The sequence below is a fragment of the Ylistrum balloti genome, unplaced genomic scaffold (genome assembly GCF_031769215.1).
Source record: "Ylistrum balloti isolate Yb309-2 unplaced genomic scaffold, AGI_CSIRO_Ybal_v1 Utg370450, whole genome shotgun sequence".
Taxonomy (NCBI): Eukaryota; Metazoa; Mollusca; class Bivalvia; order Pectinida; family Pectinidae; genus Ylistrum; species Ylistrum balloti.
Window position 1 is genome coordinate 1,731,726 of NW_026782299.1, and position 133,268 is coordinate 1,864,993.

General features: G+C 36.1%; 8 protein-coding genes across 8 annotated transcripts; 5 read left to right on the plus strand and 3 right to left on the minus strand.

Annotated features, from left to right (window-relative positions):
* Positions 1-9,565: 9,565 nt before the first annotated feature.
* Positions 9,566-11,074, plus strand: LOC132554946 (cytochrome P450 1A1-like). Its single transcript, XM_060219275.1, has one exon. It carries the CDS (start codon positions 9,566-9,568, stop codon positions 11,072-11,074), a length of 1,509 nt encoding a protein of 502 aa, XP_060075258.1.
* A 7,109-nt stretch (positions 11,075-18,183) lies between these two features.
* On the minus strand, positions 18,184-28,753 carry LOC132554947 (zinc finger protein 208-like). The gene is made up of 6 exons (XM_060219276.1): positions 27,361-28,753; positions 26,186-27,315; positions 25,846-26,128; positions 22,331-25,746; positions 21,814-21,834; positions 18,184-20,510 (listed from the first exon to the last, which is right to left on the minus strand). Exons 1-6 carry the CDS (start codon positions 28,751-28,753, stop codon positions 20,256-20,258), a joined length of 6,498 nt encoding a protein of 2,165 aa, XP_060075259.1. The 3' UTR covers positions 18,184-20,255.
* Positions 28,754-42,855: 14,102 nt separating this feature from the next.
* LOC132555042 (short-chain collagen C4-like) lies at positions 42,856-49,304 on the plus strand. The gene is made up of 3 exons (XM_060219381.1): positions 42,856-43,066; positions 46,157-46,234; positions 48,829-49,304. Exons 1-3 carry the CDS (start codon positions 42,856-42,858, stop codon positions 49,302-49,304), a joined length of 765 nt encoding a protein of 254 aa, XP_060075364.1.
* Positions 49,305-52,960: 3,656 nt separating this feature from the next.
* Positions 52,961-67,553, minus strand: LOC132554918 (uncharacterized). The gene is made up of 12 exons (XM_060219247.1): positions 67,410-67,553; positions 66,595-66,701; positions 65,786-65,879; positions 65,413-65,501; positions 64,284-64,337; positions 62,653-63,005; positions 61,684-61,794; positions 60,626-60,778; positions 60,280-60,320; positions 59,235-59,967; positions 55,412-55,737; positions 52,961-54,004 (listed from the first exon to the last, which is right to left on the minus strand). Exons 1-12 carry the CDS (start codon positions 67,524-67,526, stop codon positions 53,888-53,890), a joined length of 2,295 nt encoding a protein of 764 aa, XP_060075230.1. The 5' UTR covers positions 67,527-67,553; the 3' UTR covers positions 52,961-53,887.
* A 275-nt stretch (positions 67,554-67,828) lies between these two features.
* LOC132554924 (partitioning defective protein 6-like) lies at positions 67,829-75,309 on the plus strand. The gene is made up of 3 exons (XM_060219254.1): positions 67,829-67,912; positions 68,893-69,115; positions 70,473-75,309. Exons 1-3 carry the CDS (start codon positions 67,850-67,852, stop codon positions 71,207-71,209), a joined length of 1,023 nt encoding a protein of 340 aa, XP_060075237.1. The 5' UTR covers positions 67,829-67,849; the 3' UTR covers positions 71,210-75,309.
* Positions 75,310-78,095: 2,786 nt separating this feature from the next.
* On the plus strand, positions 78,096-88,297 carry LOC132554899 (uncharacterized). The gene is made up of 12 exons (XM_060219230.1): positions 78,096-78,336; positions 79,906-80,123; positions 80,935-81,064; positions 81,379-81,521; positions 82,945-83,049; positions 83,527-83,656; positions 84,710-85,335; positions 85,513-85,673; positions 86,177-86,334; positions 86,574-86,679; positions 86,958-87,106; positions 88,164-88,297. The coding sequence occupies exons 1-12, from the start codon at positions 78,096-78,098 to the stop codon at positions 88,295-88,297; spliced, it is 2,301 nt and encodes a 766-aa protein (XP_060075213.1).
* An 8,156-nt stretch (positions 88,298-96,453) lies between these two features.
* Positions 96,454-106,848, plus strand: LOC132555040 (testis, prostate and placenta-expressed protein-like). The gene is made up of 8 exons (XM_060219380.1): positions 96,454-96,492; positions 96,667-96,893; positions 103,020-103,081; positions 103,897-103,955; positions 104,120-104,205; positions 104,669-104,730; positions 105,741-105,805; positions 106,342-106,848. Exons 2-8 carry the CDS (start codon positions 96,671-96,673, stop codon positions 106,403-106,405), a joined length of 621 nt encoding a protein of 206 aa, XP_060075363.1. The 5' UTR covers positions 96,454-96,492; positions 96,667-96,670; the 3' UTR covers positions 106,406-106,848.
* A 1,776-nt stretch (positions 106,849-108,624) lies between these two features.
* On the minus strand, positions 108,625-115,767 carry LOC132554902 (uncharacterized). Its single transcript, XM_060219233.1, has 11 exons — positions 115,666-115,767; positions 114,366-114,411; positions 112,896-113,064; positions 112,396-112,574; positions 112,024-112,085; positions 111,474-111,523; positions 111,072-111,231; positions 110,829-110,900; positions 110,255-110,307; positions 109,027-109,136; positions 108,625-108,881 (listed from the first exon to the last, which is right to left on the minus strand). Exons 1-11 carry the CDS (start codon positions 115,765-115,767, stop codon positions 108,625-108,627), a joined length of 1,260 nt encoding a protein of 419 aa, XP_060075216.1.
* Positions 115,768-133,268: the final 17,501 nt, after the last annotated feature.

A 133,268-nucleotide genomic window follows, 5' to 3' on the forward strand; every position in this document is an offset into this window, starting at 1 on the left:
GATTAAATAGGTTTAGTCTTTGTTCCCTTTACAAAGGACAATCGCATTAGAAATGAACTTCAGTATCCACCGAGTTTGTACAGGACTGAAGCAAAATCGCTCATGTAAAAGCATCGGGTGTCTATTACATCCAGCAGTCTCTCTCTTTAAAGGAGCACTAATGTAACGCGGGACGAGCCTCGGTTAACCATTCAAGGGAAAATAAACACAGGAAAACCAGAATTATTACATATATTTATACAAATTTATTTACGTTAAGTACAACTAAATACTGACATGTTCACACTCGTTCTCACGCGCTCTATCATTCAGTCATTTATCTATACTAGTGATGTTAGACCCTGCAGTCTCTTCACGCAAAGAGGGGTTGTAGTTGTACCACTTCACATTATAGCATTCGTTGATAGTGAATAATATATCTCCATTAGCACAGATCGTACTAGTAGTATAAACGGTTATTATTATTATTATTATGTTTATTCAGGCAAAGGCATAATAAAATTACACATTACAAATATTACATAAGCAATTCCATAACAATTAAAATCAGTAATAAATTATTGTGGATTTCTTAAAATTATTAATTATAAAATATAAGATATCACAGAAGAATTTCACATACCTTAAAATATCACAGTTTAAACTAGTATCGCAGAAATCAAATTACACTGTGCTTGCAAATCTTCTAAGTAAAATAGTTGAAAATTTAGAAATATCAATAAAAAAGAGAGAAATCTGATAAAACCAGATGAAAATGCCTTTGGACTTGGATTACCCATAAAGCCTATAAAATAGGCTTATTTCCAATGGGGTCCATTTAAGGTGTAATCCTTCCGGTTGGGATGTAAAGCCATGGAAATGAGATTAAATTAATTTTCTTTATTTAATTTTCATAAACTATAAATGAAACAGAGCAGTACATTTGAAAGAAAATTACATTTACATAGAAGATATGAAAACAAGTACTGAAAGTGAATAAAATGTTTTGGCACATTTCAGGGCATTTATGAAAAAGGATGGGATTTGAAGAGGTATTACATAATAATATAATATGAACAATAATATAACATAATATGAACAATAATATAACCTCACTACCCGTTCAACCAGACGCAAAGAAGTGGAGGTTGAGCTCAATAGTAGACGAAGGGGTTGTCAAATTCGCCTTTTGATTGTAGCATCAGAAATTGTTTTACTTTGTTTTTAAACGGTAAGAGAAGGTCAACTCCTCTGGTGATGAGGGTAACAATCTCGGTCCAATAACCCTGGCCGTCAAACCAGAAACTTGGTACAATCCTGGGCTCCCCGCGTAGCCTGTGTGACAATCCTTACAGCAACTGACCTTGACCTTGATGACACATAGTGCTGGTCGGTCCTGACGCCACTTGATGGCTCTCGGTGGTGCTCATGCCATCTGCCCATCACGTGAAGCCCAGTCAGTGCACTAGGCTCCGTTCTATATCATGCTAAGACCAAGAAACTAACCCGAACACGGGTAAGCCAGTACCACAAAGCATGGCCGTCGTTCTAGCCATCCCGGTTGCACACCACCCGTATTTACCCACGCGTTCACGCCTACACTCACGTGATCCATTTCCTTACAAAAATATGTTACCACACACTTGCGTTCGTGACAACTACCACATCCAATGTTGATTAAAGCACTGCTGTAAGATTTAGGCATATATTGTTTAACACAGGGTCCTAGCTTTAAATCTTTATTGTATTATATGACCACGATCATCCCAAAGTTGGCCGAACCAGTCCCTTTCGTCCTATTGTCTTACATTACTTTGGATGACACATAAAGTGTGGACAGTGGGTTTGACTCCTGATTCCAAAATGTCTCGTTTCGATCAGCCGAAATGCTTGTGCGTCCCACGAATTGTGCTTCCGCTTCGACCTAACATGAATTTTGTATAATAAACGTTCGTGATCAATAAAATTAACTGGGCAATATAGACGAAATCTTCAGTCCTTTTGCTTACTAAGAGTAGTTGACATCCTATATCTGCTGTAACGCCAACGTTCGATGTATTTTTGTTGCAACCACGTACACCGTCATATCTCGATTTAGAACATTTTTAATTTCTTTTCGCTGAGACTGGACCGAGCTAGCAGAACAATGTAACAGAAATGGCTGCACGTGGCTTTCATACAGCTTAGTAAACACAGTACGGTAAACCTTGGAATTCAGCAAACCAAGGGCTCAACTAGCAGATTTTGACAGTTCTTCCACAGCTTTATTTTGCATTAAAATTGCTTTGCGTCCTTTTTACAGCTATGGACAATTAAAGACGACCGTCCGGTAGACGCGAAGTGAGTGTCTACGTTTAATGTGTAGTAGACTGCGATATGTTCAATAAGTGTATCCAACAACACATCTAATGAACCTATATAGTTTTTATTAAAATGATCCTGCTCCCGAATCGCCGAATTGTCGGGGACCATTCCTAAAATGGTTATATTCACTTTTCTTGAATTGCACGAGGTTTTAGTCATATATAACGTGCTGGTTATAAACTATTTCCACTAGATGTATATGCCAACTGAGAAAATCTCATATACATTACGTTAAAATGGGACAAGACAAGATTCTTAACTGCGTGTGTTGCTTCCCTGTCGAAATCAACGGTTTCGCCAATTTTGTGATAGATTTACAAGGACTTCTGGGGGGGGGGATGACCGTTAGTAATGGCGTAGTGTGCTGTTTGCATATTTTCATGTTTTCAAAAGTTTTTGCCGTTGTCGAAATATCGTTAGAAACAACAGATATTCAAGTTTGAAATGGACACCTACCTTTTGTGGTTGAACCCGCCGCCATCTTCAAAAAGGCCATTCCTTTGCGGGTACACGACAGTGTAGACAGGTAATTGTATATACACAATGGGGTCGCTAAAGAAAGGCAATCGTACATGTGTTGCTTGAGACAGGTAATTACATTATTGTCGCTACGTTCTGATATATTTGTCGCCATAAACATTTATATGTGGATGAGACGCTTTTGAGAGGTTAGGGGGAATGTGTCACTGTAAACAGGAAATTGTCACGTATCATCATAGAAATACAGATGTAAATAGCAATGGGACATGTATCGCTTGTTTGTGTCGTGTATGGCATGTAACGAGTCTTGCTGTTCAATGAGGTATCATAATACTGCTTTATTTACGTTCCTCGGGTCTTAATCTGAGGTAAGGTAGGCCAACCACCCCGCTCAACAAACGGATACAATTTGATTTATAGGTGTCGCTATTGACAGGTTATGGAATCTGTATAGGTATTGACGAGAAATGGAAAAAGTCTCACGTCGGTCGCAAATCAAAAGCGCCGTTACAAACGGCAACGTCATGATAGCAACATCGCTTATAGCCAATACCATCTTTGTTTCCGCCATCTTGAAAAGTCCTATCCATCGTACGATCACGACAGTGAATACAATACGTGTTATAATTAACCAGGTCCGATATATGTCTGTTGGTAATATAAATTATATATGGTATGATCATGATGCCGAGAGTATTTAAACCGTACATGTCTAAGTTGTAATGACATGTATTGATGTACGTACCTACAGCATGTCTAATGTAAACATGTGTAACTACTGACATATACAGCACATGTGTTTCGTTGCCAAAACGTGTTAATACTGTAGGCAACTGCATGTGTAATACAAAAGTATGTATAACGTGTAATACCCGTGCATGTATAGCTTGTAATACAAGTGCACGTATATCATGTGTATTACAGGTGTATGTATGGCGTGTAATACAAGTGCATGTATATCATGTGTATTACAGGTATATGTATAACGTGTAATATTATTACATTGTAATACAGGTGTGTATATATTTGTATAGAGATATATGATCAAAGATGTAATAGAAGCGGTACGGACAAATAGTAAGGTGGAACCGTCTGTGTCGGCTATCATTTTATTATATTAGTCTTAAAAGACGGCTCCAGTGCCTAATAGTGCCTTACCCTAACACTAGAAAGCTGAGTTGGGGGGGGGAGCTATCTAGATTTGGGTTTGTGTTAGGGTAATTTTGAAGTCTGTCTTATATCTTGAAAGTAATTTATAGTCTGATACCACCCCTGGACTGGCGTTATCACGCCTACTCTTCTTACGAAAAGTCCTAAGGCGATCGTTAGCGTGCCAGAGTGGACATTCCTCACACGGGCCACCGTTTAAAGTCCCATCCGCCGGACTATACTTAGCAGTTAGTGGTTAGTTCGGTGCAGGTGAAATTATAATCAATACTTTTTTTGTCCCGTCTTGAAAACCTTTCCAATCATATTGCCTAATCTACTTTATCACTTTACAAATGTCTACTGCTTTCTGTGATTCCACTCTAATCCTTCTGCATACATCTGTTCTCTATACCGACTTTTATAGTTATATAAGTGATTTGTGTAAATTTGCTGATTTAGAAAGAGAGGTCTTGTGTAGCGTTTACTTGGTTTGTATATTTGTGAGAACTGTTTATCTCTATTGCCCTGTACTACCTAACAGGGTTCCATATGCTACAAGCCATGGTACAAGACCCGAATTCGACTGCAAACCAGTCCATGACAGTTGTGCCTGGAGATTCCCACTATGTTTAACGTGTAATTGACGTAGGGTCTTAAACATGGAGTTTGTTTGTGTATTTTGCCTTTAAGAGCGCGCGTGTTTAATAATAAAACGGCGAATATGAGACGTTGTCACTTCCGGTATCAAACAACGTGCGTGTACCCAAATTGAAAAAAAGGGAAAAGGGGATAAAACACAACACAACAATTTATTCTGTCGAAAGTCATGATTTTCCAGAACAATTGAGACGTAAGTATATATTTTGAACCATATGATATTCATTACCTCATAATTTTACCTTAAATATGGAAATGAAGATAGGCGCTGCCGTGCACAGTAATACGTGTACGCCGATCGACGTTACGTCATATATTGTTTACGGCATGTAAGTGTACATGTACACAAATACAACAAAACATTGTTGTGTTTTCTAATTATCTTAAATATAGAGTATGTTCTTTGTTCTTTGAAAAATCCATAAAAATTTAAGCAATTCCAAAGCATTTATCAGCAAACATCCGTTGGTCAGTCTCAGATAAGTAGCCTAGGTAACCAGAAACTGATGTTGTACCTTTACACCAAAATTTCTTGTACAGGGATTCTATCATTTTAGAGATATTTGAAACAGATAATCCTTTTACGATTTTATTTTGATATCTTTTAAGTTAAATGGGTATTAATGCGCCAACCTCACAGAACTAGGCATAGTTTGGTTTGTACTACATTGTATATATTTTGTCCTAAATAAGCATATACACTTATATTATATGGATCGTATTCATAAAACACCTGTACTATAATATGTATAAAATAATATAGATATGATATTTTAGAAATAGAGGTAGGTTATTTTATTACCTGGTTCATGCAGTTGGGAGGATGGAAGGGAGATAATCAGAGTCAAAATCTGGTTTGGGTGTAGTCAGTAATATGAAAGAATGCCTTATACTGAAAAAAAAGTGTTACATTGTGACTGTGACACGTGTATCTAAGTATGGAGCTCATCCTCAGCTGGTTACAATGTGACTGTGACACGTGCATCTAAGTATAGAGCTCATCCTCAGCTGGTTACAATGTGACTGTGACACGTGTATCTAAGTAAGGAGCTCATTCTCAGCTGGTTACACTGTGGATGTGACACGTATATCTAAGTATGGATCTAATTCTCAGCTGGTTACAATGTGACTGTAACACGTGTATCTAAGTATGGAGCTCATCATCAGCTGGTTACAATGTGACTGTGACACGTGTATCTAAAGAGGGAGCTCATCCTCAGCTGGTTACACTGAATGTGGCACGTGTATCTAATGATCCAGCTCATCCTCAGCTGGATACACTGTGACTGTGACACGTGTATCTAAGTATAGAGCTCATCCTCAGCTGTTTACATTGTGACTGTGACACGTGTATCTAAGTATGGATCTAATTCTCAGCTGGATACACTGTGACTGTAACACGTGTATCTAAGTATAGAGCTCATCCTCAGCTGGTTACAATGTGGCTGGACTGATTTTCAAACGACATTCAACAACCATATGGCTTAGGTCACTTTCCTTGATCTAAAAATCATTTGACATTTGACAGCATTGTTTACTGCAAACTGCAGCTTGAATTAAGGTGAATTTGAAATAATATAAAAGTATAATAACAAATAAGTCATGTACTTATTTCGTTTTGAGTTTTCTTTTATTAGTAAAGGTCAAATGGCATTGAAGCATTCCATTGCATATAAAAAATGGAACCTTCATTACATCAGACGGGTAGAGTCAGGGATGTCGGTTCTATATATGTTTAATATGACGGGTACAGTCAGGGATGTAGGTTCTATATATGTTTAATATGACGGGTACAGTCAGGGATGTAGGTTCTATATATGTTTAATATGACGGGTACAGTCAGGGATGTAGGTTCTATATATGTTTAATGTGACGGGTACAGTCTGGGATGTAGGTTCTATATATGTTTAATATGACGGGTAGAGTCAGGGATGTAGGTTCTATATATGTTTAATATGACGGGTACAGTCAGGGATGTAGGTTATATATATGTTTAATGTGACGGGTACAGTCAGGGATGTAGGTTCTATATATGTTTAATGTGACGGATACAGTCAGGGATGTAGGTTCTATATATGTTTGATATGACGGGTACAGTCTGGGATGTAGGTTCTATATATGTTTAATGTGACGGGTACAGTCAGGGATGTAGGTTCTATATATGTTTAATGTGACGGATACAGTCAGGGATGTAGGTTCTATATATGTTTGATATGACGGGTACAGTCTGGGATGTGGGTTCTATATATGTTTAATGTGACGGGTAGAGTCAGGGATGTAGGTTCTATATATGTTTAATGTAAAGGGAGTGAAGTCAGGGGTGTAGGTTCTATATATGTTTGATATGACGGTACAGTCAGGGATGTAGGTTCTATATATGTTTAATGTAAAGGGAGTGAAGTCAGGGATGTAGGTTCTATATATGTTTAATGTAAAGGGAGTGAAGTCAGGGGTGTAGGTTCTATATATGTTTAATGTAAAGGGAGTGAAGTCAGGGGTGTAGGTTCTATATATGTTTGATATGACGGTACAGTCAGGGATGTAGGTTCTATATATGTTTAATGTAAAGGGAGTGAAGTCAGGGATGTAGGTTCTATATATGTTTAATGTAAAGGGAGTGAAGTCAGGGATGTTGAACTTTTATATATGTTTAATGTAAAGGGAGTGAAGTCAGGGATGTAGGTTCTATATATGTTTAATGTGACTGGTACTGTCAGGGATGTAGGTTCTATATATGTTTAATGTGACTGGTACTGTCAGGGATGTAGGTTCTATATATGTTTAATGTGACGGGTACAGTCTGGGATGTAGGTTCTATATATGTTTAATGTGACGGGTACAGTCTGGGATGTAGGTTCTATATATGTTTAATGTGACTGGTACTGTCAGGGATGTAGGTTCTATATATGTTTAATGTGACTGGTACTGTCAGGGATGTAGGTTCTATATATGTCATGTTGTGAATACAGGTTTATATATTTTCCTATCCATTTTATTACTGAACCTATAAATATAAGTACATAGGAACGATACATATTTTATGTCACGGGTACAAGTAAGTATGTGTTTCCTGTCCATGTTTTATGTTACGGGTACAGATAGGTATATACTTCCTGTCCATGTTTTATGTTACGGGTACAGATAGGTATATACTTCCTGTCCATGTTTTATGTTACGGGTACAGATAGGTATGTACTTCCTGTCCATGTTTTATGTTACGGGTACAGATAGGTATATACTTCCTGTCCATGTTTTATGTTACGGGTACAGATAGGTATGTACTTCCTGTCCATATCTTATGTTACGGGTACAGATAGGTATGTACTTCCTGTCCATGTTTTATGTTACGGGTACAGATAGGTATATACTTCCTGTCCATGTTTTATGTTACGGGTACAGATAGGTATGTTCTTCCTGTCCATGTTTTATGTTATGGGTACAGATAGGTATGTACTTCCTGTCCATATCTTATGTTACGGGTACAGATAGGCATGTACTTCCTGTCCATAACTTATGTTACGGGTACAGATAGGTATGTACTTCCTGTCCATATCTTATGTCACGGCATGTACAGTTTTATGTTACAGGTATGTATGTACTTCCTGTCCATGTTTTATGTTACAGGTCTTATGTCACGGGTACAGATAGGTATGTTCTTCCTGTCCATATCTTATGTCACGGGTACAGATAGGTATGTACTTCCTGTCCATATCTTATGTCACGGGTACAGATAGGTATGTACTTCCTGTCCATATCTTATGTCACGGGTACAGATAGGTATGTACTTCCTGTCCATGTTTTATGTTATGGGTACAGATAGGTATGTACTTCCTGTCCATGTTTTATGTTACAGGTACAGACAGGTATGTACTTCCTGTCCATATCTTATGTTACGGGTACAGATAGGTATGTACATGTAGGTTTTAGGGGATGGATATAGATACAATGTAAATAGGTATCATATTTCCTGTGCCTGTTTTATACGACTAACACCTTAAGTGTAGTTTGATGTGTACAATGAAGCTCACTTGCCCCAAGGTTTAATGCGACGAATTCTGTTAAGAAGTAGCTATATACACGTATTTTGATCATTTTTTAAACTACAAACCCCTCTACTTCTGACACGATTAGATTTCCTTAAGTATCACCAGATATTTATATAACAAATGGACATATGTAATAAAAGTTTATAATTGGTCAAAACTCCTACGGCTTGTCATATTTGATAAATATATATGTTCTGTAAGCACTTCCAATATATGTATATATCATTCCTATACAATATTTGCTGGAATGGAAAAATTATCAGCAGAATTGAGAGATCATATCACATGCATATAGATTGCACACTACAGTCCATATATGTTATGTTTTTTATTAAAACAAATCTGTCGTGGCCAAACACGTCACTTGGTCTATGCAGTATAGTCCGGAGACCAAGGACACACCCTACACAATCTCCAGTACCCACGCTTTACGAGATGATGTAGCTGACAGCTCCAAAGGTCGTGGAGTCTACGAAACCATCATACTGGACATACTTTGTAGTAGGCGACGATGTTAATGACCGCTGTCAGAGGTCTTGACCACTGACATTTAATCTGGACAAGGAATGTGGTCAGTTATGAGCAAGTGGCTACACGAGGGACTGAAAGGCCGAGTTTGACAGATGTAGGAGTGGCTTCGAACAATGGATGTGAAGCGTAGCGTTTAAAAGATATTTATTGTCCAGACAGTTGTATAACTATTGGCTGGGTCATGACCACAGTTGTCCGCCAGCCCCGACACAAACAACAGCTGTCCCATACCGGCGGATTTACCTCAGAACTGTGCGTGGCTAAACTTGATCAATGCTACACGACATATTCTCCAAAGCAAAAACATTTGGTATGTAAAAGTGGTGTTCTACAAATTACTGGAAATTAATTGATACAAGATGGCGTTTATTCCAGGGACACTGGTTTGTTGTTTGTCTGTATCACCGATTGTTATGCTCGGATGTGTAATAGTATTTTCGTTGGTTTGGGCATCTAGGAACCGGAAATCGGCCTCCACGGCACCTGGTCCGTTTCCTTGGCCTCTTATCGGAAATTTGGCAAGTCTTGGTAAAAAGCCTCATGAATATCTAACACAACTTCGAGCGAAGTATGGAGATGTGTTTCAAATCACAATGGGAAGTACTCCGACTATAGTATTGAATGGTCTTAAAACGATTCGGTCGGCCATGATTAAACAAGCCGAAGACTTTGCGGGTCGACCTGACTTTTATTCCTTCAAATTTATAGCCAACGGTAACAGTATGGGATTTGGAGATTTCGGACCTCGATGGAAAATGCATCGCCGAATTGCCCAAAACTCTCTGGCCCTTTTCACCAATAAACGGAACAACCCAATAGAAATGGCCATAGCGTCGGAGGCAGACGTACTAACCAGCAATCTCATAGCCTCCGATGGCGCGCCGTTCAATCCCCACAACGAGATCTACCTGTCAGTTGGTAACATTATCTGTGCTCTGTGTTTCGGTAAACGTTACCAGCGGGACGATGAGGATTTCACTCATTTAATAAAAATGAATGATGAATTTATGGCATTCGCAGGTGCTGGCAACCCCGTCGACATCATGCCGTGGATGAGACATTTCACTAAAGGTTCGTTCAAAAAGTTTATTGGTATCTTGGACACCATGAACAAATTTAGCTTGAAGAAACGACAGGAACATTTAGACACGTATGACGCGTCTCAAATGCGGGATATAACCGACGCCCTTATCAAAGCAACCCACGATATCCCAGAGGAAGAAAAGGAGGCCGTCGGACTTACGAACGAGCACATCCTAACAACGGTTCAAGAACTGATTGGTGCAGGATTCGACACCATCGCCAGTAGTCTACAGTGGTCAGTGTTATTCATGGCCACGCATCCGGATGTTCAGGAAGCTGCGCACGCAGAAATCCGAGAGAAAGTCGGTCTCCGGCAAATTTCGTTTGACGATATAGAAAATCTGCCATACATTGAGGCATGTCTTTTCGAGACTATGCGTCACTCATGCATCTTTCCCTTCGCATTGCCACACAGCACAACCCGGGATACTGTCCTTGACGGACATTTCATCAGAGCAAATACTCTGGTATTCGTCAATCTGTGGTCTGTCAATCGTGACCCGGAAGTGTTTAATAACCCCAATAAATTTGACCCTTCAAGATTTTTAGATTCTCAAGGAAATGTTGACAAGACCATGACTGACATGTTCCTTCCGTTCGGCGCAGGAAGACGAAAATGTCCAGGAGAACAACTTGCAAGGATGGAGCTGTTTATGTTTTTCGCATCAATGATTCAAAAATGTTTATTCAAAACGATCCCCGGAAAAAAGCCCGTTATTGACAGCAAATACGGACTAACGCTTAAACCGCTGGACTTCCAGGTGGCCGTATCTGTTAGACAATAGGCAGATTTGTTTACGCGCGTGCAGTAACCACATTTCCACACGTCCGCCTTGATGATAGTAGTGCCTCGTTCGTCCTTTCGTCCGTCAAACTATTCACATTGTATGCAGAATATCGAGTTAAGTAACCTGACACGTATACGTGATCTTTACATCAAGGTCCCGAAATGAATAGGCAGTACTAATAGTGATATAATCCCCCCGACCCCCAAGAATACTGATGCATGAGTAAAATAGCTGACAGATTAAGAATACAGGTCTTGAACGGGTCCCGGTTTCATGGATATTCCTTACTTTTTCCTTAACTTGAAATTACTCAACGGAAAGCACAACATAAGTTACGAAACCCTCCTTAAATGTAAGGTAAGTAAATGTTTTTCTATCACAGTGAGTGAAGATGTTAAGGAATATCCACGAAACTGGGGCCTTGACGTGTGGTCACTATCCTATTTATAGGAGCTTTACATACTGCATGCTTCAGGTGCTTTATGAAACATACGACTGTTTTGTTTTCAAGGTTACAGAAGGTCACCGTCACTGTTTACAGAAAGTCAGTAACAATGCCATGCACGTCTGCTGCGTTTAACACAGTATTTTTGCAAACATTTTTAATTATATAAAATGTGTGTGCAGCTTTCTCAGTACAGTACGAATTGAGTTTTTTTTAACTTTACTCATTTATCTGTAACGGTAACGGAGTCATATTGTTTTATGACAGACATGTTATGTGTTGTATGGGGTATATTTAATTGATATTACTATAAAGGACAGTAATATGTGTGTAACCTACTATGTTTTTTATAAATAATAAATCATGTTTAACTCTTTAACGCATTGTTTTCATGTTATGTATTACCGCTAAATATAAGACCAGTAGAATGCAGCATATGCATGGTTTAATAACGTGCTAAATAGGCATGCTCAACAGTCTGTCAAATGTATTACCTTATCAAAGCGAGTCATTTAAACTACGTTCTGTAAGGTGATTGGTCTTATCAATCACTATTAGACTGATTTAATACATGAGACCTGTCAATTTGACATCAGGTTTTTGGTTCGGGTCTCACTAACAATTCACTAGAACAATTTAACAGGGATGAGTCACAGAGACAAGAAATCTGCTAACACAAACAGCCACATTCCTGGCTGAGCTAGGACTCTTGGTTTCAAACCTTTAGACACAGTTGGGGAAGTTGATATTTTGCTGTACATGGGTATATATGCTGTTTAGAATTTTGATGTTTAACGCGAGAAAATTGTTTTGAATGTAAGACTCGGAGGATAAAACGTTCACCTATTAAAATACGTAAATAATACAACTGACTTTGAGTAAAACTACGACATTGAATTTATGTTTTATTGGAATATTTACATTTTTCCAAACAAATTTGCTCTTGACGTTGTTAGATGTTAAGAAGAATATAAACGTGCCATATTATTAATTTTGAACTGATTTATATTAATTATGTGTTAAAAGCCCTCCTGGAGGACCACAAGATCAAAAATAGGAATTCTGATAAAGTTTTACTTTCTAGATAAGCCTGTTCAAGCTTTCGTATGCATGTGATTGGTCTGGTATTGGTTTAGTACGGATCGACGGTGAAGATCACTTCTCTGTAACTTATCATTCAGGATCTCACTAATTGTTTACAGATGGAAGAATGATTAACAAAACCATCAAGAGGACATTCTGTAAAAAAATCGTCCGACAAGTCTCATCAATGCCAGAAAGCCATTCTGCCTGGTACGTTTAAAAAACCAAACGTTCGTATAACTAATGACAATGAATAGTTAACTTCGTTTCGAATAATAGCAGTAATTTCAACGTAAGCTGTCAAAATCCAAGATGGCAGTCTGTTGGCCATCTTACTCGTCTAGTTATCCTTTGTAATGGATTTAACATACTAGTACACATCTACGTTCCAAGTGGTACTCTACTTCGTCCAACGTATACGTGTATCAGTTATTTAGGGACTCAGATTCAGTCCCCTGGGCTGTGCTATGATCTTCATTTCGGACTCGCTCAAAGCTTGTGGACCCAGAATATCTCTTGATATGGGACTCATTATTTTGGATATTGTGCCCTGATCTCGCTTGTAAAATTGTATATGGAAAGTACCGGAACGTAGAGCTATACACTAAATTAGCAGTATAATCGGCTATATTCCAAATATTGAACGTTCGATTCCTGAGATGAAGACGCTTTTAAACGGCTAGCCCAATGACGGATTTGAAATTCAACCATAATGTGATGATGGACTGAAACGGCTAAAAAACCAAAACAAGAGGCCCAAGGGGCCTTAACGGTCACCTGAAGAATATATGTCAATAATCTGGAGAGATTAAAATGTTGCAAAAATGTAACAACACTTGTGCAGGACCATGTGTAAAACATCTGTACCAAGTTTGAAGATGAGAGGAAGTCCATAATGTCTTAGCCAAACAGAGGCCAGGGTGGCCATCTTGGATTTTGAATCGCCCCAGAAACTTGCCAGGACCTTGTGTAGAACATTTGTATCAAGTTTCCCCTTTTCCCCACTATTGGGGCCACGCCCTTTTTCTTCCCAAACTTGAAGCGGCTTCCCATGGGGATGCTTTGTGCCAAGTTTGGTTAAAATCCATTTAATGGTTCTTGAGAAGAAGTCATTTAAAGAAGGTTTTTACATATGGCCCCTTTTACTCCCCTTATGGGCCCCAAAGGGGACATAATCTCTTTTTTCAACATAATTTCATATGTTCTTCACTAAGGGATGCTTTCTACCAAATTTGGTTAAAATTGGTCAAAGTTGAATTTTTGACCCTTTTGAGCGCCCCCTAGTGGGGCAGTTTTTGACCCGATTATTTTTTCATTCGCAAACTTTGTAGACCATGCCATAAGGACCGTAAATATCAAATAGGAACTAAATCTGACTGTTGGTTCATGTGAAGAAGATTTTTAAAGATTTACCTAATTTTACCCCCTTTTTCCCCCTCCTGGGGCCCCTATTGGGGCCATGCCCTTTTCCTTCGCAAACTTGAAGCGGCTTCCCATGGGGATGCTTTGTGCCAAGTTTGGTCAAAATCCATTCAGTGGTTCTTGAGAAGAAGTCGAATATGTGAAAGTTTACGATGCACGACAGCATGTCATGATGGCAATAGGTCACCATGAGCCTTTGGCTCAGGCGACCTAAAAAACCCATGGGCCATAACGGTCACCATAGATCTTCAGGCCATTTGACAGTTTTAGAATCTGTCCACAAGTCTCAGCTTTTGGGTGGCAGAATAGAACTGATATACGCATACTTACAAAGTGTTCTATTCTTTCTAAGTTGAAGGGCTTAAGTTTCAAACAGAACTGATAACACTGTGTGATGTCGTAGTTTAGCTTACTGACCCCTGTGACTTTGAATAAAGGCCAAAGTCATCCATTTGAACAAACGTGAAAGACCTTCATCCCAGCATGCTACTGGCCTAATATCAGCATCCTGTGCCTTTTGGTTATTAAGAAGTCAATTGTTTACGACAGACTACAATGAAGCAAGGAAAAAAAAACTGCAAAATAAAATTCTCAAAACACCTGATGTGTCAAATTACTGGCTTTGATTAGTTACAATATGTTTCATCAAAATTAATCAAGGACTGATGAGCTTTTGTTGGCCATTAGTGACCTCGTTACCATAATAGCCAAATTTCTGTTGATAAAAAACCCTACATGTAAATCCTACTAGTCCCTAACATCGTGTTATATAGTACACAACAAACACAAAGACAGGGCTACATAAATATCTTTATTGTGTAATATTACCACTGTGTATTACATTCAATTAGCTTATTCACATGGTGTAACAAGTGTCATTTGAGAAGACAATCTCCTACATGATCAGTCGGTGAAAAAACAATTTTCTAAAGTGCTTTACAAATAAATCCTCCAACCACTTTCACTAAAACATCAAACTTTTGGAAGTTTCAATATGTCACTAATTAAATGGATTACAAAAGGTAACTTATGAATCATAAAAACAGTGTGATTTGGCTTTATATTGCATCTACATAAAATGAAATGATATACAATGGCCTGTGCCCAGTGAAGCCTCCACAACCCACCGAGGTATCATCTTTCATCATTAGAGACACAATGAAGTTACAAATTAGTGTACCTTGTACAATATAGTATGTCGTAAGTCATTAAGATAGTGAATTAATATTACTCATTAATCATGAAATGGAATAGGTTCATAGTTGAACTATTAATATGTCCGACTCAAATTGATAATGTATTAACTATGTCTGTTATTGCATTCTCATTATCACAGTGCAATCTTTTTTTTTGTTTTAGTTTTTTTTTCAAACATGCATAGATTTGAATACCGTGGAATATGAAGTATAGCAATGTTGGATCATTTTTAAGGATGATATCTTAGTATAAACCTATTTTGTGTTCAAGTTAATCTAAGCGATTGAACCAGCATAGTTTGTTTATGAAATAAGGACAGACCTACCTATCTATTTTGCTTTCTAACAGCCCTGACAGAGACAATGCAAGTCTTTAAAATGAGCAGGTCCGTCATGACTTAGAAGGTATACAGTAGGCTCACACCAGTACATGGACAGGAATTCCACAATACAGGGGAGATAACTCCACAAAAAAAATAACAAAGGCACACAAAAATTGTAACAGATCTACACTTGCTCAGGGAAAACACCTGCATGTAGTTAACCATGTACAAAAAGTCAGAAAAGCTTTTTTTATAACAATAATCTATAATAACATCATTTAACTCTTTGGTTGACAATTTATAGCAAATATAAGGGATCATTACACTAATATTTCTATAATACCTGAACATTGAAACTTTCACCAATTTTATTTCTAAAATGAAAGTTAAACATGAAGTATATGTCCCAACTTCTCTTTTGTGCTTTTGGTTGTCATTAACATAAACATCTTGCATTATATTGCAAATGACACAAAAACACAGTTCTTAGGGTAAGATTTAAATTATTTCCTCAAAAGAAAAGATCTTTGTCAAATATAATAACCTGCATTAATCTGGAACACTCTCAATAATCAAACCTTATCTTTCTATCACAAAAACAACATTTTGGCAATTTTTTACACTCTTTTGATGTCAAATATCTCCATTTAACAGTCAATTCCTTGAATTGGAATGATGGTCATGAATAAGTCAGTTAGAGTACCAGACTCATGGATATGACATAGTATCAAACTTTCCTTTCATAACAAAGTGCTCAAATATATTGTATTGCAAGATTGACTTAGAAAGAATTATAAAGAATTTACAAATAACACTGATGCTTCAACATCACAATTGTCAAAGAGCAAATTTGAATGGACTCAATATCTGCAGTAATTTGGTCTTAAAGAAAGAAGGAAAATCTCATGATCATAGTTACATATTTACCAACAATCTTAATTGTTTCTATTACACTTTAAAAGTACATTTTTCTCGAAACCAAAAACAACAGACAAGATTTAGATATCATGCCAACCATAAAAATATAGCTAAACCTTTGTTCAACTTCGTTACTGAAAACTACTACTTGTAGTTTATAATGAAATAAAATCAAATTTTCTAACAAGCGAAAATTTTAAATTGTGTTTTCAGACAAAAAGTTTCACAGGAAGCAACTGATAAAATGACATAGGAAAAGATAAATCTGACCTATCAGCAGTAAATTATTACAGTTGATACAGACAATTTCCATTTTTTAGATTGATAAAAATTTCAGATCTGACTAATCTACATCACTTTTGAAAGGTAATGATTTCAGGAAAATCTGATGTATCATAGATGTAAATATGAAATTCTTTTATATATTAAATGAATTTTAATATTCATAATTTGCTTTGAAATCATTCCAAAGAAAAAACATAATGAAGTCAAGCATTTGTTAACAAAACTTACAGGTATATAAATCAAGCAATTGTAAAGAAAATTTACAGGTATTACTTGTGAAATGATGCAGTGCATATGGAAATATGGTGATCAGAAATACCACTGAAACTCCTTTGGCAGGGGTGGAGCAATAATTTTAAGAAGAAATTGCCATCCTCCACTGGCTTTGCATGGTCAACATGACACATTGTATTCAGTGAACTTCAGAAATTTCATTTACAATAGTCTAGAGTGTCATTGATGATTGAAATTCCTTAATTGAAGTTATAAAGCTGTAATTGCCATCCTGACACCAAAATTAATTATCTTTCAGCTCTGAACCAAGCCAATATTGATTTTTTTGTAAAAACTGGAAAGAGCTAATATCAGGAGGATGACTGTGTCTTTCCTCCTCAAACAACACAAAATGTCCTGTGTAAATACAGTTTAAAGAAAAATTAATTAGCTCAAATATTTTACATACAAGTCAATCCTAGTCCACAATAATTACACTGCTCAGATATCTAAATTCTTTAATCCCAGATCTAATGTAACAAAATATAATGCACAAATATCAATAACACACTCAAACATCAATAACTGCACACATACACGCCCACACGTAATCGTGTACATACAAACACATGCAATAATGTACAGTAATAATTTATTGGCTATACCATTATACAACAATGAATATAAATTACTTCCTAGTACAGTCCAGCATCAACGACCCAATGGTGAGAAGTATCAGGATGTTCTGCAACATGATTCAATCATATACCTTAACATATACCTGGTACTTGACTATGGATTGTGAAAACTATGCTGAAAACATACTTAATTTGGTCCAACAAAAACTGAAATTTTGGACAAATTAACACCACAATGAATTCATGTATTTGCAATTATTTCTAAATTGACAACATACAGGAAGTGCAATCTCTGTAGTGTAAAATGTGCTGAAATCAGATAACCATTAAAACAGGTGTTTACAGTGTAATGGACATGACAGGAAAATTCCTGAAAGTGGCTATGTTTTTGTCTGTGGTATAGTAAATTAAAGCATGGTCACTTCACACCCTGAATGGGCTTTATCACAGAAAATATTCAAAATCACTGTACAGATTCTAGTATTTATCTGTAAATAGGCTCATGACTGGTTATAAGGTCATCCATATCTATTTGAATTAAACAAAAACACCAAAAGATGCTATTTAACTGTCCTATAGTAAACACCCCCCCCCCCCTTCTCTCTCTCGCCTTGAGAAAAGATAATGTTTATACCCCATGAGCTTTAATTGCAGTATAAAATTTGGTTACCTTTTACATTTATCATGTTTATATTTATTACCTACTAAGGTCTAAATATTGATATATCTACCAAAAATTGTGGCTATGTATTTAGCTTAAATCCCCTTACTGTCAAATATTCCCTATAACCATACATGTGAATTTATTTGACCTTTAATATTTACCATTCTCAAGCCCTTACATATCTATAAACATTATCTACCATTACCAACACTGGGTGTGGACACTAGAACACTCTACAATAAGTAGGGGCATGCTAAGCTTATTAGGCTATAAATACTGTGGTAATTACATCTGACAAATAAATAACTTCACAAATCAATGTTATCATCTGATCTGGGTTAGGCTGACATCCACAAAACTAACCTGTGATTTTCAAGACATGTGATGCACGGAAATTATCTGACCAAATACAAGTGTCTTAAAGTTATAATTTAAAGTTCAACTTTATTTCATTTATCCTTTTTACTGGCTTGGATGGAAGTTCATGGTGGAGAAAGCCTGAAAACACTTAGAACTATGTGGTTTGGAATTTGACCCAATAATCTTACTAGTCAAATTGAGGTGGCCAAATTTTGATGAAAAGCAAGTGTGTTATCCAACACACCATATTAAATCTTAAGCCAGGTAAAAGCTTCTAATTTAGCTATGAAGAAAACAAAATCATACATAAGATAAAATACAGGAAAATGATCAATTTTCAAGGAGGATTTATTGTTGCTTTTGTCGGTACTCTCAATCAATGAATTCATATGTCCTTAAAATTTTAAAAGTAGCTTTGTTAAGCAATATTTATCCACGAACATAAGGGTACATAAGATAGTGATTTATTGAAAAGAGAAACCATCACAAAAACTGAACCACACAAAAATATATGATTCTAAACTAATTCTTCTGTATTATTCCACACCTCAGATCATCAGTAGTTTACTTTATCAAAGCCAAGACAAGTCATTCTCACATCCTTAATATCAGTAGAATTAATACCTTATACTTTGTTCACTTGCGAAAAAAAACAATTTCTACAACAAAAGCACCATGTGTATGTTATCAAATCTGCGTGATCTACAATTAACAACTGTTATAATAAGGCCCCAAATTACACGACATAAATACATTCTGGTCTGATGTCCTGTATTGCACCGGTCAGTGTCTCATTTTCTCCTGTGTGTTTTTGTGAACTTTTGGCTTTAACTGCACAAGAAAAAATGCACTACATAATTCTTGCATAAAATACTGTGAACCATGCCTTACAAATTACATACATATCAGAGACATAGTAAACCTTGCCTTACAAACTATGTACATATCAGACATTGAAAAACTTGCCTCACACACTAATCATTAGACATGCTAATGACCTTAATGGTTGTGATGCTTAAATTTATGCAGATCCTTTCTTTTTGTCAATAAACAAACAAGCTCTCTATATCCGGTACAGTGATCAGTTTACATACTTGCATACACAAGTTTCATGCCAAGTAGACATTGCAGATGGGGAGAACGTCTGAGACAGCTGTGTTCAGCCAGCAGGTCACACTAAAAATATTTCTGTTCCACATTATTGTAAATCACTTATTCCTGTGATATTTTTTGACTTATAATTCCTGCAAAGAAAAAAATATCACTTCCAAGAAATCTCCTGAGTTTCCAAGACATAAGTTGAGGTGATATCAAAACTTGTTTCATGAATTTTATTTCCTTTTACGTAAGACACAGCTAAGGAACAATCCAAAAGTCATGTTCTAATGACACTGATTATTGTTTTGAAAACTTTCACAGTACAGGATCCTTACACAACCTTCCTCCTGAAATATTGTAACAACCTTTTTTGTGAATTTGCAAGATCACAAAAGAAATTGAATTTCTGTCATGATATCAGTCAAGTATCAAGACTAGCATTCAGTTGTAAAAACTCACATTTACGAAATATAAAGAAAGGTATTTCTTGATCATATCAGATTGAAATAATCCCATCACTTTACTGTGCAATACTATAGGTCAGTTTCCATAGGTTTTTCCTCCTGCAATTGATTGTCTGTTTCATCTGTATGTACAAGCTCCTCCCCATTTATTTTTGGCTCTTCCATCAGTTTATCACCGACCCCATTCTGTACAGGTTTTTCTTCTTGTGGACATTTGGTTTCTTCACCATTTACGATATCATCTTTTACCATTCCTGCTTCAACAGTTTTTTCGTTATTTTTGCCCTCCCCATTTGTCAACTCTTCTGGTTTTTCAGTCTTGGTCTGAAATTATACCAGAAATCACAGTCAAATTTTTTTTCACATACTCAAGGGAAACTTGAAAATAATATCAGCGTCACAATACAAAAAAAAATGACTTCCTACGTCACAGAAATATAAAAAAAGGTATAAAACCATCAAATAAGAATAAATTCTACAACTACTCAGATATTTATTATATAAAAACTTTTGTTGATATTGTGACTATAAACCAAAAAAAAAATAAAAATAGAATTCAACAAAAATAAAATCAAGATGAAATTCCTTAATGTTATATATATAATGATTGTGGTTTCCATCTCGAAAAAGGTGCCTTAAGTTTTAAAAAAATCTCTTTTATAATGTAGCGTGCAACAAGAGGAAAAAAACCACAATAAACACAAGATTAATACCATTTTATCGTGTAATAAGGAGTTTCTGACTCAAGTAATTGGGTAGGCATGTTACTGGACAATGAAACAGTATATGCATCTGTTAATAACACAGCAATATGGGATGGGCTTATTACCAGCCATTGGCTTATTGTCATGTATGTATGACATATCCATATAATTCCTATTCACTCTTTCGTAGGTATACACTGAATACTTATGATGAAACACATTGCATGGCCTATTAAGGGAAATATAGGATGATAATAGAGAAATCAATCTCTGAATCACAAATGAATTCTCACTGGTTATGATTAAAAACTTAGGTGTGATAACCATTTTTATTCTGGAGGAGTTTCCCTATTTCTAACTATTACCACAGAATGGGATGAAAGGGAAGCTATATATGGAATCTGATGTAGAACTATCTTTGACTCTGGAAAAGTGATAGCACATATTAAGCTCTGTTACATTCAAATCCAAGAAGACCAAGTTCAGTCATTTTGGTCAGTGTCATTTAAATGACAATAGGCTAAAAAAGCTGTCAGGAATTCTCCATTTTTTTAATAAATGCGAAAATGTTAGCCAAGGTTTTTGCCCCCCACATAAAACTTTTCATTTTCATGCAGTACCAGCTTATCAAAGAATTTAAAAAAAAAAACTAGATTTTAGCTTAAACAAACTTGAGATCATATAACATTTTTGTCCTGACAATAAAGGAAGAACAGTGCAAAAAATAAACTAAGGTTGCTTGTTTCTCTGTATACAGTAACACCATTCCTGGGCCTTTATACCAGTAACTCAAAACAAAATGGTGGCAACAGCCTGATAGTTTCTGGATAGAAAATACGCAGAAATATGTCATAGTAATAGATGCTTATAACAAATTTTTTGATTATCCAAAGATTTTACAATGGAAACATATTTATACTCACATAACATTCCACAAGGTAGTCCTGAAATACACAAAATAAGGTCATTATTGTTTTTAAAAAGATTCAGCTCAATATCAAAGATATAAATATAGGCTCTTATCCGCACAATCCGCTCAAAGTTTCTAAATCTACTGCCAATTACATAAATATCATCATTTATCAGTGTCTAATATCCATTTTAGATTATATTTTTTCAGTTGTGAAAATATAACATGGTTAAAATTTCAGTTTCAACTGCCAGGCTGGGTGAAATTTTTACATTGTAACCCTTATGATTGTCAAAATTCATATACAAGTTTTATTTAAATAAATACACTGTCACAATCACAAGCCTAATGCTCTTTGCTCTAGGTTTGTTGACATTTTGATTGATTTACTAAATCTGTAGTTACCAGTATTACTTTTACAAAATATGACCTGGTGGGAATTTTGTTTGCTTTACATTTTTCAAAATTACAAACTATGTTGAATTCTCCCTCTTGGTTGCTTTGTTCAAAAAGTGTAGTGAATAGCATACCTTGAAGTTATTGCCAATCAGGTGCTGCATCTCATGCATAACAAGCTGTCCCGAGGCAGTAAATTCCCGATCACAGTACTGGCATATGTAACTGTCGACTTTACAAGGCTCCTCCAGTTTAACGTTGACCTCAGTGACCTCTGGTGAGTCAGTCAGCATAGCAGACTCTGTCTGACCATCTCCATTAGAAGATGTCCCATTCTCAACAGGACAGCTGGCTGCTTTTGATGTTTGGTTTAACTCAGGGGTTTCAACTTCTGAGGCAGTGTTGATTGCTTTTGAATCATCATCAACAGATGGGAGAGATACCTCAGTCTGGGAAACTTCAGAGCCATTGTCAGTAGAAGGCTTTTCTGTTGCAACATTCTCAACTTCTGTGGGTGACTTGACTGCCACTGGTTCTGTTGTTGACAAATGACAGTCCGAACTACTAGATGGGATGTCAGTCAGACTACACTCTGCAGTACTAGGGATCTGCTCTCCTGATTCATTCTTGGAGTGATCATTTTCCATATTTTTCCTACAGGCCTCTTTTTTTATCTCCCCTTGAAGTAACTGTGCCACATACAGAGCTTCTGTGATATCAGGTTCCTTTGACTGTTTCATTCGATCCATCTGTCCATTTTGAGCTAGCCAGTTGGAGAGCTCGGGTAGAGGAGAGAAGTGGACTTTGATGTGTTGAGTCAGTAGGTGTTGTTTGGATGCCGTGTAATCACAGTAGGGACATGCCAGGTCACTGCGAATCATGTGGAATTTAAGGTGAGACAGCAAGTGGTCACGTCGAACATTAGCATAGGGACAGCGATCACAGCGATAGAGCTTTTTAGGTTCAGATTCGGAATCAGCTGAATTTTCAAACAGCTCCAGATGATCATGAGTGACATTGACAGTGAATGATTCTTTCGTGTCTAGAGGTGGCAGAGCACTGGCCAAAGCAACGTCTGCAGGGACCTCAGGTAGCTGTAGAAGATTTGATAAAGACTGGGCAACCATAAGATTCTGGTTGGGAGTTCTATGTAGCTTCTCATGCTGGGCTAACAGGTTCTGTGAAGGCACACTGTAGTCACAGTATCTACATCCACATCGCTGCTTACTGCCATGAAGTTCCACATGGTGCTCATAATGCGATCGTTTTGCACTGGCATAGGGACATTTTTCACAGCTATATTTCTTGAACCTGGCTATCTCATAAAGTGTGTCCACTTTGCTCTCATATGGGATGTCAACGATATCTGACTTGTCATCTACATCCTCTTCTGCACCACCTCCTTCAATGGCTTCAAGGTCAGAGATTGTAGTGTCAGAGATATCCATCATGTATCCAGGCTGGTGCACCTTGAGATGATGGGAAATTAAGCCCTTGGAACCTACATAATAGTCACAATGGGGACATTTCAACAGAGGGTTCCTTGATATCCGGACATTGTGCATCATTTCATGCAATTTGAGGTTCCTCAGACGAACAGTCATGTAGGGACATTTCTTACACTTCTGAAGTTTCTTGTAGACACCATTTCTGAACACATAACCAGGCTTGTTACCAACTGAGCAGGCAATCTTCATGGGAGACATCAGGGGTTTCTGGGATATACTCGGCATTATCTTAGAGGCGATGACTTTCTGTTTGTAGTTGGCAAGCTGTACCATATCATAGATACTACTGGACTCTGAAAAGTCCGATTTGCAGGGTGAGGATTGTGCTGAGCTGTTAGTGCTCTTTGCTGCAGGCGATTGGTGATTGATCTCATGTACTTTCATGTGCTGCTTAAGCAAACGTCGGTGTGTTACCCAGTAGTCACACAAATGACACTTGAACTCTGCATTCTCCTTTGGCTTGTGGAACTGCTTGTGGTAGAGGTAATCATTCTTACTATTACTGGTGTAAGGACACTTCTCACAGCGGTGACGCTTCGGAGTGGTAGGAATACTAGGCGCAACAGTCTTAACGGGTGTTGTGGGAGTTGGGAAAACCACCTCTTTGGTAGTACTTGTAGTAGTTTCTTTATAAACATTTCCCTCATGAAGTTTGATATGCTGACGGAGAAGTCTCTGAGCCACAACAAAGTATGGACAATAAGGACACTTGACCTGTTGGGCACCTGGCTGGGCCTTGTGACAGCTCATGTGGAACTGCAGTAGGTTGGACTTGTCAGTACGGTAGGGACATACATCACACTTGAATCGCCGCTCTGTGACACGAACCTCACCTTTGGATCTTTTTTCATCCTTGAAATACTTTCGTACTCTAAGCACTTTTCCTTTGCTTCCTCCACCTTTGTGTTTCTCGCGCAGATGCCTTGTGACACAAGATCTCCAGCTGGACTGAAATCCACACAATTTGCACTTGAACATATCATAATGATCATCTGGCTCTGCGTCCTTCCAGTCAAAGTCCTCCCTTTCTCTGTTGTCAATTGGCTCCATCATCTGCCCATCCTTGCCTTGCTTGACACATTTGATAGCAGACCTACAGAGGGACAAATTTTCACTATGATGCCTGACCCGAATATGTCTACAGGCAGAGCTTCGATAGTTGGTGGCATAGTTACAGATAGAACATTTGTAGGCCTTCACATTGTGCATACTAAGATGGTTGATCACAACAGTTCTGTCAAGATTTTTGAATGAACATTTTCCACACTTCCATATATTTGATAGACCACTGTTGTTTTTCGACTGAGAATTTTCATCAGCCTCTCTTTTTTTCCTTGGATTGTAGTTATATTCCATCAATGACACTTTTGCCTCCTCTGTATCCATGACAACCAGTCTGGAGCGCCCGCCATGTTTACGTTTCGTGTGGCGTACAATGTCACTTCGCCAGTTAGATCTGTAAGGACATCCAGAGCATTTGAATTGCTTGTAGACTCCCTTGCTAGGTACATTTTGTGGACTTGTTGTCTTGGTTGCCTTCTCAGCTTCCTGCATTACTGCCTTTTTGTATGCACTGGAGACATGAGTGGTCTGGCTGAACTGTGCCATATACTCATCATGGGTAGCACGAGCATCTGCCTCTGTCAGTGCGATCATATGGGCTGTCGTACTGCCAGGATGTTTCATTCTAATGTGTTTATTTAGGTCCCATTTCCAGTTGGACCGGCGTCCACAGTCAGAGCACTGGAATGGCTTACAGTAGCCAAATACTTTCGGATCAGCTGAAGCAATAGGCAGTCCTCCAGGATAATTACTATAAGGCCGTCTGCCAGGTGAAGGCCCCTTTGCTGGAGATGAGACAGGAGTTGTTGGACTGTTTGGTACCGTGGTATTAAATCTGTCATGTGGTGCATTTGGATTTTCTTGGTAAAACACCCTTACCTCCAATCCTGGATGGATATAGTTATAGTGCTTCTTAATATCTGCCTTTGTAGCACTACGTTTTCCACAATCCCCACACATAAATGGTTTAATAAGACTAGCTGCCGAGACCCGGTTCTGTGCAAACTCAGGGGTCTGTTTCTCTGGAGTGGCTTCTACATCATTCATTACGCCCTTGCTGGGGGTCTTTTCAATCTCGCGCATGCTTGAGGTGGATGAGGATGATGACAACTTCCTTTTGTTGTTGCGTGGTATGGGAGGTTCTTCTGGAAGCATCTTAGTCCCACTATCGTCAGTGTACCAAATTTTGATAGGCTGGTTAGGATGCCTATAATGGTAGTGTTTTCTAATGTCGGCTTTAATATTTCCAGTTTTTCCACATTCCACACATTTGTAAGGCTTGTCTTTATCTCCTGGTTCTGATACATAAAATGGTGGAAGATTGCTTGTGGAAGTATCAGAAGCCACTACTGGAGTGGACATCTTAGGCTCCGTAGGTAAGCTCATACGTGGGATTTTTATCTGGATTTCTTCATCTACATCTTCTTCGACCAAGCAGATGATGTCTACATTCAAACCACTGTGTGAGTTACGAATGTGTCTACTCACAGCGACACGAGTACTAGAGTTGTAATCACAGGCACTACAGACAAAACTGTTGCCAGGTTTGCCTGCCTCTCCATCCTCCTCATTGGTAGCAGGAACATTGAGGTGGTGATCTCGACGCACCACTGGCATGGTGTCCAAATACGTCTGGATGGTGGCTTCAGCCTCCTGCCGGCTGAGTTTTACCACGTCAAGGACAGTGTCTGGATGATCCTTTCTAATGTGTTTCCTGATGTCCCACTTCCAGTTGGCACGTCGTCCACATACAGGACACATGTATTGCTTCAGGTTTGTATGGGTTGATACATGTGCTTTTAGCTTGGATTTCGCATTGGTAATAAAGTCACAGTAATTGCAGCGATATAGACCTGACGGCGATGCTTTCAATGGTGAGGACTCTGAATCACTGTCATCATCATCATCTTCATCAAATACCTGGTCTGTGTCACGACTAGAATTGCTTTCAATCTCCATTTTCTCACCATCCAATGGTTCAGTAACATCCTTGTCCTTTCCTGGTAGCTTGTCTGTCAGGATGGTGATAACATCATCCAATACTACATCATCCACCATGACAGCCGGGTGATGTTTGTACATGTGTCTGCGAATGTCGCCCTTCCAGTGTGTCTGGTATACACAATGTTTGCAACAGAAGGGTTTGTCACCCTTATGGAGTTTGGAGTGTCTATCAACCTCTGACTTCCATGGAGATGTGAACGAACAAGATGGACATTTAAATATAGCAGGTGAGGACTTGCGGTTAGGAATAGTAGGAACCTTAACATGTTTGACTGAGCCAGGCTCTTTTTTGTGATCCCGTCTGAGGTGGACATTAAGGTCACCAACATACTTGTATTGTTTATTACAGTGTGGACACTTATATCGTTTCTCTACAGTGTGAACGACCATGTGACGTTGCAGATCACTGGGCCACTTTGCGATATAGGTACAGTAGCAGCATTTGAGACTGTCCTTGTCCGTAATATCATCTACATCTTTGGAGGACACAGAAAGGTCCAATGGTCCATCCCCAGCCTCCTCTTGCTGCTGCTCAACCTCTGCTTCTGCTAGATTTGGCGCTGAAGTATTTGCATATAGGTCAATATCACGTAGATACTGTTTCACAGTCATCTTATGCTTTAATTTCATGTGGCGATTCAGGTCAGAAGAACGTTTGTACTTGAGCCCACAAAGGGGACAGAAGAAGCTTCCCTCTACTGTCTGAAGGCTAGGAATTCCCTCACTTAAAATTTCACTGTCAGATATATTCAAAGATGTACCTTTCTGTTTGCCAAGAACTGGTGAGGCTACTGTAAGCTTCACACCATCGGGAGGAGCTTCATCAATAGTACATTCAACAGAAGTGTCAGCATCAGGGAAAATCAGGGACACATTTTCAGCACTGTTAGTGTGATTGTTGGCCATATGACGCTTGACAGTACCCTCATGGTCACATGAGTAGGTACAGAATTTACACTTGATGCTGTAATTGTTGGTGTGGTTGAGTCTGTGACGGTCTAAATTTGGTTTGAAGTCAGAAGTATAGTCGCACTCCATACACTTGTATGCAGTTTTACCGCTGTGTTTGGACTTGTGGGAATAATAGTCTTTCTTCTTAACCGTAGTAAAGCTGCAGATGTTACATTTGTAGGTCCTTGCATTGATGTGTATACACTGTACATGTTTAGACACACGATACTTGTCAGCATTGTTGAACAGACAGTATTTGCACTTGAAGAGTTTCTTGCCTCCTGATGTCAGCTCCACTATGTGGTTTTCATAGCCAACAGGTAAGATGTCTTTACCGCGGGCTGCTTGTCGACCGGCAGTAGTTGTCAGGGCAATTTTCACTTTCAGTGGAGCAATGTTTTTAACAGGGCTTTCTGCTGGTGTTTTTGGAGATTTGCTCTTGTAATTGGCAGCTGCAATTTCAGTTTGGTATTCAATTTTGACATCATCAATATCAATATTGTAGCGGTGAACTAACTTAAGGTGGCGCTGTACTTTGTGGCGGTGCTTGCAGGCATACTCACAGAAGTTACAGGAGAAGATACTGAGGTTTTTATGATGGGTGTTAATAAGGTGATACAGGAAAGTCTTTGACTTGTTGGTCCAGTAAGTGCACTCTGTACAACGGTATGTTCTACAATATACATTTCCTTTTCGATAGGTTTCAGTTGGTGGTGAACTGATAGAAGCTGGTTCTTCTTCAGTCTGATTATTGCAGTCACTCGATTCCAAAGGCAATTCAACGCCCTCATCTGCTGGAGAACTGGGCTCTTCTAGTTCAAGTTTTGGTAATCTGGATGTTGAGGCTGATGCAAACAATGAGGCACCTGAAAATTTTAATTTCACCTTGTCTTGTTTAGGGGCATGGGCCTCTGTGTACCTCTCACGTTTACATCGGATCTTGTGGCGCTTGAAGATATAGGCATTCTTGGTAGAAAACATACAGCACAGGTCACATTTTAACAGGGTCAGCATGGAGTTTTTCTTCCCCATGTTGGAGCCTGAAAAATACAAAAGAAATAAAGAGGGAATAAAAACAGATGTTCGACTGAACAATTTTACAGCAATAGAAAAATGAACATTCCAAATTTTCGAAAACATTTTAAAAATAACAGAATGATGACAACCTAACAGATCACAGAGGGAGCTTGGTGCCCAATGAACATTGTTGAGTTTTTATTTGGTTCAAAACTTTTGCTTCCTTTTGTCTTCTTTTCTTTGTTTAAGCTCAAATATCACATTTGAAAATTCCTCTTAATAATCTACAACTGACAAATCCAAGATGGTCCCCTGTCAGCTCTTTGTTTTTCTGATCAGTTTCAAAATCATAAACATTCATCTAGAGACAGAGACAAACCTATGAATGCAGTTTGAGAAAGATTATTCCAATGTTACTAATGAAATAGCAATTTAGAACAAGCTTACATTGTCAAAAACCAAGATGGCCAAAGGTTTACTTTGATCAGTCCCAAAATCAAAACAGCACAACTAAGGTGAGCTACATATAAAACTGAGAAAAAACCATCCAGTACTTCTCAAATAATAGCAATAACTCTAATTGTTCATGGATAGACGACAAAATACAGAGTCAGGGTGATTTGGATAGCACACCATCTAGTATGGGCTAAAAACTTAATATTGTGCATGTACACAAAGGAAATGACTTGATGCCAATATACCGATGTCGAGTAATGACATAAGTCAAAAGTATCAATTTGTTCTCTCATATATATACATAAACGATAACCGTGATTTTTGGGGCTCAGATATTTAAGTCCTGGAATCATGCTTCACTCTGTGGTCATCACAATTTTGGAATGGGTGTTCTAGACTCTCTTGGCACAATTCTACTAATTTAAACCTCAATGAATAAGTGTCTTAAAAGTAGCATCAGAATGGGTAACCGCGGTTTATGGTTCAGTCAGTACCTCCTGATGAGATTATCCAGCATTTCAACTTTCTGATATTATCAGTTATGATAGTTGTAATCACAGTCAACTTCCTGTACAGCAAAAGCCCCTCTCACCCCTATTCAATTTTCCATATCCAGACCTCATGTTGATGAAAATAGAATGCACACATCCTCTAAAGTATAACTACTTATTGGTTTTGTTTTATTTGAATTGTAGCTGTCAAGACTGTAGTAAAATGTACATTATAGACCATTATGAGACCTACCGTGTATATGTCTGATCGAGGGCAGCAATATTTCTGTTAGTTAAACACTGAACCACATGTACATTACATTCGCAATCTCAACAACAAACGACACAAATGTAGAGTTTTGTCATTGATATGCATAAAAAACATTTGGGCTTCTTTGAGAGGTTATATCTATAAGTCAATATTGTAGCCAAATTATCATCAAATATCACTAGTATCAGAATATATCAACATGTATCTCCAGAACACATTGGTAGTTGAAAAGTGAAAGTACAAAATGTAAACATAAGGGTTGGTGACTGTTTACTTAAAACTGATCTTCACTGATCTATATAATCCATAATGTTTATAACCATATAAACTAATTCAGTCATTTTTCATCTATGTTCAAATAATAATAGAAATAACAAAACAGAAAAACAATGAAATACTTCATTATTTGACAAAATATGTTTTAAAATAATCCTGAAATGGCCTGATTTGTTTACAGAGTTGTTACTGGGATACCGCAATGTAGTCAGGGAGAGATTTTTTTACAACTGGTGAAGATCCAAGGTGCATGGTTCAACACTTCCTCTTTGTGGCAATTTGTATTTCTCAAAAAGAACAGAAATGAGCCAGTTTGTATTGACATGATTGTGTCCTTTAACTTGTACAATACAGCTTAACCTAAATGTTCTGGATGGCATGTGACAGGCCTATCATAGGTTATTCAGTGAGATAGCCAGCGTGTAACAAGGAGACTCTTTCTCAAAACTGACCCTACAGACTGTCCTTTGGGGCAATACAGTTATTGCAAAGCTAGCACGCAATAAGCAACAAACAAAAAATCTGAACCAGTAAATAACAGAACGAGTGTTTTTATCTAATCAGGATATAAACATTTACAAAGTATAATTAAGTACAATAAGATTAAATCACAGTTCATAATTATCTACTCATCAATTAAGTCATAGTAAGCTTAACTAATACATGTATAAGTTTACATTTGTACATACCAGGAATCAGGTACCGGACCCACCCCCCCCCCCCCCCACCAAACTTCCTCTTCAATATCTCATGAGTTTTACACAAATAGGAAAAATGTGCATTTGAGACGACAATTTCATGGTTTGTTGTGTTCCTGGTATGCATACACGTATATGTAGTAATGATTTCATTGTAGAAGTTTTATTCATAGCCATGAGGAACAATCTTTTGAATGTGTCCATCAATCCAATGAACATTGTTTTGTAATGCTTTGAGCAAATATTGATGTTCACAATATTAAATGTAGATCAGGAGGAAAAAATTTAATTAATCCTTGAAGTTCATGATATTGATGTTTACCATAGGCAAAATTTCATTGTACCTATGACCTCATGCAATTGCCTTAAATCCAAATGACATGGTTTTATATCTTTTCACGTAAATGATGATTGAGAAAAAGTTGATATCTATGACCAGTCACTTGAAACTTAATTTCACCCTGACTGTGTGTACATGTGAGACAATTACAGTGCTATACAGATATCTGAAGTTATGTTAATTAACATTGCCAAACAAATCAAGTTACATGTTAATGTATGTATGCAAATGTAGTAAAGGACTTTTATACTTGTACTTTTACGTCTGTGATGAAGCAACCAAGAAATCTAAGGGAATTTTTGTGTTATTGATTAGGGTTTAATAGGAACTAGTCAGACATGTACAGGTGTATTCTGACTTTTAAGATTATATCACTGTCATGTAATACAAAGACCAGGAAGATGTAAATAACTTGGAGTGTGCAACACAATTACTTCACACATTTCATTTCCATATCTTCATCCTGGACGGAGAAGTAAATGAAACTGACGAGTTTGATTTAACAAAATATAAACTTAACTTAATTTATGAATTATTTCCCTTAAAAAAAGTAGTACTAATTTAAAATATTTTACAGTGTAATCACATTAACATTAATTAGTCTAAAATTATTTGTATTCCTTAATCAATAATTATGTCTGAACTTAAAAATAGCATTTCTTTATCATTAACAGGAAAATGTTGATAGAAAATGTACATTTGGGAGTAATCACAGTATTACTTGCATACCCAGGCCCAACTTGTATAAAACATCTCATCTTGAGATTTCCTCAAGTCAAGATTTTCCTCAGCTAATATCTCCTTGAAAATATCTTGTATGAAAATTCCTCAAGGAATTTCAGGACATCCTAGCCGATGCCTTCCTCCTGTTCCTTGAGAAAATTTTATACAAGCCGTTTTTGACGAGATATCAGATGAGGAAAATCTCGACTTGAGGAAATCTCAAGTTGAGATGTTTTATACAAGTGGGGCCAGGTATATATCAGTATATAGTTTGTTTGCTGGGTTAATCGTCCCATTGACAGTCAGGGTCATTTTCTGGCAGGCTCTCAGCTGGTGACTGCCTCACCGAACAACATCTGGGAGGCTTGTCACATGCCATTGACAGCAATTCAGATGAAAAATGTGTCTTGCCCAAACAGACAGTCATGACACTTACTAGACAGTTTCTCAATATCTGCACTGTAATTAATAAGTTACCAGATCTGTTTCTCAGTTTCAGTATTGTAATTAGTAAGTTACTAGATCTGTTTCTCAGTTTCAGTATTGTAATTAGTAAGTTACTAGATCTGTTTCTCAGTTTCAGTATTGTAATTAGTAAGTTACCAGATCTATTTCTCAGTTTCAGTATCGTAATTAGTAAGTTACTAGATCTGTTTCTCAGTTTCAGTACTGTAATTGATAAGTTACCAGATCTGTTTCTCAGTTTCAGTATTGTAATTAGTAAGTTACCAGATCTGTTTCTCAGTTTCAGTACTGTAATTGATAAGTTACCAGATCTGTTTCTCAGTTTCAGTATTGTAATTAGTAAGTTACTAGATCTGTTTCTCAGTTTCAGTATTGTAATTAGTAAGTTACCAGATCTGTTTCTCAGTTTCAGTACTGTAATTGATAAGTTACCAGATCTGTTTCTCTGTTTCAGTACTGTAATTGATAAGTTACCAGATCTGTTTCTCTGTTTCAGTACTGTAATTGATAAGTTACCAGATCTGTTTCTCAGTTTCAGTATTGTAATTAGTAAGTTACCAGATCTGTTTCTCAGTTTCAGTATTGTAATTAGTAAGTTACCAGATCTGTTTCTCAGTTCCAGTACTGTAATTGATAAGTTACCAGATCTGTTTCTCAGTTTCAGTATTGTAATTAGTAAGTTACCAGATCTGTTTCTCTGTTTCAGTACTGTAATTGATAAGTTACCAGATCTGTTTCTCTGTTTCAGTACTGTAATTGATAAGTTACCAGATCTGTTTCTCTGTTTCAGTACTGTAATTGATAAGTTACCAGATCTGTTTCTCTGTTTCAGTACTGTAATTAGTAAGATGATTCACATATGACTGTTTATAATCTTTAAAGTTCTTCATTTGATTGCTGATATTATCAGTGTGATTGGTACATATATATTGTGAACTTTGAAAAAGACATTGATGTCAGTAAAGACAAAAAATTGTCATTTGATAAACACATATCCGAGAAAGAGAATAAAGTTCTCAATAATGCAGCTCCACAGCAAACAATAGAGTATAAAAACTTGGAGAGCTTTAAGTTGTTGTATACGTATTTGGCACATTGAATATGCAAATCAAGTCTGGTGCCATTACCAAGAAAAGCACACAGAAACAATGGAAAATGTTCAACGTCAAGTAACAAAGCAAGTACATGTGTCTAAACGACATATTATACACCGAGAGACTACAGAAACTACCAACACTAGCATATAGGAGATTTTTTAGTGATTTGATCGAGGTCTACAAAATACTGTCTATGAAATATGATTGTGAAGTGTCAGACATATTTCAAATCAGGAAAGATTCATCAACATGTGGACAGGAGTTTAAGAATTATAAAAAAAAAATTTAGATTAAATATCAAATATTTTTCATTTACACAAACAACTGCTGATAAATATGGAACAATCTTCTGTCAAATGTTGTCAATTCAAGCACTGTTAAGCAATTTGAATATAAATCAGATGAATACTGGAAATATCAAGCACAAAATATTTGTTTTAAAGGACAAATCAAACTGTAAATGTTACAACATTTTAAAGTGATATTTTTATTTCAGAGCTGACTGTTAAGGATTGTAAAAACCTATTTTGTTAAAATAGAATCTATGCATCTATCTATGTATTGTGAAGCATGGTGAAATGGGTCACAGCTCATTTAAACATTATGATGAACTAAACACCCCTCCTCTCCCAACATTTCCAATGGTAGACTGAAGCTGCCTTATATTTTGTCTTCAGCTGATTTTTTTTCATTTCATTTTTGTCAGTTTACTTCAGTTTCTTCACACATGATAGCACTTGAAATAACAGGAACAGGGTAGGAACATCTAGGGCGAGGCAGTGGACCTCGCTTTAACATCACTGTCAAGTGAAACATTTTACTATCTATCATTACATTACATTATTAGTAATTAACCTTAACATCTAGGGTGGACCTCATTTAACCATTGCGGTGAAACACATTACTATTTTACTAATTAACCTCAAAATCTAAGGTGGGGCCATGGTGCTCACTTAATCATTATAATTCATTATAATTTCCCTACTACTGTTCTATATTATCGTACATGTGGACAAACATAATTAAATAAGCTTAAAAGAAGTGAAGTTAAGACGCATCAAACATTTTAATTAACCCTAATGATACACTGAACAGCAGTTCACTTTACCATTGGATTTACTTCACTATGCAGATTTTATTTCACCCCAACGGTACATTGAACTGCAGTTCACTTTACCATTTGCTTCATTTCACTATGCAGGTTTTATTTCACCCCATGGTACATTGAACTGCGGTTCACTTTACCATTGGTGTCACTTCCCTATGCTGGTTTTATTTCACCCCAACGGTACATTGAATTGCAGATCACTTTACCATAGGCTTCACTCTGCCATACTACATCCAGATTTGACCATTGTAGGAGACATGGTCGATTTCTAATCAATAGGATTTAAAGATCTTAAACAGGTAAAAAGTGCAAATTACATAAAAAAAAACAAAAAAAACAGAAATAACAAAAAACATTAAAAAATTCAAATTTCAACATAATAAGTTTCCTTTTTTCAATTCCTTACCTATTTTTGCTCATTTACAATAATAATGAAATAACTTTCCCTAACTTGTGACACTTTGCAATAAACTTACATTTATCCTGCAACTGGTATTGCCATTTAAGGAATACAACTGCCACATATATTTTTGCTGTATTCAGCAGTGACAAAAAACAACTGTAATTTAGAATGTGCAGTATTTTGAAAGAATTACTCTCTGAATTTACTTCAATGTTACAATTAGAAATATAAATAGTTGTTGAAATAGGCGATTTTACATGTTGAAATAATAAACATGTTGATTTATGAAAATTTGTAAAAAAGCTGTTATATCCAGGTAAACAAAGTTTTAACAACAATTCTGCTTGATTCAATAGTCTGATTTTCAATCAATGTTGTAGGATGAATAGAAGATATGGTCAGTGTGTTAAAATATAAGCTGTATATATCATAATGTCAAAAATACAATTAGATAAAAAATTTAATATGTCCAGGTACAGTCACTGGCTACTTGTTCAATATTCATTCATACAGCCTATGCTTGTTTACAAACTTGTAGTGTTATGTCCTTTACATTTAGAACCTAAACAGAAACAACAAAGAGAAATAATTAATTGTGAATTAAGTGGGGGGAAAACTACCTGTATCAAGCAAAAACTGAAATAAATACTTCCAATGAACTAGTAGAGCTGATCATGAGATTTCTTTTAGACACCTGTTGGTCAATTTCGTCACTGATATCTTGAATAATATGTTCGGGCCTAAAGTTAAACATGATAAACACAGTAACAAAGAGGACGACACATAATGGCTCAGAGAGTCTCCCAAGCCTAGCTGGAGGAGCAAGTTACGAACACAATAACATTGCAATGCTTGTTGATGTTACGGACTTTGCAGTATGGCAACAAAGAGTCTTGTCGACTTTCCTACACCTTCAATGCGGTGTAGCTGGCATTGCAGACGTATGAAATACGAGCCGTGATACGTGCATATCAATGGCCGCATGTATACACACACCGGCATCCTCGCACGGCTGACAGCCCAAATGTTCAGAAAGTCGTTCCGAAAGTTACAACATAACAATGGTTTAGTAATGATATACTCTATACATTTAAAAATGTACAAGTATTATCAATGGTTAACAACACGTAAGGTATATAACACAATCGATCTGTTGGTGATTAATCCAAGTGACTATGTTAGCGAAGGGCACACAAAGAGAGAAAGAAGCCATCTTTGCTGGCAAGAGAGAGCTCACACGGTTGCCCATGCTGCAAACATGTCGATACTATGGTCGAATCAGGCATGTATCATACATGAAAAAGATACAGGAACAAACAGGAATAACCTATCTTTAACATGACATAAGATAATTACGTAATTGTATCCAAAACGAGAAGAAATACACATACAAATGAACAGGAAGGCAACCGTACACTTACCTCGAGCGGCTCGGCTTGCTCCGTGTCACGGCGAGGCCGCTTAGGTCATTCGCATATTGATTAGAGCCGTAAACGGGACGAGTGCCCAAATCGAAGGTAGGCCTACTGCCAATTCCTGTTCAAAGACACTACAAGATGACGCCTGATGTAAATAATATTTCCACAAATATTTAAGTAGAATTAATGAAATCGTTTTATACAATAAATGTACATTCATTTCAAAAGTTTAGGTGAGCTACATGCAAGATTGTGCAGGCCTAACTTCTAACACTCTTTGATAAATTTTTGGCGCTACGGAAAAAAACATCAAAACAAACGGGTTTTAGATTACAAAGAATCCGTCGAAAATTCCAAGCATACCTTAAGTGGTATTAAGTTTAAACAATCGCCGAGCATGGGTATTACAGCCACTTTTTTACCGATATCCATAAAGCAACTGAATACCCATAAGTCATGTACGGATGTCCATAAATTATTTCAGATACTAATAACTATATTTATTGATAATGTAGAGTAGCCTTCCCATCATTAGATAGAACCACATGATGACAACGAAACCTTGGTTGGCATTACATTGGTCACATGAAGTACAGAGACGTACATAATTAAGGTAAAAATGACTGATTATAACGGTGAATAGTCAGTAACATTTTGGGGATGTGCTCTGGATTTCTACAGTACCGATAGCTATTTATCTGAACAACATGCAGGAAGTTTGTCGCATGCTATTAATAGGTGTGTAAGATATATTGCCTGTTTTTGTTTTGTGAGTAGGGTAGTGTGGTATGGATGAGAGGTTTATGCCGGAATATCTTGATAAGTGAAAAATCAAATCGGCATACAATGACCAAAAGCTATTTCACGTATTTAAGAAATATTGAGTGTGCTAAAACGGATGTTTATCACCACAAAGACGGTGATTGGTTAAGAAGGATATCCTAGACCATAACCTTACTCAATATAATTTACTTTAAAGATTCGGATAGATTCTCCAAGCCTGAGTTAAGTAATATCCGTAACAAATCAGAAATGACCTTGTCGTGGTTGATAATCTTATATATTACACATCCTTTATGTCAATAATTTGTCAAACCCCGGTGAACATATGGAACAATTAATATATCTTATTTACACAGGTCAACATGTCCGTGACACGATGTTAGAAATGATTTACCATACAATTTCTATTTGATTATTATAAATACAGAACTGTTGATGGCAGTACATAGCATAGGAAAGTAAACAGAATGCTGTTTGTTTATCAGAAAATTATATTATTTTTGAGTTTAAAAAACCAAATTACACACAAATATCTATACAAATATATTACATACATACAATCATTAATTTTTTTTGGATCAGTGGATTGTCATCCCGGGTAACTGATTAGAGTAATTTAATTAATGGATTGGAGAGAATTTTTAATTTATGTCTACTTTAATTTCCCTCAGATAAATCTATCATCATCACATGGTATATATATATATAGATCGTGTTAAAATCAATAGACTGGGTAAAGTTTTACATTCTCGTATTAATAAATTATCATTCCTGTAGCAGACTCGTAAATTGAAGAATGACATGGATCTTTGTCTGTCTCTAGGCTAGTAAAGGCATCGAAGGATTAACATACCAAACAAATACAATGGATGACAGATTTCGATGCCTGACATAAAATATATTGTACTGAAATCTACGTAAGGACCTTGGAAATATTGATGGATATATGGGTCTTTTTTTATAACCCAGTACAAAGCCGAATTCTTAAAAAAAATATTTTAGTCAATATTCGCCAGACAAGTAAACAAGAGGTTCCATGATCGAACCCTGGCAGAGGCATTGAAAGATAATATTAATTGATTTTCATTAAATATGAGTAAACCAGTAGATCTCGCCTTGGTAGTCGATAGTTCGTGATCTCGTTTTTTATTCATATATTTACATATTGTCATTCCAGAAGCTATGTTAAAAAAGAGGCCATGGAACCCTGTTGGGTAAATCACGCGTGTTTCTACGTACAAGATTGTATTAAATCTGCCATTGGAGTGACGTCATCGCATTTTCACTTATATACGAAAAGATGCATTTTGATATCCCAGAGTTACCGCCCTTCGTTTCACTGTGACGTCATAGCCATAAGAATGGAACGGCGTTGTTGTTTTTCAAGCTCATAAAAACGGATCGTTTCAAATAATTAGATTTACCACCAGTGGTATTATATGGGAAAATACCCGTAGATATACCATTATGAACTGAAGATCCTTTATCTGTAGACTCGGAAGGGTTTGGCTATATTGGAATTAAGCATGTTTTTATTACATGTCATTTGTAATAGGATTGGGAACAAGTCTTACAACTTATACAAAGCCCTATCAGTAGACAGATAATCTCAACCTGTGGTCGAATCGCAGTTTGAAAGTGATCGAACTGACTACAGTTTACGGATCTTCTTCATACATAGCAGTACTTCCAAGTGGTCCGAGGATTGGCTGTGTGACTCGACTGTAGGTTCTGTTGTATAAAAAAGGAACATTGTTATTCTTAGGCTTCGCTTATGGAAATAGACCTGCCTCGGGAAACCCAGAATTTTTTATGCCCCTCCCCCGTCCACGCTACCACTATCATATATTTAGATCAAATGATATAATGACTTAAATTGTACGTGTTTTTTTTGCGTAAAATAACAATGCCAGCTTTAGATAAATAGATAAATAAATAAATAAAGTAACGCCTATACAACAGCATTTTAAGAAACATATTTGTTTAAACTTGTATTGTTTGATTTTATTTCTTTGTTTAAAAATGCCATGACATAATGATATATATACTCTTTATTTTAAACAGAGTTACGGTTCTTTGCGGTCAGTCTGATCCACCTCACTATTAAGACCGCCTCGCTATTAAGACCACTTTTGTCCAGTCCCCAAAGTGGTCTTAATAGTGAGGTTTCACTGATTCAGATTATAAAATAATTCAAAATCATTAATAAGATATCCAAATAATGAAGCATGTTATTGAGGCCAAGATATGTTAATTTCGTGTTTATATGTCTCGGATGATTGTAGGGTAGGAACAAAGAGAAATGCAGAAGACATTGTTGACAGAGGAATTCATTGAAATGTTGAATTTAAGAGGAATTCTTCCTGGTCCCATTCAGATTATCAAATTCTTTTCAACTTTAAGTTTATTTTACTTTACATTTATTTATTTTCGTTTTCATTCGCTGAATAGCTGAAGCTGTCATACATACACGTAGTACCCGACAGAATAGTATGGCGGAATTCATTGCACAGTTTGTCAGATATAGTTTAATTCCAAGTAACTACACTGTCCTTTTTTAACAGTTAATGTGATTTAACTAATTCAATAATTACAACTCATTTTTCTCCTATATTCGTCAGTAAGATTTATAATGATTTAAAATGAACTGATACCAAGGATTAATGACTTAAGTGATATGTACACTTCCTTGATTCACCCTAGTTAGCCAAAAAAAGTATAGTGAGAGTTGTTTCCCTTCAGTCATGACTGTTGTACGAGACAAAATGTACACGGTTTTAATAAACCGTTTAGTAAAATTTATGTAACCCGGCCTCTCTGTTATCCAAAAATATATACATTCTCATAGGATGAGTTAGTCCTAGCACAATCAATATATGTACCGCTCTCAATTAGAAAAAAATGTAGTGTTTGTGATATTTCAAAAGATTTTGTTAGAGTTTTGCATATGTGTTTATTGGTTTAATTACAATCGTTTGGCACTTCAGGCGAATTATGCTTCTAGTTGGAAATTATTCAACTTAAAGACGCCAAAAGTGTTTTTTCTCCTCTCTGGTTATAATTATTTCTATTCTAGTGTACTTGTACCTATGATATTGCAATTGTCTTTCAATCAGCCTCTATTGGCAGTTGAGACACCGTTATTTAAGTCATGGTCTTGTTTTGAAAATCAAGAAACTCTGAATAGAAATCTAGATAGGTTAAACTCGTTGGCTAAAACTTGGTTTTATATTGAAGTTAGACAAGTGAGACGTGTACTACCAACGATGTAGGTAGTGTGCGAGATGGTCAGGAATCGACTCACTTTTTCAGCTGTACAATAATCCAATGTACACTAACCACACTAACCACACTGGTAGTTTGTCTGATGAAAGTGACCGTGTAGTCATCTAAACGTCACACTCTAATCTTCCGTTGTTTTAAACCTTGTTCGCATGTGCGAACGTGACATTGCTTACTTGGATTGACCAAGGTTTACCTAGCGGATGTCGCCAATGAAGCAGAAGACGCTTACTCTTCAGAAACACGTGGTCTTATTCTCCTTGTACTTTTTCAGGAAGCTCCCTGTAAATCTTTATTTTGTTCACATTTTGCCCCAGTTTTATGGAATTTGAGTTTAAATTATGATTATGTTGTCATAGTGGTATTTTCTTGATTAAAAAAAAGTATAGTACAATTTGTGAATGGTGACAGCCCACCAGTGATGCATAAACAACACGCTGGATTGAAGCTTGTTGTCCTTGTGGAACACATTATCTTATTCTACTCACGTGCTTTCCTGATATGGTATTCTCGTTTAATTAAATTGCTATTTTGGATTTCGACTGTGTTAACATTCCTGTTCTTTCTATATTGTCGCCATAAGGTGAACCTTTCTAATATTCATTGATGTAAATTGGTACTAGGAAGTGTAGCATTGCTATATTGACACTAGGTAATGAACCAGTCTTTTATAGACACCAGGTGGTGAACTATTTCTATAAAGACACTAGGCGGTGAACTATTCTATATAGACACCAAGTGGTGAACTATTTATTTTTACACACCAGATGGTGAACTATTCTATATAGACACCAGGTGGTGAACTATTTCTATAAAGACACTAGGTGGTGAACTATTTCTATATAGACACTAGGTGGTGAACTATTTCTATATAGACACCAGGTGGTGAACTATTTATTTTTACACACCAGATGGTGAATTATTTCTATATAGACACCAGATGGTGAACTATTTCTATATAGACACCAGGTGGTGAGCTATTTCTATATAGACACAGGTGGTGAACTATTTCTATATAGACACTAGTTGGTGAACTATTTATTTTTACACACCAGATGGTGAACTATTTTTATATAGACACCAGGTGGTGAGCTATTTCTATATAGACACTAGGTGGTGAACTATTTCTATATAGACACCAGATGGTGAACTATTTTTATATAGACACCAGGTGGTGAGCTATTTCTATATAGACACTAGGTGGTGAACTATTTCTATATAGACACCAGGTGGTGAACTATTTATTTTTACACACCAGATGGTGAAGTATTTCTATATAGACACCAGGTGGTGAGCTATTTCTATATAGACACAGGTGGTGAACTATTTTTATATAGACACTAGTTGGTGAACTATTTATTTTTACACACCAGATGGTGAACTATTTTTATATAGACACCAGGTGGTGAGCTATTTCTATATAGACACTAGGTGGTGAACTATTTATTTTTACACACCAGATGGTGAACTATTTTTATATAGACATTAGGTGTTAAACTATTTCTATATAGACACCAGGTGGTGAACTATTTCTATATAGACACCAGGTGGTAAACTATTTCTATATAGACATTAGGTGTTAAACTATTTCTATATAGACACCAGGTGGTGAACTATTTCTATATAGACACCAGGTGGTAAACTATTTCTATATAGACACCAGGTGGTAAACTATTTCTATATAGATACCAGGTGGTGATTTATTTCTATATAGACACCTAGTGGTGAACTATTTCTATATAGACACCAAGTGGTGAACTATTTCTATATAGATACCAGGTGGTGAATTATTTCTATATAGATACCAGGTGGTGAACTATTTCTATATAGACACCAAGTGGTGAATTATTCCTATATAGACACCAAGTGGTGAACTATTCCTATATAGACACCAAGTGGTGAACTATTTCTATATAGACACCAGGTGGTGAACCATCCATTTAATGACCACCTCTACGTTGACCAATCCAATATTCTTCTTCAAAGAAAAATAAGAGAGAACTCTCAGCAGTTAAATGTACTTGTAGGCCAGTCGATTTTCGGATATGACGGTACCAACATAATATACCTGCTGTTTGGATTAAAAAAAAACGACATACACGTGTATATAACAGCAAATAGTTACCGGTTCAACGTTACCCACACGTGACCGTATTCTTGGTCAGTCAGAGTTTTACAAATGCTCGTATATCTCGTTATCTCCTTAGATCTACGTATTTCCCATTATCTTTTATACGAGCCTTAAATACGAACTCTGACCTCTATCGATCCTTATCCTACTTGATATTCCACCAGTGCCTAACAAAATGTACCGTTATGTCCTTGCACTGTCCTTCGTGTACCTCGTAGGTCCGACCTCCGCCAAGGACCGTCGTATTTTGATGACCGATCCCGCTTATGTGGCCCATGAACTAGACCGTCTAGAGTCCGAACTACAACAGCTCCAAGCTAAAGTCACCACCCAACAACACACCATAGACAGCCAACAGTCGACTATCACCACACTTACCAGTCAAGGTATGTATCAGTTGTTTCCGTCAAAAATAACCAATAAACCTTAAGTGTTTATGTCAGATGGAATGAAAAGCGGGTGTCAGTTGTTAATTATATAACAGATCTCTTACAAAAACTCTTCAAAGCAGTATACTTTACAAATGTATATGAAAACATCGAACTGCTTTCAGTTGACCACCATAGGCCAACAAGGTAAGGCCAAGTTCAATGCAGCACTATGATGAATTTGATTTTATGCAGTTGGAATCTGAAATGCCGCGATACGCCAATTACGGGTAGTTCAATGGGCATATAGTTTATCATTTTCAAGGGAAGACAACTTTAGTTAGTTTCTTTCCATAGTCCTGCGTTAATGACTGTTAGTAATGCAAAAAATTAACTTTGGTTCTTCACTTGTATGTCTGAAGTACAATCTTTAAGATAGTCGGTGGTAGACACTGCTGGTGGACTTTAAGTCCTCGAGGTTTGCTGTAACCTGCTTGCCACATTTAAATGCATTCGAATAGTGGCACTGTTCAGAAAATATACGCGTAATTGATGCTTTTCTAAAATTATCTACTGTATGACAATTACAAAATTTATCTTATTATGGGGCTGCTGTACCTCCCAGTCTAGAGTTTGACTTTTTCGCTGATCATTTTGGATTTTCCTTAGTTGCTTCCATGGCTTCAAAATTTAGGCCTTTAGCATCACTGACGAGTCCTAGAAGGCCGAACCAGCTGTAGGATATAAAATCACTGACAAGTCCTAGAAGGACGAAACAGCTGTATGATATAGAATCACTGACGAGTCCTAGAAGGCCGAACCAGCTGTAGGATATAAAATCACTGACAAGTCCTAGAAGGCCGAACCAGCTGTAGGATATAAAATCACTGACAAGTCCTAGAAGGACGAAACAGCTGTATGATATAGAATCACTGACGAGTCCTAGAAGACCGAACCAGCTGTATGATATAGAATTACTGACGAGTCCTAGAAGGACGAAACAGCTGTATGATATAGAATCACTGACGAGTCCTAGAAGGACGAAACAGCTGTATGATATAGAATCACTGACGAGTCCTAGAAGGACGAAACAGCTGTATGATATAGAATCACTGACGAGTCCTAGAAGGACGAAACAGCTATGTTATGCAGTTTAATTGGTTATTTGGCTCTACTGTATCTCACTCTAAATTATGAAATGGTGCTATTCAATTTTGTGTCTTTTGTACAATCTTTGGTAAGGTTACACGGTAACAATGTTATAGAGGTCATTATCTATTTAACCAACCCCCCCCCCCCCCCCCCCCACCCCCCACCCCCCAAATAAGGTATAAAGAGTGAAGTTCTCTCTAGCTGAGAGGAGTTACATGCATCCCTCTCAAGGAAATTAAATCGTTCTCGAGTTTCCCGGGGTTGTAACGATGCTTGTGAATAACGCTAAATGATATTCTCGAGAGCCACATTGCCTGTCAATGTCAAAGGTCATTGTTTATTTCAATGTATCGATAAGATAAGAACACAGGACGTCCGGTTCACATGGTTGACCTTTAACCGATGGATCTAAAGAGAGGTTCTCTCTAGCCGAATGGCGGTTAGTAATTTACCAGGGTTACACCTGTTGGTAAAAAAAAAAAACAACCCAAAAGCAAACAAACAAAATCGTAAGTTTGAAGATAGAAATCCATTTCGGCACTAGGTAAAGTAGCGTTTCAATGCAAAATGTTATCTAATTTTCCCTGCAGGTTTCCATCTCAATGTGTCCAGCGCTCCACATGACCTAATCTGTTGATGAAGTAGATGCAATAAAACCATATATTGAATTAAACGTTGAAGTCTCTCTTTAAAAAAAGGCATGAAAATACCAACATGTCATCATAATCGTAATCAAAGCTGTGAACAAAAGAAAGACTTAAACGGAGACTCCTGAAGAAGGGAATAAGACCAGGTGTTCCGACAGAGTAAGCGTCCTGACTACAGTAAAACTTCCCCATAACTAAAAATTACTGAACAGCCTCTATCTACACACTTATCTCTTATTGTAACAACATTGATAAGGTATGGAACTATATTGGATGGAATCCTGCTATATCAATGTCTGTTCATGTGTAAATGATTAGCAAGAAAAAGGAAAGGTATTTCAAATGGGAATTATGATAAAGTTAAGGAACTTTTTTACGCTTTTAAATGTTGGCCTCGACATGGTAAGAGAACTGCTGTTTATCCATCTCACGCCTCTTTTGGCACAACAGGTCCTAGGTCACACACTTTACTCAAACGTCTTTCAAAGATATATATTTATATCCTGTCATGAATTACTCACATGGGTGACCTAAATAATGACAAAACCATTATAATCCATCTGAAAAGTGAGAATAGCTCACCTCTGAATCTCAAACTTGCTGGTTCTAGGTTTCATATTGCGAAGAACAAAAAATCGTTTGAAATCTTGATTAAGAAATTAGTTATTAAGTAAAACGTATGGCCAAAGCTGTGAACTTAGATTATACAGAAAGGAAAACATCATCAGGCCGACCAATATCGGAAATTAACAGATCCGGATACCCTTCCTTTAGCGGAATATGGAGATAGCGAACAGGGTTTTTGATTATCTAGAATATCACAGCTGTTTTAATAATTTAATAATCATTCACATTACCATTACTGCTATTATGTCGTTTACACGTCTTCGGCAGATGTCAGTTCGACCTCTACTATTTAAAATTTAGATTGATATTAAGCATAAAATAAAGTTTAGAATGACTTTAATACGTCCATTAAACAACACAATAATAAACATACTTCCATTTGTCCTAGAATATCATGAGAAACATTTTCTATGTCTAGCATTCAAACGTGCCTAGCTACGTTTGTCCCGATAGCGATTTCCGATGAGCTCTTGAGAGAGAAAATTATTACACAGACGAGACGACTCCTATTAGCAATGTCAAATGGGTCATGCAAAACGGTTTTACAAGTCTCGACCGACACAGTCTGCAAGATAAATGTTGATCAATTTGAAAGCAATAAAAATAAGAGTTGCGATCAATTCAAAATATTCTTGAAGGATCAATATGGTACTTACAGCATTTCGTTTTTTTTTGTTTACAGGGGGTCGAGGCGTGGTTTACACCAGATGGGGCAGAAAAGACTGTCCCGAGGGCAGTGGGAACCAGCTGGTCTACTCTGGTACGGCGCGATTACGTAATTGCTATGAAAAAGTTGTTTATTATACGCATCGCATGCATTGTCTATGTGAATCTTAATGTTTAATGGTCAAGGTAATATTGCTGATCCCCATTTCGAATGCCGATCATTTCTTCCATTAGTTTTGAAATAGACGCATTTTAATGAATGTTTTTGTTCTGTTAAATCCTAAAATATATTTTAACGAGCTATGTTTGACAATATGACCAATGGCTCTGCATCGCATGCCTTGTATGGAATTTTTTTTAAAATTTTTTTTTTTCAAATGCACAATATCACCGTATGGGAACGACACCGGATATTGGTATCAAGAGAAGCGGCAAGGGTTTGTCAGCAGGCAAGCATCCTCGATAATCTTGGGGTTAGGATCACTTTCGCATGTCATGGTAAAGCCTATGGAAAGGCGAAAAGACTAGATTGATTCTTTGATGCTCATCAAACGATTCTCGAGGTCGCGTAACGATATATTGTAATGGCTTTGTAGTTTTCTGTCGCTCCTTTGTAATCCTCAAAAGGAGCATATCATGTTCCAGGGAACGAAAATGATCGTAACTCCTGGAGTATCCATAAGATATCGAGAGAAAACTATATCTTAAGAACCACTCAACACCAGGTTAGATATGTTGATGTTTTAACGATTTCCGCAGTCAACAAAACCAAACAAACAACAGGCCTTCTAGTACTGACAAAATATTTGAGCATTCATTTTTAGCTACATTCATGCTTATTATGTCGTTTCTTTTCTAGTATTTCTGCTATAAACGTAGATTGAACATAGTTCCTGCTGATAATTCAAATTGACGTCAAAATCGCAAAGAAAAGTTGTTTTTCGTTTTTTTTTCGAAAATGTACGGCGACTAAGAGGTATTGTGTACGGCTGCTTGATGTTACCTAAGGTAGGCGGCGTCTTAATAAACACAAATAATCAAAAGCCACAAACACAGTTTAAGGATTTTCCTAATTGATACCACGAGGCAACGATATTAAGTCCCTTTAAAAACGCGTGTGTTACATGTCTTCTCACCGTGCTCCCCTCTTTTGTGTTCATCTCGTTTATGTTTACAGGGAAATGTACCCTGATACGGAATTATACTCTCTGGTTGAAGCCCAGTAACAGTATACGTTCCTATGGGTTGGCTATTTCAAAGATTTTAACCAGAAACTGCGCGCCGGGGCCAGACCCCAGGGTCAATTCTTATATCATGATTGAGGTTTTCCTTGATGCCTAGTAGTTCTATACATGGTTATGGGGTGGGGATCTCTACCGTTTCTACGATATAACCCAGAAATTAAGTCCCGAGGGGACACCCCAGGGCCAATTCCTACGTCGTGAATGTGGATATGGGGTGGGGATCTCAACTGTTTGACCAATTCCATCTTTACCCCCTCCAAGCCTGCGCTAGGAAACGAAGACCCACCTTTTTCACGAAATTTATTCCCCTTCGCCCAAACATGCATCAAACCGATTTGGGCAAAATTCAATTGTTCGTACAAGAACAGTAGGATTTCAAAAGAATTTGCTCTGTTGCCCTTTTGGCCCTTGGCCTTCGGGCAACGCGAGCTAAAATGCAAATAACTGGCGTTATTTCTATGCATAGCATACACAGTATGAGAATATATGGTATCTAGCAAATTTCAATCTGTTTCAAATCAATATGCCGTACACAAATTTTTCAACAATTTTCAAATCACCAGTTTCCAAAATATTTTTTTTTAAGATTTTGAATTTGATTTGAATTGCCTCCAGGAATAATGGACAATCTATGTTAATATTGTTCATACTGAAACAGAAACCACTTTATGGACGATATGGAAGATTATGCCACTCCATCACTATTAGTTCTGGTTATGCTGGCGACGAAAATCGTTTTAAATAAACGTTGCAAATACAGTTCATGTGTGACCCTTAAAAATAACTATTCTAGTAATTTCCCGATATGTTACCTCTCGTTCGGCCCGCATGAAAGTTCCGGCCGCTTCGCTTAGTACCAATATCCTGTGTGGCTACCATACGGTGATTTATTTACGTAAACATAATTCATAATTAAAATTCAAAGTGGATAATATAACTCCTCCTTAAACCAGTATTCTTTCAATGTAAGGCAAACATTGTTTGTCTACAATAATTTTGATCCTATCTTATTTTCGTGTTAACGAAGGTGACCACGCCCACTAACATTCCGGTCAAATATAATGCTCATAAGCCTTAATGCTAACTCATTTGGTTTTTTTTTTTTTTTTTAAATTTGAAGACCTTGAAAGCGTGTTAAAAGTCACTTCCTATCGCAAAGCGTCATACAGGGAACCTACCAGCCAATTCCGTGATTCCAGGCCAGGTCTTGTTGTAATTGTTCAATGTTTTTGACCAGAACCCCAGGAAGGTTCCAGTCAGTCAGCTAAACATTGACAAACATTTATGGTTTTTGACAGTAATCCAATCTAAGCACTGAAAAGATATTCTAAATGGAAACTGGTGAAGACCGGACTTTTAAGATTCCTTCGTTGCCATTAGTAGACAAGTTTTGGATACCGACAATGAAAAACAAACAGAAAATCATTATATATTTCTTTATCAGGTTATGCCGGTGGATCCTGGTACAGCGCTGCTGGTCCGGCTGCCAATCCACTGTGCATGCCCCCTGACCCTACGTGGGGGCCACACAAAAATACATCCCTCACCTATCCATCCTACTTGTATGGCGCCGAGTATGACGACACAACCGTGTTCGGTATGGCTGATTTTAGTGAAGACGTACCGTGCGCCGTGTGTAGAAGTTCAGCCCACTCCATCATCAACATGATACCTGGTCGTACCTCGTGCTACCCAGGTTGGACTGTGGCATATGAAGGTCTACTGACATCCGGGTACCCAAAAAGTAATTCTGGTAACGAATTCATTTGTATGGACGGTCATCCTCAGGCTGTTCTTGGTGGAGGTAATACGAACGATAACGGGCTTCTGTTCTATGCTGTTCTGTCCCAATGTGGATCTCTTCCTTGTCCTCCATATGAGAATAACAAAGTATTGTCATGTGTTGTCTGTATGATGTAAAATAAAGATACACAATACAATTTAAGTAATTTTGTCGTGTTCCATTTCTTCTTCAGCTGATACATGATTCAAGCGCTCGTTCTACCTTTCATTGTTAGATAATACGAAAACGTCTAAGGATTTTGATTTTAACATTCTGTAAGGAATTAGTACACAAGTTTGGTTTATATTGCTTAACATATTACCAACAATTATGTTAATTTTTGGGCTGCTTGCCGGTTAGTGTAAGTATTGAATAGGTCTTCGTGTGAAGCTTTCTTGTGTGAAAGTATGAAAGTGTAACCAACTTGATACTGTTACCACAACACAACTTGTGTACTTAATACTGCCGTCTTCTACCAACGTCTTCCGTTGTACACTTCACTTAGACACGTGGTACTGATGACGGGTGAACCACTCGTGAGCCAGTATCATAATGCTGAACATTAACATATTTAAAATATGAGAGAGAGAGAGAGAGAGAGAGATAACTGATGAACATGCATGGATTGTACAAGAAAAGATACGAATGATCTAGATCCCATGTATGTAAATATGAATCGAATCTGTTGAGAGGTTCATAAGATATGGCACTGACTGTTCGCTATGGTTATAATAACTTATGTGACGCAGCGACCTATGTGAACTTATGTGACGCAGCGACCTATGTCCCAACAGGACAGACACCTTATACCTGGCATAAAGCATATTTACTTTATCAGAACAATTTGGTTAGATTTTGCGGGGTTTTTTTTTCGTTGTATATTTTCAAACGTCAAGTGTACTCTTTAGTTATCCAATTTTTTTATCTTACATTTGTATAGAATTTTTTTTATCTATTTAATAAAATTATTTCCGAACCTATACTTTTCCAGACTAGTTAACACGAATTTCCACTCTCTAGTATCAAAGGCTTTTGCAAAATCTACATATACGCATAAAAAGTAAACTTCCTTGAAAAATCTATGGTGTCCGGTAACTGCCTAACATCACATACGATGTTTCTACTTATCAAAACATATGCTGCAATTTTGCAGTCTGTATTCAAAAGTGTTTGGGTCTCCATCTCGTTAGTTAATTTATACACACACATATATATATTTTTTTCAAATTAATGTGGCTAAGCCAAGTTGCTCGTATCCTTCATTCAATTAGGCAATTACCATATTTTTAACGATATTCCCTTCATTTTCGATTTGTGTCAATGTTTTTGATGTTTCAGTGTTTTGATGATGTCCTTTTATTATGTGTATTAGGACTTGTTGATTTATATGAATTTTCATAGAACAATTTAATCGTATAAAGGATTTAATAACAATTTTTTTATCTTTATTATTCTATTTTTTAAAAGTATTTTAAGTTAAAAATAATCAATGTTTATATCCGGCTTGCAACCCGGTTTATTCTCGATTTATTTGTGGTCCCCGTTTCAGTTTCTCGTAAAAGGTTTCCAGTCTCTTCTCACTAGCGTCTCTTGCAGTTTTTTCAATCCCATGCGAGGCTTGTTTTCATATTTAAAATTGCTAATCTTTTCTCAAAGTTGCTTATGCTAATATTTTGGTCTTTATTATTATTTATATTTACAACATTCTATTGTATTTTTAAAGCTTGTTTTACGATATAAACATTTACATAAAATATTCTCATAACACCTCATCATATCTAAAATGTATTCTTTTCATTCAGTATTGTATTATTAATTTGCCATAACCCTTGCCCGCATCAATTGTCCTTCCCTATATTTAGTTTAATTGATATTGCCAGATGATCCAATGTATTTAATTAGTGCGCATGTCTGAAGATTTACTGGCAATCGGTCTCTATAGAGTTACTGAGAGTCAGTGTCTCTCTGTAGACTAATTGGGAATCGGTGTCTGCAGACTTACTGGGAATCAGTGTGTCTATTTGTAGACTATCAGCGCGTGTGCATTCACTGAAAATTATTACGTCAGTCTGGGAATCGGTGTCTGTCTATAGACTTGCTGACAATCAATCGCTTTGTAGCCTTGCTAGGAATCGGTGTACATCCATTAGGAATCGGTGTCTGTCTGCAGATTTACTGGGAATTATTGTCCGTCTGTAGACTAATTGAGATCCAGTCTGTCCATCTGTAGATTTAATCTGTAGACTTACTGGGAGAAAGTGTCTGTAGACTAATTGGGAATTCGTGTGTCAATCTGTGGAATTACTGGGAATCAGTGTCCGTCTATAGACTTACTGGGAATCAGTGCCTGTCTGTAGATTTTCTGGGAATCAGTGTTTGTCTGTAGACTTTCTGGGAATCAGTGCCTGTCTGTAGACTTTCTGGGAATCAGTGTCTGTCTGTAGACTTTCTGGGAATCAGTGTCTGGCTGTAGACTTTCTGGGAAACAGTGTCTATAGACTTTCTGGGAATCAGTGCCTGTCTGCAGATTTTCTGGGAATGAGTGTCTGTCTGTAGACTTTCTGGGAATCAGTGTCTGTAGGATTTCTGGGAATCGGTGTCTATAAACTTTCTGGGAATCAGTGTCTGTCTGTAGGATTTCTGGGAATCGGTGTCTATAAACTTTCTTTGAATCAGTGTCTGTAGACTTTCTGGGAATCAGTGCCTGTCTGTAGACTTTCTGCGAATCAGTGTCCGTAGGATTTCTGGGAATCGGTGTCTATAAACTTTCTTTGAATCAGTGTCTGTAGACTTTCTGGGAATCAGTGCCTGTCTGTAGACTTTCTGCGAATCAGTGTCCGTAGGATTTCTGGGAATCGGTGTCTGTCTGTAGGATTTCTGGGAATCAGTGTCTATAAACTTTCTAGGAATCAGTGTCTATAAACACAATTTTGTATACAGTTTACTCATCCCAATATTATGCATTGATTCTGAATCAAGTTCTACATGTCATGGTCTTGTGTATCCCTGAAAGCCAATAGGTTCCATCCTTTTACCAGATTTATGGTCCTTAACACTGCTAAATGTAACAATGTTTGTGCTAACAGAAACATGGAGGTATGACAGTTCTTAATGGATCTATATCTCAGAAATGGTAGGTATTTTGTATACAAATAATAGGAAATTAAACTTACTACAAAGTGCACATAAACTTCTAAGGTCATCAGGTCAAAGGACAAACTTGACAGATGCATTGCAGTTCTGAAAGCCAATTATCTTTGAAATAATTGGTATTTTCACTTCCAATACATTAGAGTTCAGTAGGCCTTTACAAGCTCCTCTTTGAGAAGCTTCTGGAGACAAAAGATTAAGGCTTAACTGCCGCAAAGGAATTTGGACCAAATTCATTGATTCTGAAAAGTTCTACGTTTGTGTGTCATGGTCTTGTGTATCCCTCGGGACAAAGAAACAGGCCCTTTAGAAGAAATAGATGTAAATCTTAAGAAGAGGTCCAAGTGCCTTTTACCAGATTTATGGTCCTTACCAATTGCTAAATGCAAACAATAAAGTGTGGAATGACATATTAAGATTTTCAAAGAATGTGAAAAAGTACCATATTTGAGCCCCATAATTCCACTCTATATGGGGAGCAGGGGACCCCTTTTTTTACCAGAAGCAAATATTGTTTACGAAAGTCACATCATACACAAAATATGAACCAAGTATTTATAAATGTGACGAAAATGAGAGCGAAACAGCCAACCACATGGTTGTGGGAAAAAACTCATCATAATGTTGATATGTTAATGTCAATTACCAGTATTTTATTTGTAACTGTTTTACTTTTTTTTTTTAACAATATCTTATCATAAACAAGGCACAGCAAACAATAGAAATAACCTCCCAATTCAACTATGATTGATGCAAACTAAATGATGGAGGAGTGTGTGAAGTTTGATCCAAATCTTTCAAGGATTGAAGCCTTCAGTAACAAGGTTTTTCTGAAATAGTAAATGTGACCATGATCCTACAATACACACTGTCTGAAATATTGTGATTCATCTGAAGAATGTGAAGAAGTATCCTTATTGGTGAATATAGATGTCTGCATCAATTACTTCAATTTTAGAAATTTTGTGTCTGCTTTATTTAACTTTTCAAAGTTCAGAAAACCTGAAATATAAAAATAGAGATATATTTTTATATAACTACTGACTGCTATCATAGGAACAAAAGGCCAGATCTAGTACTCAATCTCTGTTTTCTGCGTTTCCTGTTGGAAGCTCCCTGTTTGTCAACAAACGTAATGATTCAAGATAAAGCATTGTGTAACATTCAAATTACAAAAATAATGTCCATCCTCCGCAGATATTAAACATAAACTTCAAGTTATGTAACGCTTCTTTTCATTGGATAATTTCCAAGATTTAATCCCTGATATACTCATGAAATCTGAAGCTAACCCAAAGGCGGCAGTTATTTTTCCAGCTGAGGCAGATGATCGACATTAGCATTGATGGAATTTGCTATGAAGCCATGCTTAAATGTGTCATCGAATTTTAAGTGGAAGATATTTTAAGTTTGTCCATAATGTAAGAATGCCAATGAAAACACAGATTAGATCACAAATTTTGTTGTTTCAAAACTCGTCGGTGTCTAATGTTCAAATCTCCAGTATATGCATGAAACAAGCTACAATACCCTAACCCAAATCACTGTTTTTAAACTAAATAGATGTCTACTATTTCTGTGAATAATAATCAGCAATCTGATTTAACAGTCTGTCACAAAATTTCAGTTCAAGCAACTTTCTTCCTGTTTCTGTCCGTGCAGGAATGTCTGTAAGTGAAGCAAGCAGCTGAAAAAGACCGAAATCAAAAGTTGAAAAAAGCATGCTTCCACAAAAACACCAATAACCTGGAATATCATATTTGTAGTTTTAGAACCAAACAATGTATAATTTTATCTTCTTTTAAGTAGCTGTGAAATGTCAGGGTTATCTGCTATTTTTAGCTCATTTGGACTTCAGGGATTTTATATTCTGTCCTAATTTGGTTTGAAGCATCCTTGGATGAAGAGGGGTATCAATTTTGTATAAACAAGAGGTCTCCACCTTAAACATGAGGGGCTCCGCCTAATAGGGGTAGGAATGTCCGGATTTTGTCACAATTTAGTCTGATGTGTCCTCTGGTATGTGGAAATCAATATTGTTTCAATGATAGTTCTATACCCTTTGAGGCAGGAAGGGTGGGTGTAGGAATGTGTAGCTTCTTTCCCAAGTTTGTCAAAAGCATACTTTCATGAAGGAGACTTTTGTTAAATGGTTTGGCTGACCCCCTAGGCTCTGATGGTTGAGGTCAAAAGGGCATTCCTTTTCCCTTTGTTGGGATAGAGCAGTTAAAGCCATAAAAACCCAGCTGAGTGATTAAGACCCCATGGACCTTTTGTTTCAAGATTATAAACAACAATACTGAAGCAAAACATGTCTTCTACAGCCCCCACATAAAAACAACAAGAAAATACCAATATGAGCACATAATTGTAATCTAAACTCAAATTCAATAAAACTCTATCAAAACATGAACAATTATGCAGATTTATGTGGATATTCTTGAAAAAGTAACAAGAGAATAATACCAGGTGTTCCAAAAGAATAATCATCTTCAACCCTCAATCAAAAGAGGTAAGATGCAGCTGTTTGAAATTAACTCATCATAATACAGATTTTAAAGAACTTGCTCTATGTCCACTATTTGGCCACCATTTGATCCCAATGGGCCAGATCCCACTGTTCATACATAATTGATCTCCTTTTTCCTAACATGTCTCGCACCAAATTGGGACAGAATAAAGGGAACTGTAAAGATTCTAAAAGTTTAATTTTAATTTCCCCTTTTTGGCCTGCCCCTCATGTCTCCTTAGGATTTATCAACTTTTCTTTAACAATTTACAACCCCTACCTCCATATGAAGGTGCTTAAGATCAAATTTGGTTAAAATCTATGCAGTGGTTATTTAGGCTGTTGAGCTAGTAATTACATGGCGGGTGTCGTCTATGAAACAGATACCTGGAATCTGGAATACTACATTTGCTTTGTCAGATAACTGGATATACTTAATGCTAAACTGACTTCAAAGTACTGTTTTCTTCAAGTGTGATGTCATCTTCATTCTGAATCAGATGTCAATACAACATTCATTGTTGATGTGAACTCCTTACTATTTTTAACTTTGTTCAATATCAAAGATTCCTACTTTTTACATACCTTGGACTTGTCTGTGGGGAAAGATACATTCTGTGATTGGCTGGGTTGTACCTGTAGAGACAGGTTCTGTGATTGGCTGGGTTGTACCTGTAGAGACATGTTCTGTGATTGACTGGGTTGTACCTGTAGAGACAGGTTCTGTGATTGGCTGGGTTGTACCTGTAGAGACAGGTTCTGTGATTGACTGGGTTGTACCTGTAGAGACAGGTTCTGTGACTGGCTGGGTTGTACCTGTAGAGACAGGTTCTGTGATTGGCTGGCTGACTGGAGAGATTCGTCCTCTGATAAATCATTCTGATCCTCAATCCTATTTTTATACTTTAAGACTGTAAAAATCAAGAGTATTGATGAAACAATGAATGCTTTCCGAAAATCACTTGATGTGACACAAAATTTTAACAATGCGCAATAATTATGTAAGTGAGGGATTTCAGATCCTGAATTTGGTATACAAAGTGCAATGCCTCTAAAACTGAAGGGTCGAGGGCCCTGAATTTGGTATACTGCCAATTCTCTTATTATGACCAATGTATACATAAAGTTTCTTAACCCGAATTTTAATGCAAGCGAAGTTATGCTCATGAAACAAAATTTTAATAACGGACAACAAATCTATGATTTAAGGGTTTGCAGACCCTAAAATTGATACACTGCACTTTGTTTTAGTGTGATAAATGTATAAACCAAGTTTTGTTATCCTGGCTTAAATGAATACAAAGTTATGCTATGGACAAAACAATTCTTACAAAAGGGTAATAAATTATGTAATTAAAGGGTCTAAGGCCTTGTGTTTGCTTCACTGTGCACTGCACACTGTCTTAACATCAACAATGTATACACTAAGTTTCATTATCCATGTTTAATTGTGGGGTAAGATATGCTAAAAACAAGACATTTTTAACAATGGGTAATAACTCTGTAATTGGAGAGTTGAGAGGCCCCAGAATTTAGCATATGGCAAATTGTCTTAGAATGCTTCATTATTCTAGTTTATATGCAAACAATTTAAAACTATGCTCTGCCCACTAAATTTTAACAAAGGTCAGGAACTCTAATCAAGGTGTTGAGGACCCTGAATTATGTACAATGCACATCGTTTTAGTATAATCAATGTATACACTAAGTTTCATTTCCCAAGTTTGAAAGCAAAGAAATTTAAAAAAAAAAGGGCAATAACTCCGTAATGGAGGTGTCAAAAGCCCTGAATTTGGTGCACTGTACAGTGCTCTTTGCCATAGTATGAAAAATTACTGTATACACCAAGTTTTATGATCCTTGCTGAACTTTTGGCAAAGTTATGCTCCAGACATGAAAAGATAGATGGAAAGACCGCAAAATGGATAGATACACAAAGCTGCAACTCTACGCTTCCCCAAAATATTTGGGGGGAGCATACAAAAAAAAAAAAAAAAAACCATGAGAAACAGTGAAACTGAAGAATGCACGCCCTAAAATGACTTCACTGGACACAAAATTTTAAGAAAGGGCCATAACTCTCTAATTTTGGGGTCAAGGGCCCTTAATTTGGTACAAAGTATATTGTCTTATTATGATCAAATGTATACACCAAGTTTCATGATTCTGGTTTAAATGCAAGCAAAGTTATGCTCATATCTAAATTTTTATTAATGGCCAATAATTCTGTTCTGAGAGGCCTGGGACACCAACTTTGCTACACTGCATCTTGCTTTAGAATAACTGATGTATATATTATATTTCAATATCCTAGTTTAAACACAGTCAAAGTAATGCTCTGAACACAAAATTTTAACAAAATGCCATAACTATTCAATTTAGAGGTCAATGGCACTGAATTTGGTACACAGCATATTGTCTAAGTATCATCAATGATTACACCAAGTTTCATGATAATTGCTTAACTGTTGGCAAAGTTCTGCTCCGCACAAATTTTTTTAACAAAGGGCAATAATTCTGAAACTGAGGAGTCAAAAGCCCTGAAGTTGGTACACTGGACATTGTGTATTCATAAAGTTTCATTATGCTAGTCTAAATGCAAGCAATCTAAAAGTGTGCTCTAGACACAAAATTTTAACATTAGACATAAACTCTGTTATTAAGGGGTTGCAGGCCTGAGTTTGGTATATTGTACATCATATTAGTACAATCAAAGTATATGCCATGCTTTGTTATCCTAGTTTTAATGCAAGCAAAGCTCTGCACATGACAAGATTTAATAAAGGCCAATGACTCTGTTCTGAGGGGGTCAGGGGCCCTGACTTGCCTACAATGCATCTTGCTTTTGTATAACAGATGTATACATCATGTTTCAATATCCTAGTTTAAATGCAGGCAAAGTAACCCTCCAGACACAAATTTTTAACAAAGGGCAATAGACTTTGTAATCAAGGGGTTGTGGGCCCTTACATTGGTACACTGCACATTGTCTTCCTATAATCAATGTATACATTAAGTTTCATTATCCTGCCTTTTTCATATTATGCATAATTAAGATGCAATTGCCAAATGCATTCATTCTTCAGCAAATTCTGGATAAGTGAGGTGAATTAGTTTGAAGCTATGAAAAAAAGGAGGAAAATATTAGTGTAACCAAGAATACATTATTTTTCTATGAACATTGCACACACAGCCAGCTGATTATGTAACTGGTTAAATACAATGAAAAGCCTAACAGATTTTAACAGATAGTCAATCATCCTATCTAACAAATTTCCCATCACTATGATGTAGTGACTCCAGTAATGTCCCATTGTGACCGTAATGCAGTAAGTTCCCAAGAATGACTGGCTGTAGCCTTACACAAAGATATGATCAGGTGGGAATATTCAGTTGTGACACCACCTGAAGCAGTGACCTAGGACGGTTGAGTTGTAACTTGACATGAAGTAGTGAACAAAGCATTTCAAGTTGTAACATTACCTGAAGTTGGGACCAAGGAATGTCCAGTTGTGACCTTACCAGAGGTATTTCGGAACATTTTTTCAGGTTGATATAGTCAACAGAATAATTTCTTATAATACAACCAGTAGAGATTAAAATGTCACATTTTGTTCACAACTTTATCACCTTCATCAGAATGAAGTGTATTATCATTAATGTATGGGACGCCTGAGATGGTAAAGAACTGACAGACAAGAGGTAGTGATCCTGTAACGTCAAGTTGTAAAATTACACTGAGCCCAGGAATGTCCAGTTGTGACCGTACCTGAAGTAGTGACCCAAGCATATCTAGTTGTGATCTTACCCTAGGTAGAGACCCAAGAATGTCTAGTTGCAACATCACATGAGGAAGTGACAAAGGAATGTCCAGTTGTGACCGTACCTGATGTAGTGACCCAAGCATATCTAGTTGTGATCTTACCCTAGGTAGAGACCCAGGAATGTCTAGTTGCAACATCACATGAGGAAGTGACAAAGGAATGTCCAGTTGTGACCGTACCTGATGTAGTGACCCAAGCATATCTAGTTGTGATCTTACCCTAGGTAGAAACCCAGGAATGTCTAGTTGCAACATCACATGAGGAAGTGACAAAGAAATGTCCAGTTGTGACCGTACCTGAAGTAGGGACCCAAGAATGTCTAATTGCAACCAAACACAAATTTGTGACAAGAAGAAATATCCAGTTACAACTTTACATGAAGTGGAGAACACTTACAAACCATAGCATAGAAAACTTACTGCATGAAATAATCCTGTGATTATGTCCATTTGCAACTTTTCTTGAACGCTTACTCAAATGGCTGTTGTTAGGAATGTCCTTTTTTACCAGCAGATCAGAGAGTGACCATCAGACCTTTACTGTCCAAGAGTGACATCCACACCTTTACTGTCCACACCACTTACCTGATTGGCTTACTTCAGAAGATGTACTGTCATGGCTACTGTTGATGATGATAGCCTCATTAAACGAGTCCATAACAGATTGTGCTTCACCAGTCATACAGTGGTCTTCATCAGCACTCCTTGATATTGTCTCTTTGATTGCTGACCTATCCTTGCCTATTATTGCAGATTCTGGGGAGTTGTTCAAAATCTCTATAGATTCGTCCCCAAGATTTGGTTGGCCAGAAATGTCTTTGCTAATCAAGGCTGTGTCTTCACTTCTTTCTAAAGAAGATCTTCCTCTTTTTCGTTTAGCACCAGAGAAAAATAGACGTCGCTTTGTTAATTGACTATCAGGTTCACTGTCTGTTTGGGAAGATGGTGTCTCATCTTTAGTTACTTTATTGCTCACATCTTGATGTTTAACTGAAAGGAGTTGATCTTCTGTTTGATATCCATTACAATTTGTTTGGAGCACATCTAGATCTTTTAAAGATGACATTTGCCTGTATAAAGTTGTCTCTGGCAATGATACCCTACACTGAGAGAAACTTTTACTGGGTGTAGCCAGTTTTTCTAGTCTCTCATCTTCCTCTCTTTCTAAAGCTTCCAAATATGCCTTGCATCGAGTTGGTGACACTGCATCTGCAATACTGGTGATCCTTTTTCTGTTGAAATCTACGATGGATCCATTCTCAGGGGACAGACACGGGACAAAGTGCTGGGACTCCTGATTAACTGGCATCTGTAATGACTGTGAAATACTGATATTAGATCTCTTAATTGATCTTTGTTTTTTAGAAGGAGTAACTTCAAGTTCCGCATCAGCTAAAACCACATTTGAGCTCGTTGTTTTATCTGTATTAACATCAATTTCAGCTAGAGGCAGATTCTGTGTTTGATTGATTAAAGGACTGATGCTGGACAATGACCCACAGATTCAAGATGATTTGAACAATACATTGCAATGACAGAATTGTGATAGATTGAATAAACAGATAAGTGATATATATGACATTAAAGATTAAATGATATTAACCATTAAGGCAAACTTTAAGTCACTTACATGATTATCTGTTCTTTCCTCTGGTGTAACATCCTTTCTCCCTATTAAAATCAAATGCCGATCTTACTTTTGACATCTGTAGTCAGCCCTGTTAGTCTGATATAATTCCAAACAGTGACAGACCTATCTTATCAACAATTAAACAAACTTGTCACAAGCAACAATATTGAAGAAATTATTTGTGCACCCCGATTTCAGCCATTTCATAACAACATTATCATGCAACTATGGTATTTATTATCAAACATAACTTTGCAAATGTAGAAAAGCATTTGATTTTGCCTTTATTTATTTTTATACAAATACCGACCTTATACCTCAAACTAACGATGGTTTACATCGATACCTTTTTTCAGAGATGATGGTTGACATAATGTCTCCATGCTTGATACATCATCCACTAACGTGTGCGTCACATAGCTGACAGTCTTGTCACTAGAGCCCGTCTCCTCTGAACTGGCTGTTACACCAATTTCTGGCATGTAACCTTCTTTCCACTCTTACAACATAATTATGTTATGGTATAAATGTTACAATATTGAACTTTCATGTTGACTTTAAACTACTACAGTCTTTGTAATCAAAATAACTACAATTTCGTGAAAATGGAGATAAAAACTGACTGATGATTACAAATTATCAAAATAGGATTGATTGACTTGTAAACTACTAAAAACCTCTTAAACAAGGCTGAAATCAGTCAGCAATATAAGACTATTCATTTCAAGTACCTGTGCACTTAATAAATATAACAGTACTGTTAAAGTGGTTTTATTTTGGGTCTTTTTTGGCTGGATAAATTTTTTGTCCTTTGGATGTGCAAAAACAATTAAGCATTAAAAACAGACTTTAGAGTTCAATATTGCCTGGCAAATTCCTACTTCCAAAAGTCAGTAAAAAAACACCTTTTGAAATGATATCTGAATTAAAAAAAAAAACAATTTGAGAAATTTTCAAAGTCCTTGCTTCACTTGCATGGCTCCAAGAATCAGTGCAATGATGGAGCATGAAATCCATTGATCAGGTAAATATGTTATCTATAAGGGACTCAATTTTCACAAGAACTGTATTTTGCAGTTGAAATATAATTGCGGAAAATTATGAAAATTCGAAACACATAAAAATAACAACTTGTGGTTTAATATAACAAGAACTGATGTTAGCTGACAATTCCGCTTATCAACTTCTTTTCTCTAAACATTCCAAGAGATTTTAGATTTGGTGACATTTGCTTACTATGTATCTGGTACAAAAACTAAGATCAAATTTGAACTCAAAATCAACACATGATTGGTAAATAGCTTCAACAAAACAACCAAATACACAGGCTAAATCTATAATTTGTGTATATCCAACAGCTGACTACAGAGTTTAGGAATGACTTTGTAAAGACAACACGCTCACCTGCAATATCCTGTAAAATAACCTGCTCATGTTCTGGTATCAAGAAATCTCTAACTATAAATGGTCTTCTCAAATCCTCGGTAATGGACAGTTCTTTGTTGTATACCATCTCTGAAAACGCATAGAAATAGCATAGTTAATTCCACTTAAGTTTGAGGAAGTTTAAAATCTTTATACAAGGGCATGAATCAAATCATATTTTCTTCCCATTTAAATATCTTAAAAAGAAAATCACCCCTGCAACACATCTGTATTTATTGTAAAACAAGAGGCCCACTGAGCCAGCGTTGCTCACCCAGAACTCATTGTTGCCTTGTATATGAATCATGAACATCTCTTTCTGAAAACTTTGTTAGGCTCCATCCTAGGTGACTACAAACCATATATCATGATCTAACCATGATGTAGACTTTTACAGATTTGTTAATCAGGCCATCATTTGAATGTTGTGGCCTTTAATATGGATCATTTATTTTTTGCAAACTTCATTTGGCATCATCCTACCAACCTACCACATCATCATCAAAGTATTTTATTGCAGTTGATCAGAAGAAATTGTTTTGAAGGTTTTAACTTATTTGACACCTGTGTCCTTGAAAATGGGTCAAGGATAATTCTTTTCAGAAATTTTGTTGGGCTTCATTGCAGGAACCTGTCAGCTAACATCATTATTCTAGACCTTGTAGTTAATTAGCAGAAGTTGTTTAATGGGTTTGGCCTATGATTTCTGTGAGCTTGAATATGGGTCATGGTCACTCCTTTCTGCAAATTTTGATGGGGTTTACTCAAAGGAGCCTAATGTCAAATACAGGCTGGACTTATTGATGGATAACACCTCATGGAATAAGCTAACTTGCCATTTAGATGAACTAAAACAATAGCTTTATCAAATTCATCTTTTGTTTTCTTTTGCACTTGAATCTGTACCATATAAACGCCATATGGCAATCAAAACACTTAAGACCTTACGTTTCCATGTTGTCTTTCTCGTCGTTTTCTCCCGACTTCCATGCATTACTGTATCTTCATCCATTTCAGCCAAGTCTTTCTTCTTACCCTGCCAAACTTTTTCATCTTGTATATGCAAACTGTCTGTAACCCTTTTTGTGCTTTGTCCGGTTGCCATGTTTTTTGATCCCTCCATAGTCCTTTTCTTGGTTTTTTTCTTTGGAGTCACATCTTTTGGTGTATCATTGACATCTTTTGCGATTTCCTCCAGAAGTTGTGTAACAGAAATACTAGACATTGATTCATTTTGTTGTGATAAATCTGATGTTATTGGCATGGTATTTCTCAGCACTTCTTCTCTTTGCCATTCAATTCTGAAAAGGTGAAGAAAATTGGTACTTTTTCTGGTATCCAAATAAAAACAATAAATCAGAGAAAACCAAAAAAATGTACCAGTTAGAGTTGGGTCTAAAGTCACACCTCACAGATAAAGGAAAGTCCAAAATTGAAAGATATATCAAAAAAGTAAGGTACGAGTCCGGGAAATTACTGACATATCAGTTGTAATGAGGTCATAGGTGGGGCCAAATCTTATCCTATCATAAATCTCCATACGAGGTAGTCTAAGGGTTAAAAATATTAAATATTATCTCTGTTTTCCTGGCTATTGTTTCATAACATTGTCAACAAACGGAGATATCTCACTGGTCAAAGTCACCAGTATCTCTGGTCAAAGTAAGGTACGACAATCTATCCAAGATAGTAGACATTAGAGTTCAAGGGGAGTGCTTGCAACTAAGTCCTCCCTACCTCTGATCAATATGGTTTTCACCAGGGGATGAAGATTATTTGAGGTAAAATACATTAAATGCAGGAAAGTCTCACAAAGTGGGACAAGTGGCCATTACTCACCTGGATTTTAAAGCCTAGCAATGGTATACATGCCTAAAGGTTAGGTATTTCAAATATTTTCAAATTACAGCTCAGTCACTTATCCCCTTTGGTAAGACCAATGGGTAAATTCTTATCTCCCGACCGTTTCCTTCTTTTGATTACTGCTCTACTGCTTCAAAGATGTAACACTAAAACTTAGTCTCTTCAGGTGGGGTCAGACTCCAGGGCAAATTCTTACATCACAGTTTTGTTTAACTCTCTATTCCCAACAATGCTATATATGGTTGTGGAGAGGAGATCTTGACTATTTCAAAGATATAGCCAATTTCCAGGATTGGGTCCCTTTTACCCAAAGTGCTTCACACCAAATTTGGGCAAAATCTAATCATTCCTACAGGAGGAGCAGGATTTTATAGAACTTCTGAAACTCCCCTTTTGGGCTCTGCCCCTCAGGCCCTGGGGGATCAGGACACATCATTTATATTAAATATGTTCCATTTCTCTCAAGGATGCTTTTGACCAAAGTTGGTCGAAATCTGCTCAGTCATTCAAGACTAGTAGTGATTTTTAGAAGAAGTTGATAGATGATGTCTGATGGATGGTAGACCCCACACCATGCACCAAAAGCAAAATGTCAGCTCTCAAAGAACCATTTTTTTTTGTGCAGGAATCATCAACCTGCATGAACATCACTAGCAAGGACAACTTTCTGGTTTCCTTCCCTGCTCTATCATTTTACGCTAGAGAGGACAACTCACTGCTTTTCTTCCCATAGGTCTTTCATTTTCCTTTGTATTCTTGCATCTTGATCACTGCAATAAAAATGTTTTGTCTGTGAACAATTGTGATGATAATAAGACTTAAGGGTAACTATGGACAAATGATAGACACAATTAGTAACCCTTTTAGTCGTGCTTAATGTGATTATAAAACAGAATAAAGATTTCAAGAGGTCGTCATTTGTACTAAAATTAGTTGATGTTACAGAATATATGGATAGCAGTTAATCATTTGCTGTCAAAATGTCTTCAAATCCACAGCATCATTTTTTGAAATCAATAAAACACTTATTATGACAATTTAAAATTTTGGTTCCATAACTAGACAGGTACAAACTGATATAACCTGCAAATAAGAGAAATGTCTGTGTATTTACAGGGATATCACTTATACCAAATCTGGCTCCTCAGCCAAAATAACAGATATGTGTAAAGAAAGTGCTTCATATTCTAGTGAAAACAAGCTCATCAACTACCTCTCAATCCATTAGCTATACATAAATGAACAAAGCTGTTGATATTACATTAACACTGAGCCAAACTCACATAATCATTCATCCAAGTAAATATGAATTATTTTTCCCACAATGCAATATGTTAGCAATGAAATATACCAGGAAAAAAAGAAAAAAAAAAGCTGCTGGTGTCAAGGTAAAGATAGTGTTTTTATTAAACTACATTTTAATTTAAGGGGAAACAAAGCCTACTATAGTTCAGAGTCTTTAAAGAACAGATAAGAGATTGTTGGTGTCCTACAACAAGCATCTATTTTATATATATTTCAGTCATGATCAATTGTTTAGCTAAAATCGACAAGCCAAATATTAACATCAATTCTGTATTTTCCCAAGTAAGCACACCTGATCCTGTTATCTGGTTTTTTAAGGGGCTTAATATTTCAAATGCAATATCTTTCAGAACTGTCAGGAATTAGGTCCACAGCTCAGTATAAAGAACCCTTAACCGGTGTAAAATGGTAATTCTGTCTCGTTAATTTTCCAACAATAAAAAAGTGTAGTACAGTTCTGTGGTGAAAAGTAGTGCATTAGTTTGTTGGATGAACAGATGTGTTTTCTGTAAGAAAGTAATTTATGGAGGGATATAGTACCAGTGGATGAGTCTGTGTTTTCTTTGGAAGCCTTCCTGCAGATCCCAGAGTCTGAAGTTGTCAATATGGAGAACAAATTCACACTTGGCCTGTGGAAACAATTACCATCAGCATTACCCTATTGGGAATACCAGTGTTATCCAGCATTTTATAGTCATTTCTGATTATCTGTTCCAACAGAATATTGATCAATAAGAATCTAATAGAAGCGGATATGCTTTACATGGTCAACTGTCATCAGATTATAAAGAAGTGATTCAATTTCATATTAAAGAAATATTCACTCATGGTCATCATGAATTTCAGATCTGGCTTAAAATCTAAGCAGTTTTGCAGGAAAATATATTGATGACATTTTCATGGAAATAAATACCAGATTTTTGTGAGGTCGAAATTCTGTGTGGTACTTGCAGACCAGCAGTAAAGCCTGGTTCCATTCTACAGGGCAGCTGTTGGAATCCTCCAGTCTGCAACACACGAGTTGGTATAAATATGAATAACTACGAGGTGTTTAACCATTCTCAAGATTTGTTATCAAAACAAGATGAACAGTAACATATGTCAACAAATACCATACATGCATCTGTAATGCTAAGCCGTAATCATTTATCTTGAGTGGAAAATTGTACAGCATCAGACTTTGCAACATCAGGTGATATTTAATCTCTCCTCCAGTGGTTCATATTCCTCAGAAAGCTGATATTACAGGCAATCCCTGTGCTGTTGTGGTTGCGTCAATATTTTATTTGAATTACTATAGCTCTGGTTAACATTAAACAGACCTCCCACACAATGATGATGTTCAGTAATGTAGCCACAAACTACACAAGACCGCACCTCAAAAGGACTCTGCATAGCAACAAGGAGAAACACAGCCAACCAACAAAATTGAAAGTTTCAATACTAGAATTTGTCTTTTCTTCTTTTCTCTTACAAACATGATGCCATACCTGATCCAATAAGTCTAATGTGAATAAAGATACTTCAAACAATTATTAATAACTGACTTTTTTATAAGTTAATAAAGATTTGTTGTGCCTGCCACAACCTCATGAAATATCACATGATTTCTGATTTGAAGAAGGCAAAACTCAAATGTTGGATATCTTCATATTGCATTTTAAAAGTTTAGAATAAAGTTACAAATATTGCCTTAGACATACTAATGCAACATTAACTCACTCCTGTCTAAATTTCTGCACAGCATCTGCTGAGAAGACAGCTCTAATGATAACCTCTCTGTCTGCAACGTCTCGCACCACACTGCCATCACCCAGTATCTCTATATCCTGCAAGAACAATCAATAATTATTTTGTGCTCAACTTCACATTTTCAATGACTACATTACAATTAAGTGTATATGGATAATAATCAGTTGTCGACTGACGCTTCGTTGTATATCTACATCAATAACCCCAACCAGAAAACTGCAGCAATCAAACCGATACCTTTTCACTTTATAAAATACTCATAGACATATACATGTTTGTGTGCTTCAATCATAAAGTAATCATCTTGACCAGGTCTACCATTGATCATAACATGATACCAGTAAATAGATATGACCAAATAGGGGTATTTACTTACAATACAAAAGCAGTAAATTTTGAAAATAATTTGAATTCTTTTAAATATGCAAGTTATTCCTGGCATCACATCATTTGGTTTTAGAATATGTCATCAAATACATACTTTATATGTTGTTTTTTTGAGTCCGGTGAAGAGTATTTGTCTAATCCTGGACAGGAAATCAATTTAACTTGAAGTAGTTTTTTTCGTGTGTCGAGTCTGTTTTCTTTATTTTGGGAGCTTTTTTCGAATTCATATTTGCATTTAGCTCAAATAAATACTTTCTCAATCACGAACGGAAACATTTTGGCATGTGTGCAAGATCTGGGTGAATATGAGAAAGACTTTGGCATTTAGTGGTACCGTTCGGACCCTTTCTAATCCCTTACCACCTTGTAACTAAAGTCGTGAGTATCGGGACACGTACTCTAATTACGTCAATGGTTTGACTTTTCTGTTTTCGTGTTGGACTGCAAATACAATTGACAATCCATGGGTGTTGTTTTAAAGAACAGTTATGTGAACCAAATTTCGATCGAGACATCTTGAATCCATCACAACTCTTTTTGGATCTTTCCCGCCATCTTGTGCAAATAATACTCTTCAACAAATGTTTCGGGTTAAATGCATAATATTTCGAACGTATTTTCTTTTTCAGCAAGTCATCTATCTCTAATGAAAAATATTTTTAACGAACCTTTAATTATTTGATTAGCCAGAGTTATATATATATTTCGAAATAGCAATGTTTCAAGGATAGTTCACCAATAGGTTCTGACGTCACCGGAAAGCGCTTACTCAAACATAAAAAAATATTGTTGTTGGAATCTGCTTCAGAAATTGCCCTTTTGGGGCTTAAACTTCACTATGTCGAGGACTGCACGGATGCCACATAGGCAGCAGAACGGAATGGTGGAAGTGAAAAGCAAGGTATGACAGAACAATGCATATGAACTTAGTTGAATATACAGGTAACTCCGTTAAAGCTACACAAGGTGTGTCGTTGAGACCCACTTCCTGGGATCTATTTTTAGCTCACTTCCATTTGTTTACATTACTGATTAAACCATCAATTTACAATAAGTATTAATTGAAAACCATATTGTTTATATGATTGAATCGTTTCTTTTCTCACACAATTAGTAAGGCATATGGAGCAATTGTAATATAATGAATATCTGCTTCTGCGAAGTCGGCTCTAATGGCAATTTGTCGATAAAATCACAACCGATCGTCTGTGACATTAGATTTTCTATGTTAATTTGTTACTTGTTTAATCATTCTTTATTTGAACGCTGAATATGAGGTTTAGATTGTTCCCAATTAAGGTATTTTTTTCGGTTTGTTCCACATGAGTACCCACAAAGTGCAAGCTAAGTATGTATATTCAGGATCACACCTGTTACATTTTCGGTCAATCACCACAGCAAACTGTCAGGTTAACTGCTTGTCACGTAAGCCTTTACTGCTAAATTCCAATACATGAGTCATGATGTAGGCGAATATATTTTGTATTCTAGAGTCAAGATCACTATATCTTAATTATCTTATAGTTAAAAAGTATATCGGAAAGCCCACCCTTGAATCTGATGTATCAACCATTGGGTTTATTGTAAGACAACTGTACCTGTATATTAGTAATCAACATTTAACCAATAAGGAATGTTTAAGGAAATGAATTGAAGTTTATATGAAAAATTATTAATTCTGAATCTCTTTCCCAATGCAAAATGTTATCTTTTTCCTAAAATGTTGTTCACTTTTCTCGCAATACTATAGTGACTGGTGATTTGAAGGCATATCATTTGAGATGAAACTGTTGCCATTTTGCTACACTCAATTTCTCGCGTTTGAAATATTCTGAGAGTATCTTCAACAAATCAATCATATTGTAACTTTGATTCTTCTAGTTTGATGCAGAGTTCCGAAGGTTTGCGATTGACAATTCCAAGAAGTGTGAGTTTACCCAATTTGAGGCAACCCTTGGTAAAATCCACAGCCTTCAGGACATTCCCTTTGTTGTAACGTACACTGACAGCAATGGAGATCTTCTTCCAATCAACAATGATGACAACTTTTACAGGGCTGTGACTATGGCCAAACCCCTTCTGCGAGTCATGATTCAGCGCAAAGGTAAACATTTCTTCTTCATTATAGCAGTCACAGAGGGAAGCTATTTTGTAAGTCATGGTTTAGGTGAAGGAGGTGAATGCATGTTTACTGCATCAGATATGAAAATTTTCAGGAAACATTAGTTCATAGATAAGAGAGATTAAGCAATCATATGTGTGCGAGTGGGCTTCAGGTACATGTATATGTTAGCTTTATTTGTTAAATAATACATGTATGCTATGCACCAGTTGGCTATTGTCATATTATCTTGACAAACAAAATGACTATTTTTATACAATTTATGTCCACAGTAATTATAGTATATTAGACAAGCCTCCCTGTCCCCTTTAAATTAAAGTTACAGTATACTATACAAGCCCATCACTGATATAGGTACCTGTATTTGTTTACAGCTTTAAGCATCTGATTTTAACACTCAATTTCTCTTTATGGTCATATTGAACTAGGAAAAACATAATTTTGTATATATATTATGTTGGGAAATATAGGTGCGAAAATACATCATTTACAGAAAATTTTATTGAGAAAATTAATCACACAAATACACTTGTCTTCAAGTTTGTACTTACTAGTAATCTCATGCCATATATGTGTAGCAGATGCATTACAACATAAATCAATGTCATATGCACAAAATTCTTCAGATTCCCCTTCAGGTGCTGTTATGTACACATAAACTTAAGGTTGTTTAACCTCACTATTATTGATTATGACTTGGAGTATTTTCTTTCCGAAAAAGTCTGAGCAAGTGTGATAGTCAGCCATTTACCCTGGTTAGTAGAGCTGTTATCATATCAGCATCATGATATATTGTCTGATTGAAGAAGGAAGACAACAATATTTTAGAAAATTATAGGTTTGTGATTTCACCACCCACAAAAATAAAAAAGAAGCAGTTTTATTTTGAGGTAAAATCATGTATATTTCAGATAAATTAAGCACAAGGGCTGAATAAAAATACCTGTAAATTGATTCCTATCAATGACAACTCGCTGTCAAAATATTTGGTATATTTGAATTATTTCAGACACAAATTTTTATCATAATTCAGAATTGACAGGGGTCGGTATAGGGAAGCTTTAAATATTATAATCAAAAGAATGCCATTCCATAAATTGCTCTTTTAATTTGTTCAATTTTATGAGGTGATTTGTTTTGAGAAGGATTAGTTTGGGGAAAGTTCAACGCATTGCATCTCTGTAAAAGTTGAACTGTAGCTCAATTTCTGATACCTGGTACAGTAGGTCTAAAAAAAACAGGAGTTTAAGTATCTATTGCATACCTAATATCATACTGCAAGTGCAGATTTTCACTTTTGCAAACTTACATATTTTCTTAATGTTATTTTGCTTTGCAGGAGAAAGTTATGGTGAAGCCAATGGTTATGGAACATTAGGTGTGAAACGGCGCAATCCAATCAGCAAGCTGATGAGTGCTGAGGCTCCCCCCAAGCCTCGTATCAATATCAGCATGCCTGAAGACTTCCGAAGGGTGTCTGCAATCATTGATGTTGATGTTGTTCCAGAAACTCATCGGCGTGTCAAGCTTATGAAGAATGGCTCAGACAAGCCTCTGGGATTTTATATCCGTGACGGCACAAGTATGCGTGTTACACCTCATGGACTAGAGAAAGTGCCTGGCATATTTATATCAAGACTTGTGCCTGGTGGGCTGGCAGAAAGTACAGGTCTTTTGGCTGTGAACGATGAGGTGCTGGAAGTAAATGGTATTGAGGTTGCGGGGAAGACCCTTGACCAAGTTACAGACATGATGGTGGCTAATAGCTCCAACCTCATCATCACAGTTAAGCCAGTCAACCAGCGCATGACCCTTGCACCAATGCGCGGGTCATCAGTCCGTACCTCTCAAATGTCCATGAATTCGCAAAAGTCACAAAGTTCGCACCATTCCTCCAAGTCATTTGACAGTGACATTCCATTGATCCATGAGCAAGAGGATGAAGATGATGAGGTTGAAGATCATCTGAATCACCAAAGTGACCATTTTGGCAGAGAAAGTGACCACAACCTCAGTCATCACAGCAATGCCAGCCTTGATACAGAGAGTAAAGATAGCGCTGTTGTCACCTTATAGGACAATGTTTGATAATGCAAATTGTATCTGATCATATACAAAATGTTTTATATGTAAAATTAGCTTTGTACTCAGCAATGTAATTAATCTGCAGTGTCTTGGTTTAATCATGTTGTAGTTAGATTTTACTGCTCTCTTAGGCTTTTTAAGTTCATTTGACATTGTGGCACTACAAGACCTATTTTTAGTCCCAATTTCGGTAAAAGAAGTCTTCTTTTGATTCTTTTAGAACTATGATCTGTTTTAAGTAATATGCGATGTGTATACAAACATGTAGGCATTTTAATTAACTGTAAAGAATGCAACGCAATTTCTCTGGCACAGTAGATTTACTGTAGCAGCTTTCTTTGAGGAATTGGTCATGTGGACCGCTTCCCCACCTAATTTTACAATTATGTAGATATTCTATTCGCCTGGAGGTGTGGGGTACATTTGATAGCACATATTGTCTTGTCATGACTAAAGATAAGGGAAACACATATTTTATTGTATAACACGTTTTACTGGAAAAGGTGATGTTTTTGAAAATTGTTTGCTTTTTCTGCGATAGGTGCTGTGGTTAGAGAATTTGTTATAAGCACTTGTGTCAGACCATAATACTATGGTGGATATTTGTGGAATATAAATTAAGAAGTTTTTTTCAGGATTAAAAAAAACAGAAGTAATATTTTGGCAATGGCTTCTATTAGTGACGTAATGTTATTTGTGCCCAAATTCTGCCTAGGAGTATATATTAAGAGCATTATGTATACGTTTACAGGTGACATATTTTAATTTATGCCAGCATGTATGTTTTATACCAATCATGTAAATAATTATTAGCAGTGGCCATGCAAGGCTCTGGAAATCTGGCATGATTTGACAGACACAAACATCTGATAATTTTAATTTCTGAGTGAAAATTAGGTTAAATTTTAAATTTATCTGGATTTGCCAATCACAGTTTCTGACACTCAGATCAGGTACAAAAGAATATTGAAGTCTTGAAATATTGTAATTAAAATTTGGTGATGAAACATCTGACATATTAAAATTGCTAGTTGCGGTAGTTATCCACATTAGCCTTGAATTAGCATTTGATTTACAGATAGAAGAATATCAGAGCAATCAATTTGGCCATAAAAGCAAACATGGTATTCCAGTTTCTTATGTGTCTTTCCCTGGATAGTGTACTCGAGATGGTGGAGAATTATCATCTTCTAGTTGTCTATCTGGAACCATTCAGTCTTTGATTGAGTGAAAAGATTTTATTAAAAAATAATAGAGATCTAGTATTGCTATAATAAATTATGGAAACTTCAAATATTAATTGTAACATATCTTTTTGATGAGAATAGAGGGTAAGTCATACAATTTAATGTGAAATGTTATATATAGAATTAATGTTTTATCAATAGGTGGCCTCTTAAGTTAAGTGGAGTTATTCCCCTTGAAAATTCACACTGACCTCTTACCACTGTGACAAATCATTTGTGTGATGCGTAAATCACTAATGAAATTGCTTAATTATATTTACATATTCATATCCAATATACACAACTATGTATTCATTGTAAAAAAACTATACACTTTCTAGCTAACATTATTCCGTTCTCTATACATTCCTGGTGGTATTGTACACTGTTTTTTTTTTCCATTTTCACATTGATTTTAATAGTTTCATAGATTTGGATATTGTTGGACAGTCCTTTCCTTGACAAAAATAAATGTGTCCAAAATTTTGTTCAGATATGCTTGCTGTGGTGGTTGCAATTTTCTCATAAATTGTAACTTGATTTTGCCCAGTTTCTACCTTCAGCTTAGATACATGCAAAGGGGCACAATTGGATCTGTGAATGAAGTAGGGATGAAGTTACAGTATACATACAACGTTGTGAAAGTTTCGCTTTATAAGTTAATATGTATTATACATGTATTATTATTTTAATAAGTTGTGTCATGGAATGAAAGAGCTGAAATGATTATAACAACAGATAAGGTATATCGTGATGTTGTGTTTTTTTACATATCTGTAACATAGTATGGTAGATGCAGAAAATACCTTAAGAGATCATTATGGCTTTAGGAGAGCCATTCTGCTCTGATGATGCACATGCTTGGATTTAGCATATTGTGTTTGCAACCATAGATCTTTACCTTAGGAAAGTAATCAACAGTTGAGACAAGAGAGACGGGCCACTTCAAAAATATTTCAGTCTACAGCCACTGTTTTATTAATTATCAGCATTATCTTTTGTTTTATATGTTAATTGATTTTAATGTAGGACTTAGATTATATCAATTGTATTCCTGTTGTTCTTCCTCTTTAAGAGGTTTTCTTTATTAATTTATTCTATCTTCCTGATTTAAGATAATTGAAAAATTCAGTTTGTAAGGGGTATTTCTCCCTTCTAATCCCCAATTCTAAGTATGGTACTACATGTAGATTATTATAGTATATTGTAGATTATTTCTCCATTTTCCATGGAAAATATTTACATGTTGACTCAGATTGGTACATTTCCTTAAAATTATAATAAGCATCATATTGCATCTGACTCAAAATCACAGGATTTGCTAATTACAGACCATTGAAATAATACTTGTTTGTTTAAAGTCACCTAACTGCAGTAAATATGAATGGGTATATTACCAGGCATGGACTTACTTTTGGAAAATAGTAGATTATAGATTGTTGAGTACATGTAACTTTATGATGCCACTTGTACACAATCTACTTCTAAATGCTGCAAACACTGAGTGATATCTTAAAAAGAGTGTGTACAAAGAGTTCATTTGATACTCAATGTAAATCTAGAATAAACTGTATAATTTTAGGTATGACAAACTATGCAAGTGCACATGGAAAACATACAAAATTTGTATTTATTTTACTATGGCAAAATGATGTATTTTACAAAGAAGACTGATTTAATTGAATACAGGGTAATGCTTGGTTGATATTGGTCAGTTTATATAATCTTTATCAAATATGGTAACTTGTTTTGATTAGGACATTGCATTCTTTCATTCATTGGATTATGACAACTACTACTGTGTTCTCCAATGACAAGACAATGTACATATAGTTTTAAGTAATGTTATTCAGTGTAAGGAAGGCAGGATACTTTTGGATTGCATCGCAGAAATTCTTTGGCATGTAAACAATTTCATTACTTAAAGAATCATAACACTCTTTTAGTCAACGTTGAAATAAAGTGAGAGGAAAGCTGGACTTTGTAACGCTTGAACGATATGAAGTTATCTAACAGGACTTAATATTATTGCAGTTATGAAGTTCTTATTTTTATACAGATTTTTAAAGAGATGAACGTATGTGCTGGAATATTCATGTACCGTGCATTTTGGATTTTATTGTTATGAAATAAGGGCATCGACTGTTTTTATGTGACTAATTTATAGGTTGTGATTTTATATATATGTAAATATGTCCATGCGATAAAGGACTTGGGAGCACCACCTCCCGGTAAACTAATTGTACACTTGTATATATATATATACATTCTGTGGAAATATAGTTAATTGCAGCATACACCTTGAAAGAAGTTTTTATTTACTTGGTAAATTTGACATTCGTGGATAGTTAGTGGTCCTCAGCTATTACATATAGGGCTTGTTCATACATCTTTGTCTATAGTGATGGTAGATGATATCCAAAATTGAGGATTTTTTTTATCAACATTTATCAGGGTGCCTAAAATCTTGTGTGTTCATCAAAATACCTATGTATACATACTATTAAATCCCATGATAAAGACCTTGTTTGAAGCTATCTGGTACAGGTAATGTGATTAAAAGATTGCTATTTAATTTTTGCTTCAATCACAGAATGTAAGGTATACAATTTTGTATATCTGTCAGTTAATAGTATTTAAGAATGTCATAAAAAAAATCAAGCAGTCCTTTCGGATTGAATGTTCTGTGGTGTTTTTATCAGTTCTTTGTACATTTTCATGTCTAAAAATAGCATCAATAATCGGTACAAATTGTCAGTTTTTCTTTCATTTTTTTTTTAATCATAATAGATCTTTACTGTACATAGAATGGACCATTACCAATACATATACATTTACATGTATATACATTTTATATATATACATCAAGGAATCATTTCATTTCTTTACATATTAAATGTACTTAAATCATTCAAATTAAAGTAAGAAATTCAGATGAATATTAGAATTAATATATGTACATTAAATCAGTTATCCATACTAATTGTTGAATCTTTAAATGTTTCTCTGTTAGTTTCTCAAGTAAATTTTTTTTGCTCTATCAATTTGAGATTGAGTTGGAAATCTGGCAGAAGTAGAAATGATGTTTTGCAACTAAGAGCTAATGCTGATATTATGATGTATTAAAAGTGATGTTGCTATAGTATATGTTGTTTGGTCAAGTAACTTCATCTGCTTGCTTATTTTTGGTGTTCTCAAGTACAAAATGCTTCTTACAATGATTTGAAGATTTAGGTTTTTTAGCAGAAACTGCAGCTGTCTTTCCTAGATACACGCCTTTTAAGTTGGTCCCTTCTGTTTGTCTAAGTGATGTAAATACTCTCAGACATACAGACAGAAACCTACACAGCTATGTTCATCTACACAACAGCTTACTTTATAACCATAATGGTTGTGTTTGTTCCATGATGAATACGAAAAAGAGTTTTGTTTTGTAGTCAATATTATCAGACTACATACAATTGAAATTGAATTTGTCGCAATGTAAATATTGTCTAACAGAGGTTACAGATTTACACCTCTGTATAGATGTGTGTACTCATACCGTCAATACAGACAAAGCATCTTTGAATTCAGCCATTTGTGCCTTTAATATTGTCCTGCCACTAAGCACCTTGACAATTATTCACTTTTATTTGTGGAATTTGTCAACATGATCTATTTTTCTACAGAAACGTTTTTATTTTGCTAATTGCAATCACGTCTTTGCTTCATAATGTCTGCCATTTATTTATGTTGGTCTTGCCATATTGAAAATGGTGTTGTAATTTTGAAAACAATGTTGAAAAAAAAGAAAAAAAAGAAAAAAAACAATCTTCTCACTATCCCTCTTTATATTTTTCAATGTTTGATTATAGGCACAAGTCTAATTTTGATGTCAAGTATGAAGAGAACAAGAGAACAGATTTAAGGCTTTACCCTTTATGTAATGAACAATGAAAAAAGTCTTGTTTTGGGAACAGTGTTTCATTTGGTAAGGTCAGATCAACTTTTATGATCTATCATTTATTATTGATGTTATAAAAAGTTTTTACAGTGATATATAATTATATATGCAATAAAACTAATATACTAAAACTCTCTTGGTTTTGTTTTTAATCTGTATTTATCTGGAAAGTAGTCTGCATTTATCTGGAAAATTGAAAAGTTTTCTGAAAAGGGGAATAGTTTGGATAAATACCTAATTTTCACATAAATGATTCTGCATTTTAATCATTATTATAATGATTCAAAGGAAAGCAATTTACTTTGAAGCTTTATTAAAGTTGATGAACTTTTATAGTGTATAGCATCTTCTGTACAAAAGAATCTGTATTATCATCTGATAAAAGTTTTGATTCCAAGGATTTTGTATACCAGGTGGATAAACCATATTTAGAAATCAATAGACATGATGATGATATAGCCTGCTAGATAAATAGATTACTACTTGAAACCTGATGTGGGATCATGAGGACAATTCTTGGATATTAATCAGTTATTATGTTAGCCGAGACTTTGTCTCAGGGTGACCTATTGCGATCCCTTTTTGTGCAGCGTCATGTGCAATAAACTTTCATTATTTTTTACTTCTTCTGGAAAACTAAACTGATTTCAATGAAATCTTACAAAAACCTTCCATGTCTAAAGGCACACCAAAAGTGTAAATTGTATTGTCCTGAACCCCAGAAGCTTGAGGGGTGGAGCCAAAAAGGGTCAAAATGATTGAAACTTGAAAAATCTTCTCAAATCCCAGGTATGGTAGAATCAAATACTCTCCATGGATAGAAAGGCCTTCAGATGCCCTGCCAAAATAAAAATTTCAGGACCCCATGGTCTCACATTTCCCCCATGACAGTTTATATTTGAAAATTATATTTTTGAACATTATTTGTTTATTTTCTATTGGAAATGTTCAAACCTGTATAGGATTATAAGCATAAGCTGACTGTTTGATGAGATGCACGTATTGACCTTGACTAACCCCCAGGGGCTGTTGGGCAGGGCAAAAAATTGGTCAAATTGACTGAAATTTCAAAAATTCAGAAGCTTTAGCATAGGGCAGCAGTTAAGGTATACACAATTTACATTTGCTTTATGTGTACACTATAATTAAAAAGTTATGTTACGTTTCTTAAAATGATCAATGCAATGTCATGTTACAAGAAGCATTGTGATTCAGGTGACTGTTAAGGCCCTTGAGCCTTTTGTTTATTTTTTTGGAGTTTGGTGAAAAGGTTAAAAAAATACTGTATTAGAAAGTGAACTGAACTATTGATAATGGTAAGACTGTGGTAATGTTTCATCAGTGTCATAGTAACATGTTTGTTAATAAAGTTTGGTGAAATCAATTATTCAGGTAATATGCATAAACATCTGATTAAATATCACATTACTTATTGGTTTTATCTAATCAATGTCAATAGTGACATCCTACCATCATTACCACGTGCTTTTCGTCCTTTCCTTATTACAAATAGTGGTATGTCGCAATATTTACAGACAGACTCCGTGCCCCGATCAGTGGTTGTATATATATTTTGCACGCAAACCGAAAGTAGGTTAAATAACTCAGGTTATCACTATGTAAATAAAGGGGAGTATATCAAGCGTCGGTCAAGCTTAGCTCGGATACTCAATGTATTGACAAAACTGATTTACGATCGCGAGTGATGGGTAAAATTGGGGACATAACTATACAGACGGATGGCGGTAAGGAAGTTTATCGCTCTGGGGAGGAGGTGAAGGGAGTATGGCGCGTGCATGTAATTGAGCGCGTTACAGTAAATGACGTCGCTGTCAGTTTGAATGGAGAAACATACGTCAAGTGGACAGAAAGCAGCGTCGAGGCGAGGGCACCCGACTTAAAATTTATCTCCCGAGAAAAGTACACAAACCAGAAGAAAGCAGTAGGTAAGAATGTTCAAGTATTCATTTGTTAGCATGACGATTCTGACTTTTATAGGCCTGTCCACACCGTTAGCTGAATTGATAAGTCAAGAAAATGGACACGTGGACATCATCAAATTGCAGGGATAACTTAAATAAGGTTCTGTAATACAGGAATTATTAAGTTCCTGTGCGATAACACAGTATTTAGTGAGCGATGTACTCGAAATTTTGTAAAAAATTCTAATTCACAAAAATACACACTGAGGGCAAAAATCAAGATCAAATGTCAAGGTTTTTGGGTTCAAAGGTCAAGGAATATTACATCTTTTCTCCTATGAACTTTTCATTGACATTGTGAAGCAAAGTTGATATGAATTAAACAAGTCATCTAACAGACTTAAGGTCAGAGATGAGGACCAGGCGTAGGACCAAAGGTCAAGGTCTAATGTAGGAACTTTTTTTTCGCTGATGAACATTTTCTTTTGACGTAGTGAAACAACATAGTGAATAATAGTTTGTCAGAATTAAACAAAAATCAAATGACCAAATGTCAAGGTTACAGCGTCAAAGAGATCAATGTCAAAGGTCAAGATAAATTTTTGAAGATTTTCATAAAGGAAAGTTTTGTTATGACATTATAAAGCTTCAACTGACCAAAGATCAACGTCAACAGGTTTGGTATTTGGATTCAAAGTCATCTGGTCAAAGATGAAACTTTATGTGTTTCTGTCCACTGTGTGATTATCTGACCATTTGTTTGAAATATGATAAATTGAGCTCTAGGAAATCAACATGTTTCAATGTAAATTCTTAATCATTATAAATATTAATGAATAATTCTCCGAGTGAAAACATATAGTTTTAGACAGTTTAATTGATATTTTCATATGACAATTTCAATAATAATTACCATGGCATGGATCATAGGGCAACATTTACTCAGTTTGTCAATTTTCTACTTTTTAACATTTCATTCATAGTTATTCAATATCAATTTAGAACAACAATAGTACTTGGTATGCTGCAAAATCGCAGCTTACAAATGAGTACTGTAAAAGTATCCAGGCACTTTTATGATGGAGAATTATACAAATATGTGATACTGGTAATGACATTTCTGTTAGTCCGGCAAATAAGGGGAGGTCAAAAAAAGGAGAGGAAAACTAGACGAAATAAGTTATCGCATGATGTGCGGTTTTATTGCACAGATGTGCAATTCTATCGTGGTTGATATAAATTTAGAAATTACTTATAGATAAATGTAGGATAGAGTTCATCTATATTCAATATTCAATATTTTAGCCAACCATATTTCCTAAACAGCACAAAATGTGCGATCCTACTACACAGTCGTGTGTTAGATGCCGTATAGTGTGTGTGATGATGTGTGAGGGTGTGAGGGTGTGTGTGTGTACGATGTGCACACTGTGCGTGCATGACATGTGTTTGATGTGTTGTGCGTTACCAGAACCGTTCTAATTGTGTAACACAAATGTTAGATTTATTCATTATCATGATAATGGCGCTCACTTCCTTTTGATATGTAGTCATTAAACCAAGCTTTCAAATCTGATGGAACTTAAATTGCAGTGTTTCAAAAAACAACTTTGGAAGCAGGAGTACATGAGTATCCATTCAGCTTTCGAATGCCAACTGATAAAATGCCATCCTCCTTTGAGGGAAAGCGAGGCTGTACACGTTACTGGCTGTACCTGAAGATTACGCGACCATTGCCATGGCGAGATGTTGTCAGTGATAAGTGCGTAACCTTTATTGACGATGTGGATATAAATCTACAATATTATGCTGTAAGTAATATTAGTGACATATTCACTGTTATTTCAGACTTGAGTCAATCTTACAAGTGACTGAGAATTTGTCGAGATGAATAGGAATATCAGCACGTGAAAAATATACTTAGACTTGTTATTCAAAAGGTGTAATCGAAGTTGGATAGTCCATTACTGTAACAAATATGTCAGAGAAGTTTTATTCTGGAACAGTCTTTTAGCCATACATCCTGTCTTTTATGATTTTAATGTTTTTTGAAAGAGGACCTGTCTATCAATTCACTGACGTGTGTGTGTTTTTGAATTCACTACCCCGATTCTGTCTTTGAGCACTTGACATCGATTAACATCAGATATCTTCTATACTATGTTCTCTTTTTTATCACATAGTTTCTGTGTTTCAGTGAATATATACTGTGATGATGTAATATTTATGCATATAACTTACCTGTAATATTACCTATTGTGATACTATGTTTTAAAATGATGTCACAGATTGCATCGTGACATACGTAACAAAGAAGACCAGATTTTTTTTGCCAAAATAAGAAAAATGTTGAAGTGGAAGTGTCCGTTTCCCACGATATTTGTCTAAATATTCGATCAGATGACCATTAAATCTTCTTTAAAATTTATTTTAAATTTTTTTTTACTTTGCCTTAAAAAAATTAGACTCAGATTTTAAATTTAAACTCCTGGACGATATCTGATGTATGACTATAATTTGCCCTGTAGTTCCAAACAAAATCACATAATTATTCATAGAAATGTGTTCACGTACACAATTAGGTATATATAATAAAAACTTATAAAGATAATTGTCTTTTAGAAACCACTTACCAAGAAAAAATCAACACATTTGTCAAAGATACTCGGATTTGGTGATGCTGGGGAAGTAACTTTGACAGCGAATGTACACAGAACTGGCTTTTGTGCTGGGGAGGCTATACCCGTAACAGGTTGGTATTTAACGGAAAAGTCAATGGTACTAAATGACTAGTGCTTTAAAGCTATGATAAATAATTGTTTTATTTTGTCCTTCAACAAATGTTATTTCTACTTCCGATTGGTTGTGGCTCCTTTATATATATAAAATACGAAAATTGCCGTACTTGTGTTTATGGCAATATGTAGTGAACCTCTTTTTTTTTTTTTCTAAAAAGATAAATCATTTTGTATCCTTGTATGCTTTTATTGTGTTGCGATAAAATTAATCTTACCTAAAATGTTTTTGTTTTTGCATCTTCACCGATGTTTTTTTTTCTGTGTAAAGTGGATGCTGTAAACGCTTCCTCGAAAGATTTGGGAAAGCTGAAGGTCTCCTTGGTGCAGAGAGTATCATATAAAGCAAATGGTGATACAGAAACAGAGGACACCGTGATCTACACCAAAACTGGGTCAGATCCAATCAAACAGGTAAATTGAGCAGAATGTGATATATCAATTGATATATATATATATACACGAAGAGGGCAAAGAAACACAATTTGAACTTTAAGGTTTAATAAAATGATATTTTAAAGCAATATGCCTTAATGTGAAATGCAATAGTTAACTTCTGTGTTCAGATTTCCGGAAAACCAAAGTGACAGCAGGACACTCTGTTCGATATAACGCAAATCGAAGTGCATGGACCTTCAATGCTATGGGAAAACGTGTTGGTACATGTGCTGTCAACCATTGCGTGTAACGTGCCAAAATTGAGGTGTCAGAGACAACCAATGTGCTGGTGACGTGGGCGTAAATTTGCCTCTCGCAGTCTATTTCTCATAGTGTTTGGGTGCATTTTGACGGATTCCTTTTAGGCAATCCAAATGATCCGATCTTGACGTGAGTTGAGATGTAAAACTAATAGACTTGGAATAAATTTGGGAACTGGAAAGTGAGTAGCGGCCTGCTGCTGAGTGCTACGTCTCATGAACATTGCAAGAGCCCGTCGTCTGTCAAGTTGGGACAGCCGTGACATCTTTATAAAAAAAACAATTATTGATTGCAAATGTATTGGCAATAGCGCATTGGTGACGGTCAGAAATTGACACTAGTTTGAATGATAATAAGACTACTTCCATCTTATTTACTTTCATTATCAAATAAAGACAGCTGTGATATATAAAGAGGTTACACAAGGAGTGTTTGTGGCATTTCTTTCACTCGAGTCAGTTTTTTTCAAAAGTTACTAAACACACGAGCTTCAGCAAATCTGTTTTTAGTTTTGGAAAATAAATTACTCGACTAAACGAAATACCGAATAACAAATTTGTATGGCCTGTTTTTGCTAAAATAAAAAAAATATTCTGAAGTTGAATTAACCTGTCCGACTAATTTTCCATGAGTATGTGAAGTGCCCTTTCAGTCAAAGTTAATCAAATCATTCTACATGTTATACCAAATATGGTATGATATTTATGTTTTTACAATAATTTTGATGATTCATTGACGCATTGAAAGTAGAATAACACCCACCTGTTGTAGTAGATATTTCAATATTTCATTATACTCACCTCAAATTTTGAGTCGGGGTTATGAGTTATGGTCCGTAGGCTTGTATAATATATATATTAATGTTATATATAACAAATACTATAGCTCTGCGGTAGTTTTCCTCATCCCTCTAATATATGTAACATTACATATTTTTGTTGTTTCCACTGTTAAAGCCAATTATATCTATTTTTTATATTACTTTCTTAGGTAAAGATTGACAGATACCACCAATTCATCATTACAGTCAACTGAAACCTATAGAAAATATATTTAAAATATAGGCATGTTAAAATGAACCACGAAAAATGTTTCAGAATACGATCAGAAATTAAGATATTCTTTCTGTGATTAACAGAGACATACAAGGAGCTGGAAGGACGAGCTGGTACATATAGATGCCGTTCCTCCATCTACACGGACAAGAGCCTCTTTCTGTCTAAATGTCTCGTACTTTATCAAGGTCTGTGTGTTGATAGGATTGATTAATAAAATTGTCAAGGTTACATTTAAACGATATGTTGTGTCCAAATCAGTATCAACGATATCAAGGTCATTTTAAGTCATGGTCAACATCTGCAGGTAAAGACAAAGGTATAATCAATTATGTCGAATTTACCTGAGTAGTAATTACTCTTGATTTTCTCAAGATGACATTACATTCGGTTATTTTTATTTCCTAATAAGTTAAATTTTGTATATACCATAAGTATTATTTGTGCATAGTCTTTCAAACTCCTAAATTTTCATTTGGTCTCTGTCGATAATATGATAGGGAAATTCAGAGATACTGTCACATAGTTAGTCAGTCACTGGATGATTGGGTATTCCTCTGATAGTGTATGTTTTCTGTTAAAATGTTTTGCCAATCAATATCTTCAAATTTCAAGTGCTTGACACGGAATAATTAATGGATAAATTTGAATATTTATATTTTCAGGTATACATTGACATTTCCTTCCTGAGTGGTGGTGATCTGGTACTCTGGCTACCCATCACCATTGGTACTGTACCACAGGGCTACAAAAAAGCAACACCAGCAGGGAGAGCTACTACATCAAACATTCCTGGTGAGTGATATATTTCCATTGAAACTGTCTTGTATAGTACATGTAGTTGATCTTTTCGTTTCCTGGTTTCTCATTTTGACTTCGTTTATTGAAGTAGTTGACCTTCCTACAACCTATAATTTTCTCTTTTATGATGAATGACCTTTTCTTTGACCTTTTATTTTGACTCTGCCTGTTGATGTTATTGACTGGTGGTTAACCTTTCTCTTGGTGTATCCTTTGGTGATCCTTGACCTTTCTTTGAAGTAGCAGACCTTGCTTTGGCCTTGCATTTGTTTGGTGGGTGACCTTTTCATTGATTTTTCTTAGCCCATAGGGCCATCAGATGCTGGGATATTCAAACAACTCTTGATACATCCATTAATCCATCCATCCTTAAACGGTTTTTGTTATCACTATGTTTAGAGAAATACTGGATTGATTGTGGTCTCTAGTTGTGCATAACTGATCAGAAAAAAACCCTTTCTTGGATTTTAAGGGTTATGGTTTATCACTTTTGCGTAAGATGTTTTGGATGGATTGTTCTCAAATTTCAAAACCTGGTTGTCCGTGGTCCCTAGTTGTGCATAAAAGATCAGGAAAAAAAACCTGACAGATGACCGTCTTGGATTTTAACGGTTATGGTTTATCACTTTTTCGTAAAATGTGTTTGATGGATTTGTTTCAAACCCTGGTTGTCCGTGGTCCCTAGTTGTACACTACTGATTATGTGGTTTGTCAGAAAAACTCTAGTCAACAAGTGGGGATATTGAATTTTGATATTTATAGTGTTATTCCTTTTACTGGAAAAGTGCTGAATTGAGCAGTCTCAAATTTTATATGTAGGTTATTCTTATTTGTGCTCTTTTGATTTTAGAACTAATAAGAAAAAACAACATGGATGACAGACTGCCATCTTAGATCTGGCAGTTAAAGATTATCATTGTCTTTTTAGTTTACCATACATGGATCATTCAATGGTGGGTACCAATATCCTGCTTGGATTTATTGTGACCTTCGTTTTGACCTTTTATTTTAAAGTTGTTGATTTTGCTTTGATCTTATTTGTTGCAGTGATTGACCTTTCTAATGCACTGACCCACACCAGGTGTAACAGAGGCTGGGAGAAGTTCAATAGGTCAACTGACAATGCAATACCAGAATATGTTTCTTATACACCAATGTGTGTCTTTGTACCAAACTACACATACAAACCCCCACCGAAAAAAGCAACCAATAAGATGAGTGCAGCCGTACAGGTTCGCAGTCCACCTATCTCTGGAACAACAAAAACAGCAAATGCTGCTGCAATATCAAACAATCCAACTCAAGTTCAACCATCAGCTTCCACTTCCGGTCCAATAAAATCTACTACCTCTGCTACAAAACCAACAAACAGTCCCATTCCAGTGCAAACATCAGTTACCATTTCTGGTTCGACAAAATCTACTGCCTGTGTTGCTAAACCTACAAACAGCCGAACTGTATCGCAAACATCGATTTTGACTCCTGGTCAAGAAAGGAATACAACATCTGCTACTCAAGATTCGAGTACGTCAAATGGAGGTCAGAGTCGGCCAGAGCCATCTGCTCCACCTGCTCCTTACGATGAAGCTGAAGGTTACAACATACATGATGATGAGGTACTTCTCCCTAGCTATGAAGAACTGTTTGGTCAAGGGGCAGCTGAGGGTAATATTGTGAGTACTGGCTAATGCATTTTCTTGTTTCTTGTTTTAATGATTTGGTAAAAATTGGCAAAATCACATTTGATTTTTTTGATATTGTTATGGGTACTGTGTAAGAGGTAAATTTTGTTGGATCGGAGAACTACACTATAGCATAACGTATGATGCAGACATGAATCTATGTTTCAGGAGGTAGAAGAGACTGCCACAGGCAAGGTGTTTATGTTGATCAGGTTTCAATCTTCTCGGCGCCAGGAGTTTGTCAATTCAATGAAAAATTACAGTTCTGGGCTTGAAAAGTTCCAAGGGTATCTGTCTGCATTACAGCACAAGGCAAGTAACATTAAAGTGTCTACATGTTATCCTTTTGTTTTTGAAATGCCGAGACCATATCTATTTACATACATCATCGTGCTACGTCCACCAAGCGTTGTTATGTTTTTAGGTTTGCCCAAAATCCAATGTGGCCATCATCTTGAAAAATAGATATTAAACAACGTCTGTTCAACTTAGTAATTTGCGGGAATGTTCAGTCAACAAAGTCCAATATCGCCGCCATGACTGTCATCTTAACACATTTTGAAATTTTGAAACGTCTTTTTGATTTCACTAGCGGCATTGAGCTGAAATTTGTGAGAATGTCATAAAATTAAAATGAGGAGTGATTTAGCCTTTACTTCTTCATGCTATTTGAGTATTTGAGTGAAGATCTTCAAGTTAAACGAGTTGTGTTTAGATAAATGCAAATTCAGTTTCATTGTTGGCATTGTGAGTAAAATTTAAAACTTGCCATAAGACTTATGCTGTATATTCAGAAATGTCATGTTCTACTTAAGATCACGACCGTGACCAGAGGTACATGGAACAAGGCCAGTCTTCTGGCCATCCTCACATTTGAGTGTGCAGACATGGCTCGAGATTGGCTCAAAACTACTCCGGAAATATGTATGGAGAAGTGGCTGGGAGGTTGCGACATTCTGTTAGTTGAATCATCAGAACCGTTTCAGCAAGGTAAATAATGCATTGTGTCTAACCAATAATAACATCATACAGTGGTCTATATTCACTCCGTCATATCAAATACCGTCTTGTTAAAAAACTGACCCATCTAATAAGATTATTAGATATCTATACAAACTATATAGAAGAAGGAATGCCATGTTATCAAATTCTGAATATCTGATTTCTATCACCACTTGTTATGTTACTGAGAACTTAATATGTTAAATGTTGTTTTATGTTCTGCCCAGATCACCAAGTTCTTTCTATGTCCAACATTGGCATAACTGTAGAGGACACAAACGAAAACTTGGCACGATATCGGTACCTGCTTAACGAATACCTGAAACCATCAAGGTAAAATTATTTTGTTTGTGAAATCAACATAAAACAAGTAAAAACGAAAACAAGACGACCAACCAGATCTTGACCAAGTGTTGTTGAAAGTAAAAGACGAACTCAATTATCCTGATAAATATTACTAAAGGTCCTCAACCTATTCAGATATTCCAATTTAAAATTCATAATAACTTTTTAAAGTTTAAATTCATTAATCACATATTTATCACATAATTCAATACATTGGGGGCCAAGATAGCTGAGTCAGTAGTATATTCTTTAATTCGTAATTTCAGGGTGCGGATTGGCGGGGTATCAGTTGCCTCCTCTAAGGTAAACCATTGCCTGCGTGGAAAGTGGGAAATGGATATTGAGAAAACTATCGTAATTCTGTCTTGGCCGACCATGGATGTCCTTAGAAAGTATAGGGGCAGTGTGGATCCTGGTAAGTATTCACTTATCCCTATGATAAAACACAGGCTCAAAATGCCATGTTCTCATGTAGAAGTAAAAAACAAGACAAAATCTTTTAAAAATCAGCTCTAATCTTGAACACATATATGAGATAAAGGTGCAGTCAATAGTCCAAAATATCAATGACACACATACTCTCATTCGTCGTGAGATTTGGGATGATTTAGATTTGAAATATATGCAGAAAAAAAAATCAGATTGGCAATACCAGGTATTAGCCTGCATGTCCATCTTTATAAATTCGTGGTATCTATATTTTTTTAAATACTGTAGACTAGAGGGATCTTCCTCATATTTCATGAGAACGTTCTTTTGTTCCATGGTGGCGACAGCTCAAATTTGATACTGATCAGAAAAAAAAAAATGGCTGACATGTGGCCATCTTGTATTTTACAACGAAAGTTTTTGTTGCTATTTGTTGAGACATTTTGGATGAATCGGTTTCAAATTTCTTATGTTTATATGGTAACAATTAGTGCCTGCTCAACTCTGAGACTGACAAGAAAAATAAAAATGGCTGAAGGTCGGATGGTCCTCGTTGATTATGACAATTAGAGTTTAACAACACTATTTTTTAAGAACTATAGTATAAATCTTTTGTGAATTCATATGAAAATTCGAGTTGGTGCCCTTTAAAATCTGTTTAATTTGTATTTACGTAAACCTGTATCTACATACTTTTCTGTGTACTTTTACCTCCATAGTAAGCAAAATTAATTTTGGGGCAATCAACTTTTGTTTTCAACATGTTTTCTATCATTTGCAGTTTTTCACTAGCTTATATTGATATGTATTTCCTAATAATACTACAAAGGTATGATGTTCCTGTAGTGTTTCTGTCATGATCAATAAGAAGAAAAACCCTTATTTTCCAGAAAGACAAATGTGTATGTACATGTAAAACCAAACACTTCTGGTTCAAACAGAGAGATTTTTTCATGTAATAACTCTGATAATTTTAATTTTTTTAATTTTTAATTTTATGAAATAGAATGGTAATCAATTATTTTTACACATTAACTTTGTAGAAATCTACCAGGAAAGTTTAGAGCTGAGAAACAAGGTATTTGAAATTGTGTTGACTGCAGTTGTACAACTTGGTCCGCTACCCAGTCTAGCCAACAGTGAGGAGGAAGATGGTGGGGAGGTTCAAGCTTCATAAACCGTATCTAAATTCGGCTATAATGTGTATTCACATAAATCTAAAACAATCTCTCTCAATCCAAAGCATTTTTTCTCAACCAAAACATTCTACAAGATATTAAGATAAGCCTTATCTTTGATTTATGGTTTAAGTGTATATTGCATTATATGGTATGTAAATCGCTTTTCTATATAAATGATATTTGCTTTTGATGGCTAAAAGTATGTGACAAATTACCTGGGTATATCTAAATTTCATGAAAAGTTGTTCAACAAAACATGACTCTACGATATTACATGAAAGGCAGTTAAATATTTTAGTTCTGTTTTAGAAATATCTAGATGCCACATTCATAAGGAAAAAAGTTGTTGATAGACTAAAGGTATTATGATAACAAATCATGAAGAAAATCACATGAAGGATTGGAATTTCTGTTAGAAACAGTTCTCATCCTCTCCAACAGAAATTAATTATGTTTGTACTTAAACTGTGACAAAGTACCTTGTAGGGTTTGTGGGATTACTAGGGGCGTTTAGTGAAAAATATTGAATGGAATTGAAGAAAAACGCCAATTGATAATGGCTGGGAAGGATTCTGTTTGTAAGTATTAAAAGTTTTTGCCGATTACTTGGTATTGTTTATTTGAAACATATAAAGTTTTGCTCTTATAGAATTTATTGTTTTTAATTGTTATGGTTTTTATTGTTGTTAAAATCGTGCCATGGTTTTTTCTGTATGACAATATTATTCATCTGCAGCAATACCTTCCACTAAGTGTAGAAGAGATGGTGCTGCAATATCAACAAAGACCATTTGCTACCTCCTTAGTAAGGATATATTTTCCCTAGTAGGTTTTACGTTATCAGCGGTCACTGTAAAGTCATTAATTTTCAAGAGTGTTTTTTTGGGAGGTCGAAACTCGTTATCTCGAAATTCGATGAAAATTTGTCTACTTGTCCGAATTTCGACTCAAATAAAGTGTCCATATAAGGTTGATGATATCAGTTTCCTGGCGTTGAAAGTAGGGCTACGAAAGCACTGTACATCGTGTTACAAGCAGCGTAATTGAACCTGTTTAAAGTGACAGTAAATAAACACAAAAAATAGATTTCTACTTTCTCCTTTCACTGTTAACTCATCCAAATAACAAAACATGTAATAACAAAACCAGTTAACTACATTTATACTCATTTTATTCCGGGTACACTATCGTACTCCTCTTTCTTACAAAGCACATATAGATCATATATTTTACAAAATGACAATAAAATAAAACTAAAATTTGCTTTTGAAACGATGTATGAAGCTACAGGTCATATTAAGATGACTTTGCTGTGAATGAATGAAAATGAAAAAGGCAACATTTAACAAATCACGAACAGATATATGGACTCTATAATGAAAAAATATTCTCAGCACTGTATTGTCCGAGCACTAAATCTAGCAAAGTACCCGATCACAGTCCTTAAGTAAACAAATGGAATTCAGACACAAGCGATTTCGAGATAACGAGTTTCAACTGAAGTGTGTTTTGGAAAAAACTTGCAACTTGTTACTAGTATTGTAGATATTTTTTTTAATGCCGGTGTGATATATATGAAATCAAGTAAGTGTTGATTATATTTGTGTTATAGAATTACACATTATTTAATTATACAATGTGTAATCTATTTTCTTTACAACAAGGTGCAATAATACATGTAAATCTTGATACAATGTTACTTAGAAGTAATTTTAAACAATACTCTGTATTCAGAAATACGTTGAACTCTGTTAGATATCTTACTTTATCACATAATCAACTTTTGTATCCACTGAATTCGTCCATGTGATATATATATATATATATACACTAGAGAAATGTACATTGACTGTGATTGTGACGTCATTATACAATGGTTTTACATCACTAATTGAAAATAGTGCAATAAACATGGCGGATTTAATTTAATTTTATAAAAAGTCTCCTCCTTTGTTTTCATTTAATACGAGATTTTATGACTTTTTGTTATTAAATTGATGGAGTATTGTTTTGATAATCTACAACTTGCGATATTGTAAAAAGTCCATATCTTACCTCGAGAATAACTTTACCAGATGTGTTTTACGTTATTGGCGATTACATATTGTTTTTGGTGTTCTTATAATATATTTTATTATACAATTACATGACTATATATAATATTCAGCATTGAACTACCTCTTAACTATGATTTGTATTCCTTGTTGTAAGTGTCGTCTAGACATATTGGCAAATCAAATGTACTTTAGGTGAAACCTCAAAGAATGCGACTTAAAGAAGAGAGAGCGGCAATTTCCACCTAACTGAAATAAAGTTAAGTTGTATTATACTGGAATAATAATAAAAAATGGGGACTTGGAGCGAATGTGTAGATTGTTTGGGTGTTTTTATTTAACATATAGAAATGATTAGAATATGAAATTTGTAATACACCTTAAATACAGGTACACTCAACAGTCCTATCGTGGTCTGTTACATCAGATGGTGACAATCCGAAGGATTAGTAGACATTGTTTGTAGATAAGAATTTTCATCCTTACAGCTGTCAGAAAAGAGAATGTATAAAACATATAAGCTGATAAATCTTATTAGTAATGGAGGTTTGTGTCTTATGACAGATGTTACTGAGAAAAACGTAAGAAATTCTCTTTAAAAGAGCGATGTACATCCTAGTTAAACATGCTTGGTATATATTGCACCTAACCTGCGTTGTGTAGTTAGAGTCTTAATGTTGAGAAAAAAAAAAAAAACACTGAAAGGTTTTTTTGAACGTTTTCATGTATCTGCCAATTGACTGGAATAAGTCATTCAAATAACTACTATTCATGATAAGCTTGTCAAAGATCCAGAAATTGTTTACCTAATTTATTTTGATTCCCTCAGTGAAGTTCCTATGTATATCGACTTACGTCCGATGAGGAGAATGACGTAGCATACGGAAGGGTTCATCACAAAATTCAGAAGCTTTCACCATTAAACAAGGAAACTCTCATATGATTTCATCAACAAACACAGACCCCTCATCATAAAATACAAAAGCTTTCATCAGAAAGTGCTTGTATTTTTGTCATGAAATTAAAAATCTAGTCGAAATGTATCAAAAAGATTTTATTGCGATTATTAAGGGAGACAACTCTTCTGTACTTATACTCAACGAAGAAATTATCTTAACCTTGACCGGTAATACCTTAGGGGAAGACGAGGGGATTCCCTTGTCATGACAATGTAATGACGTTCCAGCAAGGTTCATTGACTCCACTTAAAAAATCAATAATATATTGCCGTCAGTTCCAAGCATTGAAATAACGCTATATATATAAGAAGCAAATACTTAATAGTTTCAGAAAAAAACCCGTTCCCCTTCGCAAGCCTCGTGTTGCGTTGAAATGATCTCATCACCCCTCTATAGATGAAAGATTCTATCAATCTACAGCACGCAGTATAAATCTAATGGTAATTAACGTCACGTTGACTCTTATGACGTCATAAAGGCAATGACGTCACAAAAGCACGTTAGTTACTCAAGTTGTGGGCGTATCTCGTGGACACAGCCAGCATATATAGATGAAAAATATTCATGTATGAATCTCGAAACAGCGTTATCAAAAAGAATCAATAATAACTGTCTTCGAAATATCGATCAACGGTGACTTATAAGGACCCCTACAGTGATCGGATTTTATTTTTCAATTTCATGTGATCAGTCCTAAATAGCCCTTGGTTTGAATAAAATAATGTTACTTCAATTTTACCCTTAATTCTCAATCCATAAGGCCTACTTTCGTGGTGTAGAACATTTCCTAGTCCATTCCAATTAAAATTTGATATATCACCGCAGGCCAGCGAAGACAAAGCTCGAAATTAGTTTAAAGATTAGAAAGTGTATCTAGGGAATGTTGGGGGGATTGTTTGCACTGACTCTAAAGTGTATATAGAGAAGGGGGCGGGGAGTATTTGCACTGACTAAATAGTGTATATAGAGAAGGGGGCGGGGTGTGTGTTTGCACTAACTAAATAATGTATATAGAGAAGGGGGCGGGGTGAGTGTTTGCACTAACTAAATAGTGTATATAGAGAAGGGGGCGGGGTGAGTGTTAGCACTAACTAAATAGTGTATATAGAGAAGGGGCGGGGGAGTGTTTGCACTATAAATAGTGTATATAGAGAAGGGGCGGGGGAGTGTTTGCACTAACTAAATAGTGTATATATGTTTGCACTAACTAAATAATGTATATAGAATAGTTTGCACTACTAAATAGTGTATATAGAAGGGGGCGGGGGAGTGTTTGCACTAACTAAATAATGTATATAGAGAAGGGGGCGGGGTGAGTGTTTGCACTAACTAAATAGTGTATATAGAGAAGGGGGCGGGGGGAGTGTTTGCACTAACTAAATAGTGTATATAGAGAAGGGGGCGGGGTGAGTGTTTGCACTAACTAAATAATGTATATAGAGAAGGGGGCGGGGTGAGTGTTTGCACTAACTAAATAATGTATATAGAGAATGAGCACCGGTGAGAGTTTGCACTCACTAAATAGTGTATATAGAGAAGGGGGCGGGGTGAGTGTTTGCACTAACTAAATAGCGGGGGGAGGGGTGTAATAGTATATAGAGAAGGGAGGGCGGGGGAGTGTTTGCACTAACTAAATTGTATATAGAGAACGGGGTGAGTGTTTGCACTAACTAAATAGTGTATATAGAGAAGGGGGCGGGGGAGTGTTTGTATATAGTATATAGAAGGGGGCGGGGTGAGTGTTTGCACTAACTAAATAATGTATATAGAGAATGAGTGTTTGCACTAACTAAATAATGTATATAGAGAGTTTGCACTAACTAAATAAGTATATGTTTGCACTAACTAAATAGTGTATATAGAGAAGGGGGCGGGGTGAGTGTTTGCACTAACTAAATAGTGTATATAGAGAAGGGGGCGGGGTGAGTGTTTACACTAACTAAATAGTTTATATAGAGAAGGGGGCGGGGTGAGTGTTTGCACTAACTAAATAGTGTATATAGAGGGGGCGGGGGAGTGTTTGCACTAACTAAATAGTGTATATAGAGAAGGGGGCGGGGTGAGTGTTTGCACTAACTAAATAGCGTATATAGAGAAGGGAGGGCGGGGGAGTGTTTGCACTAACTAAATAGTGTATATAGAGATGGGGCGGGGTGAGTGTTTGCACTAACTAAATAGTGTATATAGAGAAGGGGGCGGGGTGAGTGTTTGCACTAACTAAATAGCGTATATAGAGAAGGGAGGGCGGGGGAGTGTTTGCACTAACTAAATAGCGTATATAGAGAAGGGGGGCGGGGGAGTGTTTGCACTAACTAAATAGTGTATATAGAGATGGGGGCGGGGGAGTGTTTGCACTAACTAAATAGTGTATATAGAGAAGGGGGCGGGGGGAGGGGTGTTTGCACTAACTAAATAATGTATATAGAGAAGGGAGGGCGGGGGAGTGGTTGCACTAACTAAATAGCGTATATAGAGAAGGGGGCGGGGTGAGTGTTTGCACTAACTAAATAGTGTATATAGAGAAGGGGGCGGGGTGAGTGTTTACACTAACTAAATAGTGTATATAGAGATGGGGGCGGGGGAGTGTTTGCACTAACTAAATAGCGTATATAGAGAAGGGGGGCGGGGGAGTGTTTGCACTAACTAAATAGTGTATATAGAGAAGGGGGCGGGGGGAGGGGTGTTTGCACTAACTAAATAATGTATATAAAGAAGGGAGGGCGGGGGAGTGGTTGCACTAACTAAATAGCGTATATAGAGAAGGGGGCGGGGTGAGTGTTTGCACTAACTAAATAGTGTATATAGAGAAGGGGGCGGGGTGAGTGTTTACACTAACTAAATAGTGTATATAGAGAAGGGGGCGGGGTGAGTGTTTACACTAACTAAATAGTTTATATAGAGAAGGGGGCGGGGGAGTGTTTGCACTAACTAAATAGTTTATATAGAGAAGGGGGCGGGGGGAGTGTTTGCACTAACTAAATAGTTTATATAGAGAAAGGGGCGGGGGGGGGGAGTGTTTGCACTGACTTAATAGTGTATATAGAGAAGAGGGCGGCGGAATGTTCCCTAACTTTGGCGGTGTTACCAATGTATTCCAATGTTCTCTAAATTTTGCGGTGTTACCAATGTATTCCAATGTTCTCTAAATTTTGCGGTGTTACCAATGTATTCCAATGTTCTCTAACTTTGGCGGTGTTACCAATTTGTTCCATTTTTCTCTAACTTTGGCGGTGTTACCAATGTGCTCCAATGGTCTCTAAATTTTGCGGTGTTACCAATGTGTTACAATGTTCTCTAACTTTGGCAGTGTTACCAATCTGTTCCATTGTTCTCTAACTTTGGCGATGTTACCAATCAGTTCCGTTATTTTCTAACTTTGGCGGTGTTACCCAATATCATTTGTGTCCTGCCTTCGTGCCGTTTGATTTCTCAATGCGGTACTTGTATTTCCTTGATCAAAAATGGTCTACCAAAAATATCCAAGTCGATGTTTCACTACCCCGGATGTTCCTGATGGTAATTCTGACTGTAGAAGGTTGTACAATTTTATCTTGATCTCCGATCAATTCTGACTCCCAAATGTTCACGCTTTCGTAAATTGTGACCTCTGGAACTATTCGCACAATTCAAACGTTTTACTGTTATCGATCAGCGAATTGGAAATCATAGGCGAAAATTTGGTCATCAGATCAGAAGATACAATCGAGAAATTTGAATGTCACAACAATTCTCTGTTCTACGGTATTCTTGTACTCAACTCTTCTTCTCTAGCGTATGAAGCCCCCTACCCCCCCCCCCCCCCACCCATAGAAATTTAAATGATAACATCACCGTATGAAAAAATATGAATATAAAGTGAAAATTGAGTCTATTTACGGACTTTCGTAAGATAACTGATATTGGGTTCGGCCTCCGCGATTAGTAAGAGCTCACGCCTTTTCGCTAACAGTTTTTCAAGTCATGCTTTTACCTAACTGATTTCACGGTTAAAGGACGAGATATTAGGAAAACCTCAAGGGGATACGACTTAGTATTGAAAAAATAGCTGGAATAACCAAACGAAATGGCATTTAAACAACCATGATATCAATGAGGAAAGGAAAGCGCTTTCAGCCATTATTAGTTCCAGTGTAGCGTTAAAATATCAATAACAGATAATATAAGTAAGTTTACTATAACTTATATACCAATAATGGTAGTATGTAGCACCTCTATTTCTGATCCGAGTTGACACTTGGCTAGATATGTGATGATTAAGCCGGCCTTTCTGTTATAAACAAAAGTTAAGTTGAAAGGTGTTTTACCTGGAGTATTACGCGCATTTGGGATCTATATACTGTATGTGAGTGTTTCCTATCTTTTCCATTCCTGGGTAATTTCATCTCTTCATGTCCCAGCTGTTTTAAGCCGATACTACGTCTAAATTCGTATTGAAAGTTGTTATCCCCTGGTGAATTTTGTACAATCAATTGGGTGTGTTCGCTACAAGTCAAGTCACAAGCACATATAGCTATATTATCCTATTGGTTATATAGGTACTATGTTACTTTATTTTATGTTTGAGAATTAACACACTCACACGACCTGTACTTACAACGGCCCCAATTTCTCTTACGAAGTGCTTCTTTATGTCTGTATATGTTTTTTCTTTATTTAGAGAGGGCCTGTGTAACACTATATCGCGGAGGTGATTTATCATTGTCGAGTTTTTTACCAAAGGTAACCTGACATAGCATTTTGTGAGGTGTCGATGATAACAGGTATACAAGGAAAGGTATGAATACACGTCCTTCTTTACGACCAGAAGCCTTTGTCTTGGTACAAACCGCCCCACTGCTCAGACCAAATACACGGGGTCGATTATCTAATTGAAATACACATACACGACTTGGTCAGATATCTTTACCTGTGAATAAGTCTATCGCCAATTATCTCTGTATTCAATTTCACGTGTCACTTGACGCTTAGAAAACGTACAATTTGATCTAACAAAATCAGAAGGAAGAACCACGTGTAAGATTATCGTTACTCCTCGGGGTTTATCGTTCAATTGTGACGTAACGATCCCATTGTTGTCGGTTGCTACGGGTGACGTTGTCGGTGTCTAGGACGGACAGTTGGCGGCAAACATTAGCAGCGTTGTACTTTATCAAACCGTGTAGTCGCAGAACAATCAAGGTAAGAAGAAACAGAATAGTATCAGATATTGACAGAAGGATAATATATTTATACATCAACAGTCGGATGTACCCATTCATTGTACTATAGGACACCGCCGGAGGAGAAACAAAAAATATTCTTAATATATTTCATTAAGGGCATTAGGAACTTAATTTGTGATTTTTCGTTTAGGGCGATGACGACGGTAGGCGTGGATTCGGCGTATAACAATGTGGCACAGCCCATGAGGATCCCCAGTTATTCATACCAATATCCCTCCCATCGTAAAGTACAGTTAGCAGCTGTTAAAGATGGCCTCTTCCACCCCAATCTTCCCAGTTTCCGCAGAATGGATATGGATACTGCCGGACACAAGCTTCCGTACGAGCATTGCCGTACTACCACAACCTGTGGCCCAGGTAAGGACACTTCTTGTTTCTTCTTCCAAACTTTGTCATATTTTATATTTTGTGTCTTTTATTAAATTCTATTCTCTCTCATAAAGCCTTTTAAATTCCATACAGACTTTTTGTGTAACTATTTAGTTTATTGTGCGTAATACATGTACGTACACGGAGAACTGTTATCCTTTATAATCCTTTGTAATCCTATGTAAGTTCGCGCATTCAGTACTTTATATCATATACACGATTATCCAAAACATGGACAAATGATTCGATTGACTAAATTTCTATTTTACGAGTGTGAATGACTCAGATTTGTCGTATTTTTACCTTCTGTAAGAAATGGGAACAACATTATTTATGGTACTATTGAGATATGTTTGTGTCAGATACGTTTAGTCAATAACGTGTATTCTACAAACTGGAACTGTGGAACATACCTTACAGATTAGAGATACGACTGATTGCCATACCTGTACAAAAGGTATTCAGGTGTGCACGGTGTTTGGTTCAATAGATCCAGTTCCTAACCCAATTCTTCAATTATTTAGTACAATGAGTTACCGCCTGATCTACCATCGATTGGTACAGAGGCTGATAGGTATTATAAAACACGATACCGTTGCGGGATTCGCTCGATACCTATACTTTACGGTTTATATTTTATGGTAGACAAAGCACGTTGAGTTTTATTTATATTTGTGGATGAAGTATAAAATACTACAGGAAACTTGTAAATGTATTCCTGTTTCGATGCATAATTAGTGAACTATTCATAAATAATAAACATCTCACCTATTCAATTTATTCTCTTTTACCGTAGGGACTCAAAATTTTAATTAATATTCAAATCATACCTGGTGTTTGAATGTCAAACGCTTGTGGCCTTGTGTGATGTTGAATGTCCAAATTGGAAAAGATTCAGTCTAGCTCATATTTTCAACATAGTCAATAACAGACTGTCCAAACCAACTGTTCTACAAATACACATAAATAGTTTCCCCCAATCAAATAGTCACTAATATATGGGATAATTCCAAAACAACATTTGTTTGCTGTCATTTTGTAGTAACATTTCGATATAAATGGCACGGGCACGATCATTAAAGTTAATGAATTTCTACTGGAAATCAACATGGGCTTTAGTCTAATAAACATACGATATTAAGTTTATAACGGAAAATCCTATTTTAAGTCTGATAAACTTTGCTCGTCTGCTCCCGTAATCTTATCGATCTACGTTCCCAAATGTAAACACCGTTCTCTTGGATAGCTTACGACATCGCATTTTTCAGTTAGCAATTTTAAATAAGAGTCGGCCAATCAATATGCTGGCTTAAAAGCAAACTTTGCTGGCGTAATATGTAAAGGTCATACAAAGAATACAGATATCAACTGTTTTTAGTCATAAAACACATTGTAGGTGAATGTCAATATTGACCCTGTACATTTATTACACCTTCTAAATCTGGCACATATACATACACACATAAAAGTAGATACACGTACATTTCGGTACCCCGACCCGAAAGGCAGGGGATTACACATTCAAACCTATAAGATATGTACATATATACACATTGAAAGTAGACTGCCTGACACAATAGACACAATCAAGAAATCAGATATCTTATTATACATACGTAAACCGTGTACAGAACATTTAATACACTTTAAATCCGGTTGTACATTTTGCATTCATGTCTAATTGTATCTAGCCAGTGGTAGCCCTATATAATATACTCACACAATGTAACTTGATCGACACATGAATTAAGGGTTTATAAACCCTGTAACAAAGAGTTGTAATCCTACTTATTCTCCGCGCTAACATTCGGAAAATATACAAACGAACAAAATAATAATGTGAAAAACCGACCAGAAAGGTGTATTTATATCGGGGAAGTAGTTCATATGTTCACGTTTGTTAGAATAGCATCTTTCACGATTAGAAACCTCATCTTACAATCATCAGTGACACTAAAGGCTTAACTCGTGGAGCCAATGAGACGACTGAAGAAATTCAAGATAGGTCGTAAGAATTGCTACGATCTAGTCAGGAAGGTGCACTACCCCATAACTTCTAAATGTTGGGTTATTTCAAAAGAACGACAAGTTCTAGTATGTATTCTGAACAGTGTTCAACTGAACAAAGACGCGGTATTGATATGCAGGAAACCGCGTTGCGTTCACGTAGATAAGTCTGTACGAGAGCACCGCCTTTAAATCAGTTCATATTTGTCAGCAGTGGTCCTTGATTTCTCTAGTCGACGTCATTGCTGACTTTTTCAAAGAACTGGATTGAAATTAACATTTTGATAAGACATGATATAAATTGCGCTTACCTCGGTCATTATATTTGTATAATGTTCTACATTTCTCTCGTTGACCTAATTGCCATTAGCACTGCGTGAACGATACACTTTAGGTGAAAATTAACATTTAAATACTGACATAACAGGAATCACGTATAACGGTGTCGTTAATGGTTAATAATTTCTACAGTTGACCTCGTTAAGTGTTGGCATTTCCAGTTAATGGACTGGTAAACTGTTGAGATTAAATTTACCTTCAAATATAATAGGATATATATTACCTTGTCAAATTCTCGACAGCTAAAAATCAGATCGAATCATCAGTTTTACGAAATAGGAAAGGAAATTAAAAGACCATTCCTTAACACGTCCTTGTGAAAAGTTTGAGTGTGGTGTTAATCGTTGTGGTGTTTGTTCAATACTCAAGTCTAATTCTTGTATGTCATTGGGTTATGGCGATGTGTAGATTGATGTCCTGTTTTAACCTACACACCTTGAATATATTCAACTTTGATAGTTAATTAAAATGACTTTCATTCGGCGATTTAAACCTGTCTGTACGTTCAGTAAAGAATTCGGCAGACATGTGTAAGTATTCACGAAATCCAGACATTGATCAGTATGATAATGTCATTTTAAAGAAAAAGATTCGCCTTGTTCTGTTTGATTGTTTCCCTATCAATTCTACAACAAGAAGATTGTGCCAATCTGTTAGAATAGCTTTCGGAGTCAACAGAATTATTCTGGAGACAATAAATATATCTTAAAAATTTAAAGACATTTCCTGGAGATATAATCCATTATATTAATATCTGTATCAAATTGTGTAATTGTATAATCTATATTTTATTGAATAGGAGTCCTATGCTGAATACTACTGCTGACTAAATCCATTATGTAATTTTTTTCTGATATAACAAATACTAGGTGTTGTGTCATGTGTCACGACCTCTCCAAAGAAACGAAACAAGATTTACTTGGATAAGAACATCAAATAATCACATAATTGAATTTTGGGGACATCTAATCACAAAACTGAATCTTAAGTTAAACAATTATATCACTGAATCATAGGATAAAATAATGATAGAAGTGAATTATGGGGTCAGATAATCACAGAAATTAATTTTGAGGTTTAATATAATCACGGAACCGTATTAAGGGAGCGTAGATATAGGTTTAGTTTAACTTGAGTTTAATATACTTAGTCTTGGTAAGCTTATTACTGGTAAACGTTAAAAGTAAACCAGCCAAGCATAACCAGGTATATCATGGTTTCATTAACAGAGCATACACTCAGAATTCTCTAAGTTGTGTTTTAACAGTACTAAAATCGCTGGTACGGTGTCTTTTTAAGAATGTTTATTTACAAAATATTCGCAATAACGTATATAATGAAGAATAAATAAATAAATAAACATTCGACTGGCATTCCTAATTATAATATATATTATATTTCGATATTAGCCCAGTAATTCGTCCGTCCATGATACGACACTGAGCATGGGGAAAGAAAAGGACAACGAACCGGATAATAGCATTCGCCTATGAGAATCACCGACGTTAAACTCTGAAATTGCCCTTAAGCCTCACTATTACCAGACACTTATCCCTAAAATGATTTGTCTATAAAATGCCTAATCCGATGACTTTTTGGATAAAGATTATTTTGTTTGGTCCTAGGTTGTATACTCTACCTAGGGGAAAGTCTGAGAGCTCTTTGTAATGTTTCTGACTTCAGTTTGTGTACCGCTACTTCGGGTGAAGCCCGAAAGCTTCCGTATTGCGTCTAACAGGGGTTATGTACCGTTACTGGTGATACAGACCGAAAGTTCCCGTATTGTGTTTAACTAGGCTTGTGTACCATCACTGGGGTAAAGACCGAAAGTTCCCGTATTGTGTCAAACAGTGGTTATGTACCGTTAATGTTGGTTAAGCCCGAAAGCTCCCCTTTTGTGACTGACTAAGTTTACTATGGGTAAAGCCCGAAAGCTCCCGCATCGTGTCTAACTGGGGTTTTGTGTACCGTTACCGTGGGTAAAGACCGAAAGTTCCCGTATTGTGTCTAACTGGGGTTGTGCACCGTTCATGTGGGTTAAGCCCGAAAGCTCCCGTGTTGTGTCTAACTGGGGTTTTGTGTACCGTTACTGTGGGTAAAGACCGAAAGTTCTCGTATTGTGTTTAACTGGGGTTGTGCACCGTTAGTGTGGGTTAAGCCCGAAAGCTCCCCTATTGTGACTGACTAGGGTTACAGTGGTTAAACCCGAAAGCTTCCATATATGTCTGATTAGTTCTGTATGCCGTTACTGGGGTAAAGACCGAAAGCTCTCGTATTGCCACTGACTAGAGTTACAGTGGTTAAACCCGAAAGCTTCCTTATATGTCTGATTAGTTCTGTATGCCGTTACTGGGGTAAAGACCGAAAGTTCCCGTATTGTGACTGGCTAGGGTTACAGTGGTTAAACCCGAAAGCTTCCATATGTGTCTGATTAGTTCTGTATGCCGTTACTGGGGAATACGCCCGAGAGTTTCTATATTGTGCTTGATTAGTGTTGTGTACCGCTACAGGTGGTAAAACCCGAAAGCTCCCGTATTGTGTCTAACTGGGATTGTGTACCGCTGCAGGGGGTAAAACCCGAAAGCTCCCGTATGGTGTCTAACTGGGGTTGTGTACCGCTGCAGGGGGTAAAGCCCGAAAGCTCCTGTATTGTGTCTGCCTATACAACTGTTATAAAATTATTTTTAAAGCTTATCTATGTTGATTGACACATTTATCGATTTTTTAAAAATCAATATTTGCTCTTGAGTTGCCCATTAATGATAGTTGACAGCCATTTGTAGGCTTATACGGTGACGAGTGGTATAACCCGGTGATATCTATGTGTAGACATATACTATTCATTGAATTTTTATAAAATCTATACGCTGACAGACGGAATGCAAATACATGTACTATTAATGAAGTTTAAATTTGGATACCTGAACGCTTAACTACTTTCGTAACATCAGCACGTACACGAATTGAACTCGAAATAAACTCACACAGAGTGTAGCTAACAATGTCAATATTACGAAAGGATCACGTGAATAAATTAGTCTGTGGGAGTCGAACGCGTTATAGACCTTGTACAGAAACTTAGTTCATTCTTATGACATACATCAAAATTTAAATGTAACCCTAGTAAATTAGTAGCCGCAATATACTGCTAGGATAGAGAGAATTTCTCTTCAGCTCGATCGGTTGAGCGTCAGACTAGTAAGTCAGAGGTCCCGGGTTCGAATCCTACCTAAGGCACTGAAAAAAAATAATGACCTCTGTTACATACAACAGAGGGGAAATGGTAATCGACATCCCATCTTATGATCGGTAAAATGAGCGAGAGATAATGTAAATATTTCACTAATAATGTGTAATTGGGTTAATTTGATAAAGAAATAATCAATACGGAATTAACGTGAAACATTGTTTGTTCCAATCAGTGTGAAAATGTAAAATTTTCATGGAAGTAGTTCCAATACAGCACGTGTGTCACACATGAGACATATCATGTAGTTGAAGCCGTGAAATCACATGTACATACTAAGTTTACAATATACTCCAAAAATTTTCTTTCCGTAAAAGCACAGCCAAATTCTATTACTTTAATAGAAATTCGAGGCTTCTTGATAGAGTCACGCTGATCAACATCGTGAAAACTGTCTCTGTAACCCAGATTTCCACACAACAGTTGTCTTATGCTATGTTTTAAACAAAGTGAAACGTACAAATTATTCACAATTTTTATAAAGGCAGTCTGAATTGAATGTCATTTTTCCTGTCTTTCAGAGGATTTTAAGAGATCCACGTCAACGCTGTTTGATCCCCCCAAAAAACAAATGTCCAGTCTGGTAAGTACCAATCATCCTTATTCGTGTTGAATTGGAATTGTTTTAAATTTTGTCTGGTGTTGTTAACTTCAAATGTGATGAAATCTACATAGATTTTACAGTAAGACCAATAGATTTCCCGTATGTTTGTCTAGCTAGTACAATAGATAATTCAATATCTTGTTTCACAAGTAGACACCTCCATACATTCGTTTGGTCTGATAAGTAGACACCTCCATACACTCGTTTGAAGTAGACAACTCCATACATTCGTTTGGTCTGACAAGAAGACACCTCCATACATTCGATTGGTGTGACAAGTAGACACCTCCATACATTCGTTTAGTCTGTCAAGTAGACACCTCCATACATTCGTTTCGTCTGTCAAGTAGACACTTCCATACATTCGTTTTTTTCTGTAAAGTAGACATCTCCATACATTCGTTTGGTCTGATAAGAAGACAACTCCATACATTCGTTTGGTCTGTCAAGTAGACACATCCATACATTCGTTTGGTATGACAAGTAGACACCTCCATACATTCGGTTTTTCTGTCAAGTAGACAACTCCATACATTCGTTTGGTCTGACAAGTAGACACCTCCATACATTCGACTGGTCTGACAAGTAGACACCTCCATACATTCGATTGGTCTGACAAGTAGTCACCTCCATACATTCGTTTAGTCTGTCAAGTAGACACCTCCATACATTCGTTTAGTCTGTCAAGTAGACACCTCCATACATTTTTGTCTGTTGATATCATTACGATGTTTTGTGTGTGTTGGAAATTTTCACTTTTCTTCCTTGCTGATTTTTGTTGTCTTGGTTTACAGGAAATCACACAAACAGGAAAACAGCTACACAGACACTACACAACGCCCGACGAGCTGAAGTAAGTACATGTATAATTGTATCACGTGTCAATGTGACGTCATATTTAGGTTTTTACTTGACAGAAAAGAGACATATTCCTTACCATCGATTTGTTTAGCAGAGATGGGGAATACACAACGAACCATACTTGCTGAACATAAATCAAACTTTCTTAATTTATAGGAAAGCCAAAGAGGAATGGTCAGATTTCCTGAACAGATCCCCAGAACGTTTTAACATTAAACTGCCCGAACTTCCGGACAGCAAAGGTAAATCATAAAATCATAATTGACTTTACACAAATAACACAGATGTTAAACGCAGAATTACACAGATTGATTGCAGATCATTGTTTAACCCGTTTTATATGTTCATGATAATTAAACAACGCTGATGCTGAATAGATCACAGTGGTATTTGTAGATACATGACAAAATTCACATCAGAACTGAACTATTAAAATAACCGAAAGGAGTTTTTTTAACATAGAGTGACATTATTGTTGAATTCAGAAGATTGATGAGGCATAAAGAGATCCTTGTCTTTTACTTGTCTGTATTTATTTTTGGTCTGAATCTTTTACGTTAAAATATGTTAAACCCCGTCAAGTTTCTTACAAAATCGACCACTAGAAAAGGTATTTTTAAGGTATCATAATAAGCATTTATATATAATTTGTTGAAAATGTTCGACAGATGTTCTATATATCGAGTAACACACTCTTTATTACAGATCAGAGGTTTTTGGGATACTCTGTACGGTACCTCAGACCTGAGATCACGAAATCCTGGAGGGTAAGTGACGCAAGTGATATTCCCTGTGATTAGTCAGATTTATAAGTATGATCGTTTTTAATTGGTCATAATGTATAATGCTATTGATTTGTAATTGGTTAAGTATATTTGTCTACGATTATCTACAGATACATTACTTGAAATGCAGCATTTATTTGCATATTTAGTGCTACACTTGGAGAAACGACTGCGCATACATGTAGATACATTTATTAGGGAGATACAAAATCCAAATTGATGATATTCCATCCATTTCTACATCTCGTTATTTGTGACGTCACAAGGCACATGACGCCATGAAGTTATGACGTCATAATGGAAAAATAGGAACCTACAGCCAATCAAATTCTGCTAGGTCATATTACACAAGTGATACAACAAATTACAATGTTGCGTGTTATTACACTGATAACGGTGTAGTATCTATCATATGCTTGCTGTTTTTCAGTGAATTTATGTATGTAGTATTTTGTCGTTTTGGTATTTTGATTATATTGTGACGTCGATCACTATGAAGATGGTAGATTAAGAACTGACACTGAGTATCCGTTTGAAGTGGTAGAGAACGTTTCTGCAATATTTGCCAGATTTATTCATTATGTAATAAACAGGAACGTTAATTCATTTCGATTTCAAATGTGATTATGAAACTCGTCACTAATTTTGACTCGTTTGAAATCTTATACAAAATTGTAACAGTAAGATCATAGTTGTGATGTCATTTTAGGAGTCGCCAGTGATACTAGGGTCATAAGTTTAGAAATATAGACCGGGAATTAAAATGTAATCAGGAAAAATTAAAATCGATATTGAAAAATAAAATAAAATACAGAGAATATGGTGATTGATTTCACCAACTCCGGTTAACACCAACGGGATATAATTTAAAAAAAAACGAATGCTTTGTTTGATTTACATTGGACTGAACGTTCTTGATGTCTTACACTTCAAGCATATTGTTTCACATCAGAATACTGTTAAAACATGTGTTTCTTTTGTGTGTGTTACAGTACACCTTAAAACAGGAGCCAACTCTGGACCAGTACGGACAGCGGCCAATGCCTGCTAACGTTTTGTAAGTATTTTAAAGTGTGCTGACGTCATTGAGTGAACACGTCTCGAAATGATGACGCGACATCCGTTTTCCGAAGTTTTGCCACGTCTACTAATACCGTTATCTTACGAAAGCCAGGGTTCTTTCTTTTAAACTATTTTGGCATTATCAAAATTAACAACAGCATTACATGACTGTTTTAACCATATGATTATATACCGGCCACTTTATATTATAACAAAGCAGTCAGCTGATCGGGAACTATATAATAAGTAGGAAAGAAACTGCATGGAGGACCACCTAGATACATGTAGATATGACACATGTCAGGGTCGTGTACTTACAGTATTGAGTAACGGTATGGTTGTATAGTGTAAGGTAGTCTCATCTAAGCTGTAACGGACTTGGAAAGCAGTCACGGTCAGTAAATTGCTTTTTGAAATGCTAGAAAGAGACAGTTCTTCAGTTTAAGGAGGATCGTATTAATATTGTTAAATACGAAATAATGAACCACATTTCGTTTCTTTAAATGTGTTTTTTCTTTTCTTGGTATTCAGTGCCCGATACAGGGATACTTACCCACAGTACAGTAGAAACATCTCTTCAGAGGCGTGGAGATAATCACCAAACCAGTGTTTCAAACGGAGATAATAATTTAGAAAATTTGTAACAAAAAATATCGAGGACCAACCATCAGTTTTGTTACAAACATTTTGATCAGTTAAAATCGTCAACACATGAAGTAGTCATTGCTCAAATTTTTGTCGCTGTACACTTGTTAAACCGGATCTGGAAACACGAGTATAATAGACAAAACCGTCAGGGCGGATTTGTGGATCCGGATTTACTCTGAAGTATTTTCTGATAAGCCCATATCAGTATTCCTTGTTACATTTTTTGTTCCATTTTTATCATAGTTTATATAGATAAAGACTATTTCTATAGTTGTTTACAACAATTGTCCTTTGTGATATTTATACCTTAAAATACTATTTATACAAAGCGTGTTATTCTTATATGTAAATTAGGTCAGAGTGAGGAGCTTTATGAAAATATAATAGTAGCGATGCAAATATTATTATTCAAATTTTAAAGTTACTTTTTCAAGAAACAAATTCGTAATTTACATATTAATTTACCAGGATTTTTTTTCTATTTTTTTGTCAATTTGCGAACGTTAAGCTTTTTTCATTACTGTATGGCGAGAATTTCATATATCTCAATATTTCCAGTGTATCCTCCTCTGTTCCTAAAGATCAGTATTACATGTTGTTGTTGATGTACCAGAGTATTATTTTATCATGTTCCTGCAGTGCAGTGTTCAGGCTCTCTGTAAATAAACATTTTACCGAAAATCTGTTGTTTTTATTCTTTATGTTATATCAGCTGTTTCAATTAAGTCGTGAGTTATGATTAATATTCATGAAACTATTCAATGTAATATAATATCGGGATAATTTACATATCATCATTTTGTTTAAATCTTTAAAATGTTACCTTAAGTACATTCCAAATCATATCCTTGTTGCAAATCATAAAATCATTCAAATCTAACCATTTTTATACTGCAATTCAAAATTTCCCTGTCCTGTGCCTGCCTAAATTCACATCAATATGTTCGAATAAAAATTGTCTTTTAATTCGGCTAATATCTTGCTTTCAATCAATATCGTTTTCAACCTCTTAATTATTACTGTGGACCTTCATTGTAATTATGTAATTATATTTCAGTTCAAACTATATGGGCTGCTATTCAAAGCATTACGTTGCCTGAAAGCAAAGTTATTAGCCCTTGATACCACGTCATTATACCATGCTTGAATTAAAAACGGGTTTTATGTTTAGATTCAGTTGCTGTCGTGCTAGGAATTAATAAGATAAAAATTAATTACTCAAATTTAAAGAATTTTTAACAGCCTTAGCATTAAGTCATTGCCTTCAGGTTGTAAGTACCCTTTCATATGGCGGAATTATTGTTACTGACACGTTTCATTCTGACGTAAATGTTTTTAGAAACAGTTTACGAAATAAAAGCTTTTACCGATTTTTTGAAACACAATTCAAATGTGGATGTTGTCATTTAGGTAGACATTCCTCTTTGATGATAAGTACGTATATCAAAAGAGTTCGGATATGGGAAATGGTTGTGCCATTTTTTAATTGAAACCTCAATTTTCACGAAACGATTTTTGTATTAGTTTCCTGCTCACTTACGAGAAAATCTCATAATATACGATTCAATTAATATATATATATATATATATATATATAATAAAAACTTGTCAACACATTCATATAACTTTAAAACCGAGTGATTTAATATGGAATGTATAAATGTACATAGTCAATAACCCCGATAATTAACAGAATGGTTGTTTCCCGAATGACACAATATTCCGTTAGGATGAATGAATGACAGAAAAGTAAATACAGCACACGATTGTAGTAACGGGAAAATAAATTTTGTTTAAACTCCCGGATGGCTACACATTTAGGAATTACAAAGCATAAATTGTTCCAACGTTTCCTTTGATACGTTTAAAATAATAATTATCAACTCTTGTTTTCGGTATTCACTCCTACTTTACATATGTCAATTGCTTATTGTGACGTCATGCATAATTTGCCTTCCATGACGTCATTTTTAGTGTCTTATTAAGCCTTCCATTAGATATGTTTGCTGGCGACTAGCCCCTGGGATTGACAAGGAGATTTAACGTAGCTGCAACAGCAGTCAGACCTTTTATATCTTTTACTCACTATATAATAACAGTTCTTATTCAAAAAGTTAAAACCATGTCAATTTCAAATCTACACGGCTTCCTATTTCTTCCATGACGTCACAATTCCTCGTGAAGATGAATCTTTGGTTTTTCCACCACATCTCTATCGTTTTCCTCTTCGTCTCCCTCGTCTGCGCTGACAATTGATGGCATTTTCCTCACGTACTCCTTCTTTGGTTTGATGTCCTGGACATGGACAAATTCAGACTGGTATTTATTTTTCTTAAAAACAGCCTTACCGAGTTCATCCACCAACTGGTTGAGAATGTTCTTCCTTTTGGTGAAGTATTCCACAGTTTTCGGAAAGGTCACCTCTGTAAAGAAATAAATACTCACAGTTCATTTTTCAAGTTACACGATTGTAGATACAGGTCTAAAACATCGATTATTGCTTTATTTTTTGTTTTTTCGATTTTGTATATTTTATTTAATGGTGACATTCGGGTAAATAAGACTAACCGTCAGTATATGCAAGGGCCTTCAGAACTGCCATTCGTTCCTCGTCTAGCGTGTCCACTTTTCCGTGGTGTTCTACAAACTCCAGCAGATAGATATAATAATCAGCAAATCTAAAACAGACAGATATTATTGAACTGAAGCCGAATCATGTTTTATTTTTTTTCAATACAGAACAAGTACATTTTGTCATCGTTGAACCAACACCAAGTTGTATTTCAACATGAAATACATAAGATGCTTCATGACTTTATTCAAATTGTTCAAAGATGCAAATAACTGTAAAGAAAATTTCATTAACGTTTGAATATAATCAATTAAAAGATAAAATCGACAGAATATCATGTCGTGCTAAATCGGTCCCTTCGGCACCTTCCGTGTAAGAAACGACGCACGTCACATTTACGGAAAGTGACGAAGGTTCTCGATCCTTACAACGGAAACCAAATATGCTCTTATCTTGATAGGTTTAAATGATATTTTTAACACGTTTTTTTTCTTCAAATATTTCAAACCATTTCTGTCGATAAGATTAACCCACGTTTGATACAGAAATGCCGATATCCAAACCACCGTCGTTTATGTAGTCCGGAGGGGACATTTTGAGATAGTAGCATGTCAAGAGCCGATCAGCTATTTATAGATTGTCAACGAATGCATCATTTATCTAGTGTTTTACCAAACATTTACTTTTTCATTACACGCACATTGATATTTGATTGACAGGACCATAAAGGTACTGACAAGTATTTAAACTGAAAAGTCATTCATTTGAAATTGAGCTTCATTTGTCATTTACTGCATACACGAGATGCAAAATGCACTGAAATATTTAAAATTGTAAGGTAAGAATGCCGATATGATATATGTGACAACTGAGCAAGAAAACTAGAAGACAACTGGAAATTAGTCTAAACCTTCCCGCTTCAAATTCTCAGTCACAATCAACATCAATTTCAGGTTAATATTACATCAACATCGACTCATGTTTGTACCTTTCGCATAGATGATGATGTTCATCAATTCCATCGTGAGATATTCGCTGCGTGAAAGTGCAAAATTCATAGGAATCTTAAATATTAGACAAGAATGTCCGTTCTATGTACTATGGTACATCGCGCTTCGTCGCTGCTATATTGAATGTCCCCTCCGGACCAGGTAAACGGCAGTGGAAATCGTTACATCGAATTTCTTAGTAACATATAGGGTGGTTATTGTACGATATACTTACTCATTCATTTCGTATTTCTTGGCGATATCTTTAGCTGCTACCAGTAGTTCACTCTATAGAAGATAATTTCAGTATCAGTTATCGTTGTGGGCAATTTAACTATTTGGATAAGGAACAATATATAGCCAAACATCTACTACGTAAACAAATCAATTATCATTCCTTGTTTTGTAAATAACGAGGATATGAAAAAAATATCGTGAATGAAGTGAGAATTGAATAATTTGATATTTCTCGAGCGTTTCAAAGTTAGTCTTTACATAAAACACAATTTCCATATTTAGATTTCAACGGAAAATACGCATTCGCTAGGCATGTGACGTCATTATTAAGGATAAAGATTAAATATTTTAAATCAAATTGCCATAACAGTTTTTTTTGTGAAATACACAATCAATACTAGGTACAGCATGCGGCAAAAGCAAAAAATTTCGTGCATATTGATATATACTTGATATTTGATACAGGTCATATTATTCAGAAATGTGTTCCATTGTGAATATTTTTTTCAATAATGATTAACACGAGGTGCCAGTCCCCTCCCCCTTCCAAAGCCCTTGCGTGCCGAGATTACCATCTGAGTGGCTTTCCTGATGACCTCGATGTTATCTGCGATGAGGTTATCGAAGTCAGAAATACGTCCTGCCTGAAAATATTCCATGTTATAAATGTTGACAAAAATGTTTCAGCAAGAGATTGTTTAAACGTTTTTTTATAAACGATCATCATAAAAATTGAAAATTAAAAATTTCAGTTAATCTTCTCATGATGCCTGATATTTATTTTTGTAGTACGTAATTCTTTCGGAAACCGTTACCTTGGAAGGAAGTGAACCATCCTTGGAACGGGACACGCCCGTACGGTCTTCCACAAAGCCCATAAACTCCAGTTTCCGCATGGATCCTCCGTAACGCTTCTTCACTTGCTTATCACCATTTTCTATCCAGAACAACGATGGGAAAGCCACAGTCACGAACCTAAAATTTGCAGCATACAATATTTGTTGATATAAGGACTTCAAAGTGGACGACTTTGTGGCTCTTAATATTGTTATATCAACCACTTCACTATCATCGTTCTGACACGAAAACTTTGGTTATATTGTGAACATTGTCTCTATAAACGCTTGACTGAAGAAAAACATATATTTTCAATTAGATAAAAATTTCAACGTCCCACATAGATCGTTGTTGAAGTATGAAAAACATGGTATACATACTGTTTACGAAGCTCGGGCTCTGTTCGTACGTCAAAATGGAGAAACGACACCTGGTGGTGACAAAGTGAATTATATTTGATAAACATATCCCATGATGATGAGTATGCGAATTATTGTTTTTATGGACATATACTATCAAACGAAATCAAGTTACTGATAAAACATCGCCTGGCGGTGTCAAAGGGAAGTACACCGCCTGGCGGTGTCAAAGGGAACTACACCGCCTGGCGGTGTCAAAGGGAAGTACACCGCCTGGCGGTGTCAAAGGGAACTACACCGCCTGGCGGTGTCAAAGGGAAGTACACTGCCTGGCGGTGTCAAAGGGAAGTACATCGCCTGGCGGTGTCAACGGAAACTACATTGGTATAAACATCCTCATCTGGTGAAAAATGGAGCTATAAATTCAATGGTAAGAGAGGAGGATAATATTTTACAACTGAGTGACTTTCGTGGTTGGTGAGTAATGTTCGTTAATTGACTGATCCTATTTTGCCCCTTCAGCTCATTCTTTTCTGAATAAAGAACTAAATCATTGTTTGCCTCCTCTCACCTCATCATCATTCCTGAAGATCCGAGCTAGTTCTTTGAATTTTTCAAAAGTGTCGTCATTTGCTGAGAAAAAAAAACACAGAAAATATTCAAGTCTGTTAGTGTGTTTACAGATAAAGACGGAATAAAAAGCTAACACTTTTATTATGTAGTAAACAACGATACTCCATATAAAATGATAATATAAAAAAGATGCATCTCTACCCGGGTTGTCGCTCCTGAAGTTTGTATTGCAATCTTGAATTTCTGCAAATACTGTGATCTGATTGGTCAAAATTAGTGAAAATATTTCACAACAAAAATTCAATAATTTTCGTATTTAACAATTTAAAATGTTTCTTGACCAGTTCATTAAATGGATCACATTTTATACACCACTTACTGTTGTCATATAGGAGAATCATAGCCTTCAGTCCCCAAGTGGAGATGATTTCGTGATAGTTGTACGAGTCCAGGCGTGTCGAGTACTCCTTGATGACATCTTCAGAATCTGTGCCCAATTTATTGGAAATAAGATTCACAATGGTATCCACTGTGATATCGCCTTCAAACCTGTCAACATATCACCCACAAATACCTCTAGTCTGTAATGTTTCGTACAATCAATGGTTCTGACGCAATGACGTCACACAACTGACTTTTTTTCAGATTAAGGGTAGAAATTGATGTCGACATGTAAAATGTTATTGCATATGTCTGAAATTGTTTGAAAAAAAGGAAACGATAGTAGCAGGTTATACCAAGGAATATATATACATATCTATATCGAAGTCCGTGGTGATACATAACTTAGACATGAATTATACGTCATCATATTTGCACTTTCTCTAAGAACGATCCAATCACAGCTTCTTATCTATACAGTGTACTTACTTTGTGAACTGTTGTTTCCCCGCCTCAAAGTACCCGATGGTAGGGAAGACATCAACATTATATTTCAAGGCTAGAGCCTTACTACGCATGCGCCCAAATATCACATCCTGTTCGTACGACTGGGAGGCTGACCAAAACTTGGGAAAGACTAGGCCACAGGGTGTGCACTCTAAAAAACGTGGAATATTTCACACTGTGTACAATATCATTTTTTTTGGCTTACATGGTGTTTACTTACAAATGTACTGATCAACTAAGCTTATATCTCTAGCAGAAATAGTATTACACATCACACACACCCTCACACACATAGCCTAATCGGGAACCCTCGGCACTTTCCGCAAGCGAGAAAATGTTCTCGCTTACGGAAAATGCCGATGGTTCCCGATTGACACATAGCCTAGTCTGTAGGTGACGTTGCCTTCATTGTGACGTCATTACTTGATTCTACAGTAGGAATGTCGGTATCGTTATCGTCTATGGTAGGTATAGAAATTAAATTGTCATTCGATATTGTCTTCCATTTCTATATTTCCATTCCCATTCCTGAGAGGTGGAAAAGAATTTTGATATATAAGATGCTTTAATCAGTCTGCGGACAAGTTTCCAAAAGTGTCTTGAGTTCGTGTTGCTAAGTAGTCAAGTCTCAAGACTGAGTCAAACCAAATTCTACTAATTACATGTACAAGTGTCCGGGCCCAGTGAGCTCCAGTGACTGCTAGAACGTTTCAGTCTTTGGCTATATAGTGGAAGGCAGTTTGACCGATGTGCGCTACCGTGACGTAGTTATACGTCATCAAGTTTTCCCGTTGAGCCGTAATAGTCATCTTAACATTGATTTGCAGCAGGACAACTCACGACCTCATGCTGCATTGGGACATATCTACAATAGCAGAAGTCACCGTGCTACCTTAGCATGTTGTGTCTCAGGGTTTTATCTCTAGTGGAGAAAGTTTGGGATGAAATAGGACGACGTCTACGTCAGGAGTCAAACCTGTAACGTTGGGCGTGTGACGTATTACATTGTCAGGTATATGACAGATTACTCCCAAGTATTTCACTGTCGATCAGTTCCGTGCGTAGAAGATGTGTGGCATGGTGAACGTACATAATATTGAACTTGTGAAACCGAATTTGCATACCCTACTTTTATGAGTCTATACATTTTAATCCAAATGTACAGAATGTCTGATTCACTTACGAAGACAATGCATTGTAAGTAAAGATTTGGTACAAAATGTAACTTATTATTTTGTGTTCGAGTTAATGGATTACACAGTATAAATACATATTGTCTATTAGTATACCTAATCTAGATAAGATTCGTATAACCCTTTTTACCAATTATTCACAACATATTTTACCGATATGAAACTATGCGGGAAAAACATATATGATAGCAGTGCAAAACTGTTGTTCCTCCCATAATGTACAATGTGGGTGTTGGAAATCCATCATTGTGATACTTACTTGATTTTGTGACTAACACCAACAAAAACTTCTTTTTATCCAATAACTGAAAACAAAAGATAAATAACTTAAAGAACTTACATCGTAAGGTATAAACCATACAAAATTAACTGTATAAATGTTCGTAATACCTCGGCAAATTTCGTTTAAACTCGTAACCGAGTCTGCACGGAATTTCCCGAGATGACTTGATTGTGAATCAATCTATATTATTTTGTATTGTTTACTTAACATTTTGATATTTTAGGAATACGATGAAGTCGGTGTAAATTGTTTTGCTTGCTACACACATGTACACAATACAATACTACAGAGACAGTTGACAACAGCTGGGGCAGGCTTCAGTGTAAGACGTGTGAGTTAATTTTGGTCGATTTTACGCATCTGTCACCATCGCTACATCTTTTCTTACTCACGAATTTTACTCTAATTCTAACTTCGTTACTCTGTGTAATGTTATAATTCATGTAAACCCGTTTAAAATCAGAGGTCTCCATTAACACCAAATCATTAATTGCACAATGCTGCAAATATAAATGACAAATTCTTAATAAAAATACAGTTGTTTACATACCGAAAGGTTCCTAGATTTTACTATAATACATGTGTATGTCTCTCGATAAACTTTATAAAGCTCACAATAAGGACAACTTCATTTTTATCTCTTCACATTAATTATGAATAATGATTAAATTACTAGTAATCAAACAAGATAAAAAGTTTGTACCATGTGATATCACACGGGAAACTGAAGACAGACAGGTGTATTTTGATAAGTTTTTGTCATGTAGTCTGTTTCAATCCCTCAACCCTATCACGAATTCATCAACCATATCGAATCCATCAACCCTATATCGAATTCATCAACCCTATATCGAACCCATCAACCCTATATCGAATTCATCAACCCTATATCGAACCCATCAACCCTATATCGAATCCATCAACCCTATCTCGAATCCATCAACCCTATATCGAATCCATCAACCCTATCTCGAATCCATCAGCCCTATATCGAATCCATCAACCCTATATCGAACCCATCAACCCTATATCGAATCCATCAACCCTATATCGAATCCATCCACTTTTGATCATAGACTTTTTAGCTGGTAGACGTATTCCTTGTGTCACGTAAGCATGTAAATTGACTATTTCTATGAAACTCTTGTAAATCTTCAAACTAAAGGGTAAAGTTTTATAGTGTAATCCATGCGTGAAAATATGAATAAATAAAATATCGTAACCAAAGACCCAAGTCCAATGAAATGAAACATTTACTGAATATAGACCAACTTACCGAGTGTATATTTTTCTCCGTGATATTGAGAACATGTCCAGAAACCACACTAAGGAAACACACGAGTAGTAAACTGGTCAGTGTTATCTTGACCGGCTTCATTTTCTTTGTGATGAATGTTTGTATCACGTAAGTAAAATTAATACGTGTTTCAACAGTTCAATACTACCGAATCAATCTCTGGTGTTCATCTGTTCCTCCGAAAATTTTGCTAAAATATTTCCTTTCTCAGGTAAATTTTCTTCGAGAGCTGTATGTTACATGAATATGCCTTTTTTGTAGTAGTTTTAATATTTTACATTGATTTATTGGAGACACGTGTTTCGCATGGCACGTATACAACGCCGCCAGATGTTACCTACAACTTCCACGAGTGACCTCCCTTGTCCCGTTAATGATATAATTTGCTGTGCGAAAAAGGATCTTGAGCTTCGATTTTATACTTTCTTCACTTGAATGTCTTCAAATTCGTCCCGAGCGGTACGGTTCTTTTGTGATATATAACCACCTGATAACCTACATATATATACCAGTGGTTCATGGCCGCCATTCAGGCATTTCTGCGCTGTTTTATTATATTTATTGGAATTTTACAAAACATTTCTCGTTTATTTGCAATCTCTATTTGTATAATGATATTTTCAAAGCCCTACATGTAAGTTGGAACAAAAATAATCAAAATTATAGTATTACGGTTACCAAATTACAAATGTTTTCATTTTGTTTTACATATCAAACGTCATGTTCAAAATCTTCAGTAATCGAACTTTAGTTGTCTCATTTGTGGCCACACAAATTTCTATATACAGAAATTCTGATCAAGTCGTGTGTGATTCACGCACAAAATCAGAATACATGATAAATGTATTTAAAACAATATTCCCCTTCTGGAATCTGACTGATGTTAAGTACGCTTTCTCATTTATCCACATAGTAAACAGTATTAGTCCTGAATCTGAAAAATCTGTCGAAGCTATTGGAAACAATAAGATTTTTAACATTTCGTTTAAAAAAACGCAAGTATTTTAAACACCAACTTGGTGATATTTCAGTTAAGTTTCCTCCTGTGCTGGCAAAAAAGGTACAAGTAGGTTTTAATTAATTTTTTTCTAATTATTGGATATGTTAACAACAATAACAAAAAAAAAAATCAATGTAAATTCAATTTTGTACATTTGTATTTCCATGGAAATTGTTACTTATTCAAGTCACTAACAGACAAAAAACTGCTGTAAAACTTTCACAGAGTTTAACCTGTGTCAAGTTACTACGCGATTGAAAATGTGGCAGCAACCTTCAGCTGTCGCTGTTGATGGCACGAATCCTCTTGAAATGTATAATGCGTTTGCTTCACATTCAAGACGTTTGGCTGGAAATAGGATTTAATGTCCGATAAGGTTATTTGTGTTGCATTGTTAGCTGTCTTTCGTGGTACTAAAAAGTTTACCATGGAATTGAAAGTAGTGTTACTAACAAAAGATACCTTTAGGTTTCTGACAAAAAAGTGTTATTTTTCACTAGGGATAATGTTTGTGTGCGTGGATGTCTTTTTCAGACATCTACCCTAACAAAGATAAATGTTTGTGTGCGTGAATGTCTTTTACAGATGTCCTTAAAGAGATAAATGTTTGTGTACGTGAATGTCTTTACAGACAGATATCCTTACAAAGATAAATGTTTGTGTGCGTGAATGTCTTTTACAGACAGATATCCTTACAAAGATAAATGTTTGTGTGCGTGAATGTCTTTTTCAGATGTCCTTACAAAGATAAATGTTTGTGTGCGTGAATGTCTTTTACAGATGTCCTTAAAGAGATAAATGTTTGTGTACGTGAATGTCTTTACAGACAGATATCCTTACAAAGATAAATGTTTGTGTGCGTGAATGTCTTTTACAGACAGATATCCTTACAAAGATAAATGTTTGTGTGCGTGAATGTCTTTTACAGACAGATATCCTTACAAAGATAAATATCCTTACAAAGATAAATGTTTGTGTGCGTGAATGTCTTTTACAGAGATATCCTTACAAAGATAAATGTTTGTGATAATGTCTTTTTGTGTGTTTGTGTGAACAGATATCCTTACAAAGATAAATGTTTGTGTGCGTGAATGTCTTTTTACAGATGTCCTTACAAGAGATAAATGTTTGTGTGCGTGAATGTCTTTTACAGACAGATATCCTTACAAAGATAAATGTTTGTGTGCGTGAATGTCTTTTACAGACAGATATCCTTACAAAGATAAATGTTTGTGTGCGTGAATGTCTTTTACAGACAGACAGATATCCTTACAAAGATAAATGTTTGTGTGCGTGAATGTCTTTTACAGACAGATATCCTTACAAAGATAAATGTTTGTGTGCGTGAATGTCTTTTTCAGATGTCCTTACAAAGATAAATGTTTGTGTACGTGAATGTCTTTACAGACAGATATCCTTACAAAGATAAATGTTTGTGTGCGTGAATGTCTTTTTCAGACATCTACCCTAACAAAGATAAATGTTTGTGTGCGTGAATGTCTTTTACAGATAAATGTTTGTGTGCGTGAATGTCTTTTACAGACAGATATCCTTACAAGAGATAAATGTTTGTGTACGTGAATGTCAGATATTTACAAAGATGTTTGTGTCCTTACAAAGATAAATGTTTGTGTGCGTGAATGTCTTTTACAGACAGATATCCTTACAAAGATAAATGTTTGTGTGCGTGAATGTCTTTTACAAAGATAAACGTGAAGATATCCTTACAAAGATAAATGTTTGTGTGCGTGAATGTCTTTTACAGACAGATATGTTTGTGTCCTTACAAAGATAAATGTTTGTGTGCGTGAATGTCTTTTAAACGTGAATGACAGATGTCCTTATAGAGATAAATGTTTGTGTACGTGAATGTCTTTACAGACAGATATCCTTACAAAGATAAATGTTTGTGTGCGTGAATGTCTTTTACAGACAGATGTCCTTACAAAGATAAATGTTTATGTACGTGAATGTCTTTTACAGATGTCCTTAAAGAGATAAATTTTACAGACAGATATCCTTACAAAGATAAATGTTTGTGTGCGTAAATGTCTTTTTCAGATGTCCTTACAAAGATAAATGTTTGTGTGCATGAATGTCTTTTACAGACAGATATCCTTACAAAGATAAATGTTTGTGTGCGTGAATGTCTTTTACAGACAGATATCCTTACAAAGATAAATGTTTATGTGTCTTTAAATGTTTGTGTGCGTGAATGTCTTTTACAGACAGATATCCTTACAAAGATAAATGTTTGTGTGCGTGAATGTCTTTTACAGACAGATATCCTTACAAAGATGCGTGAATGTCCTTAAAGAGATAAATGTTTGTGTACGTGAATGTCTTTAATATCCTTACGATATCCTTACAAAGATAAATGTTTGTGTGCGTGAATGTCTTTTACAGACAGATATCCTTACAAAGATAAATGTTTGTGTGCGTGAATGTCTTTTACAGACAGATATCCTTACAAAGATAAATGTTTGTGTACGTGAATGTCTTTTACAGACAGATATCCTTAGAAAGATAAATGTTTGTGTGCGTGAATGTCTTTTACAGACAGATATCCTTACAAAGATAAATGTTTGTGTGCGTGAATGTCTTTTTCAGATGTCCTTACAAAGATAAATGTTTGTGTGCGTGAATGTCTTTTACAGACAGATATCCTTACAAAGATAAATGTTTGTGTGCGTGAATGTCTTTACTTTTACAAACAGGTGTCCTTACAAAGATAAATGTTTATGTACGTGAATGTCTTTTACAGACAGGTGTCCTTACAAAGATAAATGTTTGTGTGCGTGAATGTCTTTTACAGACAGATGTCCTTACAAAGATAAATGTTTGTGTGCGTGAATGTCTTTTACAGACAGATGTCCTTACAAGAGATAAATGTTTGTGTGCGTGAATGTCTTTTTACAAAGATAAATGTTTGTGTGCGTGAATGTCTTTTTCAGATGTCCTTACAAAGATAAATGTTTATGTACGTGAATTACTTTTACAGAAAGATATCCTTAGAAAGATAAATGTTTGTGTGCGGAAATGTCTTTACAGACAGATATCTTTACAAAGATAAATGTTTGTGTGCGTGAATGTCTTTTACAAATAGAGATTAACGTAAACATACACACAGATTGTGAATGAGAAACAATGGTGTCTCATTGTTCTATGACTTCCCTGATATCAATGTAATGTCACATTGTCTATGAATATTGTTTTGTCACTCGTGTCATTACAACCAGCGAAGCTATGACTGGAGAACGGTTCCTATTAAATCAACCACACATTAATTGCACGATAATTAAATTCAATTTCTTTATTCCGGAAGTCTTATGGGTTTTAAGATTCAACAATACGCATGGAATATACTAATGTTCAATTGATATCTATTCGTTGTTACCTGTACTAATTCTTACACTCTAACCTATGCGCACTCTTAGACTCCGACAACACCACCACAATCCGATACCTGAACACACAACCGATCACACGCGTTCACTCACTCGAATTCGTTGCAAGTACTTTTGCACTAACTCGCATTTAGAATCATTTTAACCATGTACTACTTCCATGAATTACATAATTGTTGTACAGGAGAGTGAGAGAACAACAATATTGTTAACATTAACAAAGACTATTTAGACATTTTACAGTACATCTGCACGTCGTTTAACTGCTACCGTGATGTAAGATTTCCCAAGATGACCTAATTCTTTGACGTTATTGACACTTAGTAACTGGATAAGTTTAAATAAATTTAGATTAACGTACGATTTCAAATACTTAATGCGCAAATCTGAATAAAATGGACACTTTTCATTCATCTTGAATGTCCTAATCACCACATCGAGCACATACTGCACTGCTAATATTGTTATATTTTCTATTTTCTAAATCAAGTTACATGTGATGACAAATCGTCTTAAGTTTTTATTATATAAAATTGCATTCCAAAAGTATCTATCAGATGCTGATATGTTAAACATTTTGTAAAGTTACGAATATCTTATCAATCGGCTTGTGCATTATTTTTTAATCGCAATTATTATTTCATAAGTACCCTAACCCTAATTTGTCTAATTCTGTTTTTTTTTTTTAATTTACGATCCAATCATCGTTATCTAACAATCTTTGTTCGGTTCGTAACATGCTTTCAATACACAATTTTCAGTAACGTTAATTCTAGTCCAGTATTTCAGTATTTTCAGTTTCCTTACTAGATGCATTGGGAATCTTCCCAAAAAATAATACACTACAAACATACACTGACGCACGTGTGACCAAAATGACCTCAGTGTTGTGGACATAAAAACGGCTTCAGTGACATACTAACTTAATGCCGTGACATGTATGGTGTCGTCACTAAAGAATATCGAGAGAAAATTACAGGCCAAGGAAAATGAAGAAATCGTAAAGCCTCGTTATGAAATGGATATTCATGAAAGACCATTCATAATAGTAATAAGAGTCAAGAAAGGGAGATAACCGAGTATAAGTGACTCGATAATTATATAAGCAATATGTTGAAATCTTTTATTCGTCAGGACTGATATTCGATGTTTGATAAGTCTATGTTTATATATTTTTTTTTATCTTTTTTTGATTCACACGAAAACAGACGTCAATGACGGTATGTATCTATCATTGTGCCTAAATTCTCGAGATCACGATCCCCAACTCTGGCAGTCGTAGAGGCCAAATAATATAGCCCAGGGGCGATGACATATCTACAACAGTTATATTTTATAGTAAGATCTGGTCAGGTAAGTTTTTTCCTCCCCTCCCCATTTACCACAAGCATCAAGAACGGCCGGAGCCAGTCTGTCTGAAGTTAGCCGCTTGTAAATTTCTTTCAGCACCTCGACACGCGCAGAGCCAAACGGAAGAGAGTTCAATGAACAGGAGACAACTCATCCAGGAAGGTTACGGGAGCATGTCAAACGGCTAGGAAAATAGATTGTTGTAGAGTGTTAGGTGTTGTGTACATGAAACGGATTTACACCGTTTTTTCTCAAAATTATATTAGAACAACCCATGACAACACATGTTATGACACATGTGATATAAGTGTCAAGTTATAACACATAAAAACACGTGTGGCGGTAATATCCGTCATAACACATGTAGCGGTAACGCCAGTCATAACACACGTGTAGCGGTAACGGCTGTCATAACACGTGTAGCGGTAACATAAGTCATAAAACACGTGTAGCGGTAACATCTGTCACAACACACGTGTAACGGAAACGTCAATCATAACACACATGTAGAAATAACGTCAATCATAAGACACGTGTAGCGGTAACATCAGTCATAACACACGTGTAGAAATAACGACAATCACAACACACGTGTAGCGTTAACATCAGTTATAACACACGTGTAGCGGTAACATCAGTCGTAAAACATGTAGCGGTAACATCGGCCTTAACACATCTATAGTTGTAACAATTATAAAACACTTGCAGTGGTAACGTCAATTATATGACACGTGTATCGTTTTCATCGGTCTTAACCACAAATGGTGGTAACATAAGTCATAACACACGTGTAGCGGTAACGTCAGATCATAACACACGTGTAGCGGTAACGTCAGACCATAACACGCGTTTAGCGGTAACGTCAGACCATAACACACGTGTAGCGGTAACGTCAGACCATAACACACGTGTAGCGGTAACGTCAGCTCATAACACACGTGTAGCGGTAACGTCAGATCATAACACACGGGTAGCGGTAACGTCAGATCATAACAAACGTGGAGCGGTAACATCAGACCATAACACACGTGTAGCGGTAACGTCAGATCATAACACACGTGTTGCGGTAACGTCAGCTCATAACACACGTGTAGCGGTAACGTCAGACCATAAAACACGTGTAGAGGTAACGTCAGACCATAACACACGTGTAGCGGAAACGTCAGACCATAACACACGTGTAGCGGTAACGTCAGACCATAACACACGTGTAGCGGTAACGTCAGACCATAACACACGTGTAGCGGTAACGTCAGACAATAACACACGTGTAGCGGTAACAGCAGACCATAAAACACGTGTAGCGGTAACGTCAGACCATAAAACACGTGTAGTGGTAACGTCAGTCCATAACACACGTGTAGAGGTAACGTCAGATCATAACACACGTGTAGTGGTAACAGCAGACCATAACACACGTGTAGCGGTAACGTCAGACCATAAAACACGTGTAGCGGTAACGTCAGACCATAACACGCGTGTAGCGGTAACGTCAGTCCATAACACACGTGTAGCGGTAACGTCAGTTCATAACACACGTGTAGAGGTAACGTCAGTCCATAACACACGTGCAGCGGTAGCGGTAACGTCAGACCATAACACGCGTGTAGCGGTAACGTCAGACCATAACACACGTGTAGCGGTAACGTCAGACCATAACACACGTGTAGCGGTAACGTCAGACCATAACACACGTGTAGCGGTAACGTCAGACCATAACACACGTGTAGCGGTAACGTCATTGATGACATACGTATAGGGGTAACATCAATGATGACACACGTGAACGTTAATCTAGAGACGTGTGTTGTGCGTTAGTTTTGACACCTGCCAAGTGTCCGCCGAAATTGAGAGCCTGACGGCGTGTGACGAGGAGGTGGACTTTAAATGGCCATCACCGAGATTTTGTGTTCACGTTTCGTACACGTGATAGTGCTACGTGACACTCCATATGTATGACTTGACTGCAGGAAGAGATAGCAACGTACCCATGAAAACGCCCACTCAACAACAAAGCCGTAATTCTTGTACACAAACACTAACTGTGCTGCATTTTGGGTGGCATTTCAACACGCCAAAATTATAATTTCACAGATTATAATATGTGTAATGAACAATATAGGCTTGATGTCGCCCAGTTGCCATTGAAACCACGTGATCAAATGTGTTCAGGAACATGCACGTAGTCTTTTAATGATTTATATAAGATGATTTCCTGTAATTCATATTTCACTTTTTGTAGTTAGAAACTTTGTCATTATGACCCACAGAAAACGATTATTTTGTGACATCATACCTAATTTACAATGTCCTACGTCATACTGGTACATGTATTCTTTGGTATGAATTTTAGCTTGTATTAAATGTACACACAGGTTATAGATTCAGATGGCTAATTCAAGAAGATTAAACGGTCAATTTAACAATGACAGGTCAGGTGAGAATCACTTTGCCGGAGTGATTGATTTACCAAGTTTGACCAAACAATAATATATTTGCCAGTGTTGGATGTTACATATAGCTTTGTCAAAGTCACAGGTACAAATGATGACTTATCACTGTACTCAGATATAAACCATATCTCACTGTGTTCTAGAGGGTCAGTTGAAATGACACAATATCAGCTGTTGTGTGTTATTTTCGCATTGTTATTTAAGTCAAAGGACAAGAAGTAAAATGTTCAAGGTCAAGTTATTGGAATATAACAAGTTCAATATCGAACTAGGTGTCGAGGGTCACCTTCACGGAATTGGATGGCATTTGTTCTGGATCGATAAAAAGTGTTCTAAAAAATAGCTCTGAAATAATTACACAGATTTCCCCGTGTCCATAGATATAGACCAGATCCGTTTTACTGGTAGATAAGGTATTATATTTTGGGACCGTTCCCTGTTTCTGCTCACCCCCTTCTCGTGGCCACCCTCCCTTCCTGGAGGTGTTGATGGACCTGTTCCACACGCGGTGTCAGATCAGCGCTAGTAATTGGTTTGGGCTGAATGCAATTTTATAGCTCAACTTTTGACTCTTTATAATTTGATTTTTTCCCTCAGTAAATTAAACGTGTAAAATTAATCATGTATTGTTGTGTACAGCGTACCGATAGATAACCATATCTGTTTTGTAATATATTATTTTTTTCTGACGTACGATTTAACAGCATTGTACTCGTTGTCCATATTTTTATTACATCATGGTGGTTTTCAAACAGATTACAGGATGGGAAGGTGATCGTCATTTTTTCGTCTCGAGTGACATTTTACAATAATGTAGAGTCTTCTTGAGGAATGTATTTCGCAAGTTCGTGTTTGAATTTCGCGGTTTTTTTACTATGAATAACCATTTGGTTTGTGCAGTCACTTCCAATACTGATCTTCATCTCAAAAATAATAAACACTAAAGATACTGGTAGTTTTGCGTTCTTGGTGGAATTGAACAACATACAAGAGGCCCGCCGCATATCATTAAGAGAAACTGAGGTAAACTATCTTGCCCAACAACACAACTACAACATGGGACGGTTCGTTTCCCATCTTCAAAATTTCAATCGCAGTTCGTGCGCATATCCATTTAGAGTCTGTATCAACTTGCACCGGGCATGTCTTATACGATTCCTATTCTTTACCACTATCTCACTTCGTTTGTGTGTACCTCTTACTAAAATAAACTGTCGTGTATGATGTCTTTCGAACTTGGAACGCCTGCCTTCTACACCCAGAGTAATCTATATTTTCAATGCCAAAACAATTGTCCGAAGACGTGTGACTATTAATTTCGAGAATCGAATAACATGTGAAATTCTGCCAAAGTGATATTAAAACCAGTAATTATATTCCGTTTGTGAACGGATTCCATTTTCAAGCTTCAGCAAACTGGCGTTGAACAATAAGACAAACATAATTCTTAAAAGTTTCCTCCGACGGAAACATTAAGGGAACAAAAAAACAATTGAAACAATGTTTATTTTCTTTTTTAAAGGAATTCAATGTGTCGCTTATTTCATGTATTGGGGCACTTGCAGAATCGGCTTCCTTACATGTCTCCTAATAGGGAACATTGAAAAGAACACGAGATACCACATGCCTCTGACGGAACTCCTTGGGCCTTGTTACTCTCTTGTAAGCTCCTTTGTTCGATGCCTTGTTTTCTACTCTTAGTGCCCGTTATTGCATCCATCCTCATATGACACTGTAAAATATCCCAAGAAGAAATGTCATTTTTGCACATATCTGAAGATGTTAAGGAATAGCTAAACATTTGTGATAAATACAAAAATCTTCATTGTTTGTTTTCTTCCAAAATACTCTGAAGCTCATTTGTGAAAATAGTGCAATACATTCTCATTTCATGTCTATGATTGCTTTGTTATTTTTTTTTTATAAAATGCTAATTCTGGCGAAATTTGTGAGTGGGGCTTCGTCTTGTGGGTACAGTTATCAAACAATTCTGTGAAAGAATGGTAACTGTGGTCACGTCTGTATTCTGTATGTAGGTGTGGGTGGATGGGTGTGGGTGGGTGCGGGGATGTGTTCGATGGAAGCTTCTCCTCTCGTCCCTCCTTTCTATTTCCCATCCCATTGTCACCGAAATTATTGAATTGTTCGCGCTCTCGCCCTTTCCAAAATCATGAATTCACATCCGTTTTTTATAATCAATCTCATTGTTCCAATTTTTGAACTAAGATGTGGGTGACGAAGCATACGTCACGTGACAATTCTGGGTGATGGCCGCCATTGATGTAGTTACGATAGTGGAATGGAAAAAGCTGATGTATACTTTTAACAAACTTATATGTTGCGGATGTCAAATAAATGTTGGTTAAATTGAAATCAAATGTCCATTTGTACTTTTGTTTTTAAATAGATTAGAAAAGGTGGCGATACGTTTATCTGAAATGTGGGTTATCTGTCCTGCCATGCTGACTTGTTTGACGCTAGAGGTCGTCACCTGTCATTCACGTGACACGAGAAGTGTCATTACTGATGATTATTTTTTAAATTTCGCACGCCTATGAATATATTTCGAGCGGAGAGAAATTAAAGATAGTACTTAGATATTCATTTTTTGAACAATTACTAACATACCGCATTTCTACACGTGCGAAACAGCACATGACCATGGAAATACTTGTAAGTGATATTTCATATGTGTTTTTTTTCGGTAATGATAATTTATGTTTATCCAACCTTTCACCAATATCGCTTTTAGATGATTCAGATAGTGTTGGGAAATTTGTCTTGCCTAATTCACTGCTAGGCTTAAACTGCGTAGCGTTGAATTACTCCCAAATGTTTTGCCGTTCGTCTGATCATTAACGCGATATTGCAGTGACAGCTTCAACCAAAATGACATCCACATCGTCGCTTCAGAACTTGCTCGCTGTCAAAACTGTGAAGCATCGCTGACTGATCGATTCCCTTGTTGGCGGAAAACATAACGTGAGACAAGTTCGCATTCACTCGGTGTCAAAAAAAGTCTGGCCCTCCTTGAAATCTCACGTTATCTCGGGCACATATCCGGATACGCGAGAGCCGGAAGGTATCACATTCGAAAGGCTAGTGGTAATTGTAAGCTGTCGACTGTGATATGTCAGTTACAAGTAAAAAGTAGCATTCCAACTAATTTAAAGGAAGATACATATTTCAATTTGTTCTGTTCATTTGTTAACAAACTCTGGTTTAATCTGTTCTCGAAATTATCAAAGTTCGTTGGAAACAGGCTTCTCGATATCTCGATACAGCTATAATTGATCGGAATATATCACGTGCCGTCATTGAAATCCGACATATTCCATGAAAGTTTGTTGAAATCTTTCGGTTAGATTCTTTGTTCATGCCAAATGTCCTTATTGTTTGCGTTTGTACACTGACATGAATTTAAAATTATTGTTCGCTAAACTCATTTGCATTCTAACTTGACATTTTATTTGACATCGAAATAGCATAGAGCCAAAATCTATAGAAATTAGATTGTTTATGAAAATATCCCGATTAAAAAAATAACACGATTTGTTAATAATATGACAATGACCGCGCGAGGTGAGATGGAGTGTCAAAAACACCGTGATTGATTTACTCACAAATGTAAAATGGTTATATAAACGCATTCGCGAAGTTCGAACATTTTAAAGTCTTCTTTAGCAGTTAATATATTTTGATGAGGCGTTATTGTGACGTCACTGGGAAAATTTAGGTGAAATAATGTTTTTTTTCTCATTCTAACACATTCTCGGGAAACAAGATCATTGCACAAATCTCATCTTTGTCTTTATTTCTGGAGGACATTTATGCCACGAAGTTTTTGAAAATGTCTGTTCTCGAAGGGATACTCGGAGATGTAACTTAAGCTTTCTGTTTTGCCACTGGAACATTTATCCTAAGTCTTGACCAGTGACTACCCTCTCTGATTAGCGTAAGTAGATTAAAGTGTCTGTGGAAGAACTATTTCCGGCACGTGTCGCCCACAGATATTGTTGGACCATCTTGGTCAAAATCTCGCCCCTGACGAGATCTACCTGTGGTTTTCACCCCAGATTACAGCATGTCGAAAAATTTGATACCCTCGAACCGATGCTGTCCAAATCTCGTGTTCGACGAGATGTGTCTAACTCCAATCACGTTAATCCATAGCTTGTTTGTTTTTCCCTGGTGATGTTGACATCTGACATGGCGGGATGTAAATTGTTGCACACATGCCGGGTTGTACTTGTAGGAGAAAATGCATACAAGTTTTTATCAACTATTTAACCAGTTTTATCATCTATGACAAATACTACATTTGTTTTGTTTGTGTAATATTTATACAACGTGTTATGAATTTACACTTCGGTTTCCATCACTTCAGTGATGAGTGTGGATTTGTATATAAAATTAATGAAGAATTACTATCAAACGACAGCAATACGTGTAAATTCCCTACTTCACAATACGAACCACTTGGCAACAATACATCATTGTTTATAATTAAAAAGACCCCAAAATTTCCAATATTTGTTTTTCATAATTAGATAATACTTTAAAGCATATCAGATCGCTCCATCTTAAAATTTAGAGTAAAGCTATTCTTGTCCTGGCATCGTAAAATCGTATGCATCATTTTAGCCCACGTGGACACGTATACTCATCCTATATGTAGTGATATATGGGAAAAAGTATTTGAATGACGTTTACATATCCTTGTTTTACTTACGTAATATTTACATACACATTTCTCGCTACGTGTTATACGGAACTTGTTGTAATAAGATAAATAAAAGAACCAAATCTAAGCGCATATCACCGGAACGATAAAAGGCCGAGCGCACCGAATGTTTACACGGAGGCAGGCGTATCGGTGAGCAACGATATAAACAATTAGCTATCAAAATATATGAACGCCGTATTAATGCGAGATCTTAATTCAATCTTTGTGTTCTGCTATCGGTATATGTGGTTTACATTATCTCCCAAAATCTGGAAAGACTGCAGTCGCTTTCATCGTTCAGTTTGGTAACTCTTTGGTGTAAGGAGATAGAGAAAGCGTGTCTGAAATCCCAGAAATATACTTGAAATGAATTATTCAATTAATACAATGTGGATTGCTTGGTGTCAGTTCTGTTCCAGATATAAACAAAAAGGCTCCACAAACAGCCCCTAATTCGGGCGCGGCTGTTTGCCCGTGGCGGCGAGAATGTCCGCCCCTCCTTCCTCAGCCGTACGCGTCACACGGGAACGTGGGTGGTCTTTCCCACCGTGACTTTTTTTTATTGTTATAGTGATTTTTCAGATGATTATACGCATATTAAAATACCACTATGTAACGCTTGTCAATCATGGTTTTATAGGACCAGTTATACACGGCACAGTGGATATAAGATGGTTTGTAGAAACGAGCCCTGTGTGTCCTGAATCAGTCACCGTTGTTTCGGAGGTTAAAGACACATCCTCCAAATGCCTTCCTAGTATAAATATATCACACTTAGTGGGCGGGGCCGATTTATGTCAGTTGTACGATTTCTTTTCAGTTAAAAATGAACAGAATGCGATTACAGGCTAGATTTAGCGATATTTTTCAACTTAGAAATTCTGATTTACTGTATATAATTTTTAGATGTTTTATTTTAAGTGAGTGTGACTAAAACGAATTGCATTTTATTCCAGAGCCTGAAAAACATGAAGCATTTCTTTAATATTCTGTATTTTACCTGCATCAAAAATGTAATAGTGAATTATTAAACAGGAATGTTTTAGCGATTCTGCCGCTTCGTCAATTTAGGAACTCAAAATAGGTCAACACATTTAAAGTTTTGTATCATATGTTAATTGACACGTGACATTAAAAAGTATAACATCGCGGACAGAAATTTGGAGATAATATATTTTTGTTTCGTCCTATTTCTGACAATAATGATTTTTTGATTTGCAATGAAAAATAAGAAGGTTAACTACGTTTTAATGTTATCGTATCGATCCTACTACATCCTGTGCTACACACGTTATCTCGTGATGCTGTACGCCTCTTTCATGTATCGGGTTGTAGGATAGAAATAACCCCGAGGGGTCACAAAATGTCGTAAAGCCTGCGACTTTCATTTCTTATTCTAAAATATTAAGAAAATTAAGAGAGAAATATGTGTTTTAAAACTGTGACGTCATCTCTAAATGACGTCATAGATTGTCTCGACAATAAAAAGGACCTATTCGGTTCGAAAACTTCATGGCCTGAAAGAAAAGAATATAAAGAAAATGAGATGGAATCATTATTTTTTTTCAGATAGTTTGAAGTGAAATGACCCTAAAGGGTTTTGTCAAATCATATTTTATAATCAAGATCCCCCATTTCTTTGATGTTTCAAATAATATCTCGAGTTGTTGTTGTCCTTCAAATAAATAAAATTATTCGATCAAAATATATAAGTTTTTAACGTAACAGTAGGTAATAGTTAAAATCTATATAGTTTGAAATGTGATCAATAATGAATATTTTAAAGAACGATATTACATGTAAGGGAAAAGAGGTCATGCTATATTTTTTTTTCGGTTTTCAGTATTTCACTCGTTTGATGTATCGTATACACTATAGTTGCTAATTTTCTACAGATTTCTTACCGTCAACGAAAACCAAATGCAATAAAAGAAATGAAATAAAATGAAGTTGATGAGTGCTGTAAACAATTTTTGTTCTTATCTGGACAAAATCACTGTCATATGAGATATAAACCAGACGGTCGTAACCCCCCACCCCATCCACTCCAAAAACCCCCCCAAAAACCAAAACAAACAAACGAGCTCTTTCAGATCATTAGGGTGCACATTTAGCTGTTGTAAGATATATCATTAGGGGTTAATTTTCTCATTTGTGGGCAGTACTTACCACAAAAGAATATCTTGAAATTACAACTGCGTAACTCATTTCATTGCTGATAGACATTTTATTGTACTGTAACCCCTATCATTTTGTCCCGCTATACACTACTGGATACATCCGGACCCACCAACCCGCTATACACTACTGGGTACATCCGGACCCACCAACCTGCTATACAGTAGTGAGTACATCCGGACCCACCAACCCGCTATACAGTAGTGAGTACATCCGGACCCACCAACCCGCTATACAGTAGTGAGTACATGCGGACCCACCAACCCGCTATACAGTAGTGGGTATATACGGACCCTCCAACCCGTTATACAGTAGTGAGTACATCCGGACCCACCAACCCGCTATACAGTAGTGAGTACATCCGGACCCACCAACCCGCTATACAGTAGTGGGTATATACGGACCCTCCAACCCGCTATACAGTAAGGGGTACATCCGGACCCACCAACCCGCTATACAGTAGTGGGTAGATACGGACCCACCAACCCGCTATACAGTAGTGGGTACATACGGACCCTGCAACCCGCTATGCAGTAAAAAAATCGATGTTTATTCACCTAATAAACACAGTAATATTCACAGCAAAATTGTGATGGGTAACAGCAATGACTGATATCGCTCCCACCTGTATAACTTGGTACTTGTGTAACCCAAGTTACACAAATGGGCGACACTGCGACGGTTCTCGAAGATGTCGTCCGTTGTTACAGCTGTGGATGTAGACGCACACGCTGATGTACCGGGTTACGATGGCAGACGGGGTGACAATAGCCAGTGTTACTTTTTCTCTGTGGTCCTCAATATCTGTCCGATTAGCAAACTGCAAATATTTTTCAATCCGTTTAGACTTTTATTAAATCCAGTAGTCGGTTTTAAGGTCAAATATCTTACTTCAGTAGTAGATGTCTCTATCTCCTTCTCTTCCTCATTTCTTTCCTGGCTTTACTCAATTTCTGTTTTTTTTTTCATCTCTTCTTTTCCTAAATATATACATGTAGCAAATCAAATTTGATGAAAGTGTATACTACTTGTAGATATGTTTGATCTATGCGAAATGTAATTTTTGAGAGAAGGCGTTTCTAAGTTAGGATAATTTGAGCTTTATCCCATTTGTTATATTGAACAAATAATCTGTGTTTAAATCAAAGTCAGTGCTTCAGTGCAGAAATTGCGTGTTACGCCGACTTAAGAAAACGGAACCGTATATTTTTTAAAGTACAAATGTATAGCTCGTGTAAGTAAGAGATAATGCATTTCTATATTTTGAAAAGGACACGTATGTATCTATCATATGTAATATCATTTATTATTTACCTATTTCCGATATCCTTATACCGAAAATCAGGCGGTTAAATAATAAAAGAAAATCGATTATGCTTTAATATTTTAAAAATGTTTGTGTTGTCACGTGAATGCGTTATAAGGATATCATGCAGATGAAACAATTTTTTTCATTTACTATTGATAATTATTTTTGATGGGAAGGGATGGGGATGAGGGGTAGACATTTTAAATTTTCACCTACGATTTCGTTAAGCGGTCGCTATAAATGCGGTTTATACAGATAGCTTTATCTAAACGCAGTTCAAAAACAAAGCGCAAGCAGGTTCTCGTGTAGTTGACGCAAATAGGTACACTTTACATAAAAATCATATTCGTATTGTCTGTGCATGCGTCACACTAAACTATAAGAAAAATATTTCTAAAATAATTTCAGGAATTTATTTATTTCATAAGTGCACTGATAAATTGTTCGATGACTGAGGTATGCTTTGTTATTTCGTGGGGTTAAAAATTGTGGTAATTAAAGAAATACGAAGCTTTTGCTAAATTGTTCGTGAAAACTTTACATCGATGTCAGCTCACTTTGTAACCAGCAAGAGAACAAAAACATTGTCACACCTAGATGAACCTTGTTCATGAAAACATGTCCTCTACTGAATGCTTTGTTAATTATTTAATTATTTTCTCTCAATTATACAATACAAACTTTTGCTGAAACAAACATTCAAAGCGGTGCTTTTACTTTGCCAAATCATTTTTTTTATTAAATGGACAATCACATCACTTTTGAAGCAGATTATTAGTATCAATATGTTATGTTATTAGAAACATATTAACATGCAGTATCGTCCTTAAGCCGCGAATAACACTATTCACATCAACGTCTGAACCTTATGATATATATTTCCGTTTTCTGAACAACTATATAAGGAATATTTTTCCGTTTAAAAAGTATACTTCCCCATTGTGAGTTAGAAATTTAGATTTAGTATTACCATGGCATTATTCCAACAATAACACAAGACAAAGAAAACAACACAATATGTAAAAAATAAAACACATTTAAAAGATGGCGTTTGTAAGCTTGATCCAGAAACCCAGTTTTTGTTTACACTACTGGTACTTGTGTACGGAATTAATTACACATATATAAGATGTCACTGTACACTTGACGCGGCCTTCTG

Bases quoted from the DNA above. Each gene is read 5' to 3' on its own strand.
- LOC132554946 (XM_060219275.1), top strand. From the start codon at position 9,566: ATGGCGTTTATTCCAGGGACACTGGTTTGTTGTTTGTCTGTATCACCG.
- LOC132554947 (XM_060219276.1), bottom strand. From the start codon at position 28,753: ATGGGGAAGAAAAACTCCATGCTGACCCTGTTAAAATGTGACCTGTGC. The intron at 26,129-26,185 runs GTAGATGAAGAA...ACGGAGCCTAAG, and splicing joins TCTGCTTGGTCGAAGAAGAT to ATGTCCACTCCAGTAGTGGC. The intron at 25,747-25,845 runs GCGAGATTGAAA...GGGTCTCGGCAG, and splicing joins CTCATCCACCTCAAGCATGC to CTAGTCTTATTAAACCATTT.
- LOC132555042 (XM_060219381.1), top strand. From the start codon at position 42,856: ATGTACCGTTATGTCCTTGCACTGTCCTTCGTGTACCTCGTAGGTCCG. The intron at 43,067-46,156 runs GTATGTATCAGT...TTTTGTTTACAG, and splicing joins CACCACACTTACCAGTCAAG to GGGGTCGAGGCGTGGTTTAC. The intron at 46,235-48,828 runs GTACGGCGCGAT...TTTCTTTATCAG, and splicing joins GAACCAGCTGGTCTACTCTG to GTTATGCCGGTGGATCCTGG.
- LOC132554918 (XM_060219247.1), bottom strand. From the start codon at position 67,526: ATGTCTCGATCGAAATTTGGTTCACATAACTGTTCTTTAAAACAACAC. The intron at 66,702-67,409 runs GTACGTGTCCCG...TTGTTCTTGCAG, and splicing joins AAACCATTGACGTAATTAGA to GATATAGAGATACTGGGTGA. The intron at 63,006-64,283 runs GTGAGTTGTCCT...TCACCTTTTCAG, and splicing joins GACCTATGGGAAGAAAAGCA to AATTGAATGGCAAAGAGAAG.
- LOC132554924 (XM_060219254.1), top strand. From the start codon at position 67,850: ATGTCGAGGACTGCACGGATGCCACATAGGCAGCAGAACGGAATGGTG. The intron at 67,913-68,892 runs GTATGACAGAAC...TGATTCTTCTAG, and splicing joins TGGTGGAAGTGAAAAGCAAG to TTTGATGCAGAGTTCCGAAG. The intron at 69,116-70,472 runs GTAAACATTTCT...TTTGCTTTGCAG, and splicing joins AGTCATGATTCAGCGCAAAG to GAGAAAGTTATGGTGAAGCC.
- LOC132554899 (XM_060219230.1), top strand. From the start codon at position 78,096: ATGGGTAAAATTGGGGACATAACTATACAGACGGATGGCGGTAAGGAA. The intron at 78,337-79,905 runs GTAAGAATGTTC...CTTAAATTGCAG, and splicing joins AAACCAGAAGAAAGCAGTAG to TGTTTCAAAAAACAACTTTG. The intron at 83,657-84,709 runs GTGAGTGATATA...TATTTGTTGCAG, and splicing joins TACTACATCAAACATTCCTG to TGATTGACCTTTCTAATGCA.
- LOC132555040 (XM_060219380.1), top strand. From the start codon at position 96,671: ATGACGACGGTAGGCGTGGATTCGGCGTATAACAATGTGGCACAGCCC. The intron at 96,894-103,019 runs GTAAGGACACTT...CCTGTCTTTCAG, and splicing joins TACCACAACCTGTGGCCCAG to AGGATTTTAAGAGATCCACG. The intron at 103,956-104,119 runs GTAAGTACATGT...CTTAATTTATAG, and splicing joins ACAACGCCCGACGAGCTGAA to GAAAGCCAAAGAGGAATGGT.
- LOC132554902 (XM_060219233.1), bottom strand. From the start codon at position 115,767: ATGAAGCCGGTCAAGATAACACTGACCAGTTTACTACTCGTGTGTTTC. The intron at 111,524-112,023 runs GTGAGAGGAGGC...TGTCACCACCAG, and splicing joins TCTTCAGGAATGATGATGAG to GTGTCGTTTCTCCATTTTGA. The intron at 109,137-110,254 runs GTAAGTATATCG...TGTCTGTTTTAG, and splicing joins AAGAAATACGAAATGAATGA to ATTTGCTGATTATTATATCT.